The 110,679-nt window shown below is 53.7% G+C and overlaps 4 protein-coding genes across 13 annotated transcripts; 3 read left to right on the top strand and 1 right to left on the bottom strand.

Moving 5' to 3' along the window:
• Positions 1 to 28,823: 28,823 nt before the first annotated feature.
• TRIP13 (thyroid hormone receptor interactor 13) lies at positions 28,824 to 43,125 on the bottom strand. The gene is made up of 13 exons (XM_079918218.1): positions 42,914 to 43,125; positions 41,937 to 42,102; positions 41,713 to 41,842; positions 40,952 to 41,007; positions 40,085 to 40,175; positions 38,749 to 38,821; positions 36,102 to 36,165; positions 35,228 to 35,314; positions 34,895 to 35,001; positions 33,056 to 33,209; positions 31,061 to 31,173; positions 30,009 to 30,078; positions 28,824 to 29,678 (listed from the first exon to the last, which is right to left on the bottom strand). The coding sequence occupies exons 1-13, from the start codon at positions 43,003 to 43,005 to the stop codon at positions 29,583 to 29,585; spliced, it is 1,299 nt and encodes a 432-aa protein (XP_079774344.1). The 5' UTR covers positions 43,006 to 43,125; the 3' UTR covers positions 28,824 to 29,582.
• A 94-nt stretch (positions 43,126 to 43,219) lies between these two features.
• Positions 43,220 to 64,882, top strand: BRD9 (bromodomain containing 9). Of its 10 annotated transcripts, none has more exons than XM_079916350.1 (17): positions 43,220 to 43,358; positions 44,012 to 44,226; positions 44,528 to 44,660; positions 46,405 to 46,465; positions 46,903 to 47,047; positions 48,964 to 49,074; positions 49,687 to 49,862; positions 51,035 to 51,167; positions 52,741 to 52,816; positions 53,983 to 54,078; positions 54,504 to 54,636; positions 56,356 to 56,467; positions 59,847 to 59,885; positions 60,959 to 61,058; positions 62,921 to 63,088; positions 64,063 to 64,167; positions 64,276 to 64,881. In XM_079916350.1, the coding sequence occupies exons 1-16, from the start codon at positions 43,307 to 43,309 to the stop codon at positions 64,161 to 64,163; spliced, it is 1,851 nt and encodes a 616-aa protein (XP_079772476.1). In that variant the 5' UTR covers positions 43,220 to 43,306; the 3' UTR covers positions 64,164 to 64,167; positions 64,276 to 64,881. The 10 variants fall into 10 exon arrangements, with proteins under 10 accessions (XP_079772476.1, XP_079772477.1, XP_079772478.1 ...); XM_079916351.1 differs by having other exon boundaries at positions 64,273 to 64,881; XM_079916352.1 differs by having other exon boundaries at positions 64,063 to 64,171; positions 64,273 to 64,881.
• Positions 64,883 to 72,246: 7,364 nt separating this feature from the next.
• LOC307184090 (putative palmitoyltransferase ZDHHC11B) lies at positions 72,247 to 83,262 on the top strand. Its single transcript, XM_079917326.1, has 6 exons — positions 72,247 to 72,647; positions 77,679 to 77,855; positions 78,221 to 78,348; positions 79,347 to 79,471; positions 80,367 to 80,522; positions 82,989 to 83,262. The coding sequence occupies exons 1-6, from the start codon at positions 72,258 to 72,260 to the stop codon at positions 83,243 to 83,245; spliced, it is 1,233 nt and encodes a 410-aa protein (XP_079773452.1). The 5' UTR covers positions 72,247 to 72,257; the 3' UTR covers positions 83,246 to 83,262.
• A 689-nt stretch (positions 83,263 to 83,951) lies between these two features.
• LOC307184089 (uncharacterized protein) lies at positions 83,952 to 106,171 on the top strand (the record flags this gene model as incomplete). The annotated part of the gene is made up of 7 exons (XM_079917325.1): positions 83,952 to 84,010; positions 86,921 to 87,011; positions 97,868 to 97,931; positions 99,843 to 99,877; positions 100,770 to 100,866; positions 104,012 to 104,084; positions 106,086 to 106,171. 6 exons carry the CDS (start codon positions 83,952 to 83,954, stop codon positions 104,062 to 104,064), a joined length of 399 nt encoding a protein of 132 aa, XP_079773451.1. The 3' UTR covers positions 104,065 to 104,084; positions 106,086 to 106,171.
• Between the last annotated feature and the right edge of the window lie 4,508 nt (positions 106,172 to 110,679).

The raw sequence follows: 110,679 nt of genomic DNA, 5'->3' as shown, positions 1-110,679 counted from the left end.
ACACTGATCTCTTCTTCATGTCTTATGCCCAAACCGATATGTTGATTACACTATGTAAAAATACCCATCCGTATTTTATTCTAATCCTTTATGGTTTCACTTCTGACTTTTGCTTACTTTTGGAGCTTGGGTGCAGAGTTCATCAAACCTCTCACTTCTGGAACGTGCGCTATTCCAGTGGGTCACTTCTGGTCCAGCTACGTTGCTTTATGCCCTGCTCCGTTCCTCCAGCGAGTTCCATGTAGTCCCCCAATGTGACTGGGTATGTCCTTGTTTGTGTATGAACCGTGCGAACACACAGGGTGCTTCCTGAACTGATTTTAGTGGCATAATTGATATTTGCAATGATCTTACTCATAATTGTTGATTTTTTAAACTTAACACTGTTTTAAAGCTACGTCCAGATTTACGCTATTGTCACACAGCCGGTTTGCTGGTTCTCAAACCCGCTGCGTTTGGAATAGCCTGGGGTTTCAGAACAAATTGTGTCTGGTCCCAGCCCCAGAGACTGTGACTGACGGCACCTGGGGTGCAGCCTGGGTGCCGCATGTCTTAAAAGCAGGCCTAGTGGTTGCCACGTGCACAGAGGTGAAGGGCTGCCCCGCTCACTGCCTCTGGGGGCGGGTCAGGCACCACCTCACCTCCAGCCAGTGGCCACCACCATCCTCCTCCCCAGAGAAGGTGGCAGTGATAGGCGAGCCCGTCTCTCTGGCCCTCTGCCTGCATCCCCCGATGGTGCCCCGGGGGCAGGGTAAGTGCCCGTCACCCAGGTTCTTCTCCATTGCTCTCCAGATGCCCGCGATGCCGGTCCCCCCGCCGGGCGGTGCTTCCCAGCACCCCGCCTTCTCCCCCCCTCTGCTGGGCGTGAAGTGACGGCCTGCTGCTTGCCCTTGCCTGCCCCCACTCCCCGTTACGGTGAGGCTGCTCACTCACCTGAGTGCCCCTCTGTGCATCGCCCACCCACCTCCTCTGCCCCAGTCCTGGCTCCCCCTTGCCTGGTGGTGGGCGGGAGCTCTGGTGGGTTCTTCAGGGCAGAGACCCTGGCAGGTTTCTGACGATGGAAACGGCTCCCCTCCGCCTGTTGCTCATCCGCAGTGTTGCCTGCAATGCCCTCCACGGAACACACGCATCTAACTTTGACGCAGGCAGACCCAGCAGGTTTTCACCGTACGGTTTGTGGTCTTTGCGTTGTGAAGACAGTCCTACATTTTCCTGTTAGCTTCAAGGATCATGATTTCACTTTTGGAGCTTTATTCCAGCTCCCCCTTTTTGCATGTGGTGTGAGGCAGGGACGCCACAGGTAGTAGCCAGTATTCACACCTCTGACCAGACGGAGCATCCTTTCTCCATGCGTATCTGGCATAGAGCTGGTCCCACGTGTGGGGCTGCACTTTGGCTCTCGCTGCCTGTCCTTGCAAACCAGCCCCCTGCCTTATGGCCACACCGTATCTCGGAGTCAGTAGCGGCAAGAACGGCTCCTCTTCCTATGTCACAGCTCTGCAGAGTCTGTTCCTATTACACCTGGCTGCTGCCGGTAGAGGACAACACTATAATACTGACTTTCTCCTGGGTCAGGTCAGATTGTCGATTGATCCCGTGCATTGGCTGTAGATGATCCAACCATCCACCTACTCCTAACTCCTCTACTTTGGAGTCAGGAACCTACAAAGCTCTTTTGAAACGCAGTGGGGGTGGAGGTCACCCTTATTGCTCCTGGTCTTGGAGAAGTGCACCAGCTCCTCTGCTGCGTGTCCCATAGAAGAGGGTAATAAAGCGCATCTGACGTGGTGGGGGCTGTGGCCTTGGTGGCCCTAAGTCTCTGATTGCAGCCCTAATTCTCCAGTGGGTATTGGACTATCACATTTTCAGTTTCTTCTCACACTAATTTTGGCATTCTTTATTTTCCCAGAAATGTCTGTTTTACTTAGGTTCTTGAATTTGTCGGTGTTTAGTTGATAATCTTCCCTTTCGTTGCTCTCTCGTCTACATAGTTGGCATAAATTGACCTATTATTTAGTTAACAGTTCTGAACAATATATCCATATGGTTTAATAAATACATAGAAAGGTAGAGGTGAAAATTATCCCGCCTGCTAACTTTCCCAGTTCCATTCCTTCAAGAGGCAATCAGCTGTAACACTTTTTTGTGCATGCTTCCAGAGGTTTTTTTCTTTTAATTTACATACAAGAAATATTATACAAGAAAACACAAGTCTGCCCCCCCTTTTTACAGAAGAGACAAGTTATCCTTGAAATATGTCAGTTGGCTTTTCAGCATCTATTGAGAATGTATTATGATATTTGCAGGTCTTCTAATATCTGATCATCACAGCCCCATTTGGTCCTAATGTGTTGCTGGATTCTGTTAGCTAAGATGTTAAAAAGGCTTTTGCATCAATATTCATGATGCAAGACTGGCCTGTTTTATTTTTGATGCATTCCAAACTTTGACGTTATATGCAATTTGTAAAAAGAATCTAGAATTGTCTATTCCTATTCTATGCTCTAGAACAGCTTAAAGGGCAGGTCTGGTGCTTTTTTCAGAGGTAGGTCTTTGACAAATTCCACTATTTTTTTCCATGGAAAGCGGTCTATTTAAAGTTTATATGTCTTCAAGTTCCCTTTGGTAAAGTATATTTTTCTATAAAGTTTTCCATCTGACAGAGGTTTAAATTGATTTTGACAATAATCAATTCTGATTTTTAAAAATTTACTTTCCATAGCTATTTCCCCTTATTACTTTTTCCAATTAAAAAAAAGTTGGGACTTCCCTGGCGGTCCGCTGGTTAAGGCTCCACACTTCCACTGCGGAGGGGACGTGGGCTCCATCCCTGGTCAGGGAATTAAGATTCTGCATTCCACATGGCGTGGCCAAAACAATAAAAAATAAAAAAATTTTAGTAAAATACACATAACATAAAATGTAGCACGTTAATGATTTTAAGTGTATGTTCAGTGGTATTAAATATATTCAGACCGTTGTGTACCCATCACCACCATCCAGCTCCGTAACTCTCTTCATCTTGCAAACATGAAACGCTGTACCCATTACACGGTAAGCCCCTCCCCCCTCGGTTCCTGGCACCCACCACCTACTTTGCATTTCTCTGATGACTCTAGGTACCTTGTATCAGTGGGATCACACAGTATTTGTGTCTTTGTGACTGGCTTATTTCCCTCAGCACAATGTCCTCAAGGTTCAACCATGTTGTAGCATTTCTCGTTAGATTGCATACGATTTATATTGATTTCTTTTTGAATGTTTTACCATTCTTGCATATTCGGATTACACCTCAGTTGGCTATGGTGTATATCTGCATACACAGTTGACTGTGACTTGCTAATTTTTAAAGCACGTTTGTGTCCATGCTCATGTCAGAGATTGCTGTAATGTTTCTTTCTTGCAATGACCTTGCGGTCAGATATGAATAATGAGGTCATTCTGTTCTCTTAAATCAAGTTGTGAAGTATCACCTCTTTTTTTCCTCTTCCCTAGAAGAGTTTGTGTAAGACTGATGTCATTTCTTCCACAGCATTTGGAAGAATTTACTGGTGAAGCCAACTGGATCTGGAGTTTTTGTGGGAATGTTTTTAGTAGGACTATTTATGGTGTTTTTTTAAAATTAATTTATTTTTGGCTGCGTTGGGTCTTCATTGCTGCACGCGGGCTTTCTCTAGCTGCGGCGAGCAGGGGCTACTCCTGGCTGCAGTGCGCAGGCTTCTCATTGTGGTGGCTTCTCTTGCTGTGGAGCACGGGCTCCAGGCATGTGGGCTTCAGTAGTTGTGGTGCACGGGCTCAGTAGTGTGGCACTCGGGCTCAGTAGTTGCGGCTCTCGGGCTCTACAGCACAAGCTCAGTAGTTGTGGCTCTCAGGGTTCACTGCTCTGCGGCATGTGGGATCTTCCCGGACCAGGGCTTGTACCCATGTCGCCTGCATTGGCAGGCGGATTCTTAACCCCTGCACCACCAGGGAAGCCCCAGTAGGACTATTTAGACTTAAATTTTTTTCTTGTATTAGTTAAGGCAAGTTGCATTTTTCAGAATTTGTTCAATTTATCTACATTGTCAAGATGATTGGCATAAATTGTTCAGCACGTCCTTTTGTGAGTCAATATCTGTGGGATCCTTAGTGATGTCTCCGTTCTCATCTTTGACACTGTTAATTGTGCCTCCCTATCTTCCTCTTGATTAAACTTTCTAGTTTATCATTTTAATTATTCTATTTCAAGCAAACAATCTTTGGCTACTGATTTTCTTCTCCTGTATGATTTATATTTCATTAATTACTGATTTTATCATGGCTGTATTCTTTCTAATTGAGTGTTATTGTTTAATTTTTTGTTGCAATGTAAATAGAAGTGAGAGTTTTCTTTCTTCTTCCCTGACAGCAAGGAAAACAAAGGGAACGGCAAACCAGCTAGAGAAGAAACACAGCCTGGCCTGAAAGAGTTCATCACTCCTTGTTTTACTTTAACCGTCACTCATTTGTAGTAACTAGATTTGTACTTTACCAAGCTAACCTCACTCCCTGACACTATGTAATTTACATTCGGCACCCATCACTCCTGACTCTGTGAGAGTTACATCCCCTGCCTCTCACTCCCTAACCTTATGATGTCCAGCACTTACATTCTACACGCCCCTCATAACAAATCACCCCCTATAGTTTTTGCATTTCAGAAACGAGGTCACCACCGATAAGCCAGAGGCAAACGGATGCAATTACCAGACTGCTGGACCCCAATTACCACACGGCCTGATGCCAACTGTGACTGTTTTGAAATAATGCAAAGGAAAGGAGGAACGCAAGACCTTCACTACTTTGATCCTCATCCTATACCCCGGACTGCGAGCTCCACATATAAAATCTTCCCTGATTTTCAAGGGGGCGCACAGTTTTTGAGGCACTAGCCGGCTGTCTCTTCCCTTCTGCCTAGCAGAAAAGTAGAGCCATCTCTGTCTTCCTCCAAAACCTGGCTCCGTATTTCTGTTCGGCCTCGGTGCACAGGGAAGCCGAGATTTTGGCAATATTTTCTCAAATTCTTGAGTAAAGTACTTATTTCTTTGATATTCAGCATTTTGCCTAATATATGCAATTGAAAGTTATACTTTTTTTTTTTTTTTTTTGGCTGCAGCTTGTGGGATCTTAGTTCCCAGACTAGGGATCAAACCTGGGGCCACGGCAATGAAAGCACTGAGTCCTAACCACTGAACTGCCAGGAAATTCCCCAAAGTTGTACATTTTCCTTTCAGTATAGCTTTACCTATGCCACACAAGTTTTTTGTTTGTTTGTTTTGGGTTTTTTTTGCGGTACGCGGGCTTCTCACTGCTGTGGCCTCTCCCGTTGCGGAGCACAGGCTCCGGACGCGCAGGCTCAGCGGCCATGGCTCACGGGCCCAGCCGCTCCGCGGCATGTAGGATCTTCCCGGACCGGGGCATGAACCCGCGTCCCCTGCATCGGCAGGCGGACTCTTAACCACTGCGCCACCAGGGAAGCTCCACACAAGTTTTTATACTTCATATTTTTATCATCCTCCAATTCAAAATATCTCCTAATTTCCACTGGGACTTCTCTTTGACTAATGGATCATTTAGAACTTTATCATGTTATTTTCAAACATTTGGGATTTCCTCACTTTGTACCTTTTGGTTACTGATTTCTAGGTTAATTTCAACGTGGTCATAGAGTATTGTATGTTTTGAACACTTCAAAAGTTGTTGAGGGATGCAAAAGGTCATCAGTTTTGGTAAATGTTCCTTGTGCACTTGGAAAAAAAGTGTATACCGCAGTCATCCATTAGATGCAGGGCTCTGTGCATGTCAACCAGGTCAGATTTGTCTATCATGATTTTCAAATCTTCCATATTGCCGCTGATTTTTGCCTGCTTGCGTGGTGTACCTTTCCCCATCCTTTCGTGCTGAGGCACTCACATTTACATGTGGCACTTGGAGGAACAATTGTTTGCTTTGTTTTGTTTTTTGTAATCCAGCCTGACAATCTTTGTCTTCAGTTAGAGGATTCATGTATTTTAATGATTTAACGAAATAGTAATTATTTTTGGTGTAATTAATGGTACATTTGTGTCAAAGTTACCATATTACAGTTTGCTTTGTAGTGGTCTCCTCTGTCCCTTTTAAATCCTTCTCTGACACATTTTGACTAATATCTAAATATTTCCTATTATTTCCCCTAAATACGATTTCTGTTTTTCTTTTAATGATTTCCCCCATGCATCCTTGATATGTTAGAGTTAGTACTCAGCCTCCTGGACAAAGCAACCACACTTCAACTCTTGAATCCCATTTACCTATCCTAGCTTTTTTTTTTCTTTCTGTATCCTAATTTTACATTTATTTAAATTCTACGAGATACTGTATTGCTGCAGTCAGTCAGCAGCAATACAATATCTGGGTTTCCCCACATATGTACCCTTTCTATTGTTTTCCACAATTTTCTCTATTATCTCTCTTTAAAAAAACAAGATTTCCCTTCTGCCTGAAAATTTTCCTTTAACATTTATTTTAGTGAGAATTGCTATTGGCAAATTCTCTCAATTTTTGTTCATTTTAATATATCTTAACTTCATATTTACTCTCAAAAAGCATTTTAACTGGATAGAGAATTCTAGGTGAGCTGTTATTTCCCCAGGATTTTAAATATACCCTTCAATTGTCTCCCAGCTTCCATCATTTTGTGAAGAAGTCAGCTGTCTGTAACCCTGTTAACAATTTTCCCTTTATTTACATTTTTGACAGTTGGACTATGATGTGCCCAGGTGTGCTTTCCTTGTGTCCATTTTGCTTCATGTTTGTAGATTTTCACAAATATGTGGTTTGATGTCTTCCATTGCCTCGGGAATTTCTTGACCAGCGTCTCTTCAAATATTTCCTGCCCCTCGTTCTCTCTCTCCTCCTTCTGGGCTTCCCATCCATGCATGTTATAGCTTTTCACTAAATCTCAGGTGTTCTTATGCTCCTTTTGATATTTTCTGCCGACCTCTCTGCCAGTTCACTGACCTCTGTTCTGTGCTCTCACCCATCACTAAATCCACCTTCAAGTACTTAATTTCAATTAATGTAGATTTAACCCTAGTATTTCCATTGATTAAAAAACGATTTCAGTTCTCCTGTGAAATTGGTCATCCTGTCATATTTCTGTTTATATATTAATAGTTAATTTAATTGTTTAAAACTGGCAGGGAAGGGTTAAAAACAGTTAATTTAAAATCCACATCTGGCAAGTCCAGCATCTGTTCACATTCGATACTGTTTACATTGTCTTTTTGTCCCAAGGTTTTTGGCCACTTGGTCCTTGGTATGGTTGGAAAGTTTGAGGGTGTTGTGGATACCATGCATGCATGGAAACAGAGGTCTTGGATGATGTATTTTCCTCCAAAGATCACTTAATTCACTTCTAGGGGGAAGTGAGTCAAGAAATCTAAACACTGAAGAAGTTTAAAAATCACAAAGAGAGAGCCACAAACCACGGAGCTCATAACATCTGAAGCAGAAGTGTTAGGACAGATTATCTCAAATAAGTATGACAAATATGCTTTAAAAGTAAAGGAAGACATTAGCAATAGGAAAAAGAAAAAATACCCTGAAAAAAGAAGAAAGTAGAAATAGTAGGTACACAGTAGTTGAAAGAACAAACTATTTTGAGGGCATAATAAAGCTATTCTACAAGGTCTCAAAAGATTTGCCAACAAAACCCACAATGAAAACATTTTTGGAGGAAACCTCAAAATATAAAGAAACAAACCCAGAAAAGCTGCAAGAGATGTGAGAAGAAAAAAAGAAAGATTAAAACGATAACTTTATAAAGTTTGTTGTTGTCTTAAGAAAAAACTAAGACCAAAGAAAAGAAACATGGACACACGTATGTACGAACCCAGAACAAGAACTCCCAGTAGTTTCACAGATGAGGGACCAGGACGTGGAGGCCAGGGGTTCTGAGAGCCACTAAACCCTCCTCTGGTCGAGTGAGCATTTGCTATCAATCTGAATAAAGGCAAAAACAAGAAAAATGAATGAGAAAACGTAGAGCAAATGGAACTTTACGAGGTGATAGGAAACGTCCAAATACATCACTAAACCTGAAAACCTGGGTGGGCTGACAGGGCTGTGCCAGGCCTCCTGGGTTTGCTGGACACCTCTTCGCAGTTCCCTTCACCTCACTGACCTTTCCTCCTGGTCCCCAGCCTCAGAGCTCAAGCGCCTAGGTCTCTGTACAGCGATGCATGGATGTGTCCTTCTGGTGGTCACGTGATGCCCTTGGCTCCTCCCCCTGGGACCCCAGATGTGCATTTCCATGACATCCACTCTGGATGCCCCTCCAGCACGTTCATTACGTGTCCCCCATATCTCCCCTGCTCTCAGGAAGTGGCAGCCCCTCCTCTAGGGGCTCCAGATGAAACCCCAGGATTCTCCTGGCAGCCCCCTCACACTCCACCCAGCCATGAGCAGACGCTCTCAGCTCTCCTGCCAACCCACCCAGGACCCAGGCACTCGCACCCCTGTCCCAATCCAGCCGCCCTGGGCACTGGCCACAGCCTCCTGGCAGGTCTTGCTCTTATGCCCCCCTTAGTGTATCCTCCATGGGGAGCCAAAGGATCCCTAGAACTGAGAGCCAGGCCCAGCCACCCCCTAAGAAGCCCCCCGTGCCCACCCTCCTCCCTCCTGGTAGGAGCTAGAGTCCCCAAAATGCCTGCAGCTCCAGGTCATTGCCCGCCCTCCCCAGCTTCCTCCAGCCCAACCCACTTGTCCTGCCCCCAGGATAGGAGTTCTCTGGGCCGGGTCCCATAGGCCTTCAGTTTCTGCTCAGAGGCGGCACCATGGACGCACCCCATCCCCTGGGCCCCTGCTTTCACGGTCGCTGCGTGGACATGGCACACAGACATGTTCATGGCTTCCCAGCCTCACCAGGTGGCTGCGCCCTGGGCCCAGGGCAGGGCAGCCCCCAGTGCAGGGGCCAGCGCCCCCAGGGCAGAGGCACTAGTCAGGGGTCCAGCTCTGCCCTTCCGTCCAGCCCCCTCATATGGAAGTAATACTGGGCCTCATACAAGATCCTGGTTCTTGTTTCAAATTATGAAACAAACATTCTCCCCGGATAATACCACTTCGGCCACGAGTGAGGCTTTGAATTCCAGCTTCAAGGGCAAGTTTAATTAGCTCTCAACCATAGCATGTAGGTTTGTAGTAAGCTGGATGCCGTCCCCTGCTACCAATTAAAAGTAACTATTAGACGCATCCCTTTGAATTATTTGAATCTGCACGCATGTTATGCCCTTCACAGAGACTTCGTGAACAAAAGTACAAACTTCAAAAATAATTAATGCAATTTAAGGACAAAAAAATAAGCTTCAAAGCCGCACAAAACAGCAGAACTTCATCAAAGCAGAGAAAGCAAATCTGTTTCCAGTTAGGATTTGAAACCCGACCAGCGGCCCAGGGTCTAATCTTGAGAGGAGGCTTGCGAAACACTTTGGAAGGAGGCCACCATGCCCTCCCCGCCTCTGCAGTCATGACACAGCTTCGTGCCCAGAAGGACAGAAGGACGTCTGTCCTCACTGTTCTAAGGGAAGAAGTTCCCTTTGCTCAGAGAAGAGTCTGCCCAACGCCCAGCGACATGCTGTCTAAAGGTCCACTCTAGGCTACACTACTTCCTAGAACAAGCCCTTCTCCCAGTTGGGCCTTTTCTAGAAACTTCAGTTCAGGGCCTCCCGTGCATGAGTATTCACTAAAAGTCTGTTAAAAAGACGAGCTACATGTGAAAATGCATAAGAGGTTAGTTGTAAGTGTTCATCACACCGACCTACTTGAGAATTAGCCGTTGGTTCCGGATGAGACCCCCGTCACTCCGGAAAGCACACAAGCTCCTTTAAAGTGTACCTGTCGGTGTTGCATCTCATCTCGTGACTCTGGTGGTCCAGGAGGGCAGAAACCAACCGCGTTAAAGGCCCTCGGCCTCCCTTCCTGTCTTCCTCTGCCCAGAGTCCCCAGAGGGGAGAAGAACGCAGGCCTCCTTGGAAATCCGCTCTTAAGTTTAAGCTCTGGCCAGGAACTCACTCTTTGTCAGCATCTCCATGACACCATGTTAAGTCAATTAAGGCAAAACTCGAGTCCCTGGCCCGCGAGGGCTGAACAGTGGACAAAGCTGACAGGCTGTCTGATGTGGCCGCTGCCCGGACCATCTGTCTCAATCTTTGATCTCCTTTGGGCCCCCGTTTCTCCCCCGGTTCATTAGAGCTCAGGAGCCCCCTCACCCACCCAGAGTCCCAGTGTGGCGTCCCTGTGTCTCCCAGGAGACGGGGCGCACTCCTGCCTCACCTGGCCCGGCGGTGGGCGACGTCACCTGCCCAGGTGAGGCAGGCCAGCCCTCCCAGGCTCCGGCTCCTCCAGAAAGGCCGGCAGACCGGCGAGCCTGCTCCCCCAAGCCTGCCGTGCCCGCAGAGTTTGTACGAGGCTCGGAACTCCTGCGTCCCCTGCCCTGACGGCTCACCGCTCGCCCCGCCGGCATGTGTCGGTCCCTAGTGTGTGTAGGGCGCTCGGTGGGCGCAGGGACATCGGGGAGACAGTTCCTGCTGTGAGAGCCCTGGAAGCCGAGAGGGAGGGAAGTAAAGCACCAAAGAGAAGAGAGAGGAGGGCGGGTCCCTCTGCTGGGGGCGGCCCCTCGGGAGGAAGGGGACACACGCCCATCGCCCCCGGCCCCTGCTGAGACCCGGGCACCCCTGCCTCTCCCACGCGTCCCCGCTGGGTGTGGTGCGGGGTCAGGGTTCTCATCGTCCCCAGGTCCTCCCTCCGCTCCGGGGGCCTCTCCGGGTGCTCTGGGGCGGAGTGGCTGCAGCCCGGCTCTCGGCCCTCTGGGCAGGACCGACACTCTGCAAGTCAGGAAGACAGGATTCGACGCAGGTTCAGCACATGCAACCCTCCCCAGGCGAGCACTCAGAGCGAAGCAGAGCGAACGCCAGGGGCCTGTGGGCACGTCCCGTCACCCAGCTGGGCTCCCGTGGAGAAGAGGGGGCACGACGTGCCACACCCAGAGACCCTCCCCCTCCGTGGGCTGTTCGTGGTCCATCTGGTTCCCTTTGTACAAATTGGAGGGTGAGGTGTGAGTTCCGTGACACGCGTGAGACTCTGGTCCTGTCCTGTCTGCCAAGCGTCCGGCACCTTTACCACGGAGCCGCCAGCGAAAGAGGACTCGCGCGGCGCCTGCCTGCAGGACGGCGACAGCTGCGCGGACGGCGGCAGGCGGAAGTTCCCGTGGGGGAGGGAGGGGGTGCGCATGCGCATGGGAACACAAACGGCCACCCTGGCCCGGCGCGGCCCTGGGGCCCACGTGACCGCCCGATGCCACGGGGCGGGGCTTTTCTCCCGGAGAAGCGGGCCCTCGGGCTGGAGGGAGGGGCCGCTCGGGGCAGGGCTGGCCGGACGCTCTCAGCGCGGACGCCCTCAGGGCTGGGTCCGCAGAGGGTTGGGCCCCAGGCCTCGGGTCACTCGCTGAAACCAGCCGAGCACAGAGCCGGCGGCACCGCGGGTGCTCTCGGTTCTCGGACAGCCCTGGGCCGGGGCTGAGGGGCGGCGGCGGCGCCACCCACGTGGCCTGCCTGTGCTCTCCGGGCGCCTGAGACCCGGGCCCTGAGCGCCCGGCGGGGGAGGGAAGGCGGCGCTTCCGGTGCCCGGGTTCGCCCGAAAATTCACGAGAAAAGCGGGTGAGGCGTAGCATGTTGTCCGTGGGAGAGCTTTGATTACACGTTCATTTCGCTAAGGGATTCAGTCTCTCCTTTTTCCCTTGTGTCAGTTTTGGAAAATTGTGTTGAGGATCTCATCCATTTCCTTTGCATTTTAAAATGTATCAGCGCAGAGTGTTTCAGAGTGTTCCGGAGCGCGCTCTGACAGCCTTTCACTGTCCGCAGAACACACAGCAACATCACGTTTTATTTTCGATGTTAGTAATTTAGGCCTTTTCCCCTCTTCGTTCACTTTTGTCAGGGTTTTATCAGTGTTTTTGATCTTTTCAAAGAGCCATCTTTTTAAAAACAACGCTTTAGCCTGTGGGGTTTTTATGTTATTAGCTTCTGTCCTTATCCTTATTATTTCCTTCCTGCCACTTTCATTGGCTTTAATTTGCTTTTCTTTAATTTCTGAAGATGGAAATCAGGTCATTGTTTTTAAATTCTTTTTTCCCCTAAATATTCATTTAAGGCTATAAAACCACTGCGCCCCCCAAGTTTAAATTTGTCGTGTTTATCGCTCAGTCCAAATACGTTCTAATTTCCATGGTGATTTATTTTTGACCCACGGGTTATCCAAAAGGTTATTGCTTAATTTCCAAACATTCGAGGATTTCTTAAATCGTGTTTCTGCTGTCCCGCTGCAGTTAGAGAAAACACGCTCCGGCGATCCAGTCCTCCAGTTCTGCGGAGTCTTGCCTCGTGACCCACTTGTCAGTTCAATGTCCTGCGTACCTTTGAAAGGCTTGTGTTCTATGCACTGAACGCGCTGGTCTACATTTGTCAGTTGTGTAAATGTGTTTTACAAACCTATGTCGTTACGCAGTTTGTTCCCAGTTGCTAAGCTTCGTGTGCTGAAGTCTCCCGCGATGACTGTGGACTCACCCACTTTATCCTTTGGTTCCGTGGACCTGACATCCGTCACCACTTAGGCTGTGTCTCGTGCACAAATCAGAATCACCGCACCGCCCGCTGGATGGCCTTTTCACCCCCGTGAGCACTCCAGCCCCACAGTCTGCCCCGACCTTGACCTTAGGGTCCAGCCGGTGTTCGCAGCGCAGGCCCGGTGCCTCCCTGCCCCGCCCCTCCCACGTGAGGCACCCCGTGAGCCCGCAGCATCCCGGGTCCCACACGACACCCCGGCTGTCGGATGTGGCGGCGGGCGGCCCTTCCGTGGCCTCCACTCCACCTGCATTCTGGTGCCTCCACCTGGGATGCCTTCCTCCACCCGAGTAACTCACCTGGCGTTTCCTTCGGTGCCGGCCCCTGGCAACGTCTTATCTCTGGTGTTCAGCCTGGAATGTCTGTTCCGTCTTCGTGTTGAAGGCTACTCACATGGGTACAGGAGTCTGGATGTACTCACTTTCTCTTAGCACCACAAAGATGCCAGTCTGTTCTTTTCTGGCTTGCATCACTTTATTGCCCCTTATGAAGTGATATTTGTGGTTTTTCTCTGGCTTTTAAAATATGTCCCTTAATTGGGAGATTGGGATTGACATATATACCCTAATATGTATAAAATAGATAACTAATAGAAAACAAAATAAAATATGTCCCTTGGCCCTTGGTGTTCAGCAGTTCTCCTGTGCTTTGTCGACACATCAATACGTGGTTTCCTTAGCACTGATCTTGGCGTTGGAATTGGTCTTGCTTCCCGACTCTCTCTCTAGGGCTCCAAATATGTACGTGGGGTTAGGTGTTTTCGTCACGTCTTCACCTTTTAAACTATGTTTATTTTCTATTTTAATTCTTTTGTCTTTCTTCTTCAGCCCAGGTACTTCCTACGTCTTACAGTCCAGCTTTCCAACCCCCTCTTCTCCTGTGTCTAATCTGCTTTTAAACCTGCCTCTGAAGAGTTGTCTTAAACGTTCTTTTTATAACTTAATGGAGAAATAATTGATATACAAAAATACAAAAAGTGATTGTATTTAGAGTGTGCAATTTGGTGAGTCTCATCACATAGATACACACCTGTGAACCCATCACCACTGTCAAGGCTGAGCTCGTCTCACCCCTGTGACTCCCGTGGACCTCAGGCCGACGTCCTTCTCCTTCACATCTGGGTGTTACTGTCCTGTCTCCTGGCCACTGCTGCAGATCTTCAGAAGCCTGCATCTGTCTAAATGCTCCTTGGCAGGCAAATTGCCTTTTTTCAACATGCTTTCAAGCTGCTTTTATTGTTCGTATCTTGCAATCTCACTACGATACAATGGATCTAGGTTGGGTTTATTCTATTTCTTTTGCTATTTACTGCCAGCCATTAAGGTTTTTCTTTTCTGTTCTTCTGTGACTCCCATGAAAACTAGCTGAACATTTGCATTCTCTCTTCCATGTATGTTAATTCCTCTTTCATGTTTTTCCATCTCTTTTTCTCTGTGCATGAACACTGTGGGTTATTTCTTCAAAGCATAACTTTCAGTGATGTTTCATCTGTTGCTTATCCCATCCTTTGTATTTTTAATTTCAATGAACAGTATACTTCATCCTTAGGAGTTTATTTATGAACTGAATGTTTGTGTCCCCTCAAATTAATATGCTGAAACCCTCACCCCTGCTGTGATGGTGTTAGGAGGTAGGAGCTTTGGGAGCTGACGAGGTCATGAGGGTGCTGCCCCCATGATGGGATCCGTGCCCTGAAGACAGAGACCCTACAGAGCTCCCTCACACTTCCTGTGTTTTGGGCCCACAGTGAGAAAATGGCCGTCTATGAACCAGGAAGCGTCCTCACCAGAACCCGATCCTGCTGATCCCAGACCTGCAGCCTCCAGAGCTGTGAGGAATACACGTCGTCATGTAAGCCTCTGGTCTGTGGTGTTTTTGTCATAGCAGCTGAACCGATAAGACAAAGTTTTATTTGCTCCTTTTAAAAATTATTCCTGTTTATTTTTCACATTTCATGTTTGTTCTTCATTTTTATATTTTATTTTGGCTTCAAGTCCCTCCTTTATAATTAATGATTTTAAACATAGTGACTTGGGGCAGATTCCAGGGTTTGAACCCTTTGCTTTGTGGCCTCTGCCCACTCTGTAGTGCTCCCTGTCTCCCTGCGCATTTGTCCTTAGGATTACGGGCTGCTGTTCAGGGGGATCCGAGCAGGCGGTGCCCCTTCAGCACATCCTGGCCTTTACTTTCGGCAGGAATCCTGGCTTATCACCAGCTTGGAAACGTGTTTGTTTGTCGTTTTACCTTGGTGGTTCCTGGATCACGGAAGTAATGTAAATGTGGGCTCAATTATGTTAGTGAATCCATCTCATTTTATCAGGAGGCAGGTGTTTTTCTGAACGTATGGTTTCTTTCTCGTAAGCTCAGCTACCCCGCTCCCACCCTTATTTTGCTTTGCTGTGTTTTCCTCAGCATTTCTGTCTGCACGCAGTGGGGCGTCCCTTGCTTTTTGATGTGTCTCAGCAGCTTGCACACGGGAAGATGCCAAGGCCCTCGCTCGGCTGGGCCTCTAGCACTCGGGCCCTGCCTCACCACAGTCTGATGGAGGAAGCAGATGTGAAAACGTAACATCAGGCTGTGCTGCGGTGTGACAAGTGTTCTCACCCAGAGTCAAGTCTGGGTGCAGCGGGGGGCAGGGGAGCAGCGCCTGCCACAGACAACCTATGTCTCAAGGAAGGACAGAAGCTCCTCCCAGAAGTTTTGTATAATTGCTACGAATGCAATTAAAATGTTACTAAAATAATTTAATTACCAAAGAAAAGTAAAATCAGTATAAGTGCAGGTCAAGGAGCAGGCCATTGGCTTCTTAGCATCCCAGGCTAAGAAGCCAATGTGTGTGCAGAGCACCCAGTGCCTCTGGAACAGTTCCTGCTCCAGAGATCCCTGTGGGGCTATGCCCCTGCCTTCTGAATACACTGCTGCCTGCACTTCTCTTACTTATGTGGCATTGTGCAAGCATTTACTTTCAGGTGAAGAAGCCCCATCTGGATCACTTTGTTTCAGCTGAGAAGTTCCTTTACGTTATTAAGACCCCCAGGAATTCCTTTTGACAGTGAGAGGTGCTGTTTCAGAGTTGGAAAGGAGCTGAGAGGGAACGACAGCATTATTTAGTCAAAATATTTTCAGCAATTTTCTTTCTCTAAATGCAAGGAGGAGAGAAATGAGAAGGAAAGACAATGCAAGTAAAATATGTTTATTTACTTTTAAATTATTTCTTATAAAGAAGAAATGAGTCAGTCAAAATCTATCTTTTGACTATTTTGAAGAATCGGTTCCTTCATTCACGCTTTCATTTATTTATCTGATACACATTTATTTTAATACTAATTACAGGCTAATTTTCTGCTGAAATTTCTCTTTGCTCAATGACACCCCAATAGCAAAGAGCACACCTAATGCCCAGATACGGTTTCTAATACCATTTCCCAATAAAAGGCACCAGGGCTCCTTGGAGAAGTGATTGATTCCAGAGCTGGGCGAAAATATGAGATGAGCCCAGAGTCTCTCATTGTGCCAGGAAGCAAGGGAGCGCTCAGAAGAGGATGGTGAGGAGGGAGGTGTGTGTCAAAGGGCACAGGAGCCAACCTGGGAGAGCCCCATGGCCAGAACTGGAACCACTTGAGCAGTCAAACAAGTAACAGCAGTACAGGGGTATAACCTCAGCGTAAGGTGAGTAGCCGCTATCCATACTGATGTAAATAAATAATGGAATAAGCAGAAAATGAGGGAAAGGGAGACTTCCTCCTTACGCAGAAATTCCAGTTCCTAAATGTAGAAGGAATGAGGCAAACATACAGTCACCATCAGAACACCACAGGGGTAATCGTCGCAGCAAAATCCGCCAATGGATGCTAAAGGTAGTGGGCGAAAGTCTGAGGAGAAATAGGATATCTGCAGAGTTTTAAGAAGCTCTCCAAGATGTTTATTACTTACAAAGGAAATAGTAACTTCAGTGGGGGAACCTGGCAGACACCACCTTTCCCAGCGGAATCAAGTCAAAACACTCTGGCTTCCTGCGCCCCACAAGACACGCCAGAAAACGCACAGCACTCCTGCAGTTTTCTTGCCAAAGATACGTAACCTCAACCGAGTCGCGATAAAATAACAGACACTCCAGCTGAGAGACACTTGACAAACCCCTGACCTTCAGAAGTGTGAAGGTCACGAGGAGGCAAAGTGCAGGGGGGTCCTTTGTAGGACCTGGAACAGGGGTTGGACTTGTGAGGAAACTCTGGTGAAAGCTGACCCCAGCCAGCAGTGTAGCCGACCGTATTCTCCCCGTGTTAATCCCTGCTCTGGAGCGCCGCGGTGCGCCTGCGCAGGACGCCGGCACGGGCAGCTGGGCACAAGGTACACCGGAGCTCTGGACTCTCTCTCAACTTTTCTCTAAGTCTAAAATTATCTCAAAATGAAAAGTATAAAAGAATAGTGTCCACGGATTTAAAAATGTACACAAAAGCTGAAAAGTAACAGTCCTCGGCATCACTCAGTTTCCCCGAGGAGACTGCTGTTGATAGTTTCTGAATTTGGTGCTCCTGGAAGGAAGAAGTCCCGAGGACACCCTTGTCCTCCAGGCCTGGATCGGCACCAGTAGATGTGGCATCGGCTCCCTGACGCCTGGGGCATTTCTCCTCCCCGTCTGCTCCCCAAGTTAGGAGCCCCAAACACAGGGAGCCGCTTCTCAGAGATGCGGCATCCCGGGTGTGCCCTTCCAGCTGGCGCCCTCGAGGGTGCTGCTTCTCGTCCGGAGCCTCTGTTTCCACATCCGTAAAATGGGTGGAAGGTGCCTCCCTCAGTGTTGAGGAGAGAACTGGGTGTATTGACATGCGTGAACTGATTGGGAGACGGTTTGTACATAGAAAGCTCTCAGAGACTGTTGGTTACTAAAGATACATTCTCTGCGTTAATCTGTGGTTCTTGTTTGTGAAGAGAGAACACTGAATGTGAACATGGAGTTGAGAAGTGGCTCTGCTGTGATATCCACAAATAAAATGATATCACTGCAAATTAACTCCCCCTCCCTGCGACATTTCTGCTTCCCATTATCGTAGAGCCAGGTTGACTTTTGGGTCAGCCCCTTAGAAAAGGAATTGAAGAGAGTCTATAGATGTTCTGCAACCTCACGCTGAGACCAAGCAGGACCCTGCCATGTCCTCCTCCTGCCTCTTGTCTGTAGAAAAGCTTTTGCCTCCTAGGACTTCCCTGAGTTCCAAAGAGAAAATTTAATCAGAGAAGTGAGAAAATGTGAAACAAAGGAAAACCGTCACAAAATTAATGACCTTTGGTTCCTCGTCAAGGGCTATAGTTACTATTCTGAGCCACATCTTTGAGCTGCTTTGCAGATACTGAAACCGCACCAGGAGGAAGAAGTTAACTGTGTGCTGCCCACAAGCATGTAGACCCCAGACCAGCTGAAACCAGAAGGTTGATGATGCCGACGCCTGACGACCTCACCACCAGCCAATCAGAAGAATGCCCGTGAGCCGACCAGGCACCCTACAGTCCTCAGCCCTGAGGTCGCCCTTAAACCCCCCCCACCCGGAAGCCTTCGGGGAGTTCCAGCCCTTTGAGAACTAGCCGTCCGTACTCCTCGCCTGGCACCTGCAATAAGCGCTCCCCTTTCCTTCACCGCAACCCGGGGTCAGTAGACTGGCTTCACTGCACGCGGGCGCGGGGACCCAAGTTTGATTCACTCACAGTGTTTCTGTGTCCCTTAAACTCCTGTTGTATCCTCACTCCTGGAAACGTGAAGGCCCCCTTCTCCCCTTGTTTGGAAGCAGCCTGCGACTGTAACTGTGAACGGACACATTTTCGATGATCTACCAGCTGGTGGTGATCACACAGAACCACAAGGCACTGGCGTTTGTGACTGATGTACTTTCCCAAACCGTGTCCGTGTTTCGTTTGGTTTTCGTCCTCGCCTGGACCCAACGTGCTTTCCTCAGAGAAAAGGACGGAGGTGGGAATCTGCTGGGAGCGGCTTCCGATCCTGGCCACTGCGCAGGTGCTGGTGGCTGGCTGTCCCAAGCAGGGTCCCCGGCACGCAGCGCTGCTGAGCCTCGTCCCTGTGTGTCACCAGGCTTGCGCCCTTGGCCACTGGGGGCTGGCTAAGATTTCTGGTCAGGTTTTGTCGACTCTGTCATGCATTTTCTCCTCCTCAGTTTCAGCACAGAATCTGTAAGTCATCAACAGGGAGGGACTGGTAAGAGGAAGAGAGGAAGGAAGGGAAACTCCCCCACAAAGGCCATTCCCAGAGCAGCGGCAATAACATTTTAACATAAAGCTGGCGGAGAACACGTCGCTCAGTTTTGAGATAAGATCGTAGGCACGGAGCCCCCTTCTCGTGCTCAGGGGCGACTTGGAGGAGAACGTGGGTTTGGGGAGGAGAGGGGTGCGGGGTCCTGGGAAGCAAAGGCAGAGAGAGGCAGGCCCCTCCTGGGGCACCGGTTCGGCCCTGAGAGGTGGGCAGTTGCAGATTTGACAAACCCTGAAATTCCAGCGTGGGAAGACCCGTCCCCCTCACAAAGCCCCCAGCACGGCTCCCCACCCTCCCGCCCAGGTCACCCACCTCCCCTTCTTGGCCCAGCGGGGAGGGACCCCAGGAGGGGCCTGGAGTCTCCGAACAGCAGGAAACGGTCCCTCAAGTGCGAAGGAATCAGAAACATCTGTGCCGCTTTTCTTCCCCCTCTGTGATGCGTGTTTACAGTTCTGGGAAATGGACTTGGCCAAACCCACATGGGGTTTCATCAAATGACCGCTTAAAATACTTGGCGAGCGCACAGAGCAGCTGGAGTCTGTCCGTCTCTCCCAAACGCTGGCTCTCGCGGGCCCAGCTGACCACGTGGCTTCTCGGGGTGGGCTCGCCCTTCTCCTCCCGACAGCCCCCTTTGAGGCAGGACCCACACAGGTGTTTCTGGTCTTGAAACATGAAGAGGCTCCGTCCCTCCCTGCAGCGTGGCCGCCGCAGACTAAGGTCAAGAACAGGAAGCCCTGGGGCAGGAGTAGCCGGGCCGGGCGTCGGGGACAGAGCCGGCGTCCACTGAGCCAGAGCCGTGGGGCCGGCAGGTCGTCCCGTGGGGCCGGCAGGTCCCCACTGTCTGGTCATTTTCTTTCCCAGTAGTTTGATGAAATGCCACAGAAGAGGGTTTCTGGACGAGCCCCACAGTCTGGGGTCTCAGCTCGGCCCAAACAACCGGAAACCGTTCCAGGAACTGGAGCATCGGCACCTCGCTTGCTCTCGGCTTCCCGGGGGTGAAGGAACGTGCAGTCACCCTGGAGACGTGCGCTGGCTGCCGGCCTGTGAGGGGAGGGGAGGGGAGGCCGAAGGGAGCCGCCCGCCCGGTGGAGGCTGAGCCCGGGGTGGGGCACAGGGCCTGCAGGGCGCCCGGGGGATGGAGGGGTGAACTCGGGCTGCGTGTGCTCTTCACACCCAGACCCAGCCTGCGGAGCCCTTCCTGGAGTGCCCGGCGCCCCACGGCCTCTCCTCCACACCCAGCTGCCCTGGGATGGGCGCTGGAGTTGCCCCCAGGGGTCGGGGGCTTCACGGGCGCGTCCAAAGGCCCCGTGGATCCCTCGTGCCGGAGCAGTCCTCTGAAGGCCACGTCTCGGGTTTGAGACCCCAGAGGAGCGGCAACGATGGGCCCCCACTTTCTGGGACGTCTCCTGAGCCAGGAGAGCAGGCAGAGATGGAAGACCGTCCCTCCTGGTGGCCTAACGGCTCACGCTGACCACTGGCCCAAGCCCTGGGCCCAGCCGGGGCCACCCTGACCTGGCCACAGACAGCCCCCAGGAGCCAGATTTCCAGGCCCGGGTCACCGAGATGAACCCATTTTCCAGATGGAGGAGTCAAGATGCTTTGTCCCCGCAGCCCTTCTAAGCAGTGGGCGTCCAGCAGCGAACAGACAGACAAAATTCCAATTTAGTCATGTGATCAGCTTATAGAAAAACGTCTGAGAACACTCACAGTCATCCACGAAAAACTTTTTATCAGACTCAGAAAGGCATTTCCTTAACGGGATGAAGGGTCTCTTCAGAAAGCCTTCAGCAAATATAACACTAAAGGGTGAAACAAAGTATTCCCCTTAAGAACAGGATTGGTAAGTATGCCTCCAACTGTACTTCTTGCTACATTCAGAGAGAGGTAGGCGGTCATATCGTCTGCGGAAGAGAGAGACACACACACAGGAAGAGACAGAGACAGAGACAAAGAGAGACAGAGGAAGATGGAGAAAAAGACAACGGCTAAGGATTGGAAAGGAAAGAGGAAAAAATAGATTATTCACAAATGGTATTATTATATTATAGAAATTAGGAAAAATGAACAAAAGAAAAAGAATAATAAAGATAAGAAATAAAAGAGGATAAAGATAGAAAATCCAAAAGAATCTGCACATACTTTAGACATAGCAAGATGTAGCAAGTGTGTCGGATGTGAACCCAACACACAAAATCACCTGCATTTCTATATCCCAGATAAAAACATTTTAAAAATCTAACAAAACATGAACAGGGCAATTGAGGAGAAAATCATACACTTTACTGAGGCGTTAATAAAGACCTAAGTCCAGGAGAGGTTGCCACGCAGACAGAGGGCAGGACTCGTGCTGTGCGGAAGCCGCGGCCTCCCAATGGGTCTGTGGATCCAGCGCGATTCCAGTCAGCTTCCAGCGGGTTTGCTGTGGACCCTGGTGAGATGATTTTAAAGCTCACGTGGATGGGCAGAGGAATACGAGTTGCAGAGATGAACCAGAAGCAGAAGACCACGGCGGGGACCTTCCCCACCGATACTGAGAGCTGTTGCTGAGGGGCCGGGTGGCTTTGGTGCAGGGATAGACCAGCCCACGCTGGGGACCATGTGGCTGGACTCCCATGTGAAAGTCGTAGGGAAGTTAGTCATTGCAAGAAAAAAAGGCTGCACTCCTCCCTCACCCCACACGTCGAGAGATCCTAGTGCCCCCATAGCCCTAACTGTTAAGAACAAATTAGAAGATGGGGCAGGAGGTTATCCGTAAGCCCTGAAGGTACGGAGGGATTCCTTAAACAACTCAGAAAAGGCACAGACAGCAAAGAAAACTCTGATGTATTCAACCACGTTCAGAGGAAGGACATCAGCTCGTCCCAGAGAGTAAAGAGGCCGCGAAGCAGGAAGGAGGTATCCGTTCCGCCCTTCACCAAGTGTTAATACTCAGGATACGTGAAGACCCCCAACGTTCGATAAGGAAACCACAAGCGACCCAATAATTGTAAGATGTTCAACCTCATTAGTGATCAGGTGAGTGGAAATTAAAAGTATAATTGACATCATTTCACACCAACCGTGTGGCAGAATTTACAGGTCAGGCAACACCAAGAGTTGGCGAGAACGGACACCGAGAGGAGCCTGCTTTCTCATCGACAGCAGGCGAGGAGGAGACCACGAAGCCCTGCAGAGAACAGCTACTGCCGCGTGGTCAAGTCAGGCCCGCAGACGTGCGTCCCAGCAGGCTCACGGCCGGGCGGCCCGCAGTGCCTGTGTGCCGTGCGTTGCTGCTGCGGTGGGGGGTCTGGACCAGGGGGCTTCGACGGCGGCAGAATGGACAACCCGATGCGGCCTGTGGTAGCCAACGAACGTCTGTGAAAATACAGGGGAGGCTCCAGTGCAAAATGAGCAAAGGGAGGGAAGGCAGCAGGTCACAGAGCAGAGTGTGGCCCGTTCACAGAGGCCAACGCCGGGCGGGACCGAGCAGCGTCTTCTCCAGGGATGTTGGTAGAAACGCACCCTCCAGGTGGTGGTTAGTGTTGAGGAGGAGAGAGGCGTTGATCAGGGCGAGTCCCTTAAGCTGTGCACACGCGCTTTTGTACGCTGTCCTGTCACCTCGCTTTATCTCATAATTCTAAAACCAAACCAGAACAGAACAGACCACGAGCGTGTGGCCAGGGCCGCTTACACGGCTCATTGGGCCCTTCAGTCAGCCTTCCTTTGGCCCTGCCCAGCTGGTTTATCCCCACGGCTCTGAAAACTCACCTCGTGGCCGCAGAAAAGACAATTTCTCTTCCCTTTTCAGTGAAGGCTCTTCTAGGGGCTGAGTGTCTACGGTCCCACCGCCGATGTCCAAGTCCACAGTACGTGACTCCGGCCACCCTGCCCTTCTGCTGCAACCTCACGAGTCTGTCACTGCCCCTCTGGAAACCCTGAGGCCGGGCCGGACACCCTGCAGGACCCCTGAGAGGCACCCGAGGGCGGAGCTTCGCCTCCCACTGCCTGGGCCCACCTCCTGTCCCCTTCGGTGGAAAGACCTACTGCACGATGTGAGGGTCACACCCTTATTAACCCGTGAAACGTCCACACAGGACCACAGGACTGCCCCGTCAGCGTGGGCTGCTGTCACCCTGTGTCTGACTGGTGGGCACTGACCAGTGGAGACCATGGCAAGGCGGGGGTTACTTCCTTTGTTGGCCTGAGGGTCCTCTTCTCTCTGGCTGCTCAAGGCTACATCAGGGCTTTTAAGCAGCCGAGTCACACAGCTGTCTCCTGATGAGCTTGTGGTCCACTGACACTCTCAGATCTTCTTCACAAGCTGTCAGGCTGGGTCTTTCTGCTCCTCGTGTGAAGCGAGTGGGCCCGAGAGCGTGACTGCGGACTTCTCCCACCACCTTCCGTCTTGTAACTTGGGCCCTTTCTCCAGGGTGGCGAGGGCGTCTTGGACCTTCACTTCATCCTGCAGTACACCAGCTCTCCCTCCTAGCTTCCTGCCATTTGCACGTTTGATCAGCACGCAGTGCTTCCCTCCAGGGAACCGGAATGCAGGGGGGCTGATAGCGGGGCACTGGGGGGGGCGACCCAAGTGAGGACCAGGTTCATGTCCACAGGTGGAGCGGGGGGGATGCAGAGGCCAGGCCGGGGTTGAGGGGCAGTGGGATTCAACAGAACCAGAGCATCGGAGAAGTGGGGGAGGGGGGAGCGGGGAGAGGAAGACTCTTGCTCCCGAGCATGCGGGGTTCGGGGTGCTCTCTGGGCCCCAGTCACTAACGCAACTGTCAGGTGGACAAGGAGGGTGGTCCCGGGATGGCGGACAGAGCAGGGGGCGGGGCATCCTGGAGCCCCTCCCACCACGGAACAGTCAGCCTCTGTCTCGGGAGGCCGGACAGCCCAGAGGCCTGGACGAGAGCTGTTGTTTCTTTTCCGCCCAGGTGTGGCACTCCGGCCTGTCGCCTGCAGGGACCAGAAGTGGCGAAGGGCCCCGGGGCCACGGGAGAGGGGGTGAGGAGGCACCCCACACCCCACGAGTTCCTTGGGACACCGGCACGTCCTTGGTGCACAGGTGTGACGGGGGCACCCACAGGCCAGGAGGCCACGGGTGAGCCCCGCTGATGCCCACAAGGGCAGGCCGTGTGCGGGGACCCCCATCCATGTGCAGGGCCTGGGGTTTCCTCTCTTGCTGCTCTACTTCTGGAACAAATTCTGAAGGACCTCTGGGACACGGCCAAACTCTGGAAGTAACGCTGCGTCTGGAAGGCTGGCCGGCCCGGAAGGAAGTTGCCCGGGACAGATGCACTGCTTTCAGAAGGGGAGGGTGGAAGGGCTGCAGGCTGATCCCAGAGCCCCGTGTGGGCTGAGGGTGGCCCTCAAAAGATGTCCACCGCCTCACCCCAGGATCTATGAACTTATTGGCTTATTAGGAAAAGATTCTTTCAAATGTGATTATGTCGAGTGTCGTAGGATGAGAGAATGCTAGCTTATCCGCCGGGCTGTAAACCCAAAGACAGGGTCCTTACAAGGGACGGGAAGAGAGACACAGCCACAGAGGAGACCCATGTGATGATGTGGCCACAAGCCCAGGGACACCTGGAGCCCCGGGAGCCGGAAGAGGTGGCAAGGACCCTCTCTGGGGCCTCGGGAGGGAGCGCGGCCCTAGGGCACCTGGATCTCAGACGTCTGGCCCCGGAGCTGGGAGAGGGTGAATCTGCTGTTTAGGCCCCAGTTCACGTGCTTTGTTATGGCAGGAAGGGAAGCCGGCGCCAGGCGTGAAGGCGAGGGTCCTAGCTAGAGCTCAAACCCTCCCACAAGGGGCCCCAGCCCCCGCCGTGGGCTCAGGACCGAGCTGGGCCGGTGGATCTCGGCAGGGCCGGACCTGCGCTCCCTGGGGCCACATGCCCTCTGCTGGGTGGGTGGGGCTCCCGTGAGGCCCTCAGAGGACACGGGGGTCCCCGAGCACAGACACAGCGGGAGACTCGGCCTCCGCCATCCGTCAGTGCCTGTCAGGTGTTTAATATCAGCTTGTTCTGTGTCCAGAGCTGGGCGGCACTTGGACTTAATCACCACCGCCCAGCCGCTGGGCTCCCGAAACGCGCGCCGTGGGGCCTGCACCATGGGGACCCCAGCCCCGCCAGGGAGCCCTCTGCCCGTGGGGATCTTGGGCCCTCGCAGGGATGAAGCAGCCCCGGGCGGCACCAGCCCCGTCTACTGGGAAACGTTAGGCCAGTCGCCAGTGCCTCTGTGATTAAGTCTTCCCCCTGGCGTTTCCTGTTTTTATTTTATTTTCTTAAATTCATTTAAAAAATTTTTTAAATAAATTCTAAGGTAATTTAATTATGAAGTGGTTTAAATCCTCATTTCACATTTTTCTATTTGAATATAGCTGACTTACAATATTATATTAGTTTCAGCTGTACAACATAGTGGTTCAGTACTTTTATAGATTATACTCCAAAGTTATGATAAAACGTTGGCTGTGTTCCCTGTGCTGTACTTTATGTCCCTGGAACTTTCTTGTTTTATTCCTAGTGCTTTGTGCCCCTAACTCCCCTTCACCTGCCCTGCCCCTCCCCTACTCCTCTCGCCGCTGGTCACCACTAGTTTGTTCTGTGTCTGTGAGTCTATTTCCACTTTGTTATACTTGTTTGCTTTAATTTTTAGGGTGCACATATAAGTGATAACATTTGTCTTTCTCAAGTCATAAAAGACAAATCATACGATAGAGAAAGAGTGTTTCCAGTTGTAAATAATAACTCAGGTGATAAACTCAGGTGAGAGAAAATGAAATGTTTTCAGTCAAAAATTGTAGCTCAGGTAACAGGAAAGAACACTTCCAGTTACAGATAATTATTCATAAGCTAGAGAAGAAGGTTTTGAGTCACAGATGAAGACTTCTAGAGAAAGAAAGGTTTCCAGTCATAAATAATCATTCAGGTGATACAGAAAGAAGGTTCCTAGTCAAAATAGAGAACTAAGGTGCTAGAGAAAAGGTTTCTAGTCACAAATAAGACAGAAAAAGAAAGGTTTCCAATAATTAGTGATAGTTCAGGTGACAGAGGAAAAAGGTTTCACTCATAAATGATAACTCAGGTGAGAGACAGGAAGGTTTCCAGGCCTGAATGATGTCAGGCGATAAAGAGACAAGGTACCAGTCATCAATTATGGAGAAAGAAGACTTTTCAGTCATAAATGAGCAATCAGGAGAGAAAAAAACTTCAGTCATGAATGATAACTAGGCGATAGAGAAGGAAGGTTTCCAGTCATAAATGGTAACCAACATTATATATAAAAAAAGGTTTCCATCACAGACGATAAGTCGGATCACAGAAAAAGAAGACCGTCCATGGTCAATAAACCAGTGCACGCTTGGAAAAAAAAAAGAAGACCGTCCGTCACGGAGGTAACAGGGTCAAGAGAAGGAAATGTTCCAGCCTCATGTGATGACTCAGGTGACAGGACAGAGACGTCCTGTCGTAAACGAGGGTTCGGGTGCCAGAGGAAGAAGGATAACAGTCACAAATGGCAACTCAGGTGGCAAAACTGAAGGCTGTTGCTCAACACTAGTAAAAAAGAAAAGTTTCCAGAAGGGAATGATAGCGCAGGTCATGGTGAAAGATGGTTTCCAGTCATAAGTGACAACACCGGGGGTTGAAAGAGATGACCTCCAGTCACAAATGCTAAATCAGGAGACAGATAAATACGGTCTCCAGCCCTAAGTGCTAACGACCGTGACACAGGGAGAAGTTTCTAGTCCTAAATGGTCACTCAGGCAACGGAAAACCTTTCCAGTCGTAAATCCCAAGTGGGGTGATGCAGAAAGAAGTTTCCTGATCATAAATCGTGACTCAGGTGGTCCAGACAGAAGACCGCTTGTCACAGAGGCACATCGAGCGACTGAGAAGGTAGTTTGCAGACACAGACAACCCAAGTGACACAGAAAGAAAGGATTCCCCTCAGAAGTGATGATTCTCTGAAAGAGAAAAGAGCCTTCGCGTTGTGATGACGTCGGGGGATAGAGGAAGAAGGTTTCCAGTCACAGATGACGACGCAAGTGATAATGAAGAAGGTTTCCAGTCAGTAATAATGACTCAGGTGACAGGGGAAGAAACTGTCTTGTCGTAAATTCTAACTGAGGTGATTGATAGAGGAGGAAGGTTTCCAATAACAAATGCGAACCCAGATTATAGACAAAGAAGCTTTCAGGAACAAAGGAAACTCACATTAGAGAAAAAGGAGGTTTCCGGTCAGAATAGATAAATCTGGAGATGATAGAGAATAAAGGTTTCCATCCGTGACAGCTCAGGTGAGAGAGAAAGAAGGTTCCAATTCCGAATGATACAAGGTGACTGAGAACAAAATATTTCCTGTCCTGAACAGTAACCAGACGGCGGAGGGAGGAAGTTTGAGTTGGAAATCAGAACTCGGGGGATGGAAAACCCACCTCCCCATCACAAAGGACACTTCAGCCCGAGGAGACAGGCTGCCACCACGTTGCCATGGTGACAGGAGCCGCAGCCCTGGGGCACTGCTGAGGGTGGGAACCACGACCTCCACAGAAGGGCCTCCAGGCTGGGCAGGCGGAGCCGCCGTCGTCAGCTTGCTCCTGGGCCTTTCTGCGAGGTGTCACCTCCAAGCCGGGTGGAGGGGCTGCGGCCACGGCGCCCTCAGCTCAGCACCTGGCTCCTCGGTGGCGTGACCGTGAGAATCGCCCTCGCCAACCCCGATCCCCATCGCCTCGTCCTCCAGGTCATCCTGCCCGGGAAGTTCTGCTCCCTCCGGCCCCATGTCCGCGGCCTCTCCCGCAGGGCGCCCCTCCTGGCTGAGGGGTCGGGCCGGAGCCCTTTGCGCCAGGCCAGGGGCTCAGGAGAGGCCTGGCCAGCGGGCGCCGTGTCCGGCGGGCTCACCGGGCCCCCCCACAGGAACCTGCCCCCAGGGGGTGGGCCGCGCGGACCCACCCTGGCCCCAGGGCCCAGCCACTCGGCTTCTGGCTGCGGCCCAGAACGTGCCCACGACAGCCTGCGCCCGGTGAGGCGCCCGGGGTCCGCGTCCTCCGCCTGGGGGGCCCGAGAAGGCAGGATGGGCGCCGAGCATCCGTGCTCCCGCCCCCACCTGGCTGGCACGCGGGTGCCGACGTCCCGTGGGCACGGGCACACATGGCGGCGGGGGAGGAGGCCAGAGAGCCTGAACAGGAGGGCGGGGCAAGGCTGGCCATCTCTGCTGACCACTGTCGCCCCGCCCCGGGGCCCTGGCTGAACCCGGAGCCCCCGCTGTCCGTCCCGCGGAGCAGCGCTGACCCCTGGTGCCCAGAGGCGGCGGCGTCAGACATACCCGCGTTCTGGGAGACGCCCGGTGGAGCCCACTCAGACCTGTGTTGCAGGCCCCGCCGCCGTCCCTCTCGGGGCTTCCCTCCCCCGCTGCCCCCGCGCTCCCGTCTCCTCCCATCTGGACACCTGACGCTGGGCACTTCAGTAGCAACCCTGGAGCGTGGAGCACCCCCTCCCCTCTTCTGACCCCAGGACCCACGGACACCACTTTCACCCTATTTCAGGGTCTTGAGGAGACCACAGAGCCAGGCCCCCGCCCCAGGGCCGCAGTCGCTCTAGTCCTGGATCTGACCAGAGCATGGCCAACGGCCCAGGGGCAGAAACTCAGGTCCTCCCACCCCCAGCCCAGCCCTGACCCTGGGCCTCCCCGGGCTGCACAGCCACGAGCAGACGATGCACCTTCACCTCAAGGCGTAAAACAGGCTAAAAGTCAAGTGATCGTGTGAGTAATTTTAAAATAAAACTCAAAGCATTTGAGAGTGATAAGAGAATCAAAACGAGAAAATTTTGGAAAAACAATTTTAACACTTAAGTTCTGTGACAAAAGGTAACGTGTTCTTTTAAAAGTGTATACGAAACACTAATGTGAAATTTATTTTAGCACGAGGTGAAAGCAACAAACACGATATTCTGTGGAATACGTCAATTATTGGCCAATTTATTTTACACGTGTTAACGTCAATCTGCATTTGGGCCGTGAGTGACCGTGAAACGTCCCCGTAACGCCGGCCTGCACTGGGCACCAGGGAGGCTCGCCCCGCGTCAGCTTCTCCTCCCCGCAAGTGGAGCCTGTCTGCTCACTGAGAAGAGCACCTGCCCTAGAATTTTCTTCTCGATTTCTGTTAACATAGGAACAGGTTTTTCTTACTCATCAGTCTCCAAATGTCTGCACTGAACAGAACAAGCTCACGCAGGAGGCAAACGCTGTCTTGCCTCGAGTGACGTGCACTTTTCTTTTAATGCTATGATTACATTCTTATTTAAGGCAATGTGGTTTCTGCTTTGCTTCTGTAAAGCTTACTTAATCATCTTTCTAAACAAAATTTGTCAGCATTTTGGGCCCAGTCAACCGGAGCCAGGCTAGAGCAAGGACATCTAGACGGTTCTTCACAAAGAGACACAGAGCTCAGATGATCGTCTTTTAAAACAGAGAAAACGACAGGCTGTTTGTCTTCTAACACGCGTTTAAAAGTACGTAGATATAACACGCTTCTTGAACAACACCGGCCTGTGGGTTTCTGGCGGCAAGGCTCAGCCACGGGCTCGGAGGTTCCCGGGGCGGCCGCTGCTGTGAGAAGCCTGTCGCCTCCTGGCTGTGTGCTCCCCGAGAACGCGGACGGGGATGTCAGGTCACACGCACGACGAGAGCTTCTTTCTGTCCTCAAACTGCTTGTCCACGGCCAGAGACAGGGCCTGGAGGAAGCCCTCGACGGTGATGGTGGGGGCCTGGAAAGACAGACAGCATTGTGAGTGTCCTCGCCCTCGGAGGGGCCACCCGGCAGCACCCGCGCCCCCCCCGCCCTCCCCTCACCCCAGGGCACAAGCACCTCCGAGGCGGCAGGGGGGCCTGCACGTGAGCTCGACGTGCCAGCGAGGGGTGAGCAGACACACGGCCGCCTCCTCCCACTGCCCCAGGGACCCGTCGCTTTAGAAACGTGAAATGAGGCAGACACCCCAATGGTGGCAAGTGGGACTCTCAGCGACGCCACACCCTGCTGGACAGAGCGGGCGGCGGTGGAACAGGGCCCGGAGGCGGAGCTCGGCCGGGGGACTCACCTGGACATACAGAGCGTGAGCCAGAAAAGGGAGTTTCCTCAGGACACGGCCGCTGAGGCCCTCACTCTTCCTGTGAACATAAGCACACTCGGGGCGTCAACTCCACACGGACTGCTGTTTCAGGACTAGACCCTGCACGTCCCTCCCCCAGAGCCCCTCGAGGGGGCCAGGACAGGGTCCTGACGCCACCCACGGCCTCACAAGGAGCACAGTGAGGTGGGCACACGGCTGGCAACAAGGGCTCCCCCGGGAACCGGGCTGGTTCACGTCTTGGTGAATTTTTGCCCAAGTCTCTGAACTGCTCTCCTCTGTCCCACCGCAGCCACTTTAACTAAATCTCTCCAACAGGTAGTGACACCACCCCCCAGGCCCCGCCAGCGCCACCAGCTGGTGTCTGCAGCGCAACCCACCTAAGGGCACCCGCACGCAGCCTTCCTGATTTCTCTCCAGTTTATGCAAATTCTAACTGTCCTTCAGGGCTCTGCTCCATTCCCCTTGATCACCAAGGCCATCTGAGAACTTGAAAGCGCTACCAGCCTGGGCCTTGAGCAGGCGTGCCCACGATTCTCGATGCTCACGTGTTACGTGTCCCTCGGTGCCCAGGGAGCTGGACCACTTTCCTTAATTTCCCAAAGCACCAAGCCCAGCGCCCTAATTGTTTACTTGTTTAACTGTTTGCTTATCAAAGCAAAAGCCTCCATTTTATTTTCTTGCCAAATTGTCAAAGTTTACCAGATATTGCTTAAGAAATCAGTAATGCGTCAAAGAGAGCCTTAACCTGAACGTCTTTCCAGATACAAGGGCAGAACTTTGTTCACGGTCCGCTGTCACGTCTAGGAGGTAGGAGGGCAGCTGCTTCCACTCTCCTGTCCAGGAGCCCAGGGTCAGGGAGGCTGGGGGGCTTCGGGCGCGTGTGCGATGCCTCGGGATCAAGCCCATGCCGTCTGACCCCAAACTACAACCACGGCTGCCACAGGCAATTACGACGACCTCCCCGCCAATCCCAAAGCAAACAGGCTTCTCTTGGTCACGAAAGCGAGGTCAGCGCTCACCGTGAAATTTCACTCAGAAGGAGGCTCAACTTGGACACGTTGTTCTCAATGAAGCCAATCATCTCCAGCTCGCGGAGGGTCAGCAGCTGCTGGCGAGGGTATACGATCTGACACTGTGGGGACACAGGCAGGGTCAGCAACAGGGACGGCACTCAGGCGGCAGGCACACTCCACGCCACATCTCAGAAACCCAAGCGGGGCCGTTGGGCCTGCATGGGCCCCAGGAAGCAGCTCTCTCACACAGCCCCTCTTCTTCTAACAAAGGCAAGAATACAGACAGCACAACGTGTCTCAGAAACCACAGCGCTCAGCCTCTTCTGCTCCTGTGGGCAAAACATGTCCTCAGCACGTGTCAGGTGGGGAGCAACTCAGAGGTGTTGAGTCCAGCCTGATATTCAGTTTCAACCATGCGTCACATCCCACAATGGACAGAGTTGGGCCCTGGAGCCGGACTTGGCCGGCCTTTCAAGGAGGGTCTCTGTTCACTGTTTTAAAACCAAGACTCTCATTTGGTGGAATGTCAGACAGCCTCTAACTGACCATGGACCCGGGTCCTAGAGTTCACCTCCCAGACCACGTGTCTGCACGTGGGACGCTCCTTCCCAAGCACCCGCGCTAAACTGTCAGGCTGCCATGCCGTCTGATTCAGAAGCCACGAGAGGAGAAAGGAGAGGTCCGGATGCACATTTGGGAGGGCTGGTGGGGGTCGTAGGTAAAACTAAGCAACAGGGTCTGTGCTGGCTGTGTTCTGACCTTCCCACCTGACTGCGTGACACTCCCTCAGGCTCCCGCGGCCTCTGCGGACCCCCAGGGACCTGAGCCGTCCAGCAGGCTCCCGACAGCGCGCAGGGCCACAGTCCCGCGCCGACAGCCTTCAGGGCCGGCCAAACCGCCGCCACATCGGAATCTTCATTTCCCATAAACCGTCTAGGAAACGACACCTGCTCCAGGCACTCGGCTCCCAGAAAACGTCCGAACGCCTGGCGAAACCTCAGGGCGGCCCCTGGACTCGCAGCACGGTGCGACGCGGCACCCTGGAAAGGCCCCCAGGGGCCTCCAGCAGGACCCGCCACCACGCAGGCCCCTAAACGGCAGCACCACGTCGAAGCTCCACGCCCCCCCCCGCCCCCCCCATGGCGCGGGAAAACAGGAGGGCCCGGGACAGCGCACCCGGGGCGGAGACCAGCTCCCGTCCCCGTCACAGAGGCCGGGTCACCCTTGTGAGGACGCTGGGGCCCCCACTCCGTGGTGCAGGCAGTGGTCCCAACCCCCAGCCAGTTACAAGGATGCCAGCCTGGCGATCGCTGTAGAAATCCCTATTTGTTGGCTGGCTTGGTTACCGCCCACGGGCACACGCGGGCCCCTAGATTGACTCGCGAGAGAAGACAGTGAACGTGAACGCGCTCGCTGCCGCTGTGCTCGCGCTGACGGTAGAACCCGGGGCTGCGAACACTGCAGCCGACGACCTCCCTGTGAACTACGACCCCCAGTCCGGTGGCCTCCCTGTGAACCAGGACCACTACCGCTCTTCCTCTTTCAGGGGAGGAAATCGAGGCCCAGAGAGCAGGTCCCTTGCAAAGGCCGTGAGGTCCGGGACGGGCGCACGCCCCTACTCACTCGGCCCCTGCAGATCAGCACCAAGCCACCACGATGATCAGCAAACACTCGATCAGTGGCTCTGCTTTCGACTATTCGCTCAGCCTGCAGATACAACGGTAGCTTGCTTTCTTTTTTTTTTTTGGCCTCACCACGTGGCCCGTGGGATTTTAGCTCCCCGACCAGGGATCGAACCCTCACCCCAAGCAGTGGAAACACGGAGCCTTAACCACTGGACCACAGGAAGTCCCCAACAACTGTAACTTTCAATCTCAGGAGATGACTGATGTCAGGTTGAGAGACCTCATTCTATGCTGGAACCAGATACATTAGGCTACATCAGCGGGTTAAGAAAACGTAAGAAATCTACTGATTAGGAGAGAGAAAAAACCAAGGTACCCTCATCAGTTCTTCGAGGCAGGAGAGGTAGATTCTGAAGATGGCTGCTGCGGAGGGCGGCCCAATGTACTGCCTGATGTCAGCTCTGTCCACGAAGGCCACGTCGATCCTCTCCGTGATGTTGGACGTGGTCAGGATCACCACGTTGGAGTGCCTGCGGACAGAGAGGTGAGGACCGGTCAGCCCATGCTGTAGGGACTCGACCACACCTGACCCGACACGAGGAGCGTCAGGACAGACGGCCACCAAGGTCCCGGGCATTCAGCCAGCGCCCTTCAGCCGGCTACACTCCCCCTCCGCACACCTGCCCGCGAGGCCTTCCGAAGCCCTGCGCCTTGAGCTCCTGCCTGACCCCCAACTCCTGCCAGGTTCTCCTGGCTGCAACACAGCAGACCCTCCCCGGGCCGTGTGCCCCGGTCGCTCCCCTGCCTCCCGGAAAGCTCTCCCGGGCCGCTGCTTGACATCCCCCTGCCTTTCACCCACGGCGAACCCCTCACCTCTGTGCGCGCCTGAGCCCCCAGCACCTACACTCCCGCCTGCCTGGGCACGGCCATACACAGGTACACAGCCCTCTGCAGGGTGAGCAGGGTGAGCCCGGGGCGGGGCGGGCACACGGGCCAGGAGGCTGGGGAGCCCAGGCTGCACGGAGGGCGCACACACGCCGCTGGGACCCTCGGCCGGGGCTCGGGCTTCTCACAAACGGTCAGACCCGCACAGAGGCAGCGTGAGGTGAGTGGGGAGAGAGAAAAACCAGAGCCCCGCCCTCCACTCCTCCCGGAGTGACGCGGGTGGTCCGGGGCCCCGTCTTCTGCCTTGAGCAGTGGGTGCGCAGCAAGGCCATCAGTGCAATGGGAACCGCGGGGAGTTGGGGTTTCTGGGCCGAACGAGGGCCGGGGACCTTGTGGACATACAGGTCTTCGAAGGAGACTCGCCCACCAGATCCGTGAGCAGGGTGGGAGTGCAGGCCCTCCCCTGCCCAGAGATGCCGGGGAGACGCTGGCAGCAGAAACGGAGAGGTCAGGAGAGCGGAGAGAGGTAGGGGCCCCGGGGGCTGAATGGCGCGGATGGTTCCACACTGAGCGCTGGGGTGGACGCGGGGGCAGTGGCAGGGGGAGAAACCAGACCGAAGAGTGGGGCGGTGGGGTGAGGGGGCAGAGACAAGAGGGTCTACACCTCACACGAAGTTCGCCTGCAGGACAAGCAAGGGACGCCTGCCGCTGACCCCAAGAGACAATGAAGATGTTCTCCGCCGTGAAGAACACCGCGACGGCAGGGTAAAGTCCGACACAGCGCAGTGCAGCTCACGGCACCCCGCTCAGCAAACCCCCTCCTGAGCGCGGCACGTGGAGGGCAACGGGGGAACCCCGAGGGGCTGGCGGGAGACCGCACAGGGCAGACGGGGCTTCTCGTGAGTCAGGAGCCGCCCCCAGAGCTGGACCGGCTTTGGGCACACTGGCCACAGGCCTGAGCTGCAGGACTGGGCTGCGGACACACGAACCCGGCCCCGTGAAGGGCGAGCAGCTGGCGCCCCGCCTGCCCAGTGGCGGCCCTCCAGCAGCCACCGACACCGGGTCCTGCTGGCGCTGACTCAGACGCCGCATTGATGCGCCTCTGCAGGGCACACACCCTCCCCACACCCGAGGTTTGTTTTGTGTTTTTAATGCTTTAATAAAGCAGAAAATACTTAATTTCTAAAACGTGCATTGAGCACAAGCTGCCTCAGATGTGGAGAAGACAGAGCCCACGCTCAATGTCAGACGCGTTCTTAGCTAGAAAAGCTGGGAGTAAGGCTGAGCGCTGTCCGTGCTTCTCAGGCAAGCCCGCTGTGCACAGCGTTACCTTTTGATCTGATCGATCTGGGTCAACACGGCGTTGACCACGCGGATGGCATCCGAAGGCTCGGCACCCGCCCTGCAGGCGTTGCGGGAAGCCGTTAGGCTCTCCACCTGTAGGGACGGAGCAACGGGGCGCTGTCAGCCGAGCAGACGCAGGTGTGGGCATGCGCACGTGCACCGTGAGCCTGATGAGAGGGGTGCCCAAGGGGCAAGGACTGCAGGACACGGAGCCTGCGGAGGCTGGACCCGTGGGGGGCTGGCGGCGCCCCAGCAATTTACGAGGCCGCTCAGTCTCGAGCCTCCTCCAGTCACAGGTTGAAAGTCTGAACACACGTACCTCGTCAATCAGCACAAACACCAGAGCATCTTTGTCATCAATTAAGTCCTGAATCTTCTGGAACATCCTAGTTACCAGCTTGCCACTCTGGAAGCAAAACACTCTTTATTATCCACTTGCACTCATCAAGCTGCCTGGTGTGCACGTGTCCACCGTCCCCACCGGGCTTCGCTCTGCCCCCAGGTGGCCGCACAAGCCCACCGTCTCCTGACGGCCCCCCGGAAAACTCCCTGAACCAGAGGAGCCAGTCTGCAGAGAACCCAGATGTCCTCCCTCCTGGCTTCGTGGGCCAGGGATGCATGGCTCAGGTGACTCGCACCTTGGCCCACCTGTCTTTCCTCCTTTCCCTTCCCGGTTGTGCTCATGACCAGGACAGCCTGGGTCTCGCGTGCAAACCGGCCCGGTGCACCCCTTATGGGCACTCCCTGTCCCCACTCACCACCCACCAGGGGGACCTCCCGACACAGGTGCCTGCGGCAGAGCCTTTCAGAGGTGAGGGGCACCTGTGACATCACCTGGTTGGAGTCCCTCAGTTCACAGATGGTGAACGAGCTCAAGCCCCCAGCGCATGCTCAGCTGAGGGGTGCCGCCCCGTTAGAAGGCAGACCCCTCCCTCCTAAGGTTACACTGAACTTCCTGTCCCACCCAGTCAGATGTGACGGGCAGAGGGTCCTCTCAGGCCTCACGCTATTTCCAAGTTACCGCTGAGCTCTGGAAGTTTTCTCTGACCACAAAGTCAGCCCCTTGTTCACTTTCCCGTTTCACCTCTTTCTCTCCTAAAGCTTTTGGAGGAGAAAGTTTGCCTAATCTACAGGACAACTTTTCAACTGCACAGCTGACAACCCAGAAAACTGGAATTAGTACTAACACTTACTTCTGAAAACCACTTAGAGAAGAGGCTGTGGCTGTTTATTTCAATTAACTGGCCATACCGGTACCTAAGGCAGGAAAAAAAGAGTCACAGCAATTGTTACAAACCAGTCCGGCAGCCTCCTCTGCAGCAGCCACCTCCACCTCGTTAATGCAGCATCTCTCAAATGCCCAGCACGTTGAGAACGGCTACTTTGTTCAACTGTTACAGCCACTGACACAGGATTGGGCTACCTCGCAAGCTATATACTAAAAATTACGAAAAATCTAACAAGGTGCATCAACGTCAATAGTTCTAGATGAAGCAACTTAAGTTTCTCGAACTGAACGGTACCTTCATCTGAATTAAAGCAAGATAAAATCCCTCTCATTTTAAATCTACTTATAACTTACGCTTCCATATTGAAAAAGCATTACCTGTACTAACACAGCAAAGAAATCAAAACACGAGCATGACGAATGTTTTGGCCAGAGTGGAACATTTTGTCCTCCTTCCACAAAACCGTAAAGAATGTGACAATTTGTTTTCCGGCACAAAATCACTTCCTGCCAACCTAGAGCCCTGGGAAGCTCAAAAGGGAACCTGAACACACACCGACTGAAATCCAGCGCTAACACCCCGTCCACAAGGAGGCGGCAAGAGCCTGCATGCCCTGGGTTCTGACTAAAATCGAACAGGAAACGGGCCCGAGAAAAGCTAACTCCCAGGTCCTCTTCACAGTTTCTTTCAGGTCAAAAGTCCACAGAAGAAAAAAAATTACTTTTAAAAAGTATCATTAATTTTCCAGTTGAAAAAGACCATTTACTAATTCTGTTTAACAAAATAGGAGAAGGGGGAGACAGACAACCTAATGATCGGGTTGACTATTAAACAAAATTCATTATAAAGCATTTTGATCATTAAGTGAAGTGGGCGAAAAAGGCTTGCTAAGGCTTCTTTCTGCCACAAAATTAGTACAGATTTCCAGATCTTTGTACTGGAGAAGTCACATTTCTTGTAATAACACCTCCCCCTCTGGTGGCTTAGGAAACCGCCCTTAAGAGGTCTTCAAAACACAGATGCATTTCACTGTATAAAGCCCAAGGCCAAGTTACTAAATGTAAAAGAAAGCGTTGAAATAAAGCAATTTCCCTACTTATAAAACATTTTTGAAAACAAAATAGATTTCAAAGTAAATCTCACAGGGTTTCCTCTTCTAGTCATACTGGATCAACAGGGATCATATTTACCTTCTGCCTTAACCAACTGGAAAACCAGGCAGAACAAATGAAACAACGTCTGTGACAGGCACTGGACGACAGCTCCAGAGGACTGTGACCCGAGAGGACGGCAACGGGGCGAGCGCGACCGCCCTGACTTCCTGCCTGGAGCACCTTCCAACAGTGACCGTGGGGGGGACCCAAGAAGCGTGGCCATCAGGCTGAGTCGAGGAGACAGAGGCCAGAGTTCAAGGAGCCTGAGGTGTCTGGAGGCTACAGAGCAGGGCTCCAGAGGAGGGGGATACACAGGAATAAAGCCCCAGAAACCATCAGGGGCCCTGGAGTCTTTCCTGGGTAGGTGGTGTGTCTGAGTAGGGAGACCTTGGCGCTCATAGGCCCCAACAGCCAAGGTGCAGAGTACTCGCTGCTCATTCAGGGGCTCAGCGGAGACCCGAGAAGGGCCCCACCCGAGGGTTAAGCCTAGATCACATCGAGACCCCTCTCGAACAAAGCTTGAAAAGAGACCTCAAAAGGATCACACCGAAGACAAGTTCACAAACGCCTGCCAGAACGAAACCCAGCGGTCGCTAAAGACAGACCAGAGAGTCCAGACGCTTGAAATCGTAACGTCCGCATTCAAGCAAAAATTCCCTGACAGGCCAAGAGGCAGAAACGTGTGTCCTGCAACCAGACCCAGATGATAACGACAACGGACTTGGTAGACAGAGCATAAGACAGCTATCATAAACGTACCCAAGGATTTACCGAGAACACAATGGGACAAGGAATACAAGTATAAAAGGAACCAAACAGAATCTCCAAAGAAAAATACACTATCAGAAACGAAAATTCCACTGACAGATCGTACACTGCAGAAAACTATCGAAATGAAACACAGAAAATTTTTAAAGCCTGAAAAACACATAAGAGCACATCAGTGGCCTGTGGGACAGTATCAGGCAGTGTAACGTGTAAACAAATGCAGAGAGCAGGGGATTAGTTGGAAAGATAACAGCCAGATATTCCCTAAATGTGATACAACTATAAACCCCAAAGCTGACAAAACTCAAGGAAGACACACCCAGCGCTAGGCTTGGACAGTCCTCCCAGGAAGCGACAGAACAGCAGACAGACGACCAGCACGGACACCAAGCACCCTGAGCTAACAGTCGACCCAACGAGAGCAGAAACACGTTCTGAGTGCACGTGGTGGGACAGTCACCAGGAGAGACCACGTGCTGGTCATAAAGCAAGTCTCAACACGTTTAAAAAGACTGGAATCATAACTCAAGACAACGCTGAGTACAGAGGAGCTCATTAATTTACACTGAAAGACAGAGACCTACTATTCATGTAAAATGATTTAAAAATAAAAACAGTTTCCGTTGTTATAACTGAAAACCCAGCAAACCCACTTCTGTGGCTCTCCTCTCTCAAATTGCCGAAGTTACCTGCTTGAGAGTCTGATGGTCAATTTCTGCGCTAAAGCTTTACACAGGGATGTTTTTCCAGTTCCTGGAGGACCTGTAACAAAATGCAAGCAAATATGTTTTTAAGTTAGTGCTATAAGAAATTTCTTAAACAACAGGAGTTGCATTATCCACAGGATATAAGATAACGAACAGACTTCAATGCTACGAATGTTATTACCACAAGTACCGCTTATGAACTTACAAAGAAATCTCCTAGCGGTGTAAATGCTAGAAAACATCACCAAGTATGCCTCCTGGCCCACAGTCCGCTCCACGTTCCTTTGTCCACATCTTCACTGACATCCTCCTCGTCCCCACACGTCCTCTATGAAATCCACTGACTATGAAAATCCCCCTTTCAAAAGTCAAACACACCTTTCCTGGTAGCCGTCAGGACCCTTCTGAAGGCACTGACGTTTGCTCTTTCTGAAGCCAAGGAACCACCATCTTCCACTCCAGGTACCTGGACGCGGGCCTGAACCCCACGCTACACAGGGAGAGCCATAAGGCGAGGGCTTGTGCCCTGAGTGTGTGTCACTTAGCACAGCGGTTTGCAGGAACTCTGAGGTAACTGATGTGGAAGCATGAACCCATCCAATAGAAAATGCTGACACGGTCAACTCTGATTTTCTGCATTTTCCATAGTTTAAGAGTAAACATATAACCAATTCTAAATGCAAGTAGTGTACTGCGCTAATTAAAATGCCTCTGGATTGCCTCCACTGACCCTGGCTCTAAGCCAATCTCCCAGAATACATGCTGTTTAAAAGACTTTGTCTTCTTAAAGTTGTACACAAGCCTACAATCTTTATTGTATAAAGAGGCGAATCACCCTTTTAATTATAGCTCCTACTTCACTATAATTGGGGTTTTCTCTCGATTCTTTTCTCTCCGGGAACATTAAGAAAGGAAACCCAGTATTCTCCTCCAAGAACTAGGCAGAGTCCTGTGAAGAGTGGCTTTTGCAGTCCATTAGCCATCAAGGGAAGCTCTAAGGACACTACAAAGAAATACGAGGCAACTGCTATTCCTAAGGAGTCCACGATCAATCGGAAAATAAGGCAGTTACTTGAAAAGTTTAATAACAGTAGAAAAAGTCACAAGGCATAATCAGGTGGCTACCAAATGAAGAGTCAAGTAACCAAAGCCCAGATAGTGTGAGCCCGACTGGCTTCACAGAGGAGGATGTTCTAGGACAACTCTGGCCCCCCAGAAAAAAGGAGCTGCAACTCCTCGCAGAAGGACAAAGCCACAAGCAAAAGCCTGATTTCGCACAGTTGATCTCGTCACACAAACCAAAGCTGCGATGCTTTACCGTGAAGCAGCACCACCCGGTTCCAGGTGATGAGGGTGCTGTCGACATTCTTGTCTGAAAACAGTAAAGTTGTCATCACGTAGTCAAGGAGCTGCGTGGAGAAAGGAAAAGTACAGGTAAAGTCCCCAGCAAGGCAAAGATTCCGCTGAACGTGCCCTAAGCGAGTAGAGCGACGGGAGTCTTCAGAGACCGCCACGGCCAGACACCTGCCACACACCTACAGGCTTTCAACCCGGACGGTAACTTGAGACATGAGAGGACAAGCGCTGGCTGTTACTGTTTTCAGGATAAACGGTGAACACAAAGATCACTTTTATTTAAAATGCTACCGACACACAAAACTACTGAGGGACACACCAAGTAAGAGTGAGCTCCTTCCTCTGGGACACAGCAGCGGACCAGCGCACGGCACATTCACTGAAAGAACAGCCAGGGCTCTGCGGTCCACTGTGGCTGCCTAGAGGAGCCTGGGGTGATGAGGGGCGGTGGGGACAGACCCCTAGTGCCCCCCCAGTGTGCAGGACTCTTCCCCTTGAAGGGGGTTCAGACCTGCCCACCTGCTCGGTCTGCCCCTCAGCACTGCCTCCTCAGCCCACGGGAGTGACCATGTGCACGTGCTTGGCCACACCAAGCGTGTGACCCAGTGCCAGTGGTCTTCACCCTCCCAACGCTCCCCCTTCTCCCAAGGGGAACTCCCCGGAGGGCAGCGCCACTCAGGAGCAATCCCACAGGACAGAAATCCAGGACATGGGCTGCTGGTAATAAGCAGTGTTCACAAAGCCCATCTGAGTTAAGGAGTGCTAGAGAGTGACACAGTAATGATTCTACTTCAAATAATGGGGTCTTTTGGGAAAATGCACAACTCACGTGAGATTTGATTTCCACATCATACACCAGGCTGTCCCAAAGCCCATGGAATTCAGCTGAGAGAATAAAACAAAAACCTCATTTTAGGAAAGGAAGCCTTGCACCTACTGGCTAGGTCTGCCCTGAGCCACTGATGCCCTCCACTGCTCCACACGCGGTAAGCTAAAATTCTGGTTACAGGGAAGCCAAACTTTTAAAATTGTTCTTAAAATTAAAGAGGTTGAATAAGTGGCAGTCGCACGTGGCTTTGGACAGATAATTAACCTCGTTGTCGTATTATTCTGCACACCTGTCTCTGTGGACCTGTGCTCGGACACAAGCAAAGACCCTGAACCCACCACTCTCCCCACAAGCCGACATTCCAGCAGGGCCGAGCGGCGGGTCTATTCCAGTCGTTAGGACATCAAGCCTAACCCGGATTAGAAGCAGGATTCTGCCTGCTAGACCCCATCGGCAAAGTTCACGGAGGACCATCGAGAAGGCAGGAGAAAGCCGTGGTCCAGCAAGACTGACCAACTGGGCAGGAAAGCAGAGCACCAGTGTAATTCTCAGTTAGCACTGTCTTTGACGGATCTATCCAAATAGGTTCATACTGGAAGTTTCTACCTTTCTCTGTCGTGATATACTTTCTATTTCATAACAGATACAACATTCTAAAATTCTACACAGCGGACAAAATCTCCTTGATAAGCCCAAGGCGTGTACCATCCTCCGACCTCCCATTCTTGACACGCTCTGCCTACTGTTCCTGCCACGGGTACCTGCAGGCAGCACCCAATGGTTTGCCGCAACTATATTTTCTGTCTCTTCCTCCAAATTTTCACTGCTGGGGCCATCTTCATTCAGCTGGAAGATGTGAAGTGCAATAGTGCACATGCTCAAATCAACGGGCTGTGACGAGAAGAAAACATCAAATAAATCTACACAACACACTCTCAAAACAGCACGTGCACGTTCATGGGGCCGCTGAGAAGTAGTAAGTTACCTGTGGACCTTTAGTCTGTAATTCCGTGTCAACAATGGACACAGACTGCACGTTTCTGGCCAGAAAAGCCTCATCAAACTCAGTCCACGTGTAATCGCCAAACACAATGTTATGCCTGGTGAGGAGCTTCCTAACACTCAGCTTTAGATCTTCTCTTTTTGCAGTGCTAGGAAAACAAACAAAACATGTAAATCAGGTCTGAGTTAAAAACCAACATTTTAACAATAAGTGATTTTAAAAAAAGAAAAAAAGAACAGACGGAACAGGGCAAAGTGCAGTGAAGAGGGCAGGCGGGAGGGCCTGCCTGGGGAGCAGACCTGCGCAGACTCCTCGTGACCTGGGGAAGCCGCCCAAGGGCTCTGTGCCCCAGGTCCCCATCCGAAGGGGCGACGGCAAGAGTCGGTGCCACCCTGGGCTCCTGGAGGTCAGTCACTACGCTGGAGCTGTGCTGGATAACGCGAGGCCCAACGTGAAGGCCGCAAAAGCGCAGCCGCAGTGACAGGGCTGTGATTAGCGGAGACTGGAAGCCCCACAGCTGCGGCGGCGGGCGACGAGGCCGTGAGCTGCGGTCCCCCTTCAGCCCCCTGCCCCTGCTTCCCAGACCTCGCAGGCCCTTCGGCTGCCCCTAGAGCCCGCCCCCCGCCGCCGCCCGCCGGGGCCCGTCACCCGCCACCGGCACCCCCGGCGCCCCGGCCCCTCCCCGCCCACCTAGGCCAGACAGGGTTCGCCGGGGATCGGGACTGCGGGCGAGGGTGCGGGGTCAGGGCCGTTTCCCCAGACTCGGAGCTCCTGCGACCGGCAGTTCCAGAGCCCGGCGTTCCCTGGCTCAGCCGAGGCCGGGCCGGAGTCCGCCTCGGGATCGGAGTCGGCTCCTGTCAGGGCGGGATCTGGTCGGGGCCAGGCTCGGGGGGGGGCGGGTCGAGGTCGGGTGTTGTCAGGTCTGGGTTGCGCCGCGGTCGGCTCGGGGCCCGGCTCACCTGCCGCTCCGCTGGTGGACCTCCACATGGACGGTCGGAGCCTCGGCCACGCAGGGCAGCGCCTGCTTCAGGTCGCCCACGGCCTCGTCCATGGCGCCGCCGCCGAGAGCCGAGAGGACTGGACCGGACCGCGGCCGCCGCCGCCTCTCGCCTCGCGCCGCCGCCACCGCCGCAGCCTCAGCCCTCCGCCGCGCCCGCGCTTCGAACTTGCCGCGCGCAGCGTCCCGCCCCCTGACCCGGAAGCGCCGGCGCCGGCGGGCGGGTCACTTCCGGTCTCGGCGCCCGCTTCCGGCGCGATCCCGCAAGCTCCGCGGCGAGGCGGGCGGAGAACCAGGGTCGGGGGTCGGCGGCCACGGTGCGGCAGGACTCGCTGCTGCCCTCGGCGCCGTCGCCATGGGCAAGAAGCACAAGAAGCATAAGGCCGAGTGGCGCTCGTCGTACGAGGGTGAGGCGGCGGACGCGCTTTGTGACGCTGGGAGGGCGGACGGGCGGGCGTTCGAGGCGGCGGGGATCCCGGGGACGAGAGCGGGGGTCCGGGGCGCGCCGGCGGGGTCTCGGGGCCGCGCCTCTCAAGCGTCCGTCTAGCTCTGGCCGCATCCTGGAGAGAAGCGCTGAGCACCTCTGTGGTTCTTCGTCCGTGTTTCCCGAGGTCTTCTCCCGCCTTTGCCGCCTGTGCCCTGGTCCGGCAGCCCCTGGTCCCGGTGTCAGGGACGCCGCACGGGGACTGCTGCAGGACAGGAAGGGGGTGACCACAGGCCAGGACCTGGGGGTAGAGGATTGTGCGCCTGGGCCCCAGGCGTGGTCTGGCTCCTCCCCCCTGACAGTGACCCAGAGATCTCCCTGCAGCCCCCCTGAGAATGTCTGTGGGCGAGAGGGAGGGAGCACTCCACCTGTCTTTGCCCCCAGCAGCATCTTTCGCTGTTGGTTTTGGCATTCCCCTGCTGTCCACCTGAGCTTAGCCGATCCCCCCACCTTCCTGGGCCTCTGTGTCCTCCCCATGACACCCCACCCTGGGCCCACCACGCTGCCGACAGGGCAGCAGTATGCGCCTCTGAGCGCCCTGAGCACACACGGTGAAGGTCGCCTGCGTGTCCACAGACTATGCAGACAAGCCTTTGGAGAAGCCCCTGAAGCTGGTGCTCAAGGTTGGAGGAAGTGAAGTGACAGAGCTCTCAGGGTCCGGCCACGACTCCAGTTACTACGATGACAGGTCAGACCACGAGCGAGAGAGGCACAAGGAGAAGAAGAAGAAGAAAAAGAAAAAGTCGGAGAAGGAGAAGCACCTTGACGATGAAGAAAGAAGGAAGCGAAAGGTGAGCGAGGGCGGCCAAAACCCCTGGGGGGCAGGTGGAGCAAGGGCTTCCTGGCCTCCGGAAGCGAGTGTTCTGTTTCTCGTAGGGTGTAGGGTGCACCGTGAAGAGGTCGGTTGCTTCGGTTTTGGCTCTTTGCGCATCTTTTCTTGTCTGGCCCCTGGGGGGCGGGTCTTTGAAGGGTGGTGGCCTGGAGTAAGAAGGGGCTCTGGAAGAGGACTTTTCTCTCTTAGCTTTCCCTGAGGAACGCGAGGTCTGTTAACAAGTACTTCGTTGCTCTCGCTGCCTTGACCCTGCCTCACAGGAAGAGAAGAAGCGGAAGCGGGAAAAGGAACACTGTGACACAGAGGGAGAGGCGGACGACTTTGATCCGGGGAAGAAGGTGGAGGTGGAGCCGCCCCCCGACCGGCCTGTCCGAGCGTGCCGGACACAGCCAGGCAAGTGGCGGCGTTTTCAGAGACGTCCTGGAGCTTCGGAGCTTGTCGCTGTGAACTAGTGGTTGGCATCCGCCCTTCAGCTCTTGGGAGAAGCATAGGAAGGAAGGAACAGCATTTTCTCTCCCAGGGCCTCACACAGAGTAGCTGGATGGACCTAAAGTTCTTGCCATCCTCTCTGAACTCCTAGAGCAGGGCTTGGCCCACCACTGCTGGCCTTTTTTTTTTAAAGCCCAGGAGCTAATGAGAAGCTCATTGTGGACGGGAGGAGGCTAGTGCTGGTATCAGTTATTCAGGACATCATCCCCCTGGGAGCTATGCTGGCTGCAGCAGAGGAAGGCTTCTGGAGTGCTCGGGACGCTCTGATTTGTGCGTGGTCGCTTCCCTCAGAGGCTGTCAGGTTGTCAGGAGGTGCTGGACTGGAGGCGGGTTTGTCCTGCAGGTGTTTCTTCCTTGGCTTGGGGTCTGGCCACCTTTGAGTTGCCGGGGTGGGGGCAGGGGAGGTACTGTATTGCAGTGTGGGGTTGCTGCTTCCTGGCAACACTCTCTCCTGCGGGAGTCATTGCTGTAGGGAACAGGCAGGACTCAGGGCCCTTGGGCCTGCTGTGGAGCAGAGAAGGTCAGGCACAGAGCATCAGTGTCTCAGATGAACGCGCCTGAAGTTACTACAGTTACTAGTACTTGCTAGCTTAATCTGCCCAACGGCCTGTTGGAGAGCATACGTTTAGCACCTGCCCCAGTGTACCTGAAAAACTCACGATCAGACGATGCTCTCTTGGACCTGTCCTGATCACTCTCAAGAGCGTCACTCTTGGGACCCGCAGGTCTGCACTCGTGTTGCCCTTCAGCCCAGAAGTGAGCCATTTCCCCAAGGAGCCCTGGTTGCTTGGTGGAGAACAGCATTCAGAATGCCAGATCTGGGCGCTGGGTGTGGGCCTTGGGGGACAAAGCTAGGGAGGACCATTTAATACATACTCTTGCGGAAGGAAGCCTGTACCGACATCTGCGTTCACATTCCCTGAAAACCGTGTTTTTCACGCTGTGGGCCCAGAGACGTGGTTAACAATTGGAGTCCTCACGGGAACTCTCATTTTTATCCCCGTTTTACAGATAAACAGAGGCATGCCCAGAAGTTTAGGCCCGTAAACGATATCAAGTACAATGATATCGGTGCATCCAGGGTCAGCTTCTATGTCCAGAGCCGTCGTCTGCTGCTTCATACCTTGTGTGGAATGTCCCAGGCCCAGGAGTGCTGGGGGCTGGAGACAGGGTGATGAGTGATGGCTCTACGTCACTGTTTGAGAGGGGTGTTGGCAGTCTGAGGGTTTAGGGGACCAGTGTTGTGGGTGCCCTTTTTCACCCTGCTGAGCTTTGCGGGATCTGCTTATCTTTTTTTTTTTTTTTTTTTTTTTTTGGTGATATGCGGGCCTCTCACTGTTGTGGCCTCTCCCATTGCGGAGCGCTGGCTCAGCGGCCATGGCTCACGGGAGCAGCCGCTCCGTGGCATGTGGGATCTTCCCGGACCGGGGCACGAACCCGCGTCCCCTGCATCGGCAGGCGGACTCTCAACCACTGCGCCACCAGGGAAGCCCCCTGCTTATCTTTATATCCAGTTCTCATTTGAACCCAAAACATTGTAGAACAAGAAATAGATAAATAAGTATTACGAAATTGGAGTTTGCTTTCTGGTGAAGTGATACCAAAATCCTTTTGTTCAATTTTATTTTTTTACTTTTGAAATCGTCAGCTGAAAATGAGAGCACGCCTATTCAGCAACTACTAGAGCATTTCCTCCGCCAGCTCCAGAGGTAAAGAGCTTTTCTAAAGGGTTTGTGCTAGGGGACATCTGAGGTGTCTTCTCTCTCTGGTGTTCTTGCCTCACCCCTGTCACCTGTAAAGCAGGCCCTTCACCTTCACTGGGTAACGCTCGGTCGGGGCGGTGGGGCACTGCCATGTGGGAGCAGAGCTGGGAGGGCTCGAGAACACCTCCTTCATCTCCTCTGAGTCTGCACCGGTTGTCAGACGCCCTGATGTAGAGTCATGGCAGGAGCCGGGATGGTAGTTTTGGAATTTCAGTGTATCCAAAATACCACAGTTTTAAAGAGCATAAATTTTAATTGTTATTTTTAAGAAACAAATCTTAAAATCTGGTTAATTGTATCAAATTTTTAACTGGGAGGGGTTTTGTTTAGAAATTTAGATTTCAGGGTTTTTCCAGTTTAAATAAAGATGTTTGTGTTTTCAGAAAAGATCCTCATGGATTTTTTGCTTTTCCTGTCACGGATGCAATTGCTCCTGGATACTCGATGATAATAAAACACCCGATGGATTTTGGCACGATGAGAGACAAAATTGTAGCTAATGAATACAAGTCAGTCACGGAATTTAAGGTAAATTCATTTCAGCTCCTGAAGTAATTGTTAGGAGGCTCCATGTGTCTTCATGTGCGGTAGACACTGCGTACATCTTAGGTTGTTTCCAGTTCCAAGTCTTCGTGGTTGTTTCTACGTTGGGTTGGCGTTTCGCCAGCATGGGGCTGGTTGTACTTTTCTCAGTATTTTGGTCTAGAAGCTGGCCTGTATGTTGCGTGCTAGTAGACGTGTTTCTTTTTAAGTTACTGTTTTTGCACAAACGGACGTGTTGGGTCAAGCGGGGATGTGTTCGTTTTGGCCTGGCCCCAGAATGGGTATTTTTAGAAACATAATTTTCCTTATCTTAGTAACCGGGAGTTTAAATTTTTTAGGATAACAGATCTTCATGTCTCCTGACTACTCTGTTCCTAACTCCCTGTTTCTCAGCACTGGCTGTGAAAGGGAAGAATTGCTTATTGGCTTTCAGGTTCGGGGGAAGATCAAAACAAATGCTTGACAACATTGACAATAACGTCACTTAGAAAAAGGCTTTAGGTTTCTTAGGTTCTGTTAACTTCGGAAAAGCTTGGGTTTTCTGATTCTATTTACTGGAGACCTTACTTACTGAAAGGGTTTGCTGACCTGCAGAAACAGCGCAACAGACTAAAGGGAGGGTGGGAGAAAAGGCAAGTTTTCATAGGAAAGTCAGGCACGGCTCCTGTGGGCAGGTGGCTAATAATGACCCATGTCCTAGAGGCGACCTGTCCACCCGCAGGCCCCTAATTTGGCCACTCGCCCAGGGACAAAGCCAAGACGTGTCCTCCAGAGAGTGTTCTGAGCCTGTCACAGTTGGGCCTTGTGACAGAGGGACTTTATGGCCTCGGCCCCAGCCCTGGGGACAGCGGCACCGTGACTTGGTAAGGACTCCGGGTGGCACATGCTGCGGTAGCAGTCGTCCATCCTGAGGTCTGACTCACCTGTGACAGGTGGACCCTAAGGAATTTGGCTAGGTGGTAAAATGCTGGTATTTCCAAGCATTTACTTTTATTGTAAGTTTTTCACTAAGGCTCTTCTTTATTTTAGGGGAAAATGTTTTTCTAATCGTACTAGAGTCACTGTCCGTAGACAGAATTTTAAATCCTATGGAAAAATCCCAGAGGTAGAGGACATGCCCACCTCTCAGTTAATCCCTCTGCTTTTGCTTAAAAGAACTGGTTGTTGGTTTTTGTTCCTATTAATGTCTGAGTTCCTTCCAAAGAGAGGGAATAGGGTGGGTCAGGAAGGAAGCAGAGGGAACCAGCATTTTACTCCTGTGAAATGTGTGTGTCACGTTCAGAAAGAAGTTACACACGTTGGCAAGCTTCTCACTGGAATAGTTTTCATACAAGTAAAGACCGATGAACAATTAGGAAAATTTCTCAGAGTTTTTAAAAAGTACTCTAATTACTCAGCCGTAAAAAAAGAATGAAACATTACCATTGGCAGCAACATGGATAAACCTAGAGACCATCATACCTAGTGAAGTGAGTCAGATAGAGACAAATGTTACACGACGTCACTTGTGGAGTGTAAAAAATGTAACAGTCTATGTACAAGACAGCAGCAGACTCACAGGCATAGGAAACAAACTACAGTTACCAAAGGGGACAGGCATGGGGGGGAGCCTAAATTTGGACTTTGGGACTAACAGTTACAGACTATTATATATAAAAAACAGACAGGCAACAAGGATTTACTGCATAGAATAGGGAACTATATGCTCAATATCTTAATAGGAGTCCATAGTGGAAAATACCTGTGAAAGTTCATATAAATCAACAAAGGTTACTCCTTGAATTAGAGAGCCAAATTGTTTTCCACTCTGTTTCAGCCCCTTCCGGCCTCTTGATAGAAACCTCAACTCTTCGTTGTTATCTGTGGTGTTTCAAACTTGATGCATTCTTTTTTCTTTCCAGGCAGATTTCAAACTGATGTGTGATAATGCAATGACGTACAACAGACCCGACACCGTGTACTACAAGTTAGCTAAGAAGATCCTCCACGCGGGCTTTAAGATGATGAGCAAAGTAAGGGACCCTCTAGCAGCGAGCGAGGAGCCTCGGCTGCGAGCGTCCTCCTCCACGATCCTTGTGCCTAACCAGAAGCTCACAGTGACTGACATGCTTCCATCCATCCGCCCCTGGCCACGGCGTGGACCCTCTGCTCTAGGGTAGCCCCCCAGCCAGCCGCCCTCCCCACGCCCCTCTCCTGCAGGCGCTCTCTGCTCTCTGCTCCTGCCCCAGCTGCAGGGTCTCGCGTAGGCTTGGTGCAGAGTTCCGGAGCTGCTGGTCTCACTGGGTCGCAGCCTGCGTTGCGGGCTTGTTTTACGTGGTTGCCTCTCTGAATCCAGACAGCCATCCCGGGCATCCCAGGTGGCTTCCCCGACCTCTCCCGTGAGCCAGGCTGCATGCGTCACGCATCTAGGACCAGTGCCTTGGGCCTGACCAGCCCGTAGGTGAGGTGCGTCCCCGCCAGCTCTGAGCGCTCCCGGCCAGTTGGCACGGCCTTTGGTGCGCACCCCGTGGCAGCTTAGCTGTTAGGCCAGGTGGGGCTGTGGCCACCCATCCCATCCCATCGTCATGGTGCCTGGGCCGGAGGGAGAGGTAAAGTCGCTGCTGCTCTGTCCTTTCTGATTCTAGGAGCGGCTGTTAGCTTTGAAGCGCAGCATGTCGTTTATGCAGGACATGGATTTTTCTCAGCAGGCAGCTCTTCTGGGCAACGAAGATACAGCCGTCGAGGAGCCTGTTCCTGAAGTTGTGCCCGTACAAGTAGAAACTGCTAAGAAATCCAAAAGGCCGAGTAGAGAAGTCATCAGGTACAGGACTGCCCGCCGTGGGGGCCAGGGCTCTGTGGGGAGCAGGTGACGAGCTGGGCCTCGCGGGTCTGTGCAGCTGCCGTGGGCAGGCTGCCCGCGTTGCTGGCGGGAGAGTTTGCTCTTTGGAAGCCGAGGGCCATGTTTGTAGCCGCCGGGCTTTCAAGGCAGCTGGGACAGGCCCTGGACCCTGTGTTCAGAGGGAGGCGACCCTTCTTCCCTGCCCACCTTGGGAATGAGGTGGCCGCGGTGGGTGCAGGGAGTGTCAGAAGACCCCGAGCCCCGGGGTCAGTTGTGAGGGGCGCGGCTCTCTGCTCCGTGACCCACACTCTCCGCGTGCCAGTGCACAGTGACTCGTCCTGGAAGAGAGTCACTGTCACCCTGACGGACCCCCGCCAGCCGGCCGGCCACACACACGCTCTGTTCCAGGTGTGGTTTGGCTCTGCGGTGTCCACTGCTGACCAGTCGCTGCCATTCCCACACTCATGCTCTGTGTGAATATTTGCTGACCCCTCACTCCCAGGACATGCCCTCCCGCGTAGGACGCGCATTGGCGACCTGGGCTTGCCCGTTGCAGGCTCTGCGCGCGTGTGCTGCTTCGGGCAGACGGCTGCGAGAGGGCGGGCTCCCCGCGCCGGTCGCTGTGAGCCTGGGCCTGAGCGAGGGCCTTCCGCAGGCTCGAGAGCCCCAGGAGGGCTCACCCCAGCCCCACAGTTCCTTGCAGGGGCTCGGCGCCTCTGCTTCTAGAGCCTTCCACCGGGAGGGGGCGGGGGGCGCCTCCCTCGGGCGCTGGCAGTCCGCTCTTCCTCTGCCTCTGCGGTCTTAGGCGCCCTGGGTCCTGGGGGGCTCTCCAGCCCGGGCTCACTGCCAGCGCCCCAGCCCCGCGTGGGATTGTCACTTTTTTACTGGCGCCTCGAGTGGCACTAACCCGTGAGGCCCCTGTTGCTCTTAAAGTGACCGAAACGCGTAGCTGAGACACAAGAAACGTGGAGCATCTGCTTGGCTTGTACTTTCTCGTCTTAGCGGAAGCGTCGGAAGTAGAAGGAAGGGAGTTACAGTGCGCTCTGCGCTGCCCTGTGCCGCGCCCTGGCGTGGCATGAGGGACGGACTGTGGGGATGAGGGGTGAGTGTGCCCACGTGCGGCCCGTTGACTCCTGCCTGTTTCTGCCTCATAGCTGCATGTTCGAGCCGGAAGGAAACGCCTGCAGCCTGACCGACAGCACCGCGGAGGAGCACGTCCTGGCCTTGGTGGAGCACGCGGCCGACGAGGCCCGGGACAGGATCAACCGGCTGGTCCCCGGTGGCAAGGTAGCACTCCCGAACGGGATGGCTGTGTTTCTGCCAGGACAGTGGCACGGCCGTCACGAGCGAGAGGTTAGCCGGTCATTATGAGCATGTGGTCGGAGTCCCGCTGGTGTCCGGGCGGCGCTGTTGTCACCGGAGGGGTCAGCTCCTCGTCCCCACTGGCCGTGGTAGCCTGCTGGCCGGTCTCCCGGAGGGCAGGGGGGGACTCCAAGGGCACCTCAAGGACAGGAGGGGTGTGGTTGTGTGCGGGCCGCCTGCCCGCAGGGGCGCTAACCTCTGTCCCCGGGCCGAGGCCAAGCCGGCCAGGACTCTCCGCTGTAGGTGAATCCTTTCCCCTGTGTGCTCACGCGTCTGTGACCCAGGTGTGAGCCTGTGCGGAGGGCTCTGCCCTGCCCTCCTCTGAGCACCTTCTCTCTCAAACACAAGGTGTCCTCCCTCCGTGCATCCGATAGAAATAGCGTGAATCTCACACGCGTGCGGCTTTAAACCTCCTAGTAGTCGCGTTAGCAAGGACACAGATGAGATTAACCCTAGTGTTTAGTTTGACGTGATACGTCTAAAATTCTATTTCAACGTGCAGTCTGTGTAAAGACGTATTACAGCTTTACTTTGTATTTTTGTACTAAGTCTGGGAAACATGCGTTGGAATTTACATTTTACGTAAAGAAGTTTGAAGTGGTAACAATTTGGATGTGTCGGGTTATATGAAATACGTTACATTTTACGCCACGTGTTTCTTTTTATTTCCAACGTGCCTTCTAGAAAGTTTGAAGTTGCCCGTGTGGCTCACGTGATAGTTCTTTCTGTTGAGCTCGCTTGTCTGCACTCCTGTGGCCTTTCAGCCCTGGAGTCAGCATTTCTCTAAGGAGCCCTGGTTCCCTAGCGGAGAGCGGCATCCCAGACCTAGACCTGGGCCCTGGTGGACAAAGCTTCCAGGAAGGCCCCGTCCGTCCGTACAGCGTGTACTGACGTCCGTGTTTACGTTCACTGAACACCGAGTTTTCACACGGAAACGTTCAATTCCGTGGGTCTGCTTTGCTTTTCCCCCTTACAGTTTCGCAGTTCCACCGTGAGAAACCCGACTTACGTCGCCTCTCCGTCCCCCTCTACCCCGTGCCCTACTCACCCTGCTCGGACGCTGGGCCCCTCGCACACACGGACCCACACGGCAGCCTCCCCTTCCTGGGCCCTCCCGACAGCCTGTGCAGGGGCTGCTCTTGCGCGCAGGCTGGTTTTCAAACGGAGATGAGTCCCCACGGGCGTCAGAGGTGGATCTCGGGTCTCCTTGACCAGGCCCCGACCCAGCTCGCTGTGCTCGGGCCTCTGACTGCTGGAAAAGGCTGTTCCTAGGGTTCGCTCTCTGTCTTCAAAGCTCCTGTTTGGAGCCCATCCCAGAAGTTCTGCGATCGCACGCGTGTGCACGTGGCCTTTGTTCACAGGGAAACGAGTAACTTCGTGGCCTTTTAGGATTCAGGCCGCCCTCGGAGGCCTCTGTTCTGTTGGTGTCTCGGTGGAGCCCTGGGCCAGGGGGCCGGGGCCATCCGGAGAGCGGGCGCTCAGGCGTGCTTCCTTGCAGATGGGCTACCTGAAGAAGAACGGGGACGGGAGCCTGCTCTACAGCGTGGTCAACACGGCCGAGCCGGACGCAGACGGTGAGCGGCTCACACGCGCTCCCCTCACCTCTGTCCCGTTCGGTGACCTTGCACCTCACGGCCTGCCCGAGATGCCCCTTTTCCCCGGTCACGACGCTGTGGTGAAGTGTAGATAAAGGCGTGTCCAGTCTCCCACACAGCGGGACGCAAATGTGGTCAGTGGACCGCGGGCGGCCGTCCAGTGGGGCCGGAGATGCTGGTCAGACCTTTCGGACCAAGGGCCCCAAGCCCCAAGTGCTTGGCGTCGCGCTCCCCAAAGCTGCAGCAAGGCCCTGGGAGCTGGGTTTGCTTCACAGCCCAGCTGAGGCTCCTCTGTTGGAACCGGGGCACTGAGCTCTGCCCGCCCTCGAGGCTAGAACGAGGCAGGCGTCTGCCCCACACGACCTGCCTGGCAGCTGCATCAGGGAAGCTTTCGAAGGAGGCAGGAGCTTCCTTGAAGGGAGGGTCCATCCAACCTGTACGGCCACGGCTGTGGTCTTTAAAGTACTTTTACACTTTTCCATCTTCTGCAAAAGTATTTCAAAGGCTTGTCACACACACACAGCAGGTGAAACACCCCCCTTGTTCTCACCTGCGTGGATGTGGGACGGCTCTCACGGCCCAGCGTGCCCCTCGGTGCTTCCCCGCCACCGCCAAGATGAGCAGGGTCACTCAGTGTCCTCTGATGGATGAGGGGGACAGGCGCTGGCCACTGCTTTTGACCTTCAGTTGGAGTGAATCATAACGTTCTCGTTAGAAGAGAACAGGCGAGCTGGTCAACACTTAGCAAGAGAACATGAGAGGGAGGTTCAGATTGGGGATTTGAAGGGTCCTGCTCAGGTCACGTGAGCAACTTGAAGGGCGAATTCAGCGTAGGAATTGCCCTCAGGCTGCTCTGTTGCTCTTGTGACACGTGGCCCGAGGTCTCTCGGAGGTGGTGAGCGGTACCGTGGGTTTGGGAAGGTTATGTTGCCCTGTGGTGGGCAGACCGCTGGCCTGTCGTCATGAGAGCTGGGGCACTAAGGTGAGATCACGGTGCAGCTGAGACGAGAGAAAGGCAGCCAGCTTGGTAGATCGGCTGTAGATGGGCACAGGGAGCCCCCGGGCCCGCCCTCCTGCGTGCACCCATCACTGCCTGGGGCTGGGGGCTCCGGGGTCACCTGCTCACAGCCCTGGTGCCCTTGCAGAGGAGGAGACGCACCCGGTGGACCTGAGCGCGCTGTCCAGCAAGCTGCTGCCCGGCTTCACCGCGCTGGGCTTCAGGGAGGAGCGGAGGAGCAGAGGTGAGCGCCCCAGGGGCCCCGGCTCACCGTGTGGGCGCCACGTCCAGGCCTGGTTTGGAGCCTCATCTTACAGGTCAGGTCCCGGGAAGCGCTGGGAATCAGGAGCCCACCGGGCAGGTGGGCAGGTGCCGCCTCTGCCGCTGGGGGGGCGGGGCCTGCACGTGGCAGCCGCCTGCGTGTGCGGTTTACGTTTCCTCCAACAAGCTGTCACGCTTCATCTGTTGGAGGGCTCGCGAGACTGCCTGCAGCGGGGCCCCTGCGCGAAGGGCGGGAGGACGCGTGGGCCTCACGCTGGGCTCCCTGGCTTGTGCGGCTCCTGCGTGACCTCCCCGCCCTCGGAGGACGCGGCGTGGGCGTGGCGCAGGGTCGCGGGGCGTGGCCCGCGTGTGCCCGCAGCCTTGCCGACGCCCTGCCCCGCCCCCCAGTCACCTTCCTGTCCGGTGCCAGCACTGCCCTGTCCACGCACAACAACTCAGTGTTCGGCGACCTGAAGTGCGACGAGGTGGAGCTGCTGTACTCGGCCTACGGAGACGAGACGGGTGTGCAGTGCGCGCTGAGGTGGGCGGTGGCGCGGCCCTTGCGGGCAGGGCTGGGGTGGGGGCCGGCTTGTTTCCAGTAGACCTCCGCGGCCACCGCAGCTCGGGTCAGTCGCTTGGTCGGGATTTGGAGGTGATGACGGTCCAGGCCGGAGCCACGGGAGCCCGCGTGTGGGACGGCCGTGCGCCGTCACGGGGAGCCGGGGTCGCGGCTGTCCTAAAGAGGGTCTCGTGGCTGCGCGCCGGCTCCGGCCGCCAGAACAAAGCGGCTCGCACAGCACACACTCGCGGTCTCCAGTCCTGGAGGCGGGAAGGCGAGGTGCAGGTGCGGGCAGGGCAGCTCCTCCCGGGGCCTCTCGCCGGCGTGCAGACAGCCGTCCCCCGCACCCTCCCGCGGCTTCCCTCTGCGCATCTGCGTCCTGAGCTCCCTTCCTCTGGGGACACCAAGGTTAGGCCCCCCCCAGAGACCTGGTTTTAACTTAAGCACCTTTCAATTTTAAAGGCCGCATCTCAAAATAGTCCCGTTCTGAGGTACAGGGGCTCAGGGCCTCAACGGTTCAGCCCCAGCTGTGATTCAAATTAGGGATAGAGTATTGCATTTCTATAGGACTGTTTTCGTATTTTTTGTTTTCTGAGACAAAGTAAAAGTGGATCATTCTTTTAGAATTTTTGTGGCTTTCTATGGGGAAAGTAACGATTTTGCTAGTCTCTGAGAAATAGAGTCTTCCCATATCAGATCTGTGTTTTATTCCAAAGAGAATATGGAATATCTTTGAAGAGCACACAACAAGAAATCAGTTAGCTCCTAACACAGTAAATGAATTCCTAACCCTGATTTTTGTGCGGAAACAGAAGTGAAGGTGAAGAAGCAAGGAGGAAGCTGCAGGTGGGAGGCTCGTGTCCCGAGTGGTTGGCCCTCTCCTCGGCTCAGCTCTGGGGGGACCACTCCCCATGGTTCAGGCAGCAAGTGCAGCCGGCACGAGCTCGCCCCCGGCGAGCTCAATATATGACCTTCCACGAGCTCCTGGACGGCCTACGGATCCTGGGCCGCCTGAACAGCCCAGGAAGCAGGCCGCGCCCTTCGCGGTGCCAGCGCCCCTTCTCCCCCGGGAGAGCTGCTGCTCGGCCCTGCTCCCCACCCCAAGGCTCCTGGTGGAGACCCTCCGGGCCCGCGGCCCTCCCTGCCCCACGTGAGGGCCTTTGCAGTCCGGGGCCCCTGCTGGGACTTGGCCTGGCTCTGCGGCTTGGGCTGTGGGTCTGTCCCCGGCCTCCTTTCCAAATTTGCTGTTTCGTCCTGTTTTCGATTTTCAAGCATTCACACGGTCCAGAGATCAAAATGACACTCAGGGTGCACGTGGGGAGTCTTGCTCCCGTACCTGCCGCCCCGCTCCCCAGCGTGGAGCCCTCCGCAGCACGCTCTCCTCAGTCTCCCTGTGTTTCTAAATCCAAAACGCGCAGATAGGAGTGTGCTGCTTTCGTGAAAGCTAGCGTGAGCTGTATCGGGATGCGGACACGTGTTCTTCACTTTGCTCTTTAGCTCTTCTGGGTCCCGGGCCGCTCTGATGAAGACTGTTCTCCACTCCCCAAACCGCTGCACCTGGAGGTGCAGAGAGCCTGTCCTGTGTGTAGCGAGGTGTAGCGAGAGCCTGTCCTGTGGGGGCGTGTCTGAGGGGCGTGCAGCCAGGATGGGGCGTGGGCACGGAGGGCGGCTTCCAGCCTGTTTTCTCGCGGCCCTTCCCAGCCTGCAGGAGTTTGTGAAGGATGCCGGGAGCTACAGCAAGAAGCTGGTGGATGACCTCCTGGACCAGATCACGGGCGGGGACCACTCACGGATGCTCTTCCAGCTGAGGCAGGTGGGTGCGCTGGGCCACTCCTGTGCCCGCCAGACTGGGCGCTAGGGGATGTGCTGTTTTTAGGTGGTCGGTGGCTGTTTCTCCCTCACTGGTTATTATTTATTCTTTGTTTTTACTTTAGTCAGTTATCTTTCAGAGAAACTTACAGAGTTCCTCTCTGTCTGGCACGTATTCTCCATCACTCTCTAGACCTACATTTCTTTCATCTGCTGTCACTTTCCTTCGTCCTGAAAACTTTCCTTTGAAGTTTCTTAAAGGACAGATTTGCTGGCTACGAATTTACTCAGCTTTTTCTTTATCTGAAAAGTGTCTTCATTTTCCTTCGTTTTTGAAAGTCACCTTCCCGGTGTGGAATTATAGGGTGACATTTTAGCCTCTACTTAAAATGGTCGCTTACTCACTTTGTTTCTGAGGAAGTGTCCGCAGTCATTTTTATCTTTGTTTTCCGTTTTTAATGTGTCTTTTTTTGGTCAAGATCAAGGATTGGCAAATTTGGGCCCATAAGCTAATAAGGTTTTTTACAGTTTTTGAAGATTTAAAAGAAAAAAAGAAAAACGTGCTACAGACCGTGCGTGACCACAAAGCTTCAGATATTTGCTCTCCAGCCATTTGGAGAAAAAGTGCTGCGTGTTGCTGTAGATACTTGAAAATTATAGTTTCTATAACTGACTTACATCCGTTTACTTTTGGTGTTTTTTCGTGTGCTTTTCTTGTCTTTATTCTGCTTAACATTTGGTGAGCTTCTTGGGCTTCTCGGTGTATAGTTTTCATCAAACTTGGAATATTTTCAGCCTTTATTTCTTCAAATATCGTTTTTCTTTTTTGTGTGTGAAGTCTAGATTGTGCTTTCATTTCTTTATCATTTTTTTATTGAAGTATATAGTTGATGTGCGATGTTACGTAAGTTTCAGGTATACAATATAGCGATTCACAATTTTTAAAGTTTATATTCCATTCCTAGTTATTATAAAATACTGGCTCTGTTCCCCGTGTTGCACAGTACATCCTTGTAGCTTATTTGTGCAGAGTAGTTTGTACCTCTTACTCCCCTATCTTGCCCCTCCCCCTTCCCTCTCCCCACTGGTTACCACTAGTTTGTTCTCTGTATCTGTGAGTCTGCTTCTTTTTTGTTGTATTCACTGGTTTGTTGTGTTTTTTAGGTTACAAATATAAGTGATAACACACAGTATTTGTGTTTCTTTGACTTATCTCACGTAGCATAAAATCCTCCAAGTCCATCCATGTTATTGCCAGTCGTAAAATTTCGTTCTACGTTATGGCTAAATCGTACTTTGTTGTATGTATATGTGTGTATGTATATATATATATCCACACACACACGCACGCACCCACATACACCACATCTTTTTTATCCATTCATCTGTTGATGGACACTTGGGTTGCTTCCATGTCTTGGCACACATAAATAATCTTCTATGAACATTGGAGTGCACGTATCTTTTGGAATTTGTATACGTTTTGGATCTATACCCAGAAGTGGAATTGCTGGATCACGTGGTAGTTCTGTTTTTAGTTTTCTTGAGAAACCTCCATACTGTTCTCCACAGTGGCTGCACCAACGTACATTCCCACCAACAGTGTGGGAGGGCTCCCTTTTCTCCACGCCCTCTCCAGCATTTGTTATTTGATGACAGCCGCTCTGACAGGTGTGAGGTGATCTCATTTTGGTTTTGATTTGCATTTCCCTGATGATTAGCGACGTTGAGCATCTTTTCACGTGCCTGTTGGCCATCTGTAAGTCTTCTTTGGAGAAATGTCTGTTTAATTCTTCTGCCCATTTTTTAATTGGGTGGGTTGTTTTTCTGATGTTGAATTGTGTGAGCTATTTATGTATTTGGGATATTAATCCCTATTGGTCATATCATTTGCAAATATTTTCTCCCATTCAGTAGGTTGTCTTTTTGTTTTGTTTATAGTTTCCTTTGCTGTGCAAAAGCTTTTAAGTTTAATTAGGTCTCATTTGTTTATTTTTGCTTTTATTTTCTTTGCTTTAGGAGACAGATCCAAAAACAAAACTATTGCTACGATTTGTATCAATGTTCTGCTTATGTTTTTTTCTAGGAGTTTTATGGTTTCTGGCCTTACACTTAGGTCTTTAATTCATTTTGAGTTTATTTTTGTATGTGGTGTTAGGTAGTGTTCTGATTTCATTCTTCTACATGTAGCTGTCCAGTTGTCCCAGCACCGCTTGTTGCACAGACTGTCCTTTCTTGCATTGGAAGAAGTAATATGGTTAAAACGGCCACGCTATCCAAGGCAGTCCACAGATTCAGTGCAATCCCTATCAAAATACCAGTGGCATTTTTCCCAAAACTGGAACAAATAATTTTAAAATTGATATGGAAACACGAAAGACCCCGAATAGCCAAAGCAATCTTGAGACAGAATAGCTGGAGGTATCACACCCCCAGACTTTAGACTGTACTACAAAGATAGAGTAATCAAAACAGTGTGGTATTGGCACAAAAACAGACACACAGATCAGTGGAACAGAATAGAGAGCCCAGAAATAAACTCACCCACTTGTGGCCAATTTATGACAGAGAAGGCAAGAACAGTTTGATCAATTTTCTGAATGAACTGTGTTCAGAGTGGCATAATTTCAGATGTGCCGAAGCATTAATAACATCCAATAGTGAAATGTATGCGTCAGCAGGAGTTCATGTGAGGAAGCAGATGGTAAAAGAATGGCAGTGTTTATTTGTCTGCTTAAGAGTTGTGAAGCTGTTAACACAAGCGAGTCTCAGAAACATCATCTTGAGCAAAAGATCGCAGATGGAGAGCGTGCAGGCTGAGTTAACTTTCTAGGTTCATCCACAGAACTAGGGTGGTTTCACACAGTGCTTCTGCCAGGTCACAGGACACGGCTCAGTGCAACCTCTGTGCTTGGTCAGAGTGGTGGTCACAGGGGTGGTCAAGTGTGCGCCCTCCCCTGGCGCTGAGCAGGCCAGAGAGAAGGGTGCCTGGCCTGTGGCCCCATCCCTGCGAGGGCGGTGGTACCACAGGCGTCGTGCTCTGTCGGGATCCAGCTGGTCTCTGGATCTCTCTACCTCCTGGGTTAAACCGTTTTCCAGGTTAAACCATTGGCTGTTTTTCCAACGTCTGACTTTCCTCTTTGGTGTTCTGCCCCCAGGGATGCAGACGCAGGTTGGGGTGCTCTCCTTGGTGTCCACCTCACCCCAGGGTGGTCTCGTGAGCCGGGCCGCACGGGCCGTGTGGTTCACAGTGCAGCACGACCCCACGAGGGCCAGCTCGGAGCAGCGGATGAGCCGCGTCCACCTCATGCGTGGGTGACTGGATGAGTGGTTCTGTGTAAAACTGTTGTGGAACACTGGTTCTTGTCTCTTTTGCTTTGCAGAGGAGAAGCGTTCCGACGAAGCCTCTGGATGAAGTAAAGGTGCGTCTCGTGGACAAGTTAGTAGAAACCTAATTGTTTGGGTTCCCATGAGGACAGTTGTGTTTGGCCTTTGAAATGGTTGAGATATTTTATTTAGAAACTGGCTGCGTTGCTGATGAGGAATCTTAAGTGGTGGTCCCCCCATCCCGACTGTGATGACTGGACTGAGGGTGTGGGCACAGCACATTCCTCCAAATTGGACAGAGGGATTCACGGGCTGGAGGGGCGGCCCGCAGGGTGAGCAGGGGTCTTCCGGTCCTCCCAGAAGGTGGGCTCGCCGGCGGACACGTGCTGTCAGCTGGGGCATCCTGGGGCCTCGCCAGCGCTGGGGCGGGCACTCTCTGAGGAAACGCTCCGCTGCGGTCCGGCCATGGTTTCCTCATCCTGCCCTGGGGTGACTTGGAGCACTTGTGGCCCCCAGCTTTGCACACGGCCATGTGGGCAGAGATGCCAGGACTCTGGGCAGGGTGTGGGGGCCTGGACTCCAGGGGTCACCTGGCCTTGGTGACCGGGGGGCCCACCCAGGGCAGAGCGTCAGGTGCCTGTCAGGTGGGGGCCCTTGGATGGGCAGAATTGGAGAAGGTGCCAAGGGCATCTCCCCTGGGTGCACGGGGCAGCCAGGGTTCTGCTCGGGTCTCTGTCTGGGTTACACAGACACGTGTGGGTGCCGGCCTCACACAGTCTGCGAGGAGCTGGGATGGGCTGCAGGCTGCCTTGGCAGGGACCCGGCCGCTCTGGCCCGCAGCAGGGCCTCCGTGGGTCAGCCCAGAGAAGGAAAGAGAGTGCGCTGCTCTGGAATCTGCCGCGTTATCTGTTAAGTTCCTGGAAGGTAGCCTGGCCCTTCAGGTCTTGGGTCTCTCTCAGGTCCCCTCAGCGCCTGTAGGTCCCCAGAGACCAGCCGCCTTCATTGCTGGTCCAGGTACAGGCATCCACTGGGAGCTCACCCCTGGGCTGCGGTGTGGGCTCTTCGGGTGGACACGACGCGACAGGCCTGGCCTCCCCGTGGCTGGCAGGCCGTTACATCCGTGTCAGCTGCCTCTCCTTTCCTGTCTCACATCGCTTGTCTCCTGCAGGCGGGGGACCCTCTCGGGGATGGTGGCCCCGCCCTGGACTTCATGGCCATGAAGTCCTACTCGGACGTCTCTCTGGACATCTCCGTGCTCGGCTGTCTGGGTAGGTTGTGCCGGGCACCTCCCGGCGGGCAGGGTGGCTCGGCCCTGCCCATTGGCCGCACGATGAAGACCCCCATCCTCAGGACCCCCCAGGTGACTCCAGATGGGGCCCGCCTTGGGAATCGTCTGCTGGGGTCCCGCGCCCGGTTAGTGCAGTGGTGTGCTCCCTACCGTCGTCCACGTGTGCCCACTGGGCTGGCCCCGTCGGGGAAGATGCCTCTGTGCTCCCCTCGGCTCTTGTGTGCCGACGAGGCCCTCCCAGCCCCTCGTGGCCAGTGGTTTTCATGGTGCGTCTCCTCCCCTCCCCCTTCAGACCTGCTGGACGTACTGTGCGTCCCCTCAGTGGTCTCGCCAGGGCAGTTCCCCCAGGGGACCTGTGGCAGCCTCTGGAGACGTCTTTGGCCTCACACTTGGGACCTGGTGCTTCTGGCCTCAAGTAGACAGAGGCCAGAGGTGCTGCTGACCGCCCTGGAGCCCCAGAAGAGCCCCAGCAGGAATGGCCTGGCCTGCGGCTGGGGGCTGGGTCCGCGCCCCGCCTGCTGTTGGAAGTGGACCTCGTCACCCCGTCGTGAAGGGTGTCAGGCAGCCTCGCTCCGTCACGCAGCCTGGCAGGCCCTGCTTCTGGTTGAAGCGCGTCAGACCCTTGGTGTTCAGCGCGGTTGTGGATAGGACTGCGCTCCAGCCTGCCGTCTGGCTGTGTGCTGGTTTCCCAGCGGTTCAGGGGTCCCCAGGACCGCCCCCAGGTGTGATTCCTTAGGACCCCAGGACTCGGAGGGGCCTGGGGGGGTGTTGCTGCGGGAGACCCGGCCCCAGCTGCCAGCGCCCTCCCCACGAGCCCCCAGCCGGAGCTGTGACGACCGGCACCCTCTGCCTGGCCCAGCCCCGGCCCCAGACTCCCAGCAGGAAGGCGGGGGCCCAGGACAAAGCACACCGTGGCCCAGACGGTCTGGCGCGGCGCCCCCTCGGTCACTCAGGCGGTGGGAGCCGGCCAGGGGCCGGTCTGGCTTCTGACAACTGTTCTCTTTCCTCTCGCGGAGTCCGAGGCTTTCTCCACTTCACCTGGTTGTGGTAGTTTGGTCACAGCAGCCCTGGTTGGTTCTCCTTTAGGTTTATTCTTCACGGGGTGCGTTTCGTCGCTGGGCCTGGGGGTTTGGAGCTGAATGTGGGGAGTCTGGCTGTAGTTCTCCAGCACCCTCCTGAGCCCGACTCTGCCCACCTGCCTTTGGTCTGCTCTCTGCTTGGTTTCGGGCCGTGGCGGGCGAGTCCTGGGGGCGCTGGGCGCCCTTCTGCTGACCTGTCAGTCTCCTGGGCTCGCCGTAGCTGCCATTCTTTTCACCCCCAGAAGCTCCACCGACTTTTCCTGCATCGTCCCCCTCTTGCCTCCGGTCACGTGTCCTTTGCCTTTGGAACACGCGGTGCGTGTTCCTAATCTCTGTCCCCGCATCTCACTCGCAGGGCTGTCCCCCGGTGGGGCTGCGTGTCCCTGTTTCTCTGCCTGCATGGGCGTGGCTGGTGGGATGCGCTGGATTTAGTCGGCGCCTTTGCATGTGCCAGGCGCTGTTCCGATGGTCGTTAGGCAGCTTGGAGCGTCGGGCCCTGTCTGGGTTTTTCTTAGGCCGTCTTAGGGTACAGAGCCAGGTCAGTGCAGGGCGGACGTGGTCCCACCATTAGGCCGCGCCCTTCGGGGGGCTTGGGCCGCAGGTGACCACAGCATGTGTGCGGCTCTTGACCCCCCAAGAGGCCACCCTCACACTGGCGCAGGGCAGGCTCAGCCAGGCGTTTGTCGTCCTTGGTGCGTGTGGTGACGTGGCTGCGGGTGGACGGGCTGGCCGGCCTCCACATCCCATCGTCCCGTGTGTGCAGGGAAAGTGAAGAAGGAGCTGGACCACGACGACAGCCACCTGAGCCTGGACGAGACCACGAAGCTCCTTCAGGACCTGCAGGAGGCGCAGGCAGAGCGTGGGGGCTCCCGGCCGTCCTCCAACCTCAGCTCCCTGTCCAACGCCTCTGACAGGGACCAGCGCCACCTGGGTGAGGCCGCCTCGTGCAGAGTGGCGTGGGCCGCAGCCGGGAGGGCCCTGGCCCCTGGGGTTCCCGGGCCAGGCGGCTGCACTGAGGTGAAGGCTTTGGGTGGGACTCAGTCTAGGGATCTGGGGGCTTGGCCGGAAGGTGCTGCAGGTCCCGTGTCAGGAGGAGCCCCCAGCCGTGGACCTGCCAGCCTCCAGAGTGAGGGATTGGGAACGCTGCTTTCTTTCTGCTGTTCCTACTTGTGGTCCTGAAGCCCCGTGTGGACAAGTGTGTTCCTGCAGGACCCTCGTGTGGGGAGAGCACAGGACCTTGCCTGGCCTGGGAGTCCCCTGGTGAACCAGTGAGGGTGGGTGGGTGTGTCGGGGCCCCGCCCGGACAGTGCGTCTCCTGGCCGCTTGAGCGCGCTAGATGAGTCCTCACCCTGCTGTTGCAGTTCCCAGATACCGACACCGAGTTACTCTTTCAGTGTAACAGAGCTTGGCGTTCGGGGGAGGGGGCGATGAGTGATCACCTGTAGAGGTTTGGCTAAAACTGTCTTAAGGACCAGCATTTTGGTCCCGTTAACCTTGTGATAAAGGCATGTGAAGGAGGTTCCAGGTGACCCTGGGGCAGCTCCAGATATGAGGGCCCCGAGGTCCTGGTGGACTCAGGGTGACACTGGGGCTCCTCCGGAGCGTGGGATTGTCTGAGGCCCCGGCCGAGGAGCCTTCCTTCCTGCAGAAGCAGCAGCCCTGCTGCGTGGAGGCTCGGGGCCCCCTTTCTGGGGCCATCGGGCGGCCCATCCCTGGGAGCCACGGCTCGGGGCTGAGGCCCGGGCTCAGCTGGCTGCAGCCACGCGGACGTTCGTGTTCAGCACACGTGCATTTGTAGCTTTTAAAGTTGTCCCGTGGAGCAGCGATGCCCCTGAAGGAGGGTCGTGAGCTGCGTGCGTGTGGCAGACCCTGGGGTGACACGTCCCTTCTCTCCCGTGATTGCAGGAAGCCCTTCTCGCCTCAGTGCTGGGGAGCAGCCCGAGGGGACCCACGACCCGTACGAGTTTCTTCAGTCCCCAGAGCCCGCAGCCTCCACAAAGAGCTAGCCCCGTAGGTGGCCTTTGGTTGTTTCTTATTTTGTAAGCTTTTATTTGCATGTACAGTTTTTGTCATGAGACGAAGACTTTCATTTTGTCCCCTTTGGCGTGCGGGAAGCAGCCCCGGGAGGTGGTGACTCGTCTGTCGTCATGTTAGCCGCGCTGGGACGCAGCGTTTCTGTGAGTGGTCCTGTGCGTCCTGAAGAGTTGGAGATCACTCGTAAAGGGTGTGTGACCAGATGCCGGGCAGCTGCTGTGGTCTGTCTCTGAGCTTCTCGGTGGCGGTGAAGTCCTCCTCTGTGCCTGTGTGGACACACCTGTCTGCCCCACGTCCTCTGGGAGAAGCCCTTGGGAGGCAGACGTGGGTGCGTCTGTCTCTGTTCCCTGCGGCATCCTACACGTTCCCGCCCCGCCCGTGCCCCACGTCCCCACGTTTCCCAGGCGGGTCGTGGCGGGGGCCGCGTCGGGGCTGGGAGTGAGGGCAGCGTCCCCGTTCTCTGAGCCTTGTGCTGAGAGGGGCGCCCCCTGCTGACAGCTGGCCTGTCCTGCTGGCCGTGGCGAAGGGTTAAGTGTCCGAAAACGCTCTTTGTTCTGGATGTGTTTACTGGAAGCCTGTTTGTATTTGCAGAATGTAAATACAGGTCTTAATAAAAAGATACACAAAGGGTGTCATCACGCGTAGTTACTTACAGCACTGCTAGGTGTCCCCTTTTGCGTGACTTAGTCAAAACCCTTGTCACGCGAGCTGGATGGCATCCCTTCTTCCTAGCCCCGTCTCCTGCGGTCTGCTCCGCATCTGGCCCGGTTCTTGGCACCGCAGTGACGTCCGGGGTCACGCCCATCCCCACACAGTTTCCCGTTCTGTTCCCTCGCCGTGAAACGTAAAACCGGAGCCTCCGTTAGCTCCCGGGGCAGGGTCAGTCCTGGGAGAGGCGTGTGGCCGAGAGGCCAGGGAGCAGGGCTGGCTGCCTCGCTGTCTGGACAGACGAGGATCCCCGTGAGCACCGGGGAAAGGGGAGACAAGGCATCTCACAGGCGAAGCGTCAGGAGCAGCTGTGGCTGCTGTGAGCAGATGAGTTTATCAGCAGGGCTGGTACGGAGCAGACGCCCGGGGCTGGCTGGAGGGCAGCCGTCCTCCCTACCTACGCGGGGCTGCAGCCCGGCCGCAGAGCCGGGCCCGAACCCTGTGGCTGGCCCTCCACTGCCCTGCAGGCCCCCCCAGCCCCCACCTCAGCCACCGCCCCAGCTGTGGGGAGGCCGGGAGGGGCAGGATCTGGATTTCCACCCTTGGGATGGCGGTGGGCTCTGCCCCCAGCAGGGCTCAGGAGGCCGGGACCCCTGCGCATCCCAGGCGGGGTCCCCACGGTGCAGCCCCGCGGGCGTGGCCTCTCCCTGGCCCGCGGCCGGAGTTCTCCAGTAGACGCCAGTGTGACATGGGGTATGTAGCACACGAGGGCAAGGCCGCCGAGACACAGTATGAGTCCCTGGAGCCCAGACTCCCCTGAGGGCGTGGTCTCCACCACAATGGCCGTGTCAGCTGTGAACACAGGAGGCCGGACCCGCGCCTTGGTGCACGCGGCAGGGTGTCCCAGGGACCCGCACTCGCCGGACGGAGTCTGGAGCCCGCGGAGTACAGGGGAGCCCGCCTTGCCGCTCGGAGCTGCACGCCCGCTGGGAAGGAGGGCCCTCCGACCAAGGCCCCCATGTTTTCGTAAACCACCATCTCTCAAATTCCGGAGCATTCCATCACCCCGAAAGGAAGCCTGTACCGATTGGCCGCCACCCCCAGGTCCCCCTCCTCCCGCCCTTGGAAACCACTCTGCTTTCGGTCTCCGCGGACGTCCCTGCCCTGGACGTTGTGTTCAGGTGGAGTCGTGCACTCTGCGGCCTTTTGGGCCTGGCTTTTCTCAGCACAGCTTTCAAGGCTCATCCACGTTGTAGTAGGTGTTAGTGGGGCCCTGCAGGTGACCTGCCCTCACCACAGACCCTGCCGGGGCTCAGGCCACTCCCGGGGGTGTCGCGGCCGTGAAGCCGGGGGGCCTGTGGCCTCCGTGCCGGGCCCTCTGCCTAAGGAAGCCGGCGGGATCCCAGCCGAGACCCGCAGGCGCTCCTGGTCAGTGTAACTGCCCAGCTGGCTGGGGCGGGGGTGGGCGGCCCTCAGGGCAACCCTGGCCAGATGCTGGCTGCAGGCCTCATGGGGGACTGTTGACTCCCCGGAGAGAGAAAACAAAAGGCTGCTTCCGGGAGGCTGCCTGGGCAGCGGTGCAGCATGGCCAGCGTCCGTTGTCTACGGCGCTTTTCTACTGGAAGCTTCCCTCAGAACAAGGCCTGTGAGGGGCGCGTGCGTGCGCCGGTGGGCACTGCGCTAGCGCCCGCGCCTGCCCCGCGCTCCGCCCGCCGCCGTCTCCGGTGTGGCCACTCCCCCTCTGCGCCCACCTGGGCCCCCACCTGGGCTGGAGACCCTCCCAGTGAGGGCCGCTTTCCTGTCCCGGGTGCGCACAGGCAGGCTTACAGAGCGCTACTTACCCCGAGAGGCGTGAGCGCCCCGAACTCCAGGCCTGTTGATCCGTCCCTCCGTGAAGACCAGGTGGGGGGTCTGGGTCAGGGAGGGCCGACGCAGCAGTCTGGGGTCAGGGGCGGGCCGAGGTGGGTTTAGGTGTGGAGAGGCCTGGCTGGCCCGGCCGAGGATCGTGGCTGTGCATGTTCGCGTGGCGAGCGGGCCGAGGTGGTAGCTTTTACAGCTGTTCCATGGAGCAGCGATGCCCCTGAAGGAGGGTCATTTCTCCAAAGTGTGAGCAGCTGAGTTCACTGGGCCCTGGGCCAGTCGGGAGGCCCTCACGACTGCAGACTTGGGGTGCCCTGGGAGGTGAGCGCGGAGGGGGAGTCCCAGGTGGCCTCCTTCAGAGTCACGGGCGATGCCCTGGGGCCGGCTGGACTTGGGGGGCACTTGGTGTTGAGGGCATGAGCCCCCCAAACCCCGAGGGTGCGGGCTCCCTTGCACTGGTCACCGGCCTCACGTGTGTTTCTGGAGAAGCGTGTTCTGTGCAGGAGGCTGTGGGGACGTTTCTCTTAACCAGAAAGCGCTCTGAAGAGCCGTGAGGACTCGCTGACCAGCAGCCTGGGCGATGCCTGCTGCAGGCAGGAGCTGTGGCTGCCGCGGGGCTCCCAGGGCCCGGACCTTGGGAGGGGAGCGCACGGAGTAAGCGCCACGCTGTCTGCGGGGCTGAGCTGTGCCTTCAGTCACCAGAGCTCACGGCTCGGACGGCGCCGCAGCCCGCGGCCTCTGCTGCACGGCGGGCTGGATTCTCGTGGTCACACCCTGCTCGGGCGGCCTGATGGTTTGCCCTGGGGCCGCCTGGTCCCGTCCTGGGTGCCTGCCTCCCTGGGAAGTGCGTTCTGGGTGGAGGTGCCAGCCCGGGCCCGCTCACGGCGTGCACCGCGCGCAGGGGCCCTCATTCCCCGGGGCCCCAGGTGGGCGATCCCGGGAGGCCCGTGGCCCCCCACGCCCCTGCCGGCTGTGGTCAGCTGGGATTTCCAGCATGGGCATCCTCATCCCGGTGGTGCTTTGCTCCCAGGACAGTGCCGTCGGGCCAAAGGCAGCACTGCAGTTTGAGGGAATGGACACCAGGTGAGCGGGGAGGGGCCGGTCAGGCTGGGGCACAGGGCTGACCAACAGCAGAGTCAGCCTCGACCTCTGCTGCCGGCCCAGCAGAGGGTCCCTGACCCGCGGAGGAGCCCCCCTCTCCTAACCGGCCCCCAGCCCCACCCAGGGGACCTCGTAACCTGCCGGCTCCTCCACTCGTGCCTCTGTCCATCTGCACCAGACCCAGCCGTCCCCGCAGGCCCCGGCAGTAGGGCTCCCCAGGAAGGTGCGTGGGGCGCGGGCGGCTGGAGCCTGCGAGAGGCTGCCTCTGTGGACGGAGAGGGGACATGTCCCTGTCCACCCTCCCTGTCCCCACCGAGGAAGGATCGCGATTGGTGATTGGCCGCACTCGGGGCCTTCAGATAGGAGTCCTCGGACACCACACTCAGGAACCAGGACTTTCTGGAGCTTAGGAATCGAGACGATGTGGCGAGAGGCGGTGGGGGAGGGGAGGCCCTGAGCCAGTGGGTGGCTGTCCTTGTGACGCGAGCTGCCCACTCGGCACTGTGTCCACATGCCCTGTGCTCCCCTACTTGCCCCTGCTGTGGCCCTTCCGTGGCCTTCAAGGGGGCACCCGGGGCGTCAGGCTGGGGGAGCGCAGCCCAGACAGAGGCGCCCACACCCTGGACAGAGCCTGGAGTCTCGGCTCCTGGGTCAAGTGTGAGGACGAGGTTGTAATGGACGCCCTGGCCTCCCCCAGCGTGAGTTGCTGAAGCAGCGGGTCGGGGGCACGAGCCCGCCGCCTTTTCACCGAGGGCTGAAGTTCTCCAGCTCAGGCACGGGTGGTGAGAGTCCCTCCTGAGGATCTCTTGGGCCTGCCCCTGCGCCGCCCTGCCCCTCCCCTAGAGCTGGTGATGCGTACCGGGGGCGGGGCCCCGGCTTTGTGACACGTCTTGGGAGTCCATTTAGTGTTGCCGGGAGACCCGGCTCGCCTCACGTGGGCTTGGGCTGAGCGAGAGGCACCTTGCGTTCCCGCTCATCCAGGACCTGCGAATCGTGAGAGGAGTGAGGAGAGTGTGTTCTGGCTGCGCGTCCGACTGCGGGGAAGGCGGGTGCTTCGCCCCTCCGTCTGCTCTGCCCCTCCGTCTGCAGGGAGTCCGGGACCACGTGGGACGCGGGTGAGACACGGGTCCAGAAGCTGCCAGGATCTGTGCTGAGGGACGGTCAGAAAACGTGCTCACAGAGGTCGTGGTTGGCTCAGGACGCAGCGTGCAGCCAGCCCGATGCCCTGTTCTGGGGAGAGTGGGGACGGGGTGGGGACAGGGTGGGGACAGTGTGGATGGGGTGGGAACAGACTGGAGACGGGGTGGGAGGGGCTCTGCACTGCGGGCAGGTGAGTCAGGAGACCTGGGACCCCCCTGCTTCCATGGCGACCACGGCCTGTGAATCTTGGCCATGGTCGTGTCGGGGGCCTGGAGGTGACAATGACCTTACGGGTCATCCCAGCACCAAACACAGACTGGAGCCCCAGGGAAGATGGAAAACAAGATGCGGGAACCAACATGGGACAAAAAGTGGACCCAGGCACCATCATGCCCCAAACAGGGCTAATTTCCTGAGCCCAACACCAGCGGTCTGCCCTGTAGTGAAGCCAGAATGACCCAGGGGAGGTGGCGCCAGGACAGGGCACGGAGGGAGAAGGCGGCTGTTACCAGGGTGGGCAGGGGCAGAAGATGGCCCCAGGGCCCCGGCCCAGGAAATAGCCTGGGAAACACCGAGCAGTGAGGAGCGAGTCCAGAAACCTGAGGGTGTGCAGCTGTGGTGAGTGCTGTGTGTGCTGTGTCTGTATGTCTCTGTGGTGTGTGTGTGGTGTGGCGTATGTGTGTGTGTGTGCTACATGCTGTGTATGTCTCTGTGTGGCGTGTGTGGTGTGTGGTGTGTGTGTGGTGTGTGTTGTGTGCATGTGTGTGTGTGTGGTGTGCATGTATGTGTGTGTGGTGTGTGCGTGCGTGCATGTGTGTGTAGGTGCGTGTGTGTATGTGTGTGGTGTGCGTGTATGTGTGTGGTGTGTGTGTGTATGTGTGGTGTGCGTGTGTGTGTGGTGTGCACGTGTGTGTGGTGTGCGTGCGTGTATGTGTGTGTGTGTGATGTGTGTGTGGTGTGCGCTGTGTGCCTGTGTGCATATGTGTGTGTGGTGTGTATGTGTGGTGTGCATGTGTGTGGTGGTGTGTGCGTGCGTGCATGTGTGTGTAGGTGGTGTGTGCGTGTGTGGTGTGCGTGTATGTGTGTGGTGTGTGTTTGTGTGTGTGTGGTGTGTGGTGTGCATGTGTGTGTGGTGTGCACGTGTGTGTGGTGTGCGTGCGTGTATGTGTGTGTGTGATGTGTGTGTGGCGTGTGTTGTGTGCGTGTGCGTGTGCGTGTGGCGTGTGATGTGTGTCCGCGTGCAGCAGCAGTGTGGAGCCGTGTCTCAGGACGGGCGGGGCAGGAGAGCCTGTGGCCGCGCCGGTCGCTGGGCCTGAGGGGTTCCAGTTCCGCCGTGCAGCGGTGGCCATGGCGGCGGGGGACCTGGCGCCTGGCGGGGTGCTGAGTGGAGAGGAGCCGGCAGGACGAGCCACGGCCGCGGTGGGAGGTGGAGCCGGACAGGAAGGCGGGGCCAGTCCCGTCTCGGGGCAGAGGGCTCGGCCCCGCGTGAACGTTCCACGGATGACGAGCGCTTGCGGCCCTGCGTGGCTCTCGTCACCCCGCGTGTCCCCTCGGCCACAGGGTGTGGCTCACGAGGAGAGGCGCGGGACGAGCGTGGGCGCGGCCCCTCCACCCCGTCTGCTCTCTCCTCCCCCAGGTCCTCTTGGTCGGAACAACCCAGCTGATCCCGACGTCCCAGCGCGGGGCCTGGCGAGGAAGGACTTCGGCCACGGTTGCCAGGTCTGCGTGCAGGAGGCCCTGGGTCAGGGTCGGGGGTCCCGGGTGTCACCTCACACCACCACATGGCGGGCCTGCTGACGGGCTGGCGGGTGTCGGCGCGGCCAGCGCCGTGGGCCCCGGCTTTCACTGAAGACCCACCTGCTCGGCCCTGCATTCTGAACTTGAGGTGCCCGGGGTGTCAGGGTGACTCTCAGATCTGATGGAGTAAATCTTCTCAGAAGATCTCTGGGAGAAGGTGAGTGGGTGCGCTCGAGTCTCGACGCCTCCCGGGGGCTTGCCCTGTGTCACCTTCAGTGACAGGCTGGCTGGTCCATCTCAGGACAGAAGACTCAGCACTTGAACTTTATAAATGCCAGTTACATCGTGTCATAGATAATCTCATTGTTTCTTCTTCCGGGACACCTGTAGGACTCTGTGTCCTCAAAGTTCTCGCTTTCACCACTGTAGATGTGTTCTTTTTTCCACTGTCTGGTTCTTGGAGTATAATTTAGGGCTAAAGTCTTAAATCTCCTTGCAGTACGGACATTGCTTCACTTTTTTTCTTTGTTTCTTCTCCTACACCCTCTTCCTTTTCCTCTTCTGGAAACCCTGACAGACAGACATTGTGTCTGTGTCACTTAAATTTGCTCTCACAGTTATCCCTTCCACACGTCTCTACGTCTCTGTTCCAAGATGTGCAGTAACCCCTTGATGTGGCTTCCACGTGACTGGAGTTTGATTTCTGGCAACATCTCTTCTGGTAGTCGGCCCTTGCATCTGAATGCTTTCATCTGGGGATCACGTTTCAATACCAAGCCTGCCCTTCTGGGTTCTGCACCCCTGGTGCCTTGGTCGTGCTGTACAAACGTGCTGTCAGCTGCTCGTGAGACCCACGCAAACTCAGGGCTGCTGCGTCGCGGTGTCCACGTGGCGCCACACCCAGAGGGCCGGAGCAGATGACCAGGAGCTGCGGCCAGCAGCTGGAACCTGCTCTTAGGACAGTCCCCAAGGGGAAGTCACAGCGCACAGAAAAAAACAGTCTCAGAATAGTTTTCAACGTTTCTGTCTCTTCCCACAGTAACACATTAATATCAGCTGTATATTCTGTGCGCTGCTTTCTGAAGACAGTGAAGGCTGTGCACAGGGCCTTCTGGCCTCAAAGTTCCACCTGTAACGGCTGTTAACATCCTTCCCCCCTCCAACACCCCCAAACACCCGACAGCCACCCTGGCCACGCCCCTCCCTTTCGCAGTGGCCCCGCCCACCTGACTGGCCGGAAGGGCCACGGTTCCCTCCCACCCCTGGAGGGCCTGTCCCTGTGGAAGGAAAAACACAGGACTCTGGAAATGTGGCCTCTCCTGCCACAGGGGAAACCTGCAGGATTTCTGGTGGATGAAAGTGTCACATGATCACACCAGCTAAAGCTGACTTTTCCTGCTCCCCTCTCGGTTTCCCCGGGGATGAGGACCTTTTCCTCACTGGGTCCCCCATATCCCATGAGTCTTCTGATGAGGCGTGTGCATCCGTAAACCAGCCCCCGGACTCATTGCTGCAAGTGGCCCCCAGGCCATGAGGGGCTGGTAGCTGCCCGCCCTGCGGTCACGGTGGGGGGCAGGGGGATGCCCTTCGTTCCTCATCCAGGGGGCCACACACCCCCAAGAGCTGTTTTCCGCAGCTGTGATGTCACCGGGGCCCCGGGCGATGCTGGGCCGTGGGTCCCGCCCCCAGAGTCCCCGGGCCACGAGGGCAGGAGCCCGTGGCCTGCCATGCCCCGTCCTGTCTTGCAGATGGCGTTCTGGGCCAGTATCTCGAGGCTCCTCCTGCCAGGAACCGCGTCCAGGAGGAGCACAAAGACTGTGCCCCCCCGGCGGTCCAGGGTGAGCGGCTGGTCGCAGCCCGTCCACTGCTTGCAGATCGTGGCCTGGATCGTGTTCCTCATTCTGGTCTCCACCACCTTTGGCATCTTCATTCCCCTCCTGCCACACGAGTGGAGATACGTTGCCTACAGTGTATCCTTTGACTGGGGGCATTGCTGTCATCTAAGGGGGGGCGGGGCTCCCAGAGGGGCCTCCAGCAGGCCTGGCTCCGGGCCGCCCTTGGAGGCAGTCAGACCTCTCCTCTGCCCTGGCTCCCACTGTCACAGTGCTGGAAACCCCACAGCTGTCCTCCAGGCAGCCGCTGGCTCGGGGTCTGGGCTACAAGTGCCCACCAGTGCTGGGGCAGGGAGAGGGTGCCCAGCCGGCAGCAGGGGTGGGAGGGTCCCGGGTGGACAGAGACCCCAGGAGTGGGGGAGCCGCAGACGGGCCACGCACTTTCCCAACCATGGCTAAGCGGTCAGTCTGTGTTGCCCAAGAGGAATGATGGGTTTTAATAAGGACTTGAAGAGCTCGTGTGCCCCCGCGAGTGTCAGGTATGTGGAGCCGAGGCATTGACGTCTGTGATAACCTGGGGTGGCTGTGTTCTGGGCGAGAGGCGTCTGCTCTGAGTACTGGGGTGTGCGTCCGGGTGTGCGTCAGGGTGTGCGTCAGGGTGGCGCAGGACTCCGCCGGGAGCCCCGGCCCTCACGCGGAGGGTCGCCACACGTTACAGCCAGCGGACAGGCTGGGCTGCTGCGAAGTGGGTGTTGGAACCAGCTTCTAAGAGTGGGCCCTCTGTCTGCCGGGGCCTCCCAGCCCCTATCATGGCGTCTTTCAGTTTTGAAGAAGTGGAGAGAACAGTGTGATGGACCCCAACTACCAGGCACTCAGCTGCAGCAGTTAGGACTTTGCCAGTGTTGTTTCATATCTCACACACATACACTGAGTATCTTTAAAAATCCCAGACGTCATGAAATTTCACTGGAATGCCCCACCTTGCATCTGACGAAGACTTTTGTCTCCACACCACCATTCTTCTTATCTCACCTAAAATATCCCATGGGAAGTTACCAAGATTGACACTTGTCATTTTGCAGAGGTGGGGCCCCCCTGAGCCCCAAAGGCCCCCCTGAGCCTCAGTCAGTCAGAAAAACCAGGGCATCTGCCTGGAGTGCCTCTCACTCAGATGAGGCCCGTTTTTTGCCCCTCGAGGTCATAGAGGTAGATTTCTTTGTGATAGTGTTTGCAATGATCAATTTCCTTAATAGGAAAAGAGCTCTTCAGCTTTTCTGTTTCATCTTCTGTCTGTTTTGGCAAGTCATGTTTTTCAAGAAATTTTAGTATTTTGTCTAACTCGTCAAATTTCTTGGAATAAAATTATTCGCACTATTTCCTGTTATCTGTAGGATCTGTCGTGATACCGCTCAGCAGTGGCATCAGTCTTCCTAGGGTTTATCACTTTTATCGATTATTCAAAGAGTCAGCTTTTGGACTTTTATTTTTTCTATTTATTTTCAATGTATTGTGGCTTTAATTTCCTCTTTTTCTACCTTCTTTTTTTCTTTTAAGATTGATTTTTATCTATTTATTTTGGCTGTGCCAGGTCTTTGCTGTGGCACGTGGGATCTTCATTGTGGCACGTGGGATCTTTCAGTTGCAACAAGTGAACTCTTAGTTGCGGCATGCGGGATCTAGCTCTCCGACCAGGGATCAAACGCAGAGTCTTACCCGCTGGACCACCCGGGAAGTTCTGTTTTTTCTACCTTCTTGAGGTGGAAACTTAGGCCATTGATTTTAGACCTTTTTTCTTTTCGTCGTATCTGAAGCTGTAAGTTTCCCCGTAGGTGCAAAGCACACACAGGCCTACAAACACGCAGATACACACACACAAATATACAAACACTGCACAAGTCACAAACCAGCCACACACACGGGCACCGGCTCTGTCACACACACAGGCACAGAGGCACAAAGATGAGGCCAGAGGTCCCAGCTGGTTGGGCAGGGCCGTGCTGCCTCTGAAGTTCCCAGGACCCGTCCCGGCTCTGGGGGCCTCGGGCATCCCTTGGCTTTAGATGCCGCCGCCTCCGCGTCCTCACAGGGTTGTCCCGCTGTGCGTGTCTGAGGCTTGATCTTCTCCTCTTCTGAGGACACCAGTCCTGTGAGATCAGGACCCACCATGAGGACCTCATCTTAACTTGATCATCTGCAAAGACCCCACCTTCAAGTAAAATCAGCCACAGTTCCTGGGGTTAGGACTTCACCATCTTTTGGGGACACAGTTCAGCCTCACCTGTGGGTCTTTGCTTATGTGCTGGCTATGATGCTGTGTCTTCATTCTCTTTTGACCCAAAACTTAGCTGAGTCTTGGCCCTTGGAGGCTTTTTGAGTGTCCCCGGGTGCTTTGTCCAGTAGCCACTGTGAGCGCTTAGCTGCTTTGCGCACAGCAAGGAGCCCCGGGGTCGAGTGCACCCCGTCCCACATGGACGCCATTTCTTCCCAGAGCTTCCCAGGCAAGCACCCCTTGCCTCTGGGTGCTCAGCACCGAGTCTGTGTGGCCCCCTCCTGCCTGTCCCAAGCGGTGGATGCAGGATGGCGTCCCAGTCTGTTCAGAGCTCAGACGACCTTCAGGACATGTTTTCTGGTCCAGTTTCCTGCCCCCCAGACCCGCCACTGCCCCAGCGATGTTCCTCAGGCCACGGCAGCAGCACTTGGGCGCCATGCTCTGGCCACTAGGGAGCGCCAGCGTCACTCGGCGCCTGCAGGGACCCAGGAGCCGGGAGGGCAGGGTCCCGGGTCAGGGCCGCGCGATTTCAGGAAGCCGTGTGGCATTCCGTGGGCCCGGTGGAGACAGGGAAGCGTCAGCAAGGCTGCAGGAGCAGCGTGGGGGTCACCGCGCAGGATCCTGGCCGCCCTCGGCGTGCGGAAAGCACTGGGCGGGGTGGGGCTCCTCTGGGACCCAGGCAGCGGTGGGGCAGCTCCGCGGGGGCCCCGCCCTCCCGCTGCAGGACCGGCGAGGCAGCCGTGTGACAGGGCGGGCATCCTGGGCTGGCGCCCGGTGCTGTTTGTTTACTGAACAAAGATAGTTGCTAGGGGACCGCTGCGTCCTCAGAACAGCTCGGGGCCCTGCTTTGCAGGGGAAGTGAGAAGGCAGACCGGGTTCTTTTTATTATTTACTTGAACCTAAGACGCTCCTGAGATAAAATTACATCGAAAGTGAAAGCTGGCAGCTTGAGGGCGCGCCACCCCGCCTGTAGCACCTTCTCTTCTGGGGGCTCAGTGACGGCCACTGAGTGTGTGAACGACAGCGGGAATGGCCGGGTCGTCTCTGGCAAACCAGACGCGGGCAGGCAGGTGGGCCCACGCGTGTACCTGTGGCAGACGCGTGACATCTGAGGGGCCGTGGCAGCTTGGCCCACCGCGTCTGGGTCTCGGGATCCCCCGGGCACCTGCAGGTTTAGGGGCTCCGCAGGGCTGCCTGTCAGGCTTGGGTTGGGCCCCCGGGCACCTCCACACTGAGGCTGAGGGTCTGAGCGTGGGCTGCCGTCCCCCCGCTCTCCCTGGCGGCGGTCTCGTGTGGAGCCGAGTGTGGACGTGCAGACAGAACCCACGGGCCACACTGGGCTCCAGCCTCCCAGCTGCCCTCCTGGCCCCCGCCCCCCGGCGTCTGATGGGGACAGTCCTACTCTAGCTCCGCAGAGCAGGGCCGCACCTGGGCCGCAGTGCGGCTTCCTGCCACATCTCCTGTCCCGGGCCGTGCCCCCGCCTGTGTCCTGCGCTCAGGACACGCTCCCGTCGCCTCAGCAGCCACACACACAGTGCTGCGTCAGCTGTGCCTCAGGCCTCGGGAAGCGGGCGTAGGGGCACCAGCGAGCCCGGACCATGCTGGCATCTCCAGACGGGACCGTGCAGGCTGGCCGCTGACCACCTGCCCACTGCCCCACACCCTGCACAGGAGCGTGGCTCAGTCTGCTGGACGGCAGGGGCAGGGAGGTCCAGGCCACAGGAAGGGCGTCCCTGTGTGGCACTGAGGGATCCGGTCAGTCCCGTTCCCTGTGTAGGTCCCCCGGCCTGGCTGGTCCTCGGCGCTCTCGCCCTCACCGTGGTCTCTGCGCCCCCGGCTGGGCCGGGCCTCTGTTGCCCCACGCCTGGCACCCAGGGCCCTGGGTGTGCACTGGAGGCTGGAGGACAAGGGAGACCAAGCAGCTTTGGCCAGACCAGCCCCCCACTGAGGCTCGCCGTGCAGCGGGGATGCTTGGTCCAGGCAGGACCGCGCCTGTGAGCACACGCCGCAGAGCCCCAGGGCGGCTCCACTGAGGCTGAGCATTACAGGCAGGGCCAGCAGGCCGTGGACCCCGACGGCGGTGCAGCCTGGGAAGGACCCCAGAAGAGGGGCCTCCTTGCTCAGAGTCTGCACTGCCGGTGGGCCTCCGTACAGGCACCGTAGACCCTGTGCCCATGTGGCCTTGCCACGAGACCCTGTGGGTGGGCGGAGAGAGGCATCTCCCCACCACGCCCAGGCCGCCCTCGCAGGAGCTGGACCTGTGAACCCGAACCCTCCCGGCTCAGAACCTTTCTGGGAAGCAGGGCAGGGCTGATGGGGAGGCCAGGCCGACACTTCCTCCCCTCTGTTTGGTTTCCATGGGGACAGTGTGTCAGTCCCTGAAGAGGAGGTGGAGAGGGTGGGATGTGAGGAACTGATTTTACCCTGCGAGCCCTGGAGGGCGTGGGCCTGGGGGTTCCTGGCTGGGGGAGAGAACGAGACAGAGACAGACAGACAGACGGCCCGGCCCACTCACCACAAAGGCTCCCTGGGGGTATTGGAGCCCTCCCTCCTTCTCCTGGTGGCGCACGTGCTCAGTGTGGCCTCCCTGCCCCAAGGAGCTCCACCACCCGGCTTCGGCCCCAGGCTTGGTGCCCGCGGACGCACACAGGCCTCTCCCGCCGTCCCAGTGAAGCTCCGCTGGGGTTGCGGGGCCACGGCCTCCAGCGGGCCCTGCTCTGTCCCTCAAGGACAAAGGACTCGGGTGGGTTATGCTGGGCACGCCGGTGCCAGAGGGGCCGCTCCCGTTCCCGGCCAGGCACAGGCTCCCGTGGCTGCCTGGGGCCTGGACACCTGGCCGCCCGGAGCAGAGGCCCCTCACGCGTGCCGCGCAGGCCGAGCTGTCCCTTGACTCACCCCAGGTGACCGGCGGGATTTGCCTCTTCCACCTCTTGGTCCACCTGATTGTTCTTTCCATCGATCCGGCCGACGCCAACGTCCGCCTCAAGAAGAACTACTCACGGACGGTGCCGACCTTCGACCGGTCCAAACACGCACATGTCATCCAGAGGCAGTATTGTTACCTGTGCGAGGTCGCCGTGTGAGTGCCCGGCCGTGTGAGGGGCCCCCCGCGCCGTTCCGCGGGGGTGGGCTGGGCTCAGGCGCACCTGGTCCCCAGCAGCCGACGGGCGCCGCCCCTTTTGCAGAGAAGCAGGGGCCCCGACACACAGCCCCCGCCAGGCCGGGGCAGGAGCGCTGTAGCCTTGGGTCTCACACAGGCCTCTGCCCCCGACCGGATCACAGCCCGGGGCTGCTCAGGGCCCCAGGGGTGTCAGTAGGCGGCCAGGAGGGATCTGACTCAGCCTCCGGGCCTCAGGCCCTGGCGCCTTGTGGCCGCCGCGCCCGGCCGGGCAGGCACCCACCGTGTGGGGTTGGCCCTGTAGGCAGACAGGGGCTCTGACAGGCTGCCCCTCCCAACCTTCCTTCCAGGACTGTGAAAGCCAAGCATTGTAGCACCTGCAACAAGTGTGTCTCAGGCTTCGACCATCACTGCAAGTGGCTTAACAACTGCGTGGGGAGCAGGAATTACTGGTGAGGGTTCTCCCCACCCGGGACGTCGGGCCTGGGGCGGCGCTCCCCCCTCCTCCGGGACGTGCCCCCTTAAGGGGCCTCCTAACCGGCCGAGCACCTCAAGGTCCACCTGCCATGGGGATGGGTGAGAGGTGTGGCCCTGCCGTGCAGAGCACAGGGCGGGCCGCAGGTCCCGACGGCGGCTCCGAGCGCGCAGAGCTGGCTGAGAGGCTCTCCTGGCGGGCGCCTCCCCATGTCCACCGGGCAGGGTCGGCAGCACGGGGGGTGGGGGGGCCTGTGCGGGGTTATCCGGGGCGTTGGGGGAGGATCTCAGGGCAGGCGTAAGGGGACTTCAGGTGAACTACAGACACTGTTTAACACTGAAAATGTTAAAGGTATAACAGCGGAAAGACTAAAGGAAGGCGTTTTAGTGGAACCGTATTCCAGGAATTGCCACCCAGGCTTTATTTGTTCTGACGGGAAGACTGTTCTCCGTGTCTTTTGTGCGCAGAGCGCAGCAGTGATTTGGGTCTAAAACCGAAGCACGCGGCCCTGACGGGTGTGCCTTTCGAAGGCAGTGTGGCCCCGCCCCTCGGCGCTGGCATCAGTACCCCGGCCGCCATGCCCTTGGTGGTGGCTGGGAGGGAGCCGGGTCTGAACCAGGGGGCCCGGGAGGGGCGGGCTTGGACCAGTCGCACCCTGTGTCTGAGCCTCCGTCTCCCTCTTGCGAGCTGGGGTGCTTAGCGTTAGGGTTAGGGCCCTCCTCAGGCCTCCTGTAGGACCGAGTGAGATCTCAGGTGCGTGTTGTGGAGCCGTGGGTCTGTGCGGTCACCCCGAGAGCAGGAGAGAGCAGCCCAAAGGCCGGGAGCCAGAGGGGGAAGGGCCGCGGGACGGTGGCCGGGCACAGCCTCAGCAGGGGTGACCCCGGGTCGCGCACGCTGCCCTGGGCCCCGGCACGCGTGCCGCCTGGCTCCCGGGCCCGGGCTGTGCAGCCGCCCGAGCCGGCTCTCCTCCCACAGGTACTTCTTCGCCTCCGTGGCCTCAGCTGCGGCCGGACTGCTGTGCATGGTCGCCACGCTGCTGTACATCTTCACCCAGTACTTCATCAACCCCGCCGGGCTGCGCACCGACCCACACTACAGGAGTATGCACTGCCCTGCGCCCGGGCTGGGCCTCCCCTCCCGCCACCTTCCCTTTGGGGGGCCACGTAGGGCAGCCCGGGGTCGAGCACCTGTCCAGGCTGAGTTGTGGGGTGAAGACCCTTGAGCTGGAATTCGGTCTTCACTGGCCGGCACACGACCCTTCGCTGTTTTTCTTCACTTAATTGTTGGAAGCTGCATGGCTGTGGTGTCAGGTCCCCTTGGGTCACAGAGGACTGTATCCTGGAAATGCCCCAGGTGGTGGCTCTGACCTTCCAGCTCTAGTTAGAGTGGGGAGGGCCCAGCGGGGCAGCGCAGTGGACGCTGGGGTCAGGCTCTGTGACCTGGGCACCTAGTTACCCTCTCCCAGCCTTACCTTTCAGATCCATAAAGTGGGTCGTGATACCCACCGCAGCCAGGAGGGCCTACAAGGGTACTTAGCTCAGGCAGAGCTCACCTGGGCAAGGAGGAAGGGCTCACCTGGGCAGGGAGGGGCTCACCTGGGCAGGGAGGGGCTCACCTGGGCGGGGGAGGTGCTCACCTGGGCAGGGAGGGGCTCACCTGGGCAGGGAGGGGCTCACCTGGGCGGGGGTGGTGCTCACCTGGGCAGGGAGGGGCTCACCTGGGCAGGGAGGGGCTCACCTGGGCGGGGGAGGTGCTCACCTGGGCAGGGAGGGGCTCACCTGGGTGGGGGAGGTGCTCACCTGGGCGGGGGAGGGGCTCACCTGGGCGGGGGAAGGGCTCACCTGGGCAGGGAGGGGCTCACCTGGGCAGGGAGTCACTCCCTCAGGCTGGTGTTCCCTCCCCCACTGCCAAGCTCTGTCCCCAGGTACTCACCTGATGAGAGGTGCTACCTTGTCCGCAGGAGCTGGACGCGTGTGCCTCTCCCCCTCTCCACAGGTATCTCCGACCAGAACACGTGGCTCCTGCTCCTTCCGCTTTTCCCCGTGAGGACGAGCACGCCGGTCTTCCTGGGCATCGGGGCGCTGACGCTGCTGCTTGAGCTCGTCAGCCTGCTGCTGCTCGGTCACCTGCTCCTTTTACACCTCTACTTGAGTGCGTGCCCCCCGTGTTGGCCAGCCTCTGCCCTGTGTTCACGTGGGTCCCCGGGCAGGCAGCCTCCGCCAGAAACAAGCTCAGAGCACAAAGGACAAGGGACAGGAAGAGAAGAAACACCCCACGAGGGGCAGAGGGCTGAGTCCTATTCCAAGGCCTGCGGAAAAGATAAAGGAGGTTCAAAAAGTGGTCAGTTAAGGTGTTCAGAGATAGAAAGGAATAGAATCTATGAGGCAGGAACAGGACACTGTGGGAAAGAACAGGGAGATTTAGAAAAGCAAAAACCAGAAATCCTAACAATGAAGAGCATTGAACTCGGCGATGGGGTCTCCACTCACCAAACTCGCTTGAGAGAGAACGGGTGGTTTTCTCGTGTCCACACGGCAGCTGCCCGGGGCAGGCTCCATCTGCCTTTAAAATGAGGGGAGGAGGCCTGTCCTGCACCCTGTGAAGCCTTTGTTTGGAAGTCACAAGCGTCACCAACCTCTGCGGCCCCGAAGGGAAGGCGAGGGGCAAACCCCAGAGGGCTCCCCCAGCTCCCGCGTGCACGGCGGGGCCCGCAGGGCCCTGGGCTCGGGGCCGGGGTGCGTGTCGGGGGCCGCTGCGTCTGTCCAGGCGGAGCGCGCCCAAGCGCTGCTCTGTGCGCTTCTGCAGCTGTTGGGGGTGCGGTGAGTCCGCAGGATCGAGGAGGGGCCTGGAGAAGTCAAGCCCACAGGACTTGGTGGCCGGCTAGACATGTAAGGACAGGAGTGTCCAGGGGCTAGTGATGCCACCGTCACCGAGGGTGAGGACACACAGGAGGCCTGTACAGGGGGAGACATGCTGGACTCAGGACCGAGTGGGTTTATTTTAGGGTCTTTGAACCTCCAAGAATGGATTTCCAGGAAAACGTTGGGATTTAGCTATTGTTAGTTACAGTAAAAGTATCCTAGAACGTATCTACTTAACACTCTTGCGACCTCTCAGTTTCTGCGGGGTCAGACTCAGCGCAGTGGCGAGTCAGGATTCAGTCCAGGCTCAGCGCAGTGGCGAGCGCTCAGCATGCGATCGAGTGAAACCCTCAGGCTGGAGGCTCAAGGAAGAGCCGGGCGCCGCAAGTGGGAGAGAAAGCGCCGTGGAAGGTGCTGAGGAAGAGGATCCTCCGGCTGCCCGAGCCGGCGGGTGGGCACTGCAAGGCGGTGGACACAGGTGGACCTTCCCCAGCGCGCTGGGCTCCGGCCGCAGCTCCCAGGCCGCGGGGTGCGTGGGGCTCTGCGTCCGTGTCCCCTCCTCCGCTTCATCACTGCGGTCCGATCACCACACCTCACGCCAAGTGCAGTCAGAAGAGGGAGGGCGTCGGAGGCACGCAGGGGCATCTCACAGTCTGGATTTGGTGGTGTTTGTGCAAACCCACACAGAAGAATGAATATTTTCGTGAGAACACAAACAGGGTCAAGTTTACATCCTCAAAGTGTGACACAGGTTCTGAGGGAACGTGTGCAGTTAATCAAGAAAGATAAGGCAAACGAAGCGAAAGCCCTCGTAGGAGCCCCCAGGGAGGGGGGTGGGGAAGGCGTCCTGAGCCTCGGCCCCCGCGGGGCAGCAGCCGAGCGGGCCTCGTGGGCCCTCGTGGGGCCTCGTGGGGCCTCGTGGGGCCTCGTGAGGCCTCGTGGGCCCTCGTGGGCCCTCGTGGGGCCTCGTGGGCCCTAGTGGGGCCTCGTGGGGCCTCGTGAGGCCTCGTGGGCCCTAGTGGGGCCTCGTGGGGCCTCGTGGGCCCTTGCAGGGCCCTTGCGGGGCATTGCGGGGCCTTGCGGGGCCCTTGTGGGCCCTTGTGGGGCCTTGTGGGCCCTTGTGGGGCCTCGTGGGGCCTCATGGGGCCCTTGCGGGGCCCTTGTGGGGCCTCGTGGGCCCTTGTGGGCCCTTGCGGGGCCCTTGTGGGGCCTCGTGGGCCCTAGTGGGCCCTCGTGGGGCCTTGTGAGGGCAGGTGGCCCTCCGTCTGCTCCTTGAGCGGCAAATAGGCTTCTGTGGGTGGCCCTTTTCGCTTTTCAGAAATGATGGTCAACCCTCTGTTCTCACGTTTGTTAGTTTTCAGGGAACGTTTGGCCCCTCCGCGAAGGCACACGAGTGAAGCGGGCACAGAGCATGCTTTCGTTAATAGTGCTTTTCTATTGACAAACATGCTTGAGAGTTTCTTCTAACAACCTGGGGTCCTTCCGCCACGTGTGAGAGCTGGTGTCTCACCTTAATTAAAACGGAGCTGGGCTCAGCACTCCCCCGTCCACCTTGGCTTTACGGGCCTGTGAGGGACGCAGGGCCATGGCTCCTCTGCCTGGGACAGGGCTGGTGGGCCACTGCTGCTGCGGCCCAAGGCCAGCCGGGCTTGGAGTGGCCTGGGAACCAGCCCCCAACGCCCCGGACCACGGAGGGCGGGCTGCTCTGCAGCTGATGGAGGGTGACTCTGCCCCTTGCCTCCTTCCTCCTTTCTAGGGGCCAAGAAGTTGAGCACATTTGAGTACATAATGCAAAACAACAAACTGCAGCGCTCGAAGCCCCTGGCAGTGAAGAGAGATGTGACCCCACCAAGAAAAGGGTGGTTACAGGTACTGGACGTCTCTCTGCTTCACCATCCAGGTTCATGCAGGGCTGGGGCAAGACCCAAGGTCACCTTGCAGCTAGGACCACTTAGCCACAGTCCTTCGCTTCTGTGCTGGCATGTGTGGGGGGCTGTATGTGCGTGTGAGTGAGTTTGGCATGTAGTGTGCGTGTGTGTGTTGTATCATTTCCGAACTCACTCTCCACAAGTGAGGCGACTCCTTTCAGGCCGCCCGTTTCTGCAGCTGCTGCTCATCAAAGTTAACATTCACTCTTCAAAGGACACCATTAAGAAAATGAAAATATAAGCCCCAGACACAAATAATTATTTGCAAATCATATACTTGCACCAGAAAATGTATAGAACTTTCAAAACTCAATTATAAGAAAATCGACCCAGATTTTTAAATGGGCAAAAGATTTGAACACACTGCACCAAAGGGGATCTATGGGTGGCAGATGAAAAGAGGGTCCACATAATTCATCGTTAAGGAAACACAAAACCACAGTGAGACATCACACATGTCCATTAGAGCGGCCGTAATCAGAGAGCCCAGCCGCAGGCGTCGGCGAGGCTGTGGGTGGCGGGCTCACACACTGCCGGTGGGGATGTGAGACCACAGCACTTTGTGAAGAGGTTTGGCATTTTCTTAAAAAGTGAAATACATACGTCTCAGTGACCCGGTCACCCCACTCCCTGTCTCTTGCCAAAGAGAAGTGGAAACGCGCACACATGTGTAAGGGTGCGGGGAAGGGTGCCCCCCTCCCCTCCTGTGAGGTCCCTTCCCAGGACCCAGGAGACTCTGAGGTACCACTGCTCCAAATCGACTGAAAGTGTCAACAACTTGCTTTCATTTTATGACTTTCCTCTATGTCCCGCACCAGCTGGATAACTACCTGAGATCACCCGCGCAGGGGTAAGTCGTCATCTGCCTAGAGCAGCTATATTCTCCTCTTAACGGCTTGCTTTAAAATGTCTTTCTTAGCCCAAGGAACGTCCTCCATATGCTTTCCTAACATTTTCGTGGTTTTTACTTGCTTTCTTTACACTTGGTTGTGAAACCATCTTCTATTTATTTTTGTATTTACCGAAATAGCCAAGGTATTTTATTACAGCATAGCTGTTGGTTGCCACCTCATTAATGAAATGGTCCACTTTTCCTCATCAAATCGAAAGGCCGTTTTCCTGATACCCCGAGCTTCTGCAGACTCTGGGCTTGTCTGCTTCTGGACACCAGTCTGTCCCTCTGCTGAGTGTACTCAGGACACTGTGCTGTTTTAACGATAGGACTTCATTTAGCTGCCTTTTGATATCTAGCAGGTGAATGCCTCTCTTAAGATTTTTGTTTTTCATTATTTTGACAATTCTTTCCTGTATTTATTTTTCCATATAAACTTGAAGATCATTTGTGCAGTTCCAAGAAACCTGGAGTTTGAACTGGAGTTGCGTTAGGTGTGCACAAAGGCTGCCTCCCCACCTTCACAGCTCAGCGTCTGTGTGGGGAACAAACCAGGAAGCCAGTCTGCGGGTGGGGAGGTGGGCTGGTAGTGCCGGGCACACCCTAGTAGGCTCCTTCTTCCCGGAAACCTGCAGGGGAAGCTCCAGTGTCCCTGGCAGGGAAGACTGGCCCCGGGGTCCTGGAGGGCTTCACGTCTCCCTTGCCGCAGCCCAACTGGCAGAGAGACTCAGAAAAGGAGAAGTGCACCATTAGTCAATTCCCCCAAAGCTGAGAATTGCTGCAGACTTTTCTTAGTTTAATAATCAGGGCATTATAGTTTAGTGTGAAAGAACATTCCTTTTCAAATAGCCCACTATTTTTTTTTCTTCTAAATTTATTAGAAACCTGATTGGCACTAGTATTGTGAAAATCTAAGTCATTTTGAATTTCATTTTCAAGTGTCTATGGTCCTTTAAATAAAATCTAAGAATATTTTTTCTTTTATTGCTTTCTGGCAAGAATGGTAGAAACCTAACTGGAATCAGCATGGTAAGCTTAACTCTAAAACCAAACCTAAACAAGACAAAAGCCTAGTTTTTTTTCAGATTGCCTTATCAATGCATATTCATTATAGAAAATTTGGAAACTGCAAAACTTCCCAGTGTAAATACGAACATCCCTTCTTGCCCCCTCTGCCAAGCGCCACTGTTGGCGTTTGATTAGTATCTTTTAGGTTCTTCCTTTTAAATATTTTTTGAGTGCATTATATACATGATGGGTTTTTTCTTTTTCTTTTTTTTTTGCGGTACGCGGGCCTCTCACTGTTGTGGCCTCTTCCGTTGCGGAGCGCAGGCTCCGGACGCGCGGGCTCAGCGGCCATGGCTCACGGGCCCAGCCGCTCCGCGGCATGTGGGATCTTCCCGGACCGGGGCACGAACCCGTGTCCCCTGCATCGGCAGGTGGGCTCTCAACCACTGCGCCACCAGGGAAGCCCATGATGGTTTTTTTTCTAAAATTATAATCATATTGTAGAACTCTTTAGAAGTCTTTTTAAAAAACTCCATATATTGTGAACACTGTTAACAGAAAAGATAATGATTTTATGAATATAAATCATGCCATCTTTGGAATGTGCCGTCTTCCTCATTTTGGAATCTACTATTCTTTATTTTCAATCTAATCTTTACTTCTGCATCCCTTTATTGAAAGGGTTGATTGTGCGAGAAGTGTGATACAACAAAATACAAGTTTACAAGCCCTCCAGACCCAATGGGCAATAAAACACCAATGACCATTTTTTGCTGCAGAAATGTTCCTGGGGTGACCTGGGAGTCAACCTAACAGTTGACGAGTAGACACAGCCCGATTTGGGGGAAAGTTTGCTGGAGTAGGTCCTAGAAACCCGGGAATATGTTTAAATCACAAGACACTGAAGTGTCTCACAGGCGTGTTTTGGTGGAAAACACTGTGGGACTTTGTAAAGCATGTCTCTAGTAGCAGTTACCAGACGTGCTGCTTCTCTTCTGGACTGTTTGCCTGCCGTGGAACAGTACATAGAATGGATTATAGCGATAGAAATTGCCCAGCTAGGATGAACATACAAGTGGGGGCAGGACCACACACAGGCAGACACTTCCTGTCTGATTTTAGAGGCGTGGCCTGTGCCAGTTCCCATTGCTACACAGCAAATCCCCACAGGCTTAGTGGCAAAGACGACGCGTGAACTCTCGGTTCCCGCAGTCACACGCCTGCGGGCGCATCGGGCTCTGCTTGGCATTTCAAAGCCCCGCCAGGGCTCCTGGGGCAGCGTCCTCTGCAGACGGTGGGTCTGGAATGTTGACAGAGCCCGTCCCGTCCTCACGCTCCATCTCTAAGTCGGTAGCGGAGGGCCGAGTCCTCCTCGTGCTTCAAACCTCCCCGACTTCCCTCTTCCATGTTCCTCAGTTTGTGGAGGTCCGTGTGATGACACTGACCTACCTGGGCATCAAAGACGAGCCTCCCTATTCGTTCCCTGGAGCCTCTGCGGGAAAGTGCCACAGAGTGGCAATGTTGTGGCCTGGAAGCGCGTCACTGTGCGCTAGTAAAGAGCTCCTGCACCGCTGCTGCTCACAAACTGGCAAGTGTAGCTGTCCGGGGGGCTCAGTGGGGCGAAGCCCGCCTTCCTGGCATCCCACCGGCAAGCAGTCATGCTCCTTTACACGCACAGCCCCTGCGGGCTGTTTTACATCGAGCGTTCCCACGGCCTCCCAGGGCTGCTGCTCTAAGGAGGAAACGGCGGCATTGACGCTGGTGTGAGGCTTTGCAGCCTTACCCGCCCGCATGCGCTCCTGCCCCCAGCCAGCTCCCTCCTCGCTGACCTCCGTCTTCCCTCCCCCTGCCCCATCCTAGCAGCAAGAAGCCCAAGGAGTTCCTGCCAACTTCCATGCACCTGAGTCTGTGCTCCGCCACCGTAAAGCCAGAGGACACGTCGTCATCAACGGTAAGCCCACGGCCACCAGCGTGAGACTCACCACGGGGGTCAGAGCCGAAGGTGGGTCTAAGGCCCTCCAAGAGTGAGGGCAGAGCAGTATTTGGAATTGCTTGTTTGATGAATTGAAGCATTGACGTGGTTCCCAGGGGTGCCCCTCACATGGGGACAAAGGTAGGTGAGGAATAGAAGAGAAAGTGGGGGACAGACTAACTGTGGGGCTCGTATTGTGTGTGTGAGTCTGTGTGTGTGATGCGTGTGTGATGTGTGTGATGTGTGTGTGTGATGTGTGAGTGTGATGTGTTTGTGTTATGTGTGTGTATGATGTATGTGTGATGTGTGATGTGTGTGTGTGAGTGTGATGTGTGTGATGTGTGTGATGTGTTTGTGTTATGTGTGTATGATGTGTGTGTGTGATGTGTATGATGCACGTGTGATGTGTGTGTATGATGTTTGTGTTATGTGTGTGTGTGATGTGTGAGTGTGATGCATGTGTGGTGCGTGTGTGTGACGTGTGTGTGATATGTGAGTGTGATGTGTGAGTGTGATGTGTTTGTGTGATGTGTGTGATGTGTGTGTGATGTGTGAGTGTGATGCATGTGTGATGTGTGAGTGTGATGTGTGTGTGATGTGTGTGATGTGTGTGTGTGGTGTGTGTATGATGTGTGTGTGATGTGTGTGTGATGTGTGTGTGTGTGTGATGTGTGAGTGCGGTGTGTGTGATGTGTGTGTGTGATGTGTGTGTGGTGTGTGTGTGATGTGTGTGTGATGTGTGTGGTGTGTGTGTGATGTGTGTGTGTGATGTGTGTGTGATGTGTATGATGTGTGTGTGATGTGTGTGTGATGTGTGTGTGATGTGTGTGGTGTGTGTGTGATGTGTGTGTGTGATGTGTGTGTGGTGTGTGTGTGATGTGTGAGTGTGATGTGTATGATGTGTGTGTGTGATGTGTGTGTGTGATTGTGTGTATGATGTGTGTGTGTGATGTGTGTATGATGTGTGTGTGATGTGTGAGTGTGATGTGTGTGATGTGTGTGTGTGATGTGTGTGTGGTGTGTGTGTGATGTGTGAGTGTGATGTGTGTGTGAGTGTGATGTGTGTGTGTGATGTGTGTGATGTGTGTGTGTGATGTGTGTATGATGTGTGTGTGATGTGTGAGTGTGATGTGTGTGATGTGTGTGTGTGATGTGTGTGTGGTGTGTGTGTGATGTGTGAGTGTGATGTGTGTGTGAGTGTGATGTGTGTGTGTGATGTGTGTGATGTGTGTGTGTGATGTGTGTATGATGTGTGTGTGATGTGTGAGTGTGATGTGTGTGTGTGTGTGATGTGTGAGTGTGGTGTGTGTGATGTGTGTGTGATGTGTGTGTGATGTGTGTGTGTGGTGTGTGTGTGGTGTGTGTGTGATGTGTGTGATGTGTGTGGTGTGTGTGATGTGTGTGTGTGATGTGTGTGTTATGTGTATGATGTGTGTGTGATGTGTGTGTGTGATGTGTGTGTGATGTGTGAGTGTGATGCATGTGTGATGTGTGTGTGTGATGTGTGAGTGATGTGTGTGTGATGTGTGTGTGTGATGTGTATGATGTGTGTGTGTGATGTGTGTGTGTGATTGTGTGTATGATGTGTGTGTGTGAGTGTGATGTGTGATGTGTGTGTGATGTGTGTGTGATGTGTGTGTGATGTGTGTGTGTGATGCATGTGTGATGTGTGTGTGTGTGTGAGTGTGATGTGTGAGTGTGACGCATGTGTGATGCGTGTGTGTGACGTGTGTGTGATGTGTGAGCGTGCTATATCATTTCCATAACTTCACGGGATCAAGCCTGCAGGGCTGGCTCATTGTAGGCCCCCCCAGAGGTCGGATGCTCTGGGGGTGTCTGGTGGGCTACTTGTGAGCAGGCATTGCTACTCTGCCAGTTTCTGAAGGTTGCTGGTGACTTTATTTTCTCTGTGGAGGAGCTTCATCTCACCACAAACTCTGAAGGGCGTCAGAGAAGGGGGATCCTTGTAATAATTTAGAAATAGCAAGAGGGTCAGCACCCACCTTTAGCAGCAGTGAGGTTGTCATCAGTCCTTTTCCTTGCTTGCACTTGCGCTAGCAACTTTTGTAGAAGTTCGGAAGCACGCTTCGTGGAAACTGTCATCCTGCCCACCTCCCCAGACTCAACCACCAAAGGTGAACTTCACTGCAAGCCAGGAGCAGGCGTCCGTGGGTTTTTCTTTGCTGTCATTGAAGCCAGGGTGACCCTATGTTCCAGTTTGCCTGTGACAGTCCCATTTGACACCTGCTGCCAGTCCTGACCATGTGGTCACCACTCTGACGGACACTTGTCATTGATCGTTATGTTAAATCTCACTAAGAGTCTCCTGGACACATTATTATATCCATTTGGTGGCCAACAGGAGAGAACGAGGCCAAGCTCAACGCGTAAGAGCAGGCAGATCTTCTAAGACTCTGAGATTTGAAACCTTTCTCTCCCCTGCACTGGAGAACACATTATCTTTGGCATTTAAGAACATGAAATACCAAATTACCAATGCACAGGTGACTTTCTAATGCAAAAATATAACATTATGGGTTTGGGTCTCTTACACTTTTCCATACTTAATTGTAAGTGTTCTAAGGTTGAAATATGCTTTATTATTTAAGAAAGGGATTTACCATTCTACTTAGTTGGTACAAATTACCAAAACCGATTCAAGAAGAAATGGAACATTCAGATGGTCATATAACAAGTAAAGACACTGAACTAGGGGGCTTCCCTGGTGGCGCAATGGTTGAGAGTCTGCCTGCCAATGCAGGGGACATGGGTTCAAGCCCTGGTCCGGGAAGATCCCACATGCCGTGGAGCAACTAGGCGCGTGAGCCACAACTACTGAGCCTGCGCATCTGGAGCCTGTGCTCCACAACAAGAGAGGCCACGACAGTGAGAGGCCCGCGCACCGTGATGAAGAGTGGCCCCCGCTTGCCACAACTAGAGAAAGCCCTTGCACAGAAACGAAGACCCAACACAGCCAAAAATAAAAATAAATAAATTAAAAGAAGGCTCAACGTTTAAAAAAAAAGAAAGAAAGAAAGACAAAAAAGACACTGAACTAGTAATTTTAAATTCTCCACAAAGAAAATCCTAGGCCCTAATAGCCTCATTGGTGAATTCTGTTATTTTAAGGGGAAAAAAACCCAAATCAATTATGCACAAACTTTCGGAAAATAGAGGAGGAAGAAATACTTCCCAACTCATTTCTGTGAGGCTAGTACATAATACTAAAGCCAGATAATGTCATCAAAAAAGAGTATCATTAAAAAAAAAAAGAGTATCATAAGCCAATATCACTCGTGAATACAGAGCAAAAATCATTAACAAAATATTAGCAAACCAAATGCAGTCACATATATACAGAACTGTGACTAAGTGAGGTTTAGTCCAGGAATGCAAGGTTGGTTTAACATCTGAAATCGTATTAATGTAGTAAACATATTAGTAAAATAAAATACAATAAACATACAAGCACATCAATCAATCAGAAAAAGCATTTGCTAGTAACACATCCAGTTATGATAAAACAATTTCCCAAGCGAGGGGGGAAAACACCCTAAATCTGATAAAGAACACTGGTGAAACTTACAACTAATTCATACTTAATATACTGAAGGCTTTTCCCTGAAGACTGGGACCAAGACAAGAATGTTCTTTCCAAACTTCTATTTGACATCTTACTGAGGTTCCAGCCAGTGCAGTAAAGCAAGAAATATAAGTTAAAGGCGTATAGATTTGAAAATGAAACGGTGTTTATTTGCCGGAAACATGATGTTAACTAATCTGCAGAAACGCTAGTAGAAATAATAAGATAGCTTAGCAAGGTGGTAGGATATAAAATCAGTGTTAAAAACTGAATTCCATTTCCGTGTACTAGCAGTGAAAATTCTGAAAATGGTCTTAAGAAAACTATTCCATTCACGGTAGAATCAAAAACTAATAAAATAACAAAACAAGCACAAAAATCTGTATATGTGAAGCTACAAACTATTGCTGAGAGAAATTAGACACAATCCAAATAAATGGAAAGATTTACAATATTTATGGATTGGAACACTCAATATTGTCATGATAGAAAATTTCCCCCCAATTGATCTACAAACATACATGATCCCCATTGAATTCCCAGCAAGATTTTTTCTTTAAGGAAATAGCACGCTGTATGTGGAAATTCGGGGGACTTAGAGTGGCCAAAATCATTTAGAAAAAGAAGAACCAAATTGGAGGATTTAGACAATCTGACTTCACATTTCACCACAAAGCTACTGTATGGTTGCCAGCATAAGGATAGACACAGAGATCAATGAAACAGAATAGAAACTCCAGGAATAAAACCTTTACATTTATGGTAGATGGATTTTAAGCAAACGTGCCAAGGCAATTCAATGGGGAGAAATGTGTTTTCAGTAAATGATACTGGAACAGTTGGATAACCACAAGGGAAAAAAAAAAAAAGAACTTAATGTCCTACTTCACAGCATACAAAAAAATAACTGAAAATCAATCTTGGACCTAAATTTCAGGGCTAAACTACAACACTTTAGGAAGCAAACAGAATAAAATCTTTGTGATCTTGAGTTAGGCAAAGTTTTCTTTAATATGACACCAAAGCACTATTAAAGAAAAATATGAAAAATTGGACATCATCAAAATTTAAAATATTTGCCCTTCAGAAGTCACTACTACAAAAATAAAGATCTAAGCCACAGACTGGAATAAATACTTCCAAACCATATACTTGTATCCAGAATATATAAAGAATTTTCCAAACTCAATTATAAGAAAAATGACCCAGTTTTTTAAATGGGCAAAAGACTTGAACAAACCGCCCAAAAGAAGATATATGGGTGGCAAATATGCACATGAAAAGATGGTCAACATCGTTAGGCATTAGGGGAATGAAAATTAAAATAAGACCCCACTACACATGCATCAGAGTGGCTAAAATTAAAAAGGCTGACAATACCAAGTGTTGGTGAACCTGTAGAGGAGTTGGATGTCTTAATACATGGGAATTTAAAGTGACACCACTTTGGAAAGTAGTTTGGAAGTTTCTTTAAAACTTAAATATATTCTTATCATTTGACCCAGCAGTCCCATTCCTGACTAGGAGAAATGAAGCCACCTCTGTACATGTAACATGGGTTGGGAGGAAAGATACTATCCCACCAATGAGATCCTTTCCCAGGCCTCAGAAGCCCCTGAGACACCATTGCTTGAAATCAACTCTGACAGACTTGAATTTTCTGAACAAGTAACCTCAACATCGACAATTTCTTCCTTCACAATTTTATTGATTTTTATTTATTCTCACAGCAACCAGTTGCCAGCCTGAGTTCATCTGTACAGAGGTAGGTTAGATGCTTACTAGACTTGTTGTATCTATCTGAAAAATAGCTGTATTCTCTTCTTAACTCAAATTACTTTGAAAAATAACTCATCTGTGATGGAATATTTTTAAATAATGTGTAACACAATGTAAACTAAAATTGTTTCACTTAAGATTACTAACAATTATAGCCATTCACGTATCTCATTTTTACTTATCTTACTTGCAAAAACTACAATAATTCTTCTCGCCCTTCTTTACAACTAACATCTGAACTAATACACAAAAATAAGACAAGTCTCTTTATTTTCTGTGCCAGCTGGAGCACATGGGCTCCGTTGAGTCTGAATGTCCTTTTGACAGCCTCTCCTAACATTAGGTTTCAATTAAGCTCCCGAAAGTCAGGCTGACTCATGTTGAGTCGGTGTTGAGTCAGTTAGATGCTAAGGTAGGTGACACTCTGCCCCAGGAGCACTGCACACACGCACATGACATTTTCACCTCAAAATCACAAGAGCAGAACATGGCCCATTATACAGGTCATCACCCAGGGTAAGAACACACTTTAAGAGTACACTCTGTCTCCGTGATGAAATTGTATGCAGCCATGAAAAGTCGTCTTCTCACAGAAGGTGGAGAAACGGGGAATTTACTTGCAGTGTTATGGTGGGTGTTTTCACTTACTACGGCTGCCACAGCAAAGTACCACAGAACAAGCGGCTTAAGCATTAGAAGCATGTCTCGCCGTTCTGGAGGCTGGAAGTCTGAAATCAAGTGTTGGCAGGGTGGGCTGGGATCTGAGGGTGGTGGGGTCTGTTCCAGGCCTGGCTCCTTGGCTTTAGGTGGTGATCTTCTCCCTGTGTCTCTTCACATCATCTTCCCTCTGTGCCTGTCTGTGTGCACAAATTTCCCCTTTCTACAAGGCCACCACGGGTATCGGATTAGTACCCACCCTAATCCAAAATTTTTTATTTTATTTTATAATTTATTTTTGGCTGCGTTGGGTCTTTGTTGCCGCGCACTGGCTTTCTCTAGTTGTGGTGAGCGGGGGCTACTCTTCATTGCTGTGCGTGGGCTTCTCATTGCGGTGGCTTCTCTTGTTGTGGAGCACGGGCTCTAGGTGCTCAGGCTTCAGTAGTTGTGGCACTTGGGCTTCAGTAGTTGTGGCTCACAGGATCTAGAGCACAGGCTCACTGGTTGCAGCACACGGGCTTAGTTGCTCTGCGGCAGGTGGGATCTTCCCGGACCAGGGCTCGAACCCGTATTCCTTGCATTGGCAGGCGGATTCTTAACCACTGTGCCACCAGGGAAGCCCCCATGACCTCACTTTAAGTTGATGGCTTCTGAAACACCCTGTCTCCAAATAAGGTCACATTCTGACGTCCTGGGAATTACGGCTCCAATGCAGTCATCCCTCAGTGTCCGTGGGGGATTTGCTCCAGGAACCCCTCCGTTTACCAAAATCCGTGGATGCTCAAGTCCCCTAGGTAGCCATCCACATCTGTGGGCTCTGGATCCGAGGATTCAACAAACCACTGATAGAAATTTCAGTCCAACTTGGGGTGAATTCTCGGATGTGAGACCCACAGATCCGGAGGGCCAACTGTATATTGGAGAAAACGCACGTATAAGTGAACCCGTACTGTGCAAAGCCATGTTGTTCAAGGGTCAACTGCTCATCTTTTTTGAAGGGACACAATTTAACCCACAACAGTCTGCCTTCTAGCCCTCCAAAATCCACGCTCCTCTGTCACCACATCACAACGTCCCCCAGTTCAAGCATCAGCTCTAAGTCCCAAATCTCACCACCTAAATCATCCAAATCAGAGACGGCTGAGACTCAGGGTATGACTGATTCACCCTGGACAAAATTCCACTCCATCTGTGAACCTGTGAAACCAGGCAAGTTATTTGCTTCCAAAATACATTGACGGGACAGGCATAGGCGAGACATACCCATTCCAGCAGGAAGAAATCAGAAGGAAAAAAGGGTCACCAGTCCCGAGCAAATCTGAAACCCAGCAGGGCAAATTCCTTAGATTTCAAGTGTTGAGAAAAATCCCCTTTGGCTTGGTCATCTGTGCTGTCGCCAGGCCCACCAGGTGACGGCCCACCACGCCCTGCTTCATGCCAGGGGGCTGGGCTTGTTATCTATGTAAAGTTGAGAGTCGGTTGAGATTAATACCTCACTGCTTCTGCATTATTATGTCTGTAACACATGCTCTTGCATCAACATAGGGACCATGGAAAACCCCCAGCACCGCCTCAAGGCTGATATCGGAGCAGCCGCCACCTTTGCTTTCTATCCGTACACAAAAGCTTACAGGGAAAGATCAGATCACGCCATGCCTGTCAGTCTGCGGCCCCCTATTTTACACCCCCAGTGGTGGATCGTGGATGGCTTCTGTGACGCTGCACATGGACGTGATTCCTTCTCGTCAGGAAAGTCATCCTCTTCCGTGGATAGACCGTGAGTTCGTCAGCTGCCCCCCGGCAGACCCGGAGGTTATGTCCAGCCTTGGCTTTTTCGGACAGTTTACCGGAAGCGTCTTTGTGCCAGTGTTGTTAGGTACAGTCGGTTTTATTTCTGTAGGACATCTGTAGGGCAAAGGGCTTGGCTGTGCACTTTCAGTCTTCATAGATCCTCACGATTACTTTCCCCAAAGTTAGAGTAATTCACACTTGCATCAATTTCCTCGAAGGTTTCAATACCAGGTACTAACAGTATATTTAGTTTTATCCAAACAAAACAAGTAATTGTTTCTAAGTGCATTCCTCTTACTACCAGTGGGAATGTACATCATTTCATCTGTTTTGACCATTATATAATTTCTCTTGTGTGCATTGCGTTAGGTTTTCACATATTTTCCCCATTTTTATACTGGGGTATTTGTATATTTCTTAGCAATTTTAAGAGCTCTTTGCCTACTGAAGATATTGATTAATTCTTTGTTCTGTGTGTTTCAAATATATTTCATCCAGTCTGTCATTTAAAAAAATTTCTTTATTGTGTCTTTTGCAATGTAGAGGTCACAAATTTTTCTGAAGCTGAATTTGTCAAAATTTTCTTTTGTCTTGCTTTGAAAAGCCTTCCTTACTCTCAGTTTCTACACATATCCTCCAATAGTCTTTCTAATATTTTCATAGTTTTTATTTGCTTTCTTTACATTTTGATTCTCAGGCCATCTTGATTTTTGGAAACAGTGAGACAGGTAACAAAGTCATTTTATCCCAACGATACACCTGTTGGTTGCCACCTCATTCATTAAGTAGTCCACCTTCCCCGTGGAAGTGAGAAGCTCTCTCTTTAGTGTCTGGACCCATCTGCACTCATCCTGGACGCCTGCTTCTGCCTCATTTATCTCCTTCTACTGCAGCATCCCATTATTCCCGGTTAGACAAATTCCTATCAAGGTGTTTTCATTTTTCAAAATTTTTGACAATTCTTACACATTTATTTTTCCAGATAAACTTTGAAAGGATTTTGTCCCGTTCCAAGACACCTGGGTTTGGGGTTGGTGTTGCCTTCAATATGGCTTCACTGGGAGGGACCATTGCTTCTTCCCAGCATCACTGCTCCATGTGGCAGTGCAGGGAAGCCTAGATTCATCTCTCCTCAGTGGAAAAGGGGCCAGAAGTGCAGCCCCCGCCCTTCCGGAGGGGCGTGCTGGGAGCTGCGGACGGGGACTCTCTCCCCATCCTGCATCCAGCAGGGCAGAGAGGTTCCCTGGACCAGGAAAGGGGAGCTTAGAAGAAATGCACCACTAGGCAGTTTCTCACATGCTGAGAGTTACTTAGATTTTTGCTTAGTCTAACAGTCAGCCAGTAAATATGATTTAGTGTAAAAAGATCGTTCGCTTTCAAACAACCCAATAAGTTTTCTTCTAAATTGACTTCCTGAGAAATCTGACTGGCGAGACTCTCATGTAAATCCAAGTCATTATAAATTTCACTTCGCAGCATCATCTAACCAGGACCCTTTAAGTAAAATCGGAGAACGTTTCTCTTTTATCCTTTTCTGGTAAGAATGATAGCAACTTAACTGGAGCCAGGATGGTAAACTTTCACCTCAAACAAAATTGTTTTCAGATTTCCAAATCAATGCATATTTATTATAGAAAATTTGGAAATACAGAATCCCCAGTATAAAAACAAAAGACACTCAGAGTCCCCCACCCGCCAGTAGCTCCTGCTGGAATTTCGGTTTGTACCTTTTAAGTCTTCCCTTCTAATAATTTTTCTGTGCATTGTATCCATAATGTTTTATTTTATAAAATAATGATCATATATAATTCCTTAGGCGCCTCACGTATTGTGAAGTTTCTTCTGTTAAAAGAAAAAAATCGAGACATTTTCTTCTACCTTTTGGGCATGTATCATATTCGTCTTTACTGTCTTTACCGAATTCTTTTCTTTTCCAGTCCAGCCTCTACTCCTCCAACTGGAAAAGGAGCTAGCATTATTTAATGAAAGGGTTAATGATGGGTAAAATGCAATACAAGTACAATGTAAGGTACAAATCCTCTAGATGCGATGGGAAATACATTCCCAGTAGTCTTTTTTGTGGCAGAAAATGTTTCTAGGGTAACATAGTAGTTTGGATCCAGTTGAGGAAATCGGCACTTGTGATGGCCGTTCCCAGCCTCACTCCTGCGGCTGACCCTGTTAGAGCAGGTCGGACCTCGGTTCACAGAGACCAGGGGAAATATCTAAGTCATGTGACACCTGCCAGAGGAAGAAGTGCGCCCCATACGTGCCCGTGGATGTGACGGTGTTCTGTGGGCAAGTTGTAACGGGAAACCTCACGGAGGACCTTACAGTGTCTCTTGCTCTAGCAGTGGTTATCGTACCATTTTCTAAAGAGTATTTCTTCTGGACTGTTTATCTGTTCTGGAACGTTAAATGGATGGGATGAGAATATGAGCAAGGAATCAGATCTTACACGTGAAGACACGCATCGACACTTACTATCTCATGGTTTCCTTGGGGCAGAAACCTGGTCGAATGAAACTGGGTTTTTTCTCTGCACCCCACAGACAGCAACCGTGTGTCCCCAGGTTTCGTTCATCCCTGGAGGTCCTGGGGGAGAAGCCCCTTCCAAGCCCACTGGGGACAGTGACAGAATTCACTTCTCACCTTTTCTCCTCCCCCGAATAGCAAGTCGGCAACGGCAGTTTACGTCCTTCTTACGTTCAAATCTCTCTGAATTATGCTTCCTGGCTTCTCCGGTTTTAGAGGCTCCGATGATTACCCTGGGCCCACGTGGAGAATTCAGCACGATACCTCTGTGTTCGTTTTAGGTCTAGTGCAACAAATCCTCACAAACTAAGGGGCTTAAAGAGGAGGCGTTTGTTCTCTCTCGATGTCAGAGGCCAGACTCCAGGGCTCAGCAGAGCTGCTCCCTCTCTGAGCCTTGTATGATCGCGCAGCCTCTCACAGCCCATTCTGAGCCCCCAGAAGTCCACATCTGCTGATACGTGTCCTTTCTTCCTTCTGTATGTCCCGCCAGCGTGAAGCTCACAGAACAGGACTCCACCATCAACATCCCAGGCGAGAGCTCCTCGGGGCTGCAGGTAAGCGCGGCGCGGGGCCAGGGACCGGACTCAGGGACTCGATTGTTTTAAACATTTGTAGTGTTTCCGGGGCTGCTACTCTAACGGTATGTTCCTACGTCCATTCTTACATCCAGACGGGCATCCAGATCTTGTGTTAGGCCAAGTTTTCTTTTATACGATGCCAAAATCACTGTCTATGAAAGAGAACAATGGCGTGTGTGTACATCGTGAGATGATCCCATCTCATGTCGTCACCTTGTGTGTGTGAGAGAGAACCTTGAGATCTACTCTCTCAGCAAATTCCAAGTACAGTCACCAGGATGCACGTTAGATCATAAGGTTTATTTTAGAAGGTCTTCCCTTTGGGTAAACCTATTAATAAACTTTTGGTCCCAGGAATTGCACTCCTGAGAATGAAAATAGACTCTAAGGCTTCCTGGGTTCAACCCAGTTCTGCCGGTTACCTGGGCAGGGAGCCCTGTGCATGTCTACTCCTGTGCAAACGTCTAAGTTTATTGGTGATGATTGCAGAGATGCTCCACTAGCACAGCACCCAGCACGTGGGAGCATGCAACTGTTTCTCACCATTAACTTGAAGATCCAATCATAAACGTGGACAAAGCTCTATTGCAAAGATGTTCACCATAGCATTGTTTATAATGATGAAAAATCTGAAATAATCTAAAAATCCAAATTCAGGTGAATGATTAAGAAAAATGGGCTGGATACCCAGTCCTGACAGATGATGGGCCAATTGAAAATTCTGGCTTTGAAGATGAAATAATGAAGTTAAATGCTTCTGATGTAACAAGTGGGGGAAGCAGCATATAAAATTACATATGTGGCATGTTTGCGACTGTATAAAGCAAAAACCAAATCCTATAAATGGGGAAGAAAAGATTGACAGAAAATGCATTAGAATGATTGAACTCTGGGTAACGTTTAGTTTTCTTTTTCTATTTTCCAAAGTGTTATCTGTGGTTGCATGATTTTTGAGTAAAAATACATGAAATATTTATTTTTTTTAGGTTAAAAAAGGAACAAAAAGAACAAAAATGATACATTGGACATCACCAAAGTTTAGGGTTAGGGTCAGGGTTAGATTTGAACAAACTCTTTACCAAAAGGGATCTATGGACAGCAAATAAGCCCGTGAAAAGAGGCTCAGTATCACTGGGCACTGAGGAAATGCAAATTAGAACTGCAGTAAGGGATCACCACATACCCGCCAGCGTGGCTATAAGCAAAAAGCTTACCGATACCAAGCGTGGTGAAGAGGCAGGGGAGGTGGAGGTCTGTGCCCTGCGGGTGAGATGTGGAAGACAGGCCGGGCCGGCAGCACCTGGGGTCAAATACATGCTTTCACGTGACCCAGCCGCCCCACTCCTGTCCTCACCAAACAGGAGTGAAAACACATGCACATGGACAGTGTATTTCTCTGCTTTGGCTGCAGAGGCCAGGCAGCCCAAACTACACGTTTCTTTTCTTACAATTCTGGAGGCTAGAAGTCTGCAGTCAGGCCGTAGTCAAGGTTGGCTCTTCTGAGCATCTCTCCTTGGCCATCACACGGCCTTCTTCCTAACCTCCTCCTCACGTGAGGAAACCAGGCACAGTGGACTATACGACGCACCCCAGTGACCTCATGCCACATTAATTGCCGCTCTAAAGGCCCTGTTTCCAAATACAGTCACAAAGTCACGAGGGGCTAGGACTTCAACATAGAAATGGAGGGGATGCAATTCAGGCCAGAACCCGAGGACTGGGGGTAGGGTACCGCCCACCAGGGATCCTTCCCTGGACCTGGGAGCCCCTGAGGTAGCCTTACTCAAAGTCCACTTATGATGGGCTTGATTTTGTGTAAGATAAGTTCCATGTCGAGGGCTTCTTTCTTAACTTGAGGAATCATCATTTACTCCTTTCCCCCCACAGGAACTGGATGCCAACCTGAGTTCATCCACAGTGGGGTGAGTCCGTGAGCTTTTCTACCTGACAAAGGGCTGTACACTCCTCGTTACGCAGATTCCTGAGGAGAGTGGTGCATCTGTGATGGGGTGTTTGGGGGAAGACATAACAGAAAATACAATTATTCAGGTAACTCTCTGACACTGTCACTCACGGCTGTCCCCCAGCCTGGAAAGTCCTGAGTTCTCCCTGTCACCTTCTTTACAACTGACACCTGAGCTAGTGGACACATACGAGTCACGCTCGTTTGATTTCTCTCTCTGTGAACACGTAGGACGCCCTTCCGATGGTTTCCAACAGTGTCCTCCTGACGCAGGCCTGAGTCCAGTGGGCGCTGAGTCTGTTCCCCTTCCAGGAGCACGGGCCAGCCCACTGCCCACCTTCCTGCCTCAAGGGCAGGAAGTGGCCCTTTACAAAGGCCCTGACCCAGTTCCAAGCACACGTGTTAAGGCGTATGCTCTGTCCCCTGGCAAAACTGTGTGTGGCCACGAGAGTCTTATATCTTAGAATAGCGTGTAACAATGAACACACTCACAACTTGACGGTAAGTAAATTACTCACTCTCACTCACTTCCTCAGCAACAGGGAGAGCTTTAAGTAAAAAGCGACTTTTATGAAACATTTCCTATGTTGCAGGCATTTGGAGATGGCACCCTTACCCTCCCAGCTCAATCACTTTCATCTGGTGTCATTTAATACCATTTAAAATAAAAATTAAAAGGAACAAGTCATTTACTTGAATCTCACCCACCAAACACACACACACACGCACGCACGCACACACATGCTCACGCACCTCTCCAGCCCTCTCCAGGCCACTGCATGTGGCCGCCTTCCGTGTCCCCCACATGCCACCCCCCGCCTCCCCATTGATTCTGTTTCCCACGACCCCAGCAGAGTGAAGTGGAGGAAGTTCCTGCCGCCACTGTCCAGGTGCCCAAGTGTGACCTCCCTCAGGACCATCCGCCCAGAGAGCTCCCTGAAACTCGAGGTGAGCCCGGGGGGCCGACCTCTGAGCCCCAAGTGCAGAGTGAGGCTCTGTGTAGAAGTCAGGCTCCCCAGACTGAGGTTAGGATGGCGGCTTTGCCTGTGACCCGGGAGTGCCGGCTGCTCAGGGCAGCCCAGCTGAGTGCAGAGCAGCAGAGAAAGGGGGGCCAAGGCTGTTCCTGGCCGCGGGACGGTGTGTGTGTGATAGAAGCAGACGGACCCCAAAACGGAGGCACCACCAGCAGCCCTTGTGGGAGTCCTGATGTCCACAAGCAGCTTTGAAAGACTGTCTAGTATCTTTTCATTTTAGCCTGAAGAATTTGGAGCGGCTGTGTAAACTGTGTTAAGTCTATTGGTGATAGATTCCCTCAGCATTTGTTTAGCTGAAAATGTCTTAATTTCTCCATCATTCTTAAAAGATGCTTCCGTTGTGTATAGAATTCTTGGTTGGCAGGGTTTTTTTTCCTTCGTGACATTATGTCACCTCAGTGACTCCTGGCCTCCGTGGACTCTGATGAGAAATCACTGTTTATCACACTGAGGATCCCTTGTCTGTGGTCAGTTGCTTCTCTCTTGCTGCTTTCAAGATTCTCTCTTTAGCTTCTGAGAATTTGGCTGTAATGTCTCAGTGTGGATTGTTTTGCTTTATCTTGCTTGAAGTTTGTTAAGCTTCTTGGATTTGTAGATGCATGTTTTTCATCTTTGGGAAGCTTTCAGTCGTTATTTCTTCAGGTACTTTTCTGTTCTCTTCCCTTCTCCCCTCCTCCTGGGACTCCCCAGTATGTTGATACCTTTGATGGTGTCCCACAGGTCCACCAGCCTCTGTCCACTTTCCTTCATTCTTTTTTCTTTACGGTCCTCAGACTGGATAATTTCAGTTTCATCAAGTTTTCTGATCCTTTTTCCTGCCTGCTCAAATATGCTGATCTCCTCCAGTGAATTTTTTATTTCGGTTTTCATATTTTTCATCTCCAGAATTCGTTTAGTTTCTTTTTCTAATTTCTACCTCTCTATTGATATTCTTATCTGTTCATACACCATTTTCCTGATCTCCTTTAATTCTTTGTCCACGATGTCCTATGCCTCACTGAGCATTTTTGAGACAGCTGATTTAATATCCTTGACTATTAATTTGAAAGTCTAGGCTTCCTGTTTCTTTGTATGTTTTATAATTTTTTGTTGAGAACTGGATATTCTGAGTATTATAATGTGGTAACTCTGGAAGTCAGATTTGCTCCTCAGGGATTATAGATTTTTGCCTGTTGAAGGCTGGAACTATGTGTTTGTGACTTTTCCAAACTATTTTTGCCAAGTGTGTACTTCTTGTCACTGAAATTTCTCTTGCGTTATCTCTGTGGTCAGCTAGTGACCTGACAAAGACTTCCTTAAATGTCTGGCTGCAAATAGAGGGGAAAGGTTCTGTCTCTTTAAGTCTTCCAGAAGGTGGCACTGACGGAAGCTCTTGCTGCCAAGGGGGCCAAAACCAAGGCAGGCACCTGTGCTTGCCCCTCAGGGCAAGGCCAGACCGAGCAGAGCACACAGCCCCAAACTTGTGGAGCGCATCAGCCAGCTGCTCTGGGATGAAGGTTGTTCTGCCCGAAGCCGCAGCAGGACTAAAGGACAGGGGCTGGCAGTCCCCCCTCCCCCACAGATGTTACAGCATCTGATCGGTCTCCAAGTGTGAGATGGGCGACTGACAGCTCCTTTCAGCATGAGGGTTACCTCAGTGGAGGACGAACCTCTAAACTTGCGACTGCAGCCCTTTTCCCTGGCAAACCATTGCTGCACTTCTGATACACAACCTTCTTCAACACAGTCATCAGCCACATCCTTCCCCACAAATCTCCGTTCCACGGTCGTCCACTGTCTCACCTACCTGCTTTGTCCGGTTTTTATTTTCATTCCAAAGTAATATTCTGTTTCCCCTTAGTTCCAGTAATTTTTAGACGGTTTGGCAACACCTCACCTCACCTTTGCTTCCTGGGTAGCACTTCCCCTGCGTATTTTTTCTCACGCTGCCCCGTCTCTACCAAGATCACTGCTCCAGTGCTTTCGTCTGGGGGCAGACACCCCGTTGTTGCCTGTGGACTCAGGAAGGTTTGTAGCAGCGATCGTTCGCCTGGCTGCTCGGCCTTCAGTGGCCCCAGCAAGTTATCCCTTGGGGGTAGTCCCCCCACAACCATAGCAGCACCCTGCCCGCCTCACGGTGGGTTCCATGAGGGTCTCTCCCACCTTCCACAGCACACTCCTCTGACCATGTCCTTCTGTGTCCATTTGCTTCCACCTCTTTGGGAGTTGTCTTTTCTGGCCCAGCAAGGGTTTCCCTTCTTGTTTTCCCCTGAAGTTATGTCTTTACCCCTTTATGTATCTGTTTATCTATTGACTGTAATTTTAAAGTATTGGATCAGGGAAGGGAGACCCCAGCATATTTTAGATATGCTGTTTTGGTTTAGAAGTCTCCTAGTGACATGTTTACTTGTAAGTCTTTCCAAATTTTCAAAGAACAATTTTGCATAATCCCAGTGTCTGGTTCATGCCGCATTCAGCGCTGAAAGTTGAAATGATCACCATCCCTGACCCTTTAGCAAGTCTGGCAAGAACTGTGGTCACCCTTCCTGTTGGCTAGCTGGCAGACGTGGGACAGTAAAGTCATCAGTCTGCTGGGCCAGGTTAGCACCGGGCCAGGGAAAAATGCCTGTATTCAGATGTGGGTGTGAAACACTAGGGGCTCCCTGGTAGCCAGGCCCCAGCACCACGGAGCAGCGAGTTATATGGAGAAGTTGCCAGGTTTGCGGTGACCTGTGTGTGCCCCAGGCCCCCCCCGTTTGTCATGCTGGGAGCCCACACAGGTCTCCTTGGCTTCCATGAGACCCTCACACACATTAGGCAAAGCCCACTTGTCTTTATCCTGATGTACATGCCGGAGGAAAAGCCAACGTTCTCCACCAGAAGCAGTGGTGCTTGTAGCCACACAGAGAGATGAATGCTCTGAGGCTCTAGAGGTGACCGACGGCCCACGTCTCAGAGCTCATCCAGGGGAGAGGCAGGCTTGTCTGTCTCTAAAACATCCTCTTGTCGCTACATTTTGTCCCCTTTGGCAGTTTAACAAATACTGCGTCGTGTATTCCGTATTACTTCTCTTTCTGTAGGATGCAAAGGATCGACGAGACGTAAGGCAGCACATGGAGGGAGACGTGGCTGAAAACCAAGGCTCAGCTTCAGGTAAGCTATTGGGCAATTTGGGTCATGCTGAGCTCTACCCAAGTGTGATTTTCTACAGAGTTAAATATTTTCTAAGGAAAAAAAAAAAGGAGAGAGAAGTCAGCATGGAAACTCAGGGCTGGGACGCTTGTCTCTGTGGCGTGTCCGCAGACAGCCCCCGACGTCCCGTGTGTTTGCCCTGCCCCACTCTGTGCCAAAGAGTAGTCCAAGGGGTGGGGCTGGACACCGGCCTCAGCACCAGCAGCGAACGTCTGCCCCGACTGAGGCCTGGCTCTGGGCATCCGTCTGTGGCCACCAATCTGAGCTGTGCACCCCGGACGGTGCTGGTGGCCGACCTTGTGGTGGCCACACGGGGCAAGGTCCCACCAGAGAGTCTGGATGGCGACGGGAACAGAAGGTCCAATGTGCTCCACCACATCCCACCTGCCGGGGTCTCGAGTGATTTCACGCAGCGTCTTCACTGTTTGTGAGTCTTCCTCCTTCCAGAGTTTAAAAAAATATTCACCACTCAGCCTTTCCCCAGCTAACGTTCATGACGATGTGGTCTCATGAGTGTGCGTCCCGGTAGAGCACACGGGACACCTTGAGCCGTAAACTCTTCAGCACGCCCGATGTAGGACTCGGAGACTCCGACTCCTGGAGGGGAGACGGAGGCTGGAGGGTTAACTGATGTTACGTCATTCCACGTAAGCTGGACTTGAAGGCTCGCAAACACGAACGTGGCATCAGTGAAGCAGGGAGGGGGGAAGAGAGAGGCTGTTCCATGAGCCCGGGTGTGCAGGTTGATTCTGAGGACGGCGCTCCCCACAGCAAGCACCGTAGGTGTGAGGTGCGCCCACGCGTGGAGGTCCTCCTAAAGGTGGTGATGAACCAGCCGGGCGGTGAGGGGCTCTCGGCTGGGACTGAGGCAGGGAGACCCCCAGAGAGAAGCCCAGGGCACCTGCCAACCCTGGTGACCTTGTCTTCACAGACGTACAGGAGGTAGAAACAGAAGGCCAAGTTCAGAGCCAACTTCACTTTATGGGTTAAGTTGTCCCATAAAACTGGGACCCCATGGGCTTCCCTGGTGGCGCAGTGGTTGAGAGTCCGCCTGCCGATACAACGGACACGGGTTCGTGCCCCGGTCCGGGAAGATCCCACATTCCGCAGAGCAGCTGGGCCCGTAAGCCGTGGCCGCTGAGCCTGCGCATCCGGAGCCTGTGCTCCTCAACGGGAGAGGCCACAACAGTGAGAGACCCACGTACCGCAAAAAAAACAACAACAACAAAAAAGCAAAAAAAAATTGAGACCCCAAAATGTGGAGGTGAGCCAGAGGACCCCAACTTTCTAGCCCCAAAGGACACAGGAATAATCAGCCTCAAACCCTGGGGGTGTGAGGAAAAGAGAAAAATCATTGCTGACTATTCGGAACGCCAGGCTGTCCCTAACTTTGCAAAAGGGGGCTGGTCCCCGGAACCCCCAAGCTGAGAAGTGACATAGAGGGTCAGGGTCATCCTGGGCGCCAGGCGGAGACCCTCTGAGGCTCGCCCTTCATTGCTTGCTGCTCCTTCATCAGAGAATCACGAAGAGGACTGCAGGGAAAGTGAGCAGCTCTCGGTAAGAGTGACCGACTTCACGTGGGGACAAAGCACTGGCGTGAGAATGCACAGAAACTAGCAGAAAGAGAGGCCTCGGGACTCATCAGACGAAAACACCAAATAACTATGAGGATTTATTTTGTTTAGAGAAATAAAAGGCAAAGTTTAAAATATCTGAAGAGAACAGAAAACTGTTCTTTAATTACCAAACACATTTGAGGAAGAATGAAATAAAACTTACAGAAATGCAAAAGGGCAGGACAGGAGGTGCACAGAGCCGAGCCTGGTCTTTGCTGCAGCGGCCGGCTCTGCGCCGTGTGGGGCGCCGTGTGCCGTGTGCGGGGCCGTGTGCCTGGGCTCGGAGCCCCCCACCCCTGCACACACCCCTCCGAGGTGCTCACGGGAATGTCTCCTTTTTCTGCAGGAGCCCAGGGACCTGCGCCGACTGAGAGCCCCTTGCAGGGCTCCTTCTCTGCCAGTAGGCTGCCTGTGGAGTCGGTCCCGGAAACCCATGATCTCCTGTCCTCTCTGCATGGCCAAAGGAAGGACACGTGGTTCCAGAAGCACTGGGACGTCCTCCCCAGTAGCCAGAAGCCCTGGAGCTTGGAGTCCACGGTCATCAACATCTCCGGGAGTTGCCAGGAGATGCCCCACGTGTGGGCAATGGCGCCGTACACCCAGGTGCCCAAGGGCCTGCCCGTCATCGAGGAAGAAGAGTATGGGATGAAGGTGACCCCTGTCGTCAGCGTGGAGGAGGGCTGCAGCCCCGAGGAGGCCACTGAGCCCGGCGGCTCCGCCAAGGTCACCATGATCATAGTGTCTGAGGACCCGGAGCCCGAGGACCGGGCTGCTCAGCCTGAATAGAGCAAGCGTGTCCCCCAGGGCCCCAGGACGCCCCTCCCTCCAGAGCTGCTCACACAGCCTGGCCTCATTTCCAATTCTAGGAGGAGACCTGGGCCCTGTGGTCCACCGTCAGACCCCGCCGTCCGCCGTCAGACCCCACACCCTCCGTGAGCGTCGGGAGGGAAGAGGGAGCACAGGAGCCCCTCTGCTGCTGGCTGCGTGGGTAGGGCTTTGTGATCTCTGCCCTTCACTCGCTCTAGAAGCCATATTCTGAAGACTCGCATACTCTTCTAAGCACGTCTAAGTGTTACTCCAGGAAGGAAGAGGATTCAGGATGGCGCAGGTCCCGCGTTTGTACTCTGTTGACTATTAATGTTTTTAACTGTATGAATTTAAGTAGCTTTTAAGAAAATTCTTCAGAATTCCTTAGTAAGTTTTATAAGAAAAAATAAAAGTTAATTTTAATGGCAACAACCTTGAAATCAGTCTTGGTAAATTTCAAGTCCCTGGGTTTCACGTGGCTGCTTGTGTGGAGGGCTGGCAGCCGATCCCTGGCCTGCCCGCCACACTAGTGCCGAGGTCTGAAGTCCGGTGTGAACCAGGCCTGGTCTGGGCCTCCAGAACTGGCTCCCAAGCCCAGGCCCGGGGGCAGCCGCCCCAGCCTTGTCTCTGTCACTCCCCTGAATCGGGCCCACGGCAGGCGGTGACCGTCCAGGGCACAGCCTGCCTCACCCGCACGGCCGTGGTCACACCTGTGCTGGCCGTGCTCATCCCCGCCAACACGGCCAGAGGCCCTGGGCAGGCTACTGGACTCCCATTTCCTCCGCGTGAGCCACACGGTGAGGAGGTCCCCTCCTAGAGGGTTAGCCTCCAGGCCGCCTGTGTGGTCCCCCATCAGGAGAGCACACGCGTGTGTCGCACGTGACGCAAGGAGCCCCTTGGCCTCACCTGCTCACATGCCCATGTTCTTCAGCCACAGAGTCCGTTTCCAGCCCCTTCCTCCTGACGGAACGTGTTCTCCTTTGGGGACCACCTAGAAGACCCCCACACGCCCTCGGGCCTCTCCAGGGTGGGCCTACAGCACCCCCCACCGCCCGCACACACTTCTCATCCCCATCAACACAGTCAGGGGGCCCTGCCTCCAAGCTGAAGGCTGCTGCGCCCTCCCACCTGCGGGAAACCTGGAGCGGCCCCTCCCTGTCCCTGTTTCCCTGCCACCTCCAGCCCTCTCTGCCCTCCTCCACAGGGCTTGGGTGTCCCTCTGGGCTCCTGCCCCCAGCCCCCAAAGTCTGCAGGACCTGCTAGTGGCACTGCTGTCACCCCGATCACTTGCAATTGGATTATAGCACCAGGTGGCAGCTGCCCTGGCCCCATGGCACGGGGCTCTCCAAGTCCACATGGGCTCATGGGACTGAGGGAATCCAGCCGCTCATCTGACCTCAACCTTAAGGAAAGATGAGCCTCTGGCTTCCAGAGGGGAGGTGGTCTCTGCCTCCCACCCAAGCTCACCAAGAAGACCCAGAAGATCCCCCAAATAGAGAACAGGTTCAGAAGCTGGGTGGCTAGAAAGTACTGACCAGAAGCATGCAGGGACTACATGATAGGCGTTAGGGCTGTGGCCCTCTGAGTCATGAATATGGACTGAGGACCTAGGACACGAGACATGAAGAAAGGGCTCCCAGGCTGTATGGGGACGTTTTTACTACAGAACAGTAAGCACTTGCTTAAAAATGCATTTTTATTGCATCCTGCATTGAAGAAAGTGAGAAAACGCTCAAGAAACTAGAGAAAGGGAGCTGGGAGATAAGTAGTGAGCACACAGAAGGGTGGGCTTCTTTGAAACTAGGCCTTGAACCAAGAGCAGGGCTGGGTGCAAGATTCCAGGACTAAATCAGGGACTCCAGCAGAAATAAACTGAAATAAGGCGGCCGAAGTTGAGATCCTAGATTTCTTAGATTTCTAGATTTCAGGGTTTAAGATCAATCAAAATCAGCTCACAATCAAAGATCAGAGAAAACACACCATTGTGAGTGGAAGTCAACAGAAACAGTAAAAGTGGATTTAGGCCCCAGAAACTTGAGATTTGGAATTAGAAAGATGGAATATTCAGTAGGGTGCATGAAATATTTAAATATATGAAAATCACAGAAATAAGCAAAAAGAAAATTTTCTTCATGATCAGGAAGATATGTAAAAGATGCAAATAGACTTTTTAGAAATAAATATACATGTTAAAATAAACGTAACAGGTAAATGAAAGATCAGATTAAACATAGTTGAAGAAAGAGTTATTAAACAGGAAAATCATCTGAAGAAATTACTCAGAATGCAGACGCAGCAGAGAGGATGAGAGATGGACAGAAAGAAGAGAAGGTTGGCAGAGACAGAGGAAAGATGGGGTCTCAGATGCTAGAGGACAGGAAGACAAGAACTCAGGGAGGGAAGTGTTATAAGGAATGATATTAGGGTTCCCCTGAACTAACAAAGGACGTGAAAGTACAGGTACAGGAGGCATAATGTATAACAAGCTGCATAAATAAAAAAGAAACCCACATGTAGGCATCTTGGAGAGAAAGGCAGAACACCAGACATTCTGACCTTGAAAGCAACCAGAAAGAGGGCGGATCACCTACAGAGAACAGGAGACTTCTGGACAGTAACAACAAAAGGAGGGAAGTGATGTCCACAAAGTGTGACAGAAATGGGCATCGACCTAGAAGCAGGTACCCAACAATGTGTACTTAGGAAAAAGAGCAAAAACACATTCTTAGATAAATAAAAGCTGAGTTAACACCATCAAAGAAAAACACGTAATGCAAACATTGGCAGAAGCCACGGGAAAAATGGAGAAGTGCTTCCAACACACCCCTCTCGGCTGTGTCAGGCCACCACATTGGAAAGGAAGTAAAAATACAGATAGGACAACATGATGAACAAGCCCGATTTAGGGGGCATCTTCAGGACCCTGGACTCGTTTTCTGGAACATGTGGGTTCTGCTCAGGCACACAGGGATTAGTTCCCAAAACAAAGCCCGAGCAACCCTCTGGTCACGGGCGTGGGTGGGTGAGCGTCCTCACCTCTGTCCCCACCCCCACCCTGTGTAGTGCCGTCTCCTGCTGCCTTAAGGGTTCCCCGTGACCACGGAGTTGAGCAGTGGGAGCGCTGGACACGCCGAGCCTCCCTCTTGGTCTTCATCGAGCTTCTTGCACCTTTGGGTTTAGTTTACATCAAATCTGGAAACATTTTGGCATTCATTTTTTCTCTCACATCTTTTCTGCACTCCAACCCCAATATTTTCTCCCCTTTTTCAAGAGCTTCAACTAAACATACATGAGGCTGCGTCAAGCTGTCCCACAGGCCACTGATGATTTTTTATTTTTTGGTGGCCGTGCCACGCAGCATGTGGGATCTTAACTCCCCAACCAGGGATCAAACCCGTGCCCCCTGCAACGGACGCACAGAGTCCTAACTAGTAGACGGCCAGGGAAGTCCCTGGGATGGTTTATTTTTTAATTCTCCTTTATCTCTGTTTCATTTTGGGTAGTTGGCATCGCTACACTTCTCCATGGTCTAGCCTGCCAGTAGCCCCTTGTGTATTTTATCTCATGCATCGTAGTTTTTACCTCCATGAATTTAATCGGTAGTGTTGCTATAGTCTTAGAACACATGGAATAAGTTATAACACTGTTTTATTGCCCTGTGTCAGTTCTAGGTCCATTTCAATGGATTCATCTATCTTCTCATTATGGGTCTTATTTTTTTTTTTTGCTTCTTTGCACACCTAATAGTTTTCATTGAATGCCAGAGGTTGGTAAGTGTACCTTTTGGGTGCTAGATATTTCTGTATTCTTATACAGCAAATTTGCTTGAAGTTTGGTCTGAGATACAGTTTGGTCTCTCTGCCTTGCTGCTAAGATTTGTAGGCAAGACCAGGGCAGAGCTCAGGCTATGGTCTACCATCCCCTCTCCAGAGCGATCTCCTTCTTTCCAGGCACCCCAAACGCCCGAGAACTGTGAAGTCTTCTTGTTGGCCGGTACACGCATCACTCATGACCTTGTGTGGGTGTCAGGCTCTGCCCCCTCTGACATTTGCAGTGGTCCACTCCCAGCCCTGCCGGTGTCCTCACCTATGTGAGGGGATCAGCGCTCAGCTGCACACTCTAGGGGGCTGTGC

Source organism: Stenella coeruleoalba (genome assembly GCF_951394435.1).
Source record: "Stenella coeruleoalba genome assembly, chromosome: 3".
Taxonomy (NCBI): domain Eukaryota; kingdom Metazoa; phylum Chordata; class Mammalia; order Artiodactyla; family Delphinidae; genus Stenella; species Stenella coeruleoalba.
This window is presented reverse-complemented; position numbering and strand designations above follow the sequence as displayed.

Coding starts and splice junctions, on each gene's coding strand:
- TRIP13 (XM_079918218.1), bottom strand. CDS start 43,005: ATGGACGAGGCCGTGGGCGACCTGAAGCAGGCGCTGCCCTGCGTGGCC. Junction 33,210..34,894: donor CAGATCGATCAGATCAAAAG/GTAACGCTGTGC, acceptor CTCTGTCCGCAG/GCACTCCAACGTGGTGATCC. Junction 31,174..33,055: donor GCCTCGAAGAACTGATGAGG/GTACCTTGGTTT, acceptor GTGTCCCCACAG/TGTCAGATCGTATACCCTCG.
- LOC307184090 (XM_079917326.1), top strand. CDS start 72,258: ATGCCCTTCGTTCCTCATCCAGGGGGCCACACACCCCCAAGAGCTGTT. Junction 72,648..77,678: donor GGAGATACGTTGCCTACAGT/GTATCCTTTGAC, acceptor GACTCACCCCAG/GTGACCGGCGGGATTTGCCT. Junction 78,349..79,346: donor GTGGGGAGCAGGAATTACTG/GTGAGGGTTCTC, acceptor CTCCTCCCACAG/GTACTTCTTCGCCTCCGTGG.
- BRD9 (XM_079916344.1), top strand. CDS start 43,307: ATGGGCAAGAAGCACAAGAAGCATAAGGCCGAGTGGCGCTCGTCGTAC. Junction 49,863..51,034: donor CCGAGTAGAGAAGTCATCAG/GTACAGGACTGC, acceptor TCTGCCTCATAG/CTGCATGTTCGAGCCGGAAG. Junction 59,886..60,958: donor AGCCTCTGGATGAAGTAAAG/GTGCGTCTCGTG, acceptor TGTCTCCTGCAG/GCGGGGGACCCTCTCGGGGA.